The sequence below is a fragment of the Schistocerca americana genome, chromosome 6 (assembly GCF_021461395.2).
Source record: "Schistocerca americana isolate TAMUIC-IGC-003095 chromosome 6, iqSchAmer2.1, whole genome shotgun sequence".
Taxonomy (NCBI): domain Eukaryota; kingdom Metazoa; phylum Arthropoda; class Insecta; order Orthoptera; family Acrididae; genus Schistocerca; species Schistocerca americana.
In genome coordinates, this window is record NC_060124.1 from 286,212,570 (window position 1) to 286,356,748 (window position 144,179).

General features: G+C 41.1%; 2 protein-coding genes across 2 annotated transcripts; both read left to right on the plus strand.

The window, feature by feature from the left end:
* The first annotated feature begins 4,435 nt into the window (after positions 1–4,435).
* Positions 4,436–4,954, plus strand: LOC124620094. Its single transcript, XM_047146762.1, has one exon. The coding sequence runs from the start codon at positions 4,436–4,438 to the stop codon at positions 4,952–4,954; it is 519 nt and encodes a 172-aa protein (XP_047002718.1).
* A 30,268-nt stretch (positions 4,955–35,222) lies between these two features.
* LOC124619904 (ARL14 effector protein) lies at positions 35,223–107,294 on the plus strand. Its single transcript, XM_047146538.1, has 4 exons — positions 35,223–35,372; positions 62,024–62,145; positions 68,840–68,986; positions 106,843–107,294. Exons 1-4 carry the CDS (start codon positions 35,223–35,225, stop codon positions 106,916–106,918), a joined length of 495 nt encoding a protein of 164 aa, XP_047002494.1. The 3' UTR covers positions 106,919–107,294.
* The last annotated feature ends 36,885 nt before the right edge of the window (positions 107,295–144,179 follow it).

Sequence of the window (144,179 nt, forward strand, 5' to 3'; positions counted from 1 at the left end):
GTGTTCGAAGTAGGCTCCGGTCCTGTTGGAACTGTTAAGAGTTTCTCTCCATTCAGAAAATAGGAAGAGGTCAGTGCATCAACATCTTCTCCTTGTGTGATGGGTCTTGAGTTCACCGCAGCTTCAATACTAATGAACGTGGTGTCACTTGTTCCTCACTGAGCCTTGCGAGTCCCAATACTTTCCGCAGACAATGCTTTGTAGTGCCCATAATTCTTCCATACCGTCCTCCCCATCAAGATGCTCGTGAGGTAATACATTTCCATGTCATACATTGGTGAGCAAGGAACTGGTGGGTTTTACTGGTTGCTAAAGGCTTCCAGAGTTGTGGTAGTTTCATGTTTGTGGTCTGGAATGATTTCGAGTTGTCTGTGTAAATCGTGTATGGTAGTTCACGTCTTTTGACGAATCGCTGGAATGCCCTGAGAAACTTATGTATTGATAAGTCTGTACAGAGTTCATGGTGCACTGCCTGTGTGGTAGCGCTTGTGAAAAGAGCGGTATGTAACGTGTGCATTTCTCTTCCCACTTTGATTAGTAGTGGCCCAGCAAAGTCTGTCCCCATTACACCAAATGGTTCAGCAGGCGTAACTCGCTCAGATGGAGCTGTGTTTTAATTCGTTGTCCTCTTGGGTTCTTCAGGATCTTACATGTGAAGCAAGAGTGTAGGATTCTTCTGATCGTCTGGGGAGCTTTGAGGATCTAAAATTCAGTTCGGAGTTCCGACGGTACAGAACGTATGCCACAGTGATGGAGGTGGGCATCTGACTCTCGGATAACTAAGTGTGTGAAATGGTGGATACTATCAAGGAGAACCAGCTGTTTTTATTTCCTATTGACACTAGCGCACTGCAGTCGATCTCCTACGTGTATCAGTCTGTCTTCCGTGACTCTCTTGGAAGCGGTAAAATATTTGAAGTGCATGTAGCTCTCTGGAAAAGTATTCTCTCGTATATAATACATTCGGGCAGCTGATATTTCAGCGGCTGTAAGTTCTCCTGAAGATTTATCCTTCTGACGACTATTGCATAGGTAACAGATTCCATGGTTTTCTACAAATGAGCCTCCAGTATGACCTAAATTAATATAGTTTTATGAGGTTGATCGGTGCAGATATTGATAGAACTTAGCTGTGGTTTCTCTTCGTCTTCTCCTAACGAGGTATTCAGTCAGAGTATCAGCTGGCCAACACTCAGGATGGCCTGCAAACCAAGATGGTCCATGCCACCAAATTTCCAGGGGATGTATTCGACCTCTAAGGAGTCCTCGTGAAAGATGATCAGCTGCCCTGTCTTGTCCTGAGAAGTGACTTCATTGTATGGGATTCATGTGAGATTTTTCTCTGTTATACAATTACAAACAAAGGTCTTTGTGTTTGAATAACAGCAAATCCAATTATGTGTGACTGTGCCATCCTGTCAACGAATTTAAATTTGTTGCATGTCAGAAGTAGCACAGTAGTCAGTTTCGTACTGCTTCCCGCCGAGCGAGGTGGTGCAGTGGTTAGCACACTGGACTCGCATTTGGGAGGACGACAGTTCAAACCCCCGTCTGGTCATCCTGATTTAGATTTGTCCCTCGAACCAACCAACTAACCAACTACTTCCGCTAAAAGCTCGTGGGAAGATCACCTTCATAACAGGAGCAATTCTGTTCATGCTACAGACTAAATGAGTTAGAAATTTACACTCTAGGGCTGTACAGAGCTGCTCCATATGCATTTCTGAATGTGTCGCAGAAAATGAGCTGTGGCTAGCCATCCAAGGAGACGTACCTGTGACCATGATGGTAGGTTCAATATCCAAATGTGCCATCTTTCTCCTAGTTCTGAGGGCATAAGTTCATCCCAGCCAGTTCCCCTGCACCATGTGCCCTGGAACAACAATTTTCCAGCAAGCGACACAGAGGAGAACAGTCCAAGTGAATAAGATAACATAACTGTACGTTGCAGTTACTGTCGTTTTGTGCCTTGTTAATCGCTGGGGTCGATACAAAAGTGTTCAACCTCGCTGTTTCAGTCTACACCTAAAACTTGAGTCTGCGTGTGGGGTTCTTACCCAGATATTTTTAAGTTTTTGTGGTTTGGCCAATTTCTATAAGGGAAGAATGACCAGCTCCATTAGGACTAAAAGTTCATAGTATATTATGATCGCCGAATTATCAATTTCTACTATAATCGGAAAATCGTCAATGTATGTATTCCTCTTTATAGAGGAAGCATGGTTGGAAATGATCTCATACATTCATGCAGAGAGTAAAAAAGAGCTCCAGGTCAAAAGGGAGACCGGTGAAGCGATATTGTATTTTGTGACAGCCTGTCTGCAGTGAGCTTTTATTCGAGCGCCGGTTTCCACGACTGGCTGTCGATTCGGACGCGCGACCAGATATTTGGACACTACAGTCACTGGCTGCCAGTTCAAAAAAGGTAGCTCAGTGTCTGACGAGGCTTCGGTCGGCCTAGCTACGTTCAGTCCGGCTCTTCTGCTCATGGTATTAGCATCGTTCTGGTCCCAGGCCTGCATCTCAACAGACATGCCACATGTCGACATGCTTGAGGTTGAGACACTCGCCTTCGGGTTTAAAGGTTCAGCTGCTCCATGCTGTCTCCACATCCGCTATGGAGCCCGGTAGGTCAAAAAGTTCGTCCCCAAACATTCTGACTGGCGTGCACTTCGTTCCCATGTGGGTACCTCCGTGCAAACTTCATTCTTAATCTTGTCCCCCAATACTTCCCACGAGAGACTATTGCAGCATCTCCTTTACCTAGCACCATGGAATTTACCAAATGACCTCCTCCATGAACAATTAATCTGTGAGACTAATTCATGTTTCTTGGGATAACAACTAGGTTTTTAATAAAAGTGTCGTTTTCTACCCACGTGCAGAACTGTTATTTATACAGCACCTAGAACGCCATACTCCATTAGGTTGCATTTAGTTTTAGTAAATTAGGTTGGGAAATAATACCCACACTGGTGACCTGACAATAAAATCTGGCAAATTAATTTTGAAATTTGGTACATTGTTTATCGTCCCACTCCCGTGAACACACATGCTCCATCAGCGACTTCATTAACATGCTGAAGACTCTACTTCACTTTGCATAAATTCTCTTTGTGTGTGTTTGTCCCCTGTGCAACCTAGCAACCACGGCTTTTGCCACGAGCTCAACCTATGCCTCACCACACATGGCTCCAGCTCCATCACTCACACCATAATCGCTGACCTGATGGTGAGCCTCACAGAGCTGGAATGTTGCAACACCGAGCTGTGCACGCAACTTACAGTGATGTGATCACCATCGGCCCAAATCTCGGTACCAAACTCCACACCAGTATCCACATCGGCCTCTGCATCTCCTGCCAGCGCCACTGCTGCCATCTCTACAGACCCTGACGCGTTGACATTTGATCCACTACTTGCTGCCACCACTCTATCTGCCCATGATGTGGCCCATTCACCACCCTTCATTCCTGAAGACTCGCACCAATTGTTTTTCTCTGTGAACGCCATCTTCACCAGCTGTAGCATCACCCAGGATGCCATCAAGTTCACTATGGTGATCAGCCAGCTTAGGCTGACATATTTGATGGAGGTCTGTGAAATGTTCTCGTGGACCCCAATCGCTGACAGCTACAGGACAGTCTGGCTCTGTCTTATGATGCAACTCACGTTGTCAGAGATGGAGCACATCTGGGTCCTCCTTCCCATCGAGCAGTGAGCGGACTGGCAACCCTGGCAATTCCTGCACCACCTCCGAAGCCTGACTGAGCCACACACAGTCTCTGATAGCTTCCTATGTAATGTGTGGCTGGCTCGCCTTCTGGCCCTAATACAGGCAGCTGTGGTATCGCATGCAGACCTCACTGATGCTGCCAGCCTCACCAATAGGTTGCATGAGACACTGACCTCCCTGCCTGCCACCATCGCTGCCACATGCCAGTCCGACCCCTACCCACAGCTCACCATCACCCCACCCTCCCTGCCGCTCAGTGTGTCACTAATGACCTCACCTCTGTGTAGCATAGCACCCAGCAGCCAGAAGTATATGGCATGCCTCAGTGTCGACATGGCAACAATGCAGGCAACTGTGGCCCACCTCGATTCCAACTACCGCCCTCCATGCAGCACCAGCTGCCAGTGCAATGACAGTTACTGCCTCTGCAGCTCTGGCCAGTCTGCTGACACAGCTGGCCTCTGCTGGTATCACGAGCGTTTTGGCCCAGACGCTGTGAACTGCAGAGAACCCTACTCTTGTCAACTAAACACAAATGGCCACCTGTACTAGGTGTGCCTAGTTGCTCCTCAGTCTTCTAGAGCTGTTGGTCCATGACACTCACTGCACACACCATCCCTGACTGACACCAGCTCTAAATTTCCTATCTTTCCAAGGTTTCTTGTATGTGACATTGGTGCCATCTCAGGCATCCTCCTGATGGTAGTGAATAACACTACCATCGACACTGACAGTACACTTCATTGTTTCCTCGCCCTTGGTCTGCAACGATACCTGCCCTGGATCTTCACTGTCACCAACTTCACTGACCCTATTATCAGAGCAAACTTCATTGGGGACTGCTACCTGCTTCCTGACATTGCCAGCTGGCACCTCATTGACAGTGATACGAGCAGATCAACAAAGTGTACCACTTATTTCACTGTTTTCTTTGATGTGAAGTGGGGGGCATATTCTGGCCCATTTGCTGACCTCCTAGTACAGTTTCCTGTGCTCATACATCAGTCGAGCACACCTCTCGAGGCCCGCCATTCAACTATCCACTACATCAACACCAGCCCCAGGCCACCTGTCTTCCACGAGCCATGGGTCCTAGTACCACACAAAATCAAGATCGCCAAGGCCGAGTTTTATGAGATGCTTGCTGCTGGCATGCTGCATCCTTCAAAGAACCTTACCGAGAAGAAGTGTAGCTCCTGGCGACAAAACAGCGATTAGCAGAAGTTAAGACACTGTGCCATCTCTGACCAGTATCCCGTATCGCTCCTACACAGCTATAACAGCGGTCTGGCTGGGGCTACAATTACCAACACAATCATTCACGCCAAGGCTTTCACCCAGAGTCTGATCAAACCAAAGCATATCCAGAAGACCGGGATCACCACGCCATTTGGTCTCTATGAGAGTGCCTTCATGACTTTTGGCCTCTGTAATGCTGCCCAAATGGTGAAGCATTTCTTGGACAGCATTTTGCAAGGCTTTCCCAGCTACTTGGAAGATGTACTGGTTTTTCCACGATCTGAGACACTGCGAGCACCTTCACAATATATTCGAATCTCTCCAAGATGCTGGCATCATCATCAACACAGAAAAGTGCGTTATAGACACCAGATGGTATTCCTTGGCCACATCATCTCTGTCGCCAGTTCATGTCACCTGCCAGACAAGGTGCAAGCTATCCTCGAATCCCCGCGTCCAGAGACATTCAGGGACCTTCATTGCTTCCTTGGTATGTTTAACTTCTACTGGCATCATCTGAGGAGTGCTGCTACTATGCAGGAGCCAATCGTCACCACCCTTCATGGCGCCAAAACAAAAGGCAACAAGACAGTGCCATGGATGCTGCAAATGGAAGATAGCTTCTCTGCCACCAAGTGCCCCTTGATGGACTCTACCATGCTCTCCCAACCCAACTCCACCACCCTACTTGGTGTCTTTGTCGACCTCAGCGAGATAGCCACTGGCATTGTCCTGCAGCAACATGCCAGTGACACCTGGCAGCTGCTCGCTTTCTCCTCCAAGAATATCTCTGTCACACAACTACTCTGGAACATATGTGACAGAGAGCTCCTCACCTCCTCCTACAAGGCAATCAAGTACTTTCAGCCATTGGTGGAGGCCCATCACTTCACAGTCTTCACCAAGCATACCACATTTGCCCTTGCAAAAGACTATGACTTGTGCTCCCCACATCAATTGCATCAGCTGTCGTTCATCTCTGAATTTACAACTGACATAAGTCACAGCGCCTCTTCCCTGGACTATGATGCATTTAGCTCCACCCAGAAGCATGACCCGGAACCCTCCCATCTACTCCTGGCCACCCCTTACAGACTCCACCTCCAATGTACATCAGCTTCCAGCTCAAACAGCTGTATCTAGCATGATGTATGTACTGACTCACTATGCCCATTGCTTCCTGCTGCCATCCATAAAGCTGCATTCAACTGGTTGCACAACCTGGCACGCACCACCACTGTGGTAATACAGTGTTTCGTATGGCCAGGTATGCCGAGGGACTAGAGGATCTGGGCCAACACCTGCCTCACCTGTCAGTCTGCCTATGTTGGCCATCGCATATGCACCCCCCATCACCGCCTTTGCAGATGTCAAGCATCTTTTTGCCCACATTCACTTGGACATTAATGGCCCTCTATCCCCCTCAGACTGCTGCTACTACCTCCTCACCATGATGGACAGATTCATCCACTAGCCTGAGGCAATGTCAATACCTGACATCACTGATGCCACAGTAGCTACTACTTTCATCTCCATTGTCCATGTCAGCTGCCCACAGGCGACAATTTACATTAGTCCTTTATCAGGAATCCTTTTTCAGGCCCTGATGAACCTCTGCATCTGATGTTAAGCTACCACTCTATCACCAATGGCATGGTGGGGTGGCTCCACCATAACTGCCGCAATAGCAGGTGGACTGCTGCCCTACTGCTAGTAGTTCTCAACCTCCTTGTTACTCATAAGACGGACCTTGAGACATCAGCTGCTGACCTTCTTTACAACCTGCAGCTCGCTGTGCCAGGTGACATCCTAGAGCCCGCTGACCTTCCCACAGATGACATGTTGCTTGAATTCACTGCCAGTTTGCAGGACTGCATAAACCTTCTGTGGCCACACCTCCCAGCACCATGGCAAATGTAGGACATTCATTCAGGGCGACCTCACCTCATGCACCCATGTTATGCTGTGCATCTACGCTCACTAGCCCCCACGGTACTCCATTCCCCATAGATCTTGAAGTGGAGCTCCAAGATGTTTACTCTGCATCTCCATGGCACCACTACCAGCATTTCAATTGGTAGGCTGAGGCCAGCCTATATACTGCTCAATCTCACGCCGTGCAGCCTGCCTACCATGTTTGTCAGTACCCTGCTGCCAATGCCTACGCCACTGACAACGCCAACTACTGCCAACTTCGAGTCAAGAACCTCTGCCATGAGGCCCTTGAGATACCTGCCTACCACACTACAGCTTGGGACATTGTGGGAAACTAATCCTGCTACATCAGCACCACTTCTGATTCACCAGCCGTCGACAACACAGTCGCCAGCGCCCATGACGCCTAGGACACTCATCCTCATGAACCTCTATCTCCCCATGGCATACTCCTCACACGATTCCGCCTCCTCCACTGCCATCAGCCGACTGCGCCCCCTAAGCCACATCAGCACCCCTGCCTCTCCCGAAGTAGTCTTATTTGCACAGCATATCTGCCACCATCCGTCGTCACACTGGAGGCACTGGTGGTGCATGCCCACAGTACCCCTCACTTGTGTTTTCATCTGTCAAATGTGGCCTCCCACTTGTCTGCCCCTGCTCACAGCCACCCAGCAATGCCGGCACAGCCCTCCTACTGCTGCATCATCCCAGCAACCATTTCCAACACCTACTCAAAGCTGAGTGTGAAGCATGGGACACAGCCCCAAGTTAAACAGGCCTGGCACTCCACACCCCCACGCCACCAGCTTCTCGTCACTCAGACTCGTCACCAGTGCAGTGCTGGAGTTCGCTGTCATCTAGTGACGCAACACAACTGATAGCCAGTTGTCCACCTATCTCATACATGGCGCTCCGTTATCTGGCGCTCGCCTCCGTCGCATGACTGGCACCTGCATCGTCAACACCACCAGCCAAGGCCTCGCGGTTAGAAGACACCATCATCAGTGCCAGCTTTCATCATCACCAGCTCACTCATCACCTGAGCTCCACTCTCACAGAGTGGGGAAACTAAGTGATAGCGAGTGTTTCTTCACGTGCAAACTTCTTCCACAAGCTGTCAATTCTGCCACTCAACAGGATATCTGGACACTAGGGTCACTACCGATCCAAAGAAGGTATCTCAGGGTCTGGCGAGGCTTCTGCCAGCCTAGCTTCACTCAGTTGGTTCTTCTCGTCTTGCTGTCAGCATCACTGTAGCCCTGAACCTGCGTCTTGATGGACACGCCGTGTGGCGACACACTTGAGGTTGGGACACTCGTCAGCGAGTTTGAATGTTCACCCATTCCACACAGTCTCGACACCTGCTACAGAGCCTGGTGAGTGACAAAGTTCATACCAAAAATATTCCAACCGACGTGCTTTAGTGCCCACATGGGTACTGCTATGCCAGCTTCATTCTTGATTTGGTATCCAATACTTCCTGAGAGAAGAAGGGAAACAATACCCACAATGTCATCCATGGTTCGAAGATCTCCCATTTTGTTCTGGTTAGTTCTGAACCAGAAGAATCTGGTTCAGTCTTTTTTTCTTCATTCAAGACCAGTTGAAAGAAAGCCTGCGTGATGTGTGTGACAATAACAGTGGAATGTCTGAATCGCAGTAAAATCTCTCATATCCCAGATATTAGATTCGCTCCTGCGCCTAGTACCTCGTTCAGAGAAGGAGCAATGCTTTTGGGGGATGAGGCATTGAAGGCTTTCCTCCACTTAGTCTTCCCACGTTTTTCTTTCTCCTCACTGCTTGATGAGACAGAAAAAACAGTGCCTTCCCTAAGAGCTAAGCTGGAATTACCTCTGTCTGCCCCTTCAGAGTGTAGTCTAGTGTTAAGTCGTTGTATATTCGCATAAAGGCTTCTTAACATTGAAATCATATCCTCAGTCTGTTACTGGAAAGGGCTTTACCGTGTCTTTTGGGCAGCGAAACTTAGGCTCGTTGATCCTTCATACAGAAAGACGCTCTGAACTCCTTAAGAAGTCTCGTGTCATTGTTGCTCACGGATCTATCTTGATTGTTGTAATCCCTGTAGCCTCTAGGTCTCAAAAGTGTCTGAGGTCGTCATCCAAGGTCAGAGGAGACCAGTCAGAACGAACAAAATTCACCGTGGTTGCTTGCATACAGGCTCCTGACTTGTTCTCACCAAGTATCAAGCAGAATAGGTAAGAAACTGACATTAAAGATTCAGAGCCGCTTGTTGGCGTTTTCTTCTTCGCTATTTTCCGATAAAAATCGCCTCCTATGAGAATCTTCGCGGGAATATCTGCCGCTGAGCCGATTTTTCGATCTGTTAGCGTAATGTAATGAGCGTATGATAACTCTTTTCATGTTGTGGACCAGGGGGCTGGTGTGAGATCATCTGAAGATTTTCAAAGGCAGTGAGTGACACCCAAGAATTCTTCCAAAGCCCCTTCATATTAACATGAACAAGTGTAGAGTGACGTGAGGATGTAGACTTTGATTCAAATGAACAAACAGTTAATTCTCGCGTATCTAGAGTCCGCAGTTCCATATCGCCAGTCAGCGATTTTGCTATGTAGCTGGATGGGCTTCCAAAATCCAGCACACATCCAGTTGTCCTACCCAGTCTTGTATGTCCTGAGACATACTTGCGCTGTCTAAAAGTACGTGAATCCATGAGGAATAGCAGCTATTTCTCTACGTCTACCTCACACTCTGCAAGCCACGTAACGATGTCTGGCAGAGGGTGCTTCTGCTATTATCTGCTACCATTAAGTGAACATCCCCTCCCCCACCCCCTATCCAGTTACAGTCGCGAATGGCAAGTGGGAAGAATGATTGTTGGTAAGCCTCTGTATCAGCTGTTCTCAGCTGTAATTTCTCGAACTTCCTCATCATGGTCATGTCGCGAGATGTATGTAGGAGGTTTAATATGTGGTCCGACTCTTCTCAGAAAGTGTTTTCTTGAAATTTCAACAGTGAACCCCTCCGCTTGCACAAATCTCCTCGTATTGATCATATTGATGTACAGTGCTCAAGAATCGGTCAAGCAAGCGCCTTATAAGCCACCTCTTTCGTGGATAAGTTACATTTCCTTAAGATTCTTCCTATGAATCTCAGTCTGGCATTTGCTTTCCCTACTGTTTGTTTTAGGTGGTCGTTTCACTCAAGGTCGCTCTGGATAGTTACTCCTAGATACCTTACGGTAGATATTATTTCCAGTGGTTTGTCATCAATAGTGTAGTTGTAAAGTAGTGGATTTCTTTTCCTATGTCTGATGTATGTGCTATATATTACATTTATTCACGTTCAACGTCAACTGCCCTCAGAAGTAATGTCTGTCTAAGCCGCAGGAGTCTAAGTATCCTTTCCTTCATTACAAACGGGCTTATTATGAAGCTTTCTACACTTAGCACACCGAGGCTTTTTCTTCGTCCTGTAATTTGAGACCAATGCCCACGCTGAAGTCAAAGGAAATATCTATTTGCTCATTTCAGTTTATCTGTTCGATCACCGACACAAACGATCTTCGTACAGTCCTGCACCTAGATGCCGCAAGGTTCACAAAAGACTCAGAATGCTTCTTGTCTTCTAGTACCTTTCAGGATGGATCTTTTAGATTTCGCCTGCACTTAGAGGGAAACACCTGTAGAGTGGTGCTAAAGGTGATGGAAAGATCACTGTGTATCATACACGTGGTGATTGCCTCGGCCCCTTCCTCACTCAGAAAGCCGACCAACTGCAAAATGTCCCCTTTGGATAGTCCCACACGCTTGGCGTGAATTATCCAGAAAAACAAGGAGAATTTTGGCATAGTGGTTGAGGCATATTCATTCATGTCTTCACCGAGAGCCTGGAGAACTTGAATTCCCCTTCCCCCCTCCCCCCCCCCCCCCCCCCCCCCCCCCCATGGCATTCAATGAATTGAGTTCCTCTGGGATGACCAATTAAATGGGTTTTACGCCAACTATTTAATCCAGGTGGGCCTGGATTATCCGATCCTCGTTACCATAACGACACTGGAGGATCATCTTTGTTTCTGTGTATGTCTCAGCCGTTACCGCAATATCTTCTACTACATGCTTTGGCTCTCCAGATCATCTGAATAGGGCTCAAGCTCGACCGGAGGAAATGTTGTTAAAGTTGAATTAACACTCTTTGTTACATGTTGTATCATGGGGCCTCGGAAATGTTTAAGTATGTGACAGATTTTGCGAGCTGTTTCTCTATTTCGTGTGAGATTCGAGAAATGGTGCATTTCGTGGCGTCTATATTACTCTTCAATTTTCGAACGTCTGTCTCGTATTCGTTAGTGCCTAATAGGTCATGGATCCCCTCATCTAGTTTGGTGAACCGTGCCAAAATGTCTTGTATTCTCACTGTATAGAAGAGGAAGAGGTACAATGGTGGACGAGGGCTAGTAATATGGAATGCTTTGGCGTCTTGCCTTGTAAGTGCTGTTTCTGGTGAGCTACATGAAAGCTACTTTCAGCAACTGCAGACTGCTTTAGGATGCATTCATATTGCAGTTGACAGCCACTGTGGGTGAGTGAAGCTGTTTTAACAAATGGACTAGGAGTAACAATTGTTGTGGGTTGCTGTTTTTCAGTCTCATTCTTGTCATAATACCTAAATTATTACTATATTTTCTAAAGAGTCGTTTAGTTAATACATTAAGCTGCAACATGGCGCGTTTGTTACGTATTTAAATTGAATTTTCGATTTTGCTTGCATGTTTGAATTTGAAGTGGCTGTGTCGGTGATTTGGAATACTATTATTTCATATTTGTATATTGTTCCATATTTGTACCCTAGTACTCCATACTTGTACTGTACTTTCACAGCCAGCTCTGTTTATAGATATTCCTTCAGAAATGACTGCACGAGCTCGAAAGCAGTGGGATGAGTATGCTGCACAAACAGCAATTAAAAATGTTAGAGAAAAGAAGATGGGCCTCCTGAAGCAGGAAAAAACTGTCGAAGTTCCCAGGGCCAGTCAGTTTAAGCTATTAAAATCAGATTTACCATCTAGTTTAGCCACAAAGACCAAACTTAAGAGAAAATTTCTTCTGCCTCCTGAACAAGAACAGTGATAGTATGACAATGGAAAGTAAAATTTTTGGACTTACCCAGAAGTATCTCCAACAGATGACATTTCAGTTTGCCAAAGCCAGTAATGTCCAGAATCCATTTTTGAGTGAACGGTCTGGGAGAAGGTGGTTACACTTTCCTTGAAGCGGCACAGAAAGGATATTTAATAGATCACTAGGTTTCACAGAAGAAAATGAGCAAAATTTTTCTCTCCCCTTCCACAAGTGACGGGAAAAAACGGCAGACTACACAAGTTGGACGAAACTGGTCTCAGTATTGCGCAGAGCAAAGTTCCCCATTTTGCAACGTGATTGTATAGAAACATTACATTGCAATGAGAGACTACTTATAAAAATTTTATGGATATCATCATACTATACATGTTATTTGACACGATAGGTTAAAGCATCTGCATTTTAGAGCACAGTTCCAAACACAGAGAATGAAGCAATATTAAGTTTCACAGTATTAAGAATAACTGGTCCTTAAACTACAGTTAACACAATTCTGTCACAGAGTGAATATGGACATTAATTTAAAGTACTAGGAACAGATGGTAATACACATGTTAGGGGAGAGAGTAGTGTACTTAGGAACACACAAAGTTTCTTCATCGGTACATTAGTCTAGTGACTGGTTTTATGATCATTTGATGGAATGCACACTGCAGACCTCCATAAGCGGTTTCTGCTGTTTTCAATGGAATTTTTTAGAAGTTATTGAGACTGCTGATCAAGGTCATGAGTTTAAAAATTTGTTTTGAATTTATTTCTGTATTTAATATTTATTTACTTAATATATATTTGAATTACGAAATTTATTTATGTATGAAATTTTAATTTTAATTATTAATTTGTGTATTATTTACTTATTTATTATTTATTTAGTTATTCATTCATTTATTTGCTCACTTATTTAATACTTATTTCTTCACATGTAATTAAAAGCATTAAAAAAGTGTCTCCACAAAGTATGTACAATATTTGTGTTTCAATAAACATGCACTTTTTTCGTGATTATTAATGAAAATTTTACTTAATATTAATAATTTCGTTTAAAAAATTACCAGAATATTCAGTTTAACATATGAAACCGGAATGCAATTATTTCTTGAAGATTGGATAACAGTAATTGCGGCGTGGCGACCTCTGTCCTTTTCTAAGTTATTCATCCCACTCTGAAGAAGAAAGCTTTGTTTCTGGCACAAGTAGGTGGATTTGAAGATTAATTTACAAAGGTAATTATATGTACTTGCGAACTCACTGCAAAAGAAAGCGGGATGTCGCGGAATTCGTAATTTATCTGTAATTTTAAGTACATCTTACAATTGTCTTGCGCATTTTCGTTTTAAAAACAGTATAATTAATGATTTAATAATGATATAAATGTTTTTAATTAGTACATACCTCGTGCAACACCTTCCATATTGTAAATGTTCGCTTCATTTACACAAAACACAAATATTTATCTTTAATCACAAAACTATTTTGTAGCCTCGCCGGCTGTGAGAGCCTCTAACAATGAATTACCACGTTTGACTTGATATATAACAGATGAAATGAACAGCTGATCCGGGTTCAGTAGTCTCACCATTACTGTAGCCAATCTGCTACCCCCAAATTCCCATGTAGAAACCTTTTCTTTTTTGTTTTTGGCCATGTTTTTAAGACTCTAATGCGCTGTGCGTCGTTGCAAAAAAGGGAAAGCGACAAGTAGCAGCCATTTCTTACGCAGAGCGTGAATCACTTCTGACCATTGTCACCTGCGTGTGTGCTAAAGGAAATTTTGTCCCTTCCATGATGATATTCCCTCGCACGAACTGCAGCAGTCAGCTAATGTGAGGTGCCCCCACCTGAATCCTTTCTTTCATGCTATCCCTCTGGATGAATTCAAAGCCAGGTCTTCACTGATCGGTTTCAGCATTTCCTGAGAGAGGTGAAGCCAACAGTAGAACCACCGGTGCTTCTGATTCTGAATGGGCATTATAACCACTTCAGAAATTTGCGAATACCATCTCAGCATCTTGAGTCTGCCCCCTCATGCCTCCCACAAGATGCACTTAGAATTTTCATGACTCCTTTGAAATCCTATTACGCTGAGTAGATACGTGTATGGATGAGAGAAAATGCACTCCAATAACAAATATGAACATCTCCGAACTGTGTGGGAAGGCTTAACTCAAGAACCAGACAATGGAGATAGCAGTAAATGGGTTTAGGATGACAGTAATGTACCCATTAAAAACTCATATTTTCACGGAAGCAAAGTTTACTGCCATCAATGAAGGAATAACTGAGAATTTAACCAATGATTCAGTCAATGAACCATCAGGAGGAGCCGTGCCTTCTAAAAATGGAATGGCTTGTGTTGAAGTCGAGACAGGAACATCTTCCGCTACATCTGTAATTACACCTTAGTCTATCTCGCCCGTTCCACAAATAAAGAAGAGGCCATGTACCAGAGGAAGAAAAGCCGGTTCCTCAGCAGTCCTAATCTCGTCTCCATACAAGAGATCTCTTGAAATATCGACGACAGCAACAAATAAACAGCAGACAAAGAAGCAGAGGACACCACAGCCTAAGAACCAAGAATCATTTGATTCTGATGGTGTTTTCAGAGTGAGAAATCATTCGTCCACCCTCAGTATCGTTCTGGACAGCAGTGTACCCACAAATGAAGATGCCGATTGTACTTTTGCTCACATAAATTTTCGCAGGACGAGGCAGGGAAAGAATGGGTAATGTGTGTAATGTGCAAACTGTGTGCGCACATTGAATGTGCAGGTTATTATAAAGGACGATATGTGTGTGACTTCTGTAAGTGAAATTACTTAGAATAAGGAAACTGATAACTCAAAATGGCACGTTTCGTGTGTTTTCGTAGTGTTTTGTTGTGTTTTATAGTGTTTTCTTTGACAGTGAATTATTAGATTTTCCATGATTTGTTTTAACTTCAACAAACTTGATACCAATGAACCATTCCATATTTGTACTTCATAATCTTCAAGCCAAAAGTGTCAGACTTTGTGTTAAAACCTAATTTAGAAATGTTTCTAACGTAGTGTGTGTCTGAAAATACAGGAAGCATTACAGTACACCGTAAACTATGTACTACAGTTACATGAGAATGCAGGCACCATATATCGCAAACCTGTACATGGAATACTTAGAGGATATCGCCTTGGAAACAGCATGCCTTGAACCTAAGGTGTTTTATCGGTACGTGGACGACACTTTCGCCATCTGGCCGCACGGCGAGGACACCCTAAAAGAATTTTTCAACCACCTGAACAGCATACACGAGAACATCATTTCACAATGAAATTAGAAGAAAATGGATGCCTACCCTTCCTCGATATCGTGATAAAGAAGAAAATGGACGGCACACTGGGACACTCGGTCTACAGAAAGAAAACACACACGCCTCAACGCCAACAGGTGCCATCACCCAGTACAACGGAAATCGGTGCTCACTACCCTTGTCCGCAGAGCTCATGACATATACGACAGTCTACCTACTGATATGCAGCATTTGAAGATAACCTTCCAGAAGAATGGCTACACTGAAACGCAGATTAGACGCGCTTTCAAGATAAGAAACAAGAAGGAGGAGGATCTCCAGGAAGAAGACAAAAAGGGCCTTGCGTTCCCCCGTACGCGGGACCGCCCAAGGCAAACCATCTTCTGTCCTCGAGCAAAAGTCAGGAATGTGCTGTGCTCAGAGAAGGACAACTTGGGTCTAAGAACACCGGGTGCCTACAGCACTTCCTGTGAATGTGAAAAACAATATATCGGACAGACGCAGCGTTGCATGACGCTGCATATGTCTGAACACGTGAGAAGCGTTGGCCCCGGACAAAAGGAAAAGTCCGCGGTAGCGGAGCACAACCTCAGTGAAGAATGCACGTTTCATTTTGAACAAACCAAAATTCTGTGTAGAGCGAAAGGTTTCTGGGACTCTACTATTAAAGAGGCACTGGAGATACGAGTCAATGATTACCTGGTCAACCGGGACAGCAGCTTCCAACTCAGCACCGCGTGGGACACAACATTAGCAAGAATAGGAGAGGGCACCGATGGAGGCAGGACGGTGGTGGCTGACGAAATAAACAGGCCGCACCGAGACTAGATGCCAGGACCCGGCGCTCGCGGCTCCCCCCACCACGAGCCGCCGCGCCGATTAAGTCATACCTGATTGGCCCAAACTGGCGCTGAGAATGTAGAGAAGCCCGTGGTCCAGCGGCTATAAAGACTCGGACAGGACGTGAACCCGACGCTCGGCATTCCCGCTCAGGCTGCGGAGGTGAGCTGATCGCGGCACGTGAAGCGCTCACTCCCCAGCATGTGTGGACGACGCGGAAAGGGAGGCAAAGCAGCCGCCCTGCTGCAACTGCTGGGCGCATCAGAAGACGGGGGACGCAAGAAGACGGCGGAGCGGAAGAAGCAGCGCTGTCGCTGCCAAAAGCTTGGCCACGTTGCCGAGTATTGCCGGAATCCAGTGGCGTGCCTTCGGTGTGCGCAAGCACACGATTCGCGCCACCGCACGAAGAAGGACGCCACACGCTGCTGCGCCAACTGTGGCGCCGCTCACGCGGCGATTTACCGCGGCTGCAGCTACACCGAGAACCGGAGTCGCGGTGACAAAGCTAGACGGAGACACGAGACCACCAAGAAGGCGGATACAGTGGAGGCCGTTGCGTCCTCGCCACCCCCTGCCTCTGGCAGATTCGTGGTGACCGGTGACGCGGCTGTCCCACCGGACGCAGTCAGGGTCCGCCCCGCCGCCGACGAAGAAAGTGCTGCCCTCAAAGCCGCAATGGCGGAAGAGAGGGCAACACTCCGAGCCGAACTAGCCGAGGCTCGGCAGCTGGTGCACAACCTCCGTGATGCACTGGCCAGCCAGCCCCGGCCAGCACAGGAGAAGGATGCCGACGCGCAGACTGCCGCCCCCGTGGAACCTGTAGTAATACAGGAAGCCACAAGACGCAGCCGCACAGACAATCGTCGCGGCGAAGAACAAGGCAACCCAGGTCATCATGGAGGAGGCCCCATGCCCCCTCTCCGAGACGCAGCTCCAGAAATAGTGTCCATTCACTTGGACACTCTCAGGTCCTACAACGCCCGCCCTCCTCTCACTCCTGTCGAGTGGGAAGTTCTCGTCGCTTCGATAGAACAACCCGAGAACGCAAGCACAGAACAAGGGGCGAGGAGCGCCGAAGACGCCGCAGCCGCCAGCTGGGAGGACGTGACAGATCCCGAAGTGTCACAAGCAGACACATACAGGAGGAAGAAGAAGGATAAGAAGAAGCACCCAGACGCCAGGAGGGCACCCACCATCGACCACTCGCCCGGTCAGTCGCTGACTGGCAGTCCCAGGCGTCAACAGGGCCAGTCAAGTAAAGGCCCCTAGCTGACGCATCGCTGTTATTCGCGTGACCTACCGCCTGTCCCTGACCGGCAATCATTAGTACCCACTATGCACTACTGTCTCAGTTATTCCCAAACGTCCCAGCATACTTCGACCCATCCTAAGTGGAGTAAATGTCCAGCGACAACAGACTCCTCCTTACCTTCCTCGAGAAGAGCAATTCAAGTGCGAAGAGAGAGAGAACCGGACACTGTTGCCGCTGGTGTACGTCACAGACACGGCTGGACGTGGCAAGGGAGACGAAGCCAAATGGAGGTCAAGATCCTGCCTTCTCTCCGCCCTATTGGAGCAACTGGCCAGAGAAGTGCGAAGTGGAAGGAAGAGCGAGAAGAAGAAGTCGCAGGAGTGATACAAGTACCAACAGCTCGGCCACGTAGCAAAGTTCTGTGGCAACACACGATACACGCGACTGCAATAAGCCGCGGGATGCTGCTCCGAAGAGCGTCAACTGTGGTGGTGCACACACTGCAAATCGTCGTCGCTGCAGCTATATCGAGAACTGGAGCAAGCAGAACAAGAAGACTGAGGCCGCTAAACTCGAAGAGGCGGCCCAACGAGACAAGACGGACGCCCCGCCCCGCTATACATGAAGGGGAAGCGGGCCGCGCCGCCGCGAAGACGACGACGACGAGGGTCTCCGTGAATCATTACGGACAGCCACTGACGACGCCGTCACCGCCCTCAAATCCGCCATGGCGGAGAAGAGGCGGCCCTGAGGGAGCAACTGGAAGAGGCATGCCGTCAGGTGTGCCGAGTGACGGAAGCCTCGACCCTCACGTCTCGCAAGGAAGAGGCGCCGACCCCCACCAGGAAGGGTGTGGGTGTGGAGACCCAGACGACCGCCTCCCTGACCGACGCGGAAACTCAGGCTGCTGGGGAGGTGGTCGAGGAGGTGGAGGACGCGGAGCAGGAGCTGGAAGAAGAGGAGGAGGAAGCAGCGCAAGTCGCTGCTGAAGTTGCAGAAGTGGCTGCCGTCCCCTAACACCACCTGCCACTGCCGGACAACCCGAAAGCCGCAAAGATGGTGACGGACATGTTAGCGAAATCTCTTCAAGATGGTACGTACCCACACTACTTTCACCTACATCACTTCACCCCTGCTGATACTCCTAAACCCTCCCTCCCCCACCAGCCATAAGATTTCGGTTGATCAGCCGGCCGGTGTGGCCGAGCGGTTTTAGGCGCTTCAGTTTGGAACCGCGCGACCGCTACGGTCGCAGGTTCGAATCCTGCCTCGGGCATGGATGTGTGTGATGTCTTTAGGTTAGTTAGGTTTAAGTAGTTCTAAGTTCAAGGGGACTGATGACCTCAGGTGTTAAGTCCCATAGTGCTCAGAGCCATTTGAACCATTTCGGTTGATCAGCTGTAAACATGCACAACATCGTTTCCGAGAAATACCTAGCCTCTGTCAGTTCTTATCCCATCTTCACACCTCGGGACACATCATAGATGTGGTGACAAGAGCGATGACTAAAAAGAAAAACCGCTAATCCAACTAACACAACCAGTTATCTAATCCTGCCTCGCTCAGAAAAGTTAAGTCTTTTCGCTAGTACCAGCAAATAATCCTCACGCCATCACTTTTGGAGTACATGTCGAATGACAAAGACTCCACATTTAAGCTGTCATTCATAGAGAGCAAGGAGAGAACCCTACGCTTCGCCTGAAGACGGAAAGTAAGAAAATTAATGAAACATTGCCAGAAAACGACGCATTGACTCAGCTGCCAACCCGCAAAGATTTTATCATAATGTACTACAGGTATTTTGTTTGCTTAATGTGAAAAACAGAGAAATTTAGGAAGAAAAAGCAAACTGGTATTTCGTGTTTGTACCATTTCCTCTACTTATAATCCGCGAGTTCCGCAGTATCTAACAACCTGTCAACTTCCGTGACGAAGCGTGTAATGTTCGCTCTTTCTTTCGTGTCTTTCCTCTTAGGGCCGTGTAATTGTGCTCCCGAATTGTCCATCATGTCCAATCTTCCACTTTCTTCGAAAATGTATGACAGTTTCGGCCCGCAATCAACTGTTCCTGAATCAGCGTTATCTGAGAATCGCTAGTCCGATAGCAGCACTATTTAGTACAGTAAACAACCATCGGGAGGCAGCACTAGTCCATATGCTCACAAGGAGGTTAGAATATTTTCTAGCTTCCTTGTATGCGCATTCAGAATAGCGTATATTATCGATAGGAACGAGTCAACCGTTTGATGTAAACAATAACGGAAACAGACAAACGATGTGCAGTATCTCACTTTTATACTGAGCATCAAATTACCTTATTACTGTCATAAACCCTGCATAGTATTCTGAAAATATTATGGTTTTGTAGTCGTGCTTATCTGCGTTGTACAAGAAATGCATGCCTCTTCTTGTTATCCAGTTCGTCTTTGTAGTTCTGTCCTTTTCTTCCCGGCTCATTACTTTCCAGCTTTCGACGTCAAAAAATACTGTGCCGTGAAAATCAGTAACAACAATGTGTACTAGATCTATAATAAACTGTATTTCTCATCACAGAACTACATATATTAACAAGTCAGAGATACTGCTACAAAGACTAGTCAGATAGTCCCTCATTCATAACAGGTATCTCATTGTGCGACAAAAAGAGACAGGATGAAGATCTGCAATAACGACCATTAAGTATGATATACCTCAAGGATCTGCATTTAGTCAATTATTGATCAGCCCCTTCATAACCAGTATGGATGTGAATAAGAAGAAACAAAAAACTGAATCCTAATGTCACATCAGGAACATTCAAGTTTTTTGTTCCTTCTTATTCGCTTTTGTACTGGTTATAAAGGAATTGGACAAGAATAGACTAAATGTAGACTCTTGAGATACATTATACTCAGTGGTCTTTATTTAAGATCTTCATCCTGTCTCTGTCTGTCCCAGAATGAGATACCTGTTACATACGAGAGACTATTGGATTAATCTTTGGAGAAGAATCTCTGACTTGTTGATATGTGTAGTTCTGTGACAAGCAAGAAAGTTTGTTGTGGATAACACACTCCAGTGTCTCATTCAGAATGGCTTAATTATAAATCTAAAAAAAGAACTTGTGATGTTCACCTATAAAGAAAAGAAGATAACACAGATATATTTATGGATTATACATGAGTGGAACATGCTACCTGTGTAGTTGTTTGGGAATTGTGTTAGACAATAAGCACCTACAGCACAACATTTAGACAATGTATGCTGCACATTAAGCACTGCCATATTTATTATGAAACAGCTTGACCATTACCCAAATAAACAACTTCTGTGTACAATGTACTTATGACCTTTCCAAACCATACTTACAATATAGAGAATTACTGAGTGGGAAACCACCAATGGCAGTTAACTTAAGAATAATTTTTGTGTTGTAAAAAGGACAATAAGGACCATAATGTATAAAAAGGGACTTGTGGAAAACAACATTCCAAATTCTAAAACTATTGACACTTCACACTATATGCAAGTAGATAACAACAGTGCATTAGTAAAAGAGAATGATTTGCTAATTAAAAATTCAGATGTCCATTCACATGATGATAGAAATATAGACCAGCTAAGAAGTATTAATGTACTTCTTAGACTGAGAGTTGTTGAAAAAGGTCCTAAATGCTGTGCTGTACAACTGGTATTTAATTTGTTTATTTATATATGAGATTCCATGGGATTATTTTAGCCAAGCTACCTGGTCATGGAACGAGTTAGTATATGGTTTACAGAATGCTGATTAGAAGCATTATAAAACAAGGAACAAAAGAATTAATAACACACCAACAAACAGAGAGTAAACAAATAAATAGCACATTATACAGGGTGAAGCGAAATTCTCGTGCTCAGTCTTCACAGCGCAGCTCCTCACAAGCCAGTGATAACAAAAAATGTCTCGCACAAAATTTTGTCCGGCGAGTACATCTGGCAGAAAAAGCACGTTAAAGAGCGGCAATCTGGCAACACTGTAACCACAAGTATGGGAACTACCTCTGTCAGCACACTGTAGTTGTGCTGTACAGCTGGTGTAGTGGATATAGTTTTGGGTTAGCATGCAGGAGGTCGAGGGTTCGATCCTGCTTTGTGGCACATTTTCTTTTTATTTGCAAAATTCATTCTGACATTTCATACTGCAATATATGCCGTTTTTAGGTCGCATGTATCCTAAATTTACAACATTTTGTAATGCTGAACGCAACAAATATGTGGTTAGACAAATAAGAACTAGACAGTTGAAACAATGACCTGTCATAGGACAAAATAACTACAAAAACAATATCAATTTCGAGATGCTAAAGATGATAGCACATTACAATAACACAACATCTACATGTCATTTATGCTACATGTAATACAGGTGCTCAGATGACTCACATCAGCAACCAGTGAAACTAATAATGTCCATATTAATGACTGCATGACCTTCACGACAGAATACATTGTCCTCAGAACAACAGATGCTCAAATCAACCTCCCTACATGTCCAAACATTGCCCAATCCACCGGATCATACAGCTCTGGGCCTTTTGCAGCAATGCTGCGTCCACAGTAACAAGAGCAGCATCTTCACATGCTACCAATTCTTCCACATTCGTTGGTGGAGTAGACTACAGGTGTTCCCACAGTGCTATATGACTGCTCGTTGGCTGTATGCTGGTTCTATATATATATATATATATATATATATATATATATATATATATATATTGACTGTGTGACCATCTCCTCGCGTTACCTCAGAGAATTGTACTCGACTTTGCGTCCTGGCTGCTAGTATACCAGGCCCATAAGAAATGGTGTCTATATTGTGACCCTTATTTGAATAACCTGATAAACAAATTAATTATTTTTGAAATGTGTGCAACGGAAACTGGTGCGAGTTTCTCTAAGATAACACGTTCTGGGGTGGTTGAACTCAAAGCCGTCACTATAGCAGCTGGTAGCCTATCTAAATTCACATTGTAGATTATTTCTGTCTTTCATTAACTTTAGAAAATCGAACTGAATAAGATACATTCTATCCATTTCATGCGTCAGGTGACTAGGGGAATATTTCTTAACTGAAATGCTGACTCATTTAATAGATTTATATTGTATTTTGATGAAAACTTTAGAAGCCGACACATTACAATTTTTCTTTAGTTACAAAACTTATGTCTGAATCAGCGTTACCTCTCTTGGGTAGGACAATGACAAAACGAAAACACTACACGAATAATTTCATATATGACACATAATTTCATAATAACACAAAAATATATGACACATAATTTTATAATAACACAAAAAATACATAAGTGGGTCACACCGTCTTTAGCAGGAAAATCGTCATTCATTCTTTAAGACGCACTTATCGTCATGCATGAATTACACCACTAGAAATTTAAGGTAGGCCACTGCTGAAGGTAGATAACTTCTATCAGAGAAAAGATTCTGGGCAAAAGTGATGTACTATTGGCGCCAAAATGAAGTGCGAACTGAACTCAGAAACAAAGTACCAAAAATAATTAAATTTCGCGACAGAAATTTCTCGATCTACCATCCTATACGCAATCTGCACTCATTGAGCTAAAAGTGAAGCTTATAACTCGGGAAATAGCTACATGAACTGATGGTTCCTGTTGCATGCTCAGTACCACAAAGCAAAATTTCACAAACACATTTCAGAGAAAACTATTGCAAATAAATTAAAACCGTAACCTGTACCGATGAAGGTATGTTAAATGCGTGCTATGAGCATACCCTGTCGTGAATTTTTAGCCATATTACCTCAATTCTATCTCACCAAATCTGTGAGCTGCTGTGCTCCCGTGTCTGGTCCGTCTCATGGCTGGCCCCACAGTACTCTCCACGTGCCAAAATCCGACCAACGTTCCTATTCAGACGTGGTGGGGAGACTCACCTCACCCCTGCACCAACTTTGTAACCTCTCCTCGTGCTTGTTTTCATCTTTGCCTGCTGCTCTGGCCCACCTGCCGTTATTCTTGTAATGTTGGCAATGACTGCTATTCCCTTAAACTGTTCCCTTTGGTCCATGCTCCCGCTACATTTGACTTCCATTCATACCCATGCACACTCATACAGGATGGAACAAGGAGTATACATTTAAACGGCGTGTGACCTCTTTGTGAAATGATGAAAAGCAATAAACAAATGCGTCAAATATTCCTTTCACCCAGCGAAGTATTGAAGCTGCCAGCAATCAAAGAAAAACTTATATCTCGATATAGAAAACATAATTACTTCCTATTGTAACCTGAGGCAAAACGAAAGTAACGCCTCAGCAGGAAGAAATCCAGGAGATTTAGATCAGGTGAGCACAGTGGCCACACAGCTGAATCGCCACGTCCAAGCCATTTCCCTGCAAATGTTCTGTCCAAATATTGTCACACATTAATTCCGGATTGTGGAGGTGCACCATCATGTTGGAACAATATCCTCTGCTGTACATGTCGTGGAACATCTTCCAGTGAGTGCATCAAGCAGATAGTTTGAGAGGAATGCATGATACCTTCATACAGTCCACCGGTCAGGCAACATGTAGGTGCCCAACACCTGTCACCTATTATTCCGGTCCAGACGTTGATACCAAAGTGAACTTGATATCCATAGTCGCAGGTGACGTGTGAGCTAACCTCACACCAATGGTGGGCATTGTTCATATTGAAGACACCCTCACGAGTGAATGCTGCTTCATCCGACCATGTTATGGTGTTCACAAAGTCACCGTTGGCTTCCTGTTGTTGTTGTAACCATTCACAGAATTGCATCCACTGATGGCAATCTGCGGGATGCAGATGTTGCATGAAAGCATAATGATAAGGGTGCAGCCCATGCTCGTGCAGCATGTTAACGACCGTGTGTTGTGAGACACGCAGCTGCCTTGCTACGCTACGTGTACTTTGCTGAGGTTCTGGTGTATGACCTCCAGAGTAGCTTCCTCAGTACCTGGAGCACAGTGATTCCCTGGATGACCTCTGTCACACGATGGTGGAAGGAAACAGCCTGACTCCCGAAGGCACAGCACCAGACAACAAAACACATTTTTATCTGGATGGCATCAATAAGGATATCTAGCAGCATATTCACGAGTCACAGCACCAGTCTGGTTATGAGATGCACCAAGGGTCCTGCGCACTGTTCCATCTAATGCCCATTACCCTTCTGGCAGATATTGTTCTGCATCATTCATCCCGACACCACTAATTGTGAAATGTTTGGTATCAAATTACACTTTTTGCCTAATGGTAATAGACCTGATGTTTACACAATCCCATTGATCGAATAATAATAATGCATTGAGATACCTACTAAACTGCATGCAGTTACCAAACTCATTGTTGAAAGGCATAATTAGTGGGACAATGGTAGTAACACATACAAACAGTAACTGTGTTTGGACATAACGAAATGTAATGGACCTGAACAAAGCAAGAATAATAGTTGGTACTAATCTATGGGACCACTGGAGGGGGGTACAAAGAAAACAGGTTTCGCATCTAGTAGATGAAGTGGTGTGAAAGGGTTTCTTTTAAAGCTGACCAATCATCCAATACTACGATTGTAGTATGTAAGCGCAAATGTTTTCTAGAGGACCCATTGCAATTGGTATTGACGATTAAGATGCCAGATACCATACCACCTGGACTATATTTACCAAATAAAAACCATATGTATCAACCCAGGATCGAACCATCGACATCCTGCATGCTAACCCAAAACTCTATCCACTGTGCAGCATGACTAATACGTGTCGAGAGAGCTCATTAACATACATGTGGTTACAGTGTTGCCAGATTGCCACACACTAATGTCCATTTTCTGCTAGGTGTATGCGCCGGACGAAATTTCGTAACAGACATTTTTTTATCGCTGGCATGTAAGGAGTCGTGCTATAAAGCCCGAGTGCGCGAATTTAGCTTCACCCTGTAAACAAACGTACTCAACTACGACTTATTTCATTTTTCTAAAACTTTGTACTTCACAATGTCACCAACCTGTGTAGTGTGGAACAGTTCACCAATCACAGTTTTATTTCAAAGGAGCATTTCTATTGAGGCAGCTATTTATCACTTTACTGAGCATTTACTACAAAACTTTAAATGATAAATTGTTACCAGTTGTGATCTTCTGTGATTCATCTAAGGCTTTCTATTACAGAAGTTAAATTTTTATGGAATATGTAAATCACCAAATTCGTAGTTCGGTTCTTATTTACGAAACAGAATACAATAAGTTATGCTAGGCTGTTCAAGTAATACAAAGAGGGCTGCAACATCATCTGCACAGGGAAATATTACAGTGGAAGTCCATCAGGATTTAATCATGTGCCCACTACTGTTGTTAAATTATGTTAATGATTGGCCATTTTATTTCAGTCATGAGGCAGAATAATAGAAGTACTGTTGTAAAGCTAAGCAAGAAGTGCCAACACAGAAAATAGTAAATGATGATTTTTTGGAAATTTACTGAATGGTTTTGGTCAAATCGACCAACTCTAAACCTTGAAAAATCGCAGCTCACACAGTTTCACACTGTCAAATATTTCCCACTTCTTGTAAATCCAGTATACCAACAAGAAATAATAAATGTGGTAAAAAACTGAAAGTTTTTAGATGTGCATATTGAAGAAAACTTAACCGAGAAAAACGTTTAGGTACTGTGGTGGTATATATAAAAAATAATATTTTTATTTGGTGGATGATAATATTACGTAATATTGTAACTTCCTATTTCTGTTGTGGTACTTGATTTAAAAAGAAATGGTCATCATTAGCATTGGGTTCTGATTTTGGCTAGCATGAGACTGTTCAGCAAACTTAATACTACCACAAGCATTTACGTAAACCTTGGATTTTCCACAGTGCATATGCAACAATTTTTGAACACAGTGCGTGACTCACTGCCTCCTCCGGTTATGTTTGCTTGAGTGTCTGCTATTGTTAGTAATAATCTGCATATATTATGCGCAATGTTGTAATAAAAATTAGTTCTCAGGGGGAATTATGGCAACTAGTTTAATTATGTACCAATTTTAAAACGACAATTAATATCTGAGATATTTCTGTATTCATGAAGAGTAATAAACTGCTTTGATTATTTTTCATTAGCAAGGCAAAGCTAAGGAGATTCTCGTCATCTGCCATTAAGTGGCCAGTCGAAAGTTTACTGAACTCAATGCAATGAAAATATTAATAATTGAAGCTTTCATTTAATATTACTGGCTTTAGTACATTGAATGAGAAAAACACACTCTCCTGCATTCACATTTACATTTAATATTGTATTGTATTGCATTTTTATTGATCCAGGCAATCATAGTATTGTACAGCTGTACATATGATATTGGACAGGTCAAGAGAGCTATTTACAAGTAATTTTTACAAATTGTGTTTTACATTATTTTGTAGCAAGGAAATTATCTAGCTTAAACAAGATGGTTAATACAAATCATAGAACTGTACAGTTGTACATATGATATTGGACAGGTCATGAGAACATATTTGCAAGTAATTTTTAATAAATTGGTTTTACATTATTTTGTAATGGGGAAGTTAGCTATCTTTAACAAAACAGTAAATACAAATGTTGTATGGTAAAATACAAACAGCCAATACAAATGTAATAGTAAAATAATCCAGTATATTTCATAGACATGCACATTATATAATAATCCAGTATATTTCTTAGACATGCACACTATATAATTTTCAGACCTAATTGAACATTTATCACAAAATTGTTCACAATTTTAACCCCTTTCAAAAAAATGATCAGCTGCATAAAAGCAATGGTCCAAGAGATATTTTTTTAACATATGTGTGAAGGCTCTTGGGTTCTTTGTTGCTTTGATTTCATTTGTAAAATTATTATACATTTGTATCCCAACATTTAAAACACTTATTTGGTAGCAGGTAGCTCTGGACTGAATCATATGTAGGTCAGATTGTTGCCTTGTTGCATAGTTATGAATATCTCCATTGAATTTTAATGTGCAGTCATTGTTTAACAGGTACGACTTGACAAATGAGATGGTATTATAAATGTAAGTAGAGGGCAGTGTCATAATGCCATTTGTTTTGAAATGTTTCTGCATGATTCGTTATGTCTTGGGTTACATATTATGCATATTGCCTTTTTTTGCATCTTGAAAATATATCTACCTAAAGGTGAGTTCCCCCAAAATATGATTCCATACTGTAATGTAGAATGGAAGTAAGCATAATATACATGTAGCGAACAGATATTATGACTGATTTTTTGAGTATCCTTAAAATGTAACACACAGTTGATAGCTTTTTTGAGGTATAATTTGTGTGAGACTCCCACTTAAGATTTTCTTCTTCATTTTACATTATTTCGTATTGGGGAAGTTAGCTATCTTTAACAAAACAGGGTATACAGTTTGCAGTAAAGGAAACAAAAGAAAAATTTGGAGTAGGTATTACAATCCAGGGAGAAGAAATAAAAACTTTGAGGTTCGCCGATGACATTGTAATTCTGTCGCAGACAGCAAAGGACTTGGAAGAGCAGTTGAACGGAATGGACAGTGTCTTGAAAGGAGGATATAAGATGAACAACAACAAAAGTAAAACGAGGACAATGGAATGTAGTCGAATTAAGTCGGGTGATGCTGAGGGAATTAGATTAGGAAATGAGACACTTAAAGTAATAAAGGAGTTTTGCTATTTGGGGAGCAAAATAACTGATGATGGTCGAAGTAGAGAGGATATAAAATGTAGACTGGCAATGGCAAGGAAAGCGTTTCTGAAGAAGAGAAATTTGTTAACATCGAGTATAGATTTAAGTGTCAGGAAGTCGTTTCTGAAAGTATTTGTATGGAGTGTAGCCATGTATGGAAGTGAAACATGGGCAATAAATAGTTTGGACAAGAAGAGAATAGAAGCTTTCGAAATGTGGTGCTACAGAAGAATGTTGAAGATTAGGTGGGTAGATCACGTAACTAATGAGGAGGTATTGAATAGGATTGGGGAGAAGAGAAGTTTGTGGTACAACTTGACCAGAAGAAGGGATCGGTTGGTAGGCCATGTCCTGAGGCATCAAGGGATCACAAATTTAGCATTGGAGGGCAGCGTGGAGGGTAAAAATCGTAGAGGGAGACCAAGAGATGAATACACTAAGCGGATTCAGAAGGATGTAGGTTGCAGTAGGTACTGGGAGATGAAGGAGCTTGCACAGGATAGATTAGCATGGAGAGCTGCATCAAACCAGTCTCAGGACTGAAGACCACAACAACAACAACAATTTTTGTGTCTCCGACTTAAGATTTTCTTCAAGCCATATGCCAAGAAACATGACAGACTCCACACACATAAGCTCTTGGTTATTTAGAATCACATCGGGCATTTCCTGTTTTTGGGATGAGAGTCTGAAGTTGATGTACATTGTTTTCTGTATATTTATAATCAGTTTGTTCTCATCGAACCATTTGCTGAGTGGCGACATAAGCGGTTATACGTTTTGGTTGTGGTCCTCTGTTCAGTACCTGTTATTAGTATACTTGTGTCATTGGCAAATAGTGGGGTATGTCCTGTAGCAAGCTTCATGCTTATGTCATCAATGTATAGCAGAAACAGTATGGGTCCCAGGATTGAGCCTTGTGGCACACCATATCTAATAGGATTGTGTCATAAGAGTGGACAGTAGATTGATGGGTGGTTGTACTCTCTTTTCCAAAATTAATTTCAACTTTTTGAAATATGTTTGACAGGTAAGGTTCTAAATATTTGTTTGCAATTCCTCTTATACCTTTATTTGCTAACTTCCTAAGGAGTATGGTATGGTCAACTGCATCAAAGGCTTTGGATAAATCTAAAAAGATCCCAGTAGTGATTTCCTTATTATCCAGTGCTTTTAAGGTTTTGTTGAGATACTCATAAATAGCTGTGGTAGTTGTCTTTTGCTTTCTAAAACCATGCTGGTGTTTTTTTAAATAAGGATGTTTATCAGTAAAGTCTTCCAATCTGGTGTAAAATAATTTTTCAAATATTTTTGAGAATGAGCTGAGTTGTGCAATGGGCGTGTTATTGGCTACATCATTTTTAGGGCCCTTTTTGTGAAGTGGGGTAATTTTAGAAGTCTTTAGTAGGTCAGTGAAAACACCATTTGTAAAGGCTGCATTTATTATGTGGGTTAGGGGTTCTACAATGGATTCCCCACATTTTTTACAAATAAATCAGAAATGTTGTCACTGTCACTGGAGTACTTATTCTTTAGTCCTGTTATAGCTGTAAGTACTTCAGTATTGGAGACTTTGTGAAGAAACATTGATGCCTCTACTGGTATGGTTTCTATTAGTGTTTGGTGTTGAGTATTTGGCCTGTGGTAGTTTTTCTTTATCAGGTTTTGTGCTATTTTGCTAAAATAGTCATTAAAGCAATTTACTATTTTTTGGGGATCTGATGTGACTTCATTATTTAGGTTTAGTTTTAATGTTTTGTTAATAACATGCTCCTTACTGTTTGTTTCACTTTTTACAACTGTCCATAAGCCTTTCATTTTATTGTTAGATTCCTTTATAAATTTATCATTGTATAATCGTTTTGCCTGTTGGATTACTTTTCTGTAGATTGCAATATAGGTCTTACAATATGACCTAAACTGATCATCGACTTCATGGTGTTTCATGTGACTTTTTAAGTCACGCTTTTTTTGGCTGGAAATCCTTATCCCTATTGTTACCCATGAGTTTGTGTGTTTGTTTCCGATTTTCCTGAATTTCAGTGGAAATGCAGTATTGAAGTGGTGGAGAAATGTTTCATGGAAGGAATTAAATATGTAGTTTACATCATTTTCTTTATAGACCTCTGCCCAGTTTTCGGCCCTTAACAGATAGTTAAAAAGCCTTATATTATCATCATTAAATTGCCTTTGCATTTTAGTTATTGTGGGATATTGTCCTATGTAATTTAAATTCGCCATTGGTATTTGGGCTTCATGGTCACTGTAACCTGTGCTGGTGACTTCGATTGAGTGGTGTAGCTTGTCTGCGTTTATGAAAATCTGGTCTAGAGCTGTTTTTGAATTTTTTGTGATCCTGGTTGGTGTGTTTACAGTTGGGGATAGGTTGAATAAATCATTTAATACGAATAATTCTTTTGCCAGCGTAATGGCCGACCTATGCTGCAAGATGCTATCCCAGGTAGATGCTATTTTCCTTGACTTTCGGAAGGCATTCGATACAGTTCCGCACTGTCGCCTGATAAACAAAGTAAGAGCCCATGGAATATCAGACCAGCTGTGTGGCTGGATTGAAGAGTTTTTAGCAAACAGAACACAGCATGTTGTTCTCAATGGAGAGACATCTACAGACGTTAAAGTAACCTCTGGCGTGCCATAGCGGAGTGTTATGGGACCATTCCTTTTCAAAATATATATAAATGACCTAGTAGATAGTGTCGGAAGTTCCATGCGGCTTTTCGCGGATGATGCTGTAGTATACAGAGAAGTTGCAGCATTAGAAAATTGCAGCGAAATGCAAGAAGATCTGCATCGTATAGGCTCTTGGTGCAGGGAGCGGCAACTGACCCTTAACATAGAAAAATGTAATGTATTGCGAATACATAGAAAGAAGGATCCTTTATTGTATGATTATATGATAGCAGAACAAACACTGGTAGCAGTTACTTCTGTAAAATATCTGGGAGTATGTGTGCGGAACGATTTGAAGTGGAATGATCATATAAAATTAATTGTTGGTAAGGCGGGTACCAGGTTGAGATTCATTGGGAGAGTCCTTAGAAAATGTAGTCCATCAACAAAGGAGGTGGCTTACAAAACGCTTGTTCGACCTATACTTAAGTATTGCTCATCATCGTGGTATCCGTACCAGGTCGGGTTGACGGAGGAGATAGAGAAGATCCAAAGACGAGCGGCGCGTTTCGTCACAGGGTTATTTGGTAAGCATGATAGCGTTACGGAGAACTTTAGCAAACTCAAGTGGCAGACTCTGCATGAAAGGCGCTTTGCATCGCGGTGTAGCATGCTGTCGAGGTTTCGAGAGGGTGCGTTTCTGGATGCAGTATCGAATATATTGCTTACCCCTACTTATACCTCCCGAGGAGATCATGAATGTAAAATTAGAGAGATTCGAGCGCACACGGAAGCTTTCCGGCAGTCGTTCTTCCTGCAAACCATACGCGACTGGAACAGGAAAGGGAGGTAATGACAGTGGCACGTAAAGTGCCCTCCACCACACACCGTTGGGTGGCTTGCGGAGTATAAATGTAGTTGTAAATGTAGAAATGATGGCCCCCTCCAGAGCACACGATAAAACAAAAAATTTATACAAAATGTTAATTCACTGATATGAGAGGTGCGAGCTGTACAAAAGTAAATGTTATTAGATGAAAATATTATTTATATTCCAGAACTCACACACAGTTCTATCCAGTGTACAATGGCCCCTATCATTCATACAAGAATCGAAGACAAGAGCATAATATGATACAATTAATCTGGTCTTTTTCATTGACCAACACAGATAAAGTAAAGAAGGTTCGATATCATTATCTTTAGTTCTCTAGAAATAATTTTTTTTCTTCCAAACGTTAATGTTCGTTGCACAAAACATATTGCACTTTAACACTTCTAGCGTCACAGGACGAATTATTCATCAGAATACAATAACTCCATTTTTTTTATTTTTTAACAAATATATGTGGCATTCTGCCACAGTACGACTATTTCTGCCATAAGAATAATTGCCAATATTGGGGATAGAGTCTTGTAAGTAAATATATTTTGCACATTTTCATTCACTGATGTCTTCAGGGATAATATCCTTCAGTAATTGCTCACTTATGCAAAAAATATTCATTCCACAAAACGAGTATTTAGAATTGTGTGTGGAGTCCATCTTGCTCTTTAAGCAGTTGGGAATATTAACCACAGTCTTATTCAGTTATGAAATTTGTTGTCAACAGTCAGTCTGAGATCAACAGACATATTCACAAGTACGACATTAAAAGGCAAAATGATCTGCCTTACCCATTAATGAATCCAACTTTGGCGCAGAAACTGGCAAAAATACAAAACTATAGAACTCTTTGATAACTTATCATTGGAAATAAAATATCTGCATGATAGCAGTGTTTTCCTTTACATCTACATCTGCATATATATTCTGCAAACCACCTTGAGATGCATGGCAGAGGGTACAGCTCACTGTACCAGTTAATAGGGTTTCCTCCAGTTCCATTTACATATGGAACACAGGAAGAACGATTATTTGAATGCCTCTGTTCATGCAGTAACTATTCTAATCTTATCCTCACGATCCCTGTGTGAATGATACATAAGACGTTGTAGTATATTCCTACCTTGAGTAATCTTTTAAAGCCAGTTCTTGAAACTTTGTTAATTGACTTTCTCAGGATAGTTTATATCTGTCTTCAAGAATCTTCCAGTTCAGTACCTTCAGTATCTCTGTGCCACTTTCCCATTGATTAAACAAAGCTGTGACCATTCGAGCTGCTCTTCTCTGTATGTGTTCAATATCTCCTTTTAGACCTATTTGGTACAGGTCCCACATACTTGAGCATCATTCTGGAATCAGTCACATGAGTAATTTGTATGCAATATCTTTTGTAGACTGAGTGCACTTTCCCAGTAATCTACTAATAAACAGAAGTCTATCACCTGCTTTACCCAAGACTGAGCCTACGAGATCATTCCATTACATATCCCTACAAAGTGTTACACCCAAGTATTTGTATGAGGTGGCTGATTCCAACTGTGAACTCGTTGACATTATAGTCACAGGATACGATGATTTTTTGTTTTGTGAAGCATAAAATTTTACAGTTCTGAACATTTAAAGCAAGTTGCTAATCTCTGCACCACTTTGAAATCTTCTCAAGGTCTGACTGAATATTTATGCAGCTTCTTTTAGAGAGCACTTCATTACAGATAACTGCATCATCTGCAAAAACCCTGAATTTACTATTATTTTATCTGGAAGGTCATTAACATACAACATGAACAAAATGGATCCCAACACACTTCCCTGGGGCACACTCAAAGCTACTTCTGTATCTTCAAATGTAGATTAAAGAAGTTTCTTCTTAACAGCTCCTTCTGTACCATAGCAAATTCTTCAAGTAATTAGTAATTTTTAAAGAAAAATCCTGTAATTGGCTGACATGTAGCATTGTAAATATTATATTTTATTTTTAGTTGCATATATAAGTGTTTCATTTGCTCTGTTGACATGTACCACATAATAATTTTTATTGCGAATCTGATCCATGGAACAAGTAACCATTTACTGTGAAGAACTCATGTACAGAGTAATTGAAATATGCCACAAGGGGACAATACGTCTTGCATTTGTGAATGCTTGGGATTCATATGTATTTTTTATAAGTTCTGCTGAGTTTTACTGGAAATGGAACATGCTGAATAGTGCAAACCATTCTATACACTGTTTAAGGGAGTGGTTTTTCTATCTAGTGTTCACAGAACGAATGTTGTAGTTTCTTCTGAATGACTTAGTGTTGTCAACAAGAAATCTGATGATGGAATATATGTATGGTGAGGGAAAAGTTAAAATTTCAAGACACCTGAACCACTAACTACACAAAATTCGCCAACTGACCCTGTAGATGAGTCTGACTGCCCATTTTTGGACGAAAAGATTTTTTTTGGGTCCACAGAGTTGCCTCAAAATATAACAACATACATGTTTCAGTGCCAGAGATATTGTAGATAATTCTTATAGAGAGGGTAGCATACAGCTTCTACAGAGTATCTTGAATGTGAATCTGATATATGATAGTTAATATGAGTGTATGTCCACTTTTGGACAATAAAGTATTGCTTTTACATGTCACTGAATGTCATACATTTCGTTACAATTAAGCATTAATCTATTCTCTGAAAGCCACATACGGCAGTTATTGACTATCTTATTAGATACATTATTTATATTACATTCACAATCTTTCACTACAACACTTGAGTAATATGCAAAGAGAACAATTTTTGTGTCATATTTTATGTTTAGTGGAAGACCATTGATATATATGAAGAAAAGAAATGGGCCCAGATCAAAACTTTTGTTGTGTCCCCCCTCTTTACATGACCCTAGTCGTATTCAGACCTCTTCCCTATTTGTTGACAATGGAGGACAATCATCTACTTTCTACTTTATAGATACAAAGTGAACAGCTGTTGAGTTTTTCCCTATTCCCATGTTGTTCAAACTCATCTAAAAATATTTTATGGTTCACACAATCAAATGCTTTTAAAATATCAAGTAAAATAACTCTGTCTTCAGCCTATCATTTAGACCTGCTAGTACTTCATACAAAAAATAGTGGCTCATATACAAGAGAACGAATAGCATTTTCTGTGGAAACTTGCTTCCTGAAGCCAAACGAAGTGCCTGACTGCAATTTATGTTTGAAATAAATGGTTATAGCTCCGTCATAATATGCATTAAAAAGTATCTTCCTTATTCTTGACAATGACTAATTTCGGCCACCTAAAATCCATTTTCAAACCATCCGTATCGTAAGTGTGATAATACAGGCGGAAACCCATGTACAAAAACTGTCCCTGTAGTGATCAAAGCGGCTCTGTAGGACAGACATGGGACACCTTCAGATCATGGGCAGTTTTCTTCAATCATCCTTGGTAATTTTTTTGTTCAAGGGGCAGCGGTATAGAGAAACCGGGAATTCCAATGAACAAACGTTTCACAGCATTTCCCTCAACGATGTTAACAATCGATATGCGTGAAATGTTAACTCCGAAGAAATGGTATCGTTGGGAAAAAGGAGCGAGGTCGGATGTTTTGTTGTGAATGCGATGGAAAGATCACTTAGGGCTCTGAGTATTGATTCATGTGAAGACTCCTCTAACTTGAGTGAGGCCAGCAATGAAAACACTACGAAGTCAGCGCAATCGGTAATACTCAGTCAACACATATAAATGTAGCGACTAGTTGTAAGCATTGTACTTGCAGTGGAGTGCGTTCATACGTAACTCTTTGTTTGAAACGTTCGTACTGTACATTGTGTTGGTATTGTTATTATTGTTGATTGTTTGACAAAATGTAATTCATTGATTGTTTGCATATACGTGCGTAAGTCTTTGATGCTGTAGGTAGCAAAAATGTCGGCGGCAACGCTCGTTTTCGATGTGGCGAGGTTGTTTCTCATTTGCACAACACACTGCTGCATGTGAATTTTTGGAACGTTGCGTGTAAGAAGTGACGAACACCGTCAAATGATGACACGGAACACTGTCTATTAAAGAGTTAATTACTTTATGTGAAATTGATACGAGCGTCTTTAGTTTAAGTGAGTGTACGGTGTTGTTTATCATGTGACGTTTGCTACATTCATGGTCTTGTATTCCGTCCACAGAAGCATATAATAGCAATAAATGCAGTGAAACGCAGCCGTCGGAACAAGCAGCTCAGATTAAAAGTTGCATTTTGAAGTTTCGTACTTTGTATGACCATATGTGGTTCCCCATTAACGAATGGTAGGCTACATGCTGTAAACTACGAAAATTGGTACAGATATAATTTAGTCATTTCTCGTACACCATTGTGAATGAAAAGGAGTTATTTAGTATCAGAGTTCGGAGTCGCTAGTGAAAAGTTTTGTAATATGGATGTAAGTTAGTGTTTGTAAAATTGGATGTGCAGCACCTATTTTTAGTTAAGTTGCACGAAATCGCTCTTTCTCACCAGAAGTTTTTTAGCATACACAAAATAGTTGTTTTCAGTTTCTTCTGAAACATTATAATGAAATACATGTAATTGTTATAGGCACAACTAACTTTTTTGAAGTTCCCTTTTCATATCTTCTTATTTGACCCTCTGCCACAAAATCCTATGGAAGCTTACAAATCTTTTGTCTTCTGTTGCTAAAAAGAGTTTGTGTATGTTTGTAAATCATTTTCAGAGGACACAAAACACTAGGGGCCTATATCAGAGTCTTAGTTTTTTGATGCCTTCTATGATTAAATGTGATTGACATCACCTTCACTGTTGCATTTATGAGATGTCACGTTGACACAATAAAGATGTTGGCAGAATCTCACACAATTGAACCTGTCATGCCATTCCCACTGTGATGTTTCTATCATGTCTGCAATGGTACCAATGATGTGATAGGATCACCAGCCAGTCTTATTTGATAGTCTACTCAATTTATACGGTTGTAGGGCTATTACAGTGTTCAACCAACTAATTAATCTTCAGGTATCTGTCAACATTTAATTTTATGTCTTTTACATTGAATGTCGTATTGACCTGTAGTGGTGGAAACTTATTTGTTGGAGTGATGCTGCCATACTGCATTGTTTCTATGTAAGTTTTTAAAGTCAGCAGCAGAGCTGATACAGGTTCCGCATAAATCATACAATCATTATTGTTTGTTGCCAGGAGACAAGCATTTACAGCTTGTGATTGGGGGCTAAGAGAAACTGAGCAAATCTGTAACTTCACAACATTGCCTCTCTGCAGAATGTGGTGCTCATTCACCTTAAAAGAAACACATTGTACTAATAAATAAAAGGATAGAAATCTTTTGTAAATAATACTCAAATAAACAGAAAAATTAAGTGTTGTGGATTGCGATAGCTTTGTGCATTGTTCCAACCCACTTAATTGAAAAACTGTATCTGTTACGCATTTCTGATTATTGCATCATCGAGTAGAATTGATTCTGACCAGAATCTTGTAGTGTGTGTGCGCGCACGCATCAAAGCTAGCCTTATGAAGTGATGTGACAACAATAGTAGAGATATTGAACATTAAGGACAGCAATGTGGTACTTTGGGACTGAACATTTGATGTGGTCACTTTACTGCAAAAATTAATATTAGCAGCAGAGTTTCTGCAGATCATGCAGTTATCTGTAATGAAGTTCTGCCTGAAAGAAGCCACATAATTATTCAGTTAGATGTTAAGATTTCGAAGTTGTGCAGAGATTGGCATCTTACTTTAAACGTTTGGAAATGAAACATCATGCACTTCAAAAAAAATTGAAAATCATGGTTTCCTATGACTATAATATCAATGAGTCACAGTTGGAATTGGCTAACTTGTACAGATCCCTGGGTGTAACACTTTATAAGGATATGAAAGGGAATGATCACATGGGCTCAGTCATAGGTATAGCAGCCGATAGACTTTGCTTTTCTGGTAGAATGTTGAGGAAGCTGCTTACAAATCAGTTGCATGACCCATTCCAGAATGTTGCTCAAGTGTTTGAGATTCGTACCAAATAGGACTAAGAGGGATACTGAATATACACAGAGAAGGTAGCACAAATGGTCACAAGTTTGTTGAACTTGTGCGAGAGTGTCACAGAGCTGCGGAAGAAACGGAACTGAAAGACTCTTGAAGATGTAAACTACTGTGAGAAAGAATACTGACAAAGTTTCAAGAACTGGCTTTAAATGACGGCTCTGAAGGATATACTACATCTCCCATGTATCACTCACATAGGGTTTGTGAGAACAGGATTAGCATAATTACATGCACAGAGGCATTCAAGCAATCGTTCTTCCCATGCTCCATGTGTGATAGGAACAGGGAGAAACTGTAATAACTGGCACCATGGGATGTACTCTCCACCATGTATTTCACAGTCGCTTTACTAGTATAGATGTAGATGTAAGCCTTAAATAATACGGAGGTTGGGTAGATGTTTGCAAAATGCGGAGTGATGAGAGGCGATCCCAGGCAGTGTTTTGTGGTATATTTCAACATAAGAAAAAGATCATTTGTAAGTAGAAATCTCACATCAGAACCGAGGCTGTAACACACTGAAATCAGACCAGTTATTAAATTCCTGCTTGACTGTTGTCCAACCACACAGGGATGATACTGCAAACTATTGGTGCCCCTTTGCACCTAGAAGTATGTGTTCATCGTATCTGGAGCCAGGGAACTCCGTGCAACAAATACCCATACCAGGAGGCAATTTGTCGTGGCATTGCTCATCAAAAGAGCACTGGGCTTGAGTGTGTGGCATCAAGATGGACAAAACTATCGCAAGTTGCTGCTCATACCCCCCCCCCCCCCCCCCCCCCAATCCACCGCAGCAGTGTCATTCAAAAGATAAGTCAGTTAAAATGCTGAGAGATATAATCCAAATACATTTTCTCCTGTAGGTACACCATGGGAGGAAAACAGATACATTATTCAAAGAGAAAATATGCTACTTGTTCCAGAACAGATAGTGAGTCCTATTTATTGGATTGGATTAATACTTGCTTCAGAGATCTTTTTTTAAAGGTTACTAATTTATTTCTAAAAATTCATGTATTGAATAGAAGGTGTTGTCATTCAGAAATTTTTTATTTGTTATTTGGCTATCTGTCAGTCTTTTGGTGCCCCCAGGGCACTCGCCACTCTTTCGCGAGTTTGTGATTGGTTACCACAACTTTGCAGCATCTTTTCCCTTCTGTGCTGCACGTCTATCCTCCTGCTACTCTCTTTCCGCTCCCTTGGGAACATGATACTTTTTGGGAAAGTGTTGTGAATTTTCAGTAGCCTGACATCAGAATACATAATTCCCAGCCCTGGGTCAACAGGTAGTGTTCACATGTACCCTCTGATACAGGCCAGGCCCAGGGATGGATGTTTGCCTGTGCTGTTACCCTCCCAAATTTCCAGTTGGTCCCTTCTGTCAGGAGTTCAGTAGGTGTGACCTGAGGTGTGAACAATTGGCTAAGGTTGGCACTCAGCAGCTGCTGAAGTGACAGTCTTCTATTTTTTCCTTCATCCTCTTTTTCCGTCATGCCTCTCATCCAGTGAAATGTTCACAGCATTAGATCCCACAAGGAGTGTCCATTTGTTTTCTGCCTCCAGGAAACAAATTTGTGTTCTCACGACCGCTTTCACCTCTCAGATTTCTTTCCGGTCCACTTTGACACCCTCCCGTTCGAGAACAAATAGAATCTCCTGGGAGAGTCATGCTGCTCATCCGCGATGGCATTCATAGTCAAACCGGCTGCAAGCTGTTGCAGTCCATATTTTCCTTTCTGCTTCACCTTTTCTTTTTGTAATGTCTACATTCCTCCATCATTTGTTGTCACCAGGGACGAGTTCCTCCAGCTTATTGGTCAACTCCCATACCCCTTTCTGCTGCTTGATGACTTTATTGTATACCATCCCCCAGGGCTCTTCTGGAACCTGTCTGAGAGGTGCCCTCTTGGCTGACTTTCTCAATCAACTCAGCTTCATCTGCCTTAACGCTGAAGCATCCACATTCCTTTGACTCCATGCACATCTATTCCCATTTGGACCTCTCGTTCTGCACTGCCCAGCTTGCCTGTCATCTTGAGTGGTCCATTCTCTCTGACACTTAGGTGAGTGACTACTTCCTGTCTGCTATCTGTTTGCTGGTCCTACCCCACATACATGTAAACCCAACTAGCAGCTTTCTAATGCTGAATAGAGGTTTTACTCCTCCCTTATAACCTTCACCGAACATTTCCTGAGTCATGATTACCAGGTAGAGTACTCCATGAATGTTACCCTTACCGTGCCATGTCACAGTCCCTTGGAGGATTGAGGCATGCCACAATGCAATTCACCCATGGAGATGTGCTCTCCACGTTTTTATCAGTCATCCTATGATGGCAGACCCTATTCAATATAAACAGCTGCATGTGTAGTGTTGTCACATTCTTCAGGACAGCAAGAAAACTAGCTCTATTTCATTTACTAGTTCTTTCAACAGTTCCACTCCTTCCATTATGTGGGTCAACCTCTAGCGGCTCTCTGGGACCAAGGTCCATTCCCCAATTTCCAATCCAACCATAACAGATGATTTCATATGGACCCTACAGCTTTCTCCAACACCTTAAGCCACTATCTTGCAGAGATTTCAAGCTCCATCCACTAGCACCCTGCCTTTCTCCATCGGAAACAAGGGGAGGCAGCTCTGGTGATACCCTTCTCCTGTCAGAATCGTGAATGTTACAGTGCTGCCTATCAAGTTCTCACTTCATCCCGACTTTCCAGAGACGGACAATGTTCACATTAAAATGTTGAAGCCGCTTTCTCTAACAGGCAAGCACTTTCTCCTTCATATGTACAAGCGCATCTGGGCACGTGGCACATTTCCCAGACACTGGCGTGAAACCACTGTCACCCTACCTAAGCACAGTAAGGACAAACACCTTCCTTCTAGTTAGTGCCCCCATTTCTCTCACCAGCTGTTCTTGCAAGTTGGTAGAATGTATGACTCGTGCCCGGCTGGTATGGTGGCACGACTCTTGCAATTTACTAACCACTACACAACATGGTTTCCGGGTGCACCATTCTACAGTTGACCATCTTGTCACTTTGTCGACCCATGTCATGAATGGTTTTCTATGGAAATACCAGACTGTGGTTGTGTTTTTTGATTTGGAGAAAGCCTACGACACCTGCTGGAAGACTGGTATCCTCCATATGCTCTACATGTGGGGCTTCCGAGGCCGCCTGCCCCATTCCCTTCTGGAATGTTTTTAAGGCAGAGTTTTCAAGGTTCATGTGGGTTCTGCCTCATTGGAGATCTTTATCTAGGAAAACGGCGTGCCACAGGGCTCTGTTCTGAGCGTTGTCCTCTTTGCTGTAGCCATTAACCCTATTATGGCCTGCCTCGCGCCAAGCATCACCCGCTCCCTTTTCGTCAATGATTTTGTAATCAGTTGCAGTTCTCCACGGACCTGTCTCCTTTAGCTGGGTCCTCAACAATGTCTTGATCGTCCTTACTCATGGAGCATTGACAAGGGCTTTTGCTGTTCCACTGGCAAAACTGTTTGTCTGAATTTCAGGCAGTGCAGTGGGTTTCTTCCACCACCTTTGTGTTGGGCCTGTTGCTCTTCCTTTCGCACAAACAATATACCTCGGGCTCATGCTTGAGAGGAAACTGTCTTGGTCCTCCCACATGTCATATCTGGCCACCCACTGTACCTAGTCCCTCAATGTCGTCTGTGTCCTAAGTAGTACTTCCAGGGGAGTGGATCGGACCACACTCCTCCTTTTGTACCGTTCCCTTGCCTGTTCAAAACTAGACTTCCGGTGTTTCGTTTATGCATCTGCACGTCTGTCCATCTTATGCCATCTAAATATATTCCATCATCGTGGAATCCATTTGGCCACCAGCACCTTTTATGCTAGCCAGGTTGAGTCCCTATGCAGAAGCTGCTGAACTGTCACTGTCGTACTGGTATGGTGGACTTTTAAGTAGATAAGCATGTCGTTTGTCTGCCATGCCATGCCTGACCACTCATCCTACGCCTCCTTTGATAACTCCGTTGGCCACCAGTATGGGGTGCGTCCCTCTGCTCTACCTGCTGGAACTCACTTTCAGCTATTGCTCCAGCAGTATAACTTCACACTACCTGCCACTTTCCTGATGGCCCCCGTGCGGGTCCGGGGGTTAGAATATGCCCAAGGTATTCCTGCCTGTCGTAAGAGGCGACTAAACAGAGTCTCTCATGTTTCGGCCTTTGTGATGGTCCCCTGTCGGGTTCAACCTCCACCTGTCGAAATTTTCCCGAAAAGCGAGCTAATTGGGGAAGGGTGCCTTACATGGTGCATTGTGTCCATCGTGCATTGAAATCTTTAGCCAGCTTTCTCACCGTCGCATTGCAGTCCCGCTCATTCTCCATCTCTTGGGCGAGGATACATTCCTGGGTGTGATTTCCACCATGTACTGTGTAGTGTTGCTTTCTGCTGAGACGATGACCATGGCCTTCCTTGCACCTAATATCCAGCACGGTAGCCAGTCCGTTGTGGTGGGGCCAACATGTACCCTGTTGGTTGTAGCCCCCTGACAAACAGGGATCGCTCTACTGATGCCTGCGCCTTTAACTCCCCACGTATGCCATGGGGTAGATGCCCATCTCCCTGGGGCATCAGGACTCCCAGCAATGGCCATCCTGCCAGGTGGCCCTTGCTGAGGCTGGGTGGCACCTGTGGGGAGGGCCACTGGTCGGAGTGGGTGGCATCAGTGCAGATGACGTGTCATTAAGCGTAGTATGTCATCTCTTGCTGGTGGTCCGCCACCAGCAGTCTCTAAGTGGGCAAAGTCTAACTTCAATGCTAAGGAATAAGACCCCAAATTGTTCCCCTCCCTGGCCACATCATGGGAGGAACGCCAGGCTAAGGTTGGCTGTGAAGCTTATTTGCCATGGTACCTCGTATTATGAGAGTTGATGGCGAATCTTTCGTGTACATGAAGCCTCAGTTTTTTGTGGAGCATGTGGAGGACAAGTTTGGGGAGGTGGAGGGCTCGTCCAAAATGTACTCTGGGTCAGTCTTGAAAAAAACAGCATCCTCTGCTCAGTCACAGGCATTACTCGCTTGTGACAAGTCGGGGGTTGTTTCTGTTACCACCACGCCCCATAAGAGCTTAAATATAGTCCAGCTATTGTATTCCACAGGGACCTTCTTTGCAGTCGAACGACGAGCTGCGCGCCAGTTTAGAGCGGTGAGGTATTCATTTCATCTGGCACAGCCATCAGGGTCCGAGGGATAATCAGGTTGCCACTGGTGCCTTCATCTTATCCTTCGAGGGTGACACATTGCCCGAGAAGGTCAATGTGATGGTCTACTGCAGTTAACATCAAGCCGCTTACCCCTCCCTCGATGCGGTGCTGGAAGTTTGGCCATATGCCTTACCACTGTACTTGCAGTGTCACACGTCGAGATTGTGGACGTCCGTCACATCCCAATACTCCGTGTGCCCCGTTTCCCATCTGTGTCACCTGCAGGGAGCATCATTCACCTTGCTTGCCAGACTGCAGGATTTTACAGAAAGAGGAAGATCATGGAATATAAAACCGTGGACCGACTGACCTACACTGAGGCTAAGAGGAAATTAGAGCACCTGTGGCTACGACCTCCTCTTACACCGTCGCTACAAGAACAGTTGTCGCCCCATCAGTTCATTGCATTCCCGTCGCCTCTCAGAACCAGAAGACTACACCTGCCCCCTGGGAGGCACTTGCCTCCCTGTTGCTCCTGCTCCTGCACCACCTACTTCAGGAGCAAACCCCCCCCCCCCCCCCCCCCCCACCCCCGACCATCGGGGATATCAGTCCCCACTTCTTAGCCAGAGAAGCGTAAGTCTTTTTCGGCTCCTCTCGCTAGGAAGGGGTCCCTTGGGTCACTCCCTTCCCAGGTTTCTGCTAGTGGGAAAGATGACACCCACCGGTGGCTGAAGAGCCTGAAAGCAGCTGGTCCCTCATCCTCAGTCCTGGAGACTGAATCAGCAAAATCCTCCCAGCCAGGAAAACCCAAGGAACAGTGAGAGAAATCCAAAAAGAAGGTCTGCAAGACCAAGGGAACTGCGGTGGCACCCACATCATTGCTACCTACAAGCTTTGCGTCTGCGGACAAGGTAGAGATTCTGGCGTCTGGTGAGGACCTGGATCTTGCCAGACCTTCAGACACAATCAATGTCACTCACACAGGTACTCCATTGGTGGCAGCAGGTGATCCAGCAGCGTAATCTGCCTCCTCGGTCCCTTCGCGCCGCCTTTCTTGGCCATGGACAATGTCATACTCCAGTGGAACTGCAGCAGTTTTTTTCCACCATCTTGCTGAGCTCAGACAACTTCTCAGCCTTCACGCTTTCCTCTGCATTGCTTTTCAGGAAACTTGGTTTCCGGCGATGCGAACCCCCGCCCTCCGTGGCTATCGGGGTTATTATAAGAACCGGGCAGCTTATGAGAGGGTATCTGGTGGCGTCTGCATCTATGTCCTTCACTCTCTGTACAGTGAGTGTGTCCCTCTACAAACACCTTTAGAGGCTGTCGCTGTTCGGGTGTGGACGCCTCAGGCTGTTACTGTCTGCAGTCTCTATCTTCCACCGGACGGTGATATCCCGCATCATGTCCTCGCTGCGCTGATAGCCCAGTTGCCACCACTTTTTCTGTTACTGGGCGATTTCAACGCCCATAACCCTCTGTGGAGTGGATCAGTGGCAACAGGCCGAGGGAGTGTCATTGAGCAAGTGTTGGCACAGCTCAACCTTTCTCTTGTAAATAATGGTGCCTCCACACATTTCAGTGTGGCGCATGACACATACTCAGCCATCAACCTTTCGATCTGCAACCCTAGCCTATTACCGTGTGTCCAGTGGAGTGTGCACGATGACTTGTGTGGTAGTGACCAATTTCCGATCTTCCTGTCACTGCCACAGTGTCACTCTTCTGGGTGCCCCTGCTGATAGGCTATGAATAAGGTAGACTGGGACTTGTTCACCTCCATTTCCACTATTGAGCCTCTTTCCAATGATGCCATTGATACGGTGGTTCACTCGGTCACCACCAGCACCGTTACTGCCTCGGTGGAGGACTGTGCCTTGGTGGTCGCCCAAGATCGCTGAGGCGATTAAAGATCGCAGGTGGGCCCTCCAGCGTCACAAGCAGCATCCCTCATTGGAACACCTCATCACCTTTAAATGGCTTTGTGTGCGAGCCCACCGTCTCATTCGCTGATGCAAACAGGAGTGCTGGGAAAGGTACATCTCCACCATACCTCTCCATCGCAGGTTTGGGCCAAGATTAGGCAACTCTATGGCTGTTGGACCCCCATCAGCGTACCTGCGCTTTCACTGAATGGAGCAGTCTGTACTGACTCAGACACCATTGCAAACCACATCGCGGAGTATTTTGCTCGGAGTTCTGCTTCTGCGAATTACCTGCAGGCCTTCCGCTCCCTGAAAGAGTGGTTGGATCGTCGGAGCATTTCATTTCACACGCACCACCCTGACTCGTACAATGCTCCATTCAGTGAGTGGGAATTCCAAAGTGCCCTAGCTGCTTGCCCTGAAACGGCTCCCGGATGAGATTGCATCCACTGTCAGATGCTCAGACACCCCTCGGTGGACTGCCAGCGACGCCTCCTAGACCTTTTTCAACCGTATCTGGGTTGAGGGTGAGTTCCCGTCGCAATGGTGGGAAAGCATCGTAATCCTTGTGTTGAAAGCTGGCAAGAACCCACTGGAGGTGGACAGCTACCGCCCCATTAGCCTCACCAACGTTCTTTGCAAGTTGCTCGAATGCATGGTGTACCTGGAGTCTTCCATCTGTACGGCCTTTGCCCGCCATCAGCATCCGGTTGCGTCTTTTTTGACATGCAGAAGGCGTATGATAAGACATGGCAACATCACATCCTCACCACGCTTCATAGGTGGGGTCTTCAGGGTCCGCTCCCGATTTTCATTCAAAATTTTCTGTCTCTTCGTTCCTTTCGTGTGCAAGTTGGGGCCTCCCATAGTTCCCCCCAGAGTTCAGGAGAATGGAGTCCCACAAGGATCCGTCTTGAGTGTCTGCCTCTCTTTAGTTGCAATTAATGGGCTCACTGCGACGGTGGGAACGTCTGTCTCAGCTTCCTTGTATGCTGATGATTTCTGCCTATACTATAGCTCCACTGATGTTGCATCTGCTGAACGGCAGCTGCAGAGCGCTATCCGTGAGGCGCAGTCTTGGGCTGTAGCGAATGGCTTCCAGTTTTCGGCTGTCAAGACCTGAGTTACGCATTTCTGCCGGCGTCGCACTGTTCACCCTGAGACATGGCTTTATCTTGACGGCGAACCTCTTTCAGTGGTAGACACACATCGGTTTTTGGGATTGGTTTCTGATACCCGGTTGACTTGGCTCCTCATATTCGGCAGCTTAAGCAAACGCGTGTGTGGCATCTTAACGCTCTTCATTGCTTGAATCACACCAGCTGGGGTGCCGATCGGTCTACCCTTTTACGGCTGTACCAGGCGTTAATCCAGTCCCATCTAGATTATGGGAGCCTTGCTTACGGTTCGGCATCCTTCGCAGTGGAATCCGACTCGCCACTGGAGCTTTCCACACAAGCCCTGTCACTAGCATACTTGTGGAGGCTGGTGTCTCTCCATTGCGGATCCGGCGCCAGTGATTGCAGGCCACTTACGCTGCCTATGTTTGTAGCTTGTCCAGGCATCCAGTTACCGTCTGCTACTCCCCAACTCAGTTGTCCATCTGCCAGAGAGGCGGCCCTGATCAGGGTGTACAATCTCAGTTCGTGTCTGGGCTCTTCTCTCTGGGCTTGAGTTTTACCCTCTCCCTCTTGTTTTCCGGTCCCATATGTGTCTACCCCCGTGGTGTGTGCCTCCACCCATACCTACGGCTCGATTTGGCACAGGGCCCGAAGGACTCAGTCCCTCCTGAGGCCCTCCGCCGCTGCTTTCTTTCAATCCTTGCCGCGTTTCGAGGCTCTGACGTTGTCTATACTAACAGTTCGATGGTTGCTGGTCGTGTCAGTTATGCTTTTACTCTATGGGATCATTATGAACAACACACATTGCCGGCTGGCTCCAGTGTTTTCACTGCCGAGTTGGTCGCCATCTCTCGCACCCTAGAGTGTAACCGCTCCTGCTCAGGTGAGTCCTTCGTTATCTGTAGTGACTCCGTGAGCGGTTTACGAGCAATCGACCAGTGTTTCCCTCGCTCTCGTCTGGTGATGGCTATTCAGGAGTCCCTCCGTACTCTTGCCCGTTGCGGCCGCTCTGTGGTCTTTGTGTGGGGCCCGGGTCATGTCGGCATCCCAGGAAACGAACTGGTTGACACGCTGGCCAAACAGGCTGTCGGTGCACCAGCCTTGGAGATAGGCCTTTCGGAGAGTGACCTCACGTCAGTTTTGCGGCAGAAGGTACTTCGCACCTGGGGTGAAGAATGGCGCACCCTGCCTTAACCCAACAAACTTCGGGCTGTCAAGGAGGCTACCGGTGTGTGGCAGTCCTCCTTACGAGCTTTCCACAAGGACTCAGTTGTTCTCTGCCGGCTCCGCGTTGGTCACACCTGGCTGACACACAGTCATCTCTTGCACCATGAGGACCCACCTCTCTGCCGCTGTGGCTCAGTGTTGACAGTGGTCCACATCCTGTTGGCGTGTCCATTTTTAACTGCACTTAGGCAGACGTTTACGCTGCCTGGTATGCTCCCTGCACTTTTATCGGATGATGACACTGCAATGGCAGAACTAGTTCTGAGTTTTATTCGTGCAGGGGGCTTTGTCGCTCGATCTAAGGGTTTGTGTTTTTTGTGTTAAGTCTGGCCTTTAGCCTACGGTTTTAGATTGTGGTTTTTAGTGTGTTTCTTGGTGGTTGGCTTTTCCTTTTTTGTTTCCATGGTCGCCCAACCGCTGTAAATCTCTGTGCTTTTATTTCCTTGTTTTCTGGTCTTTGTCTGTGTCTTTCTTGTTCTGTGTCGTCCCTTGTTACCTCTTTTACTTGTTTTTATGCCTTGAGAGTTTTTATGGTCGTGGAAGAAGGGATCGATGACCTTTGCAGTCTGGTCCCTTCAACCCCCACAAACCAACCAACTATCTTAATGCAAATTATAAAGACATGATAGCTTTCATGGTATGTGACATTAACAGTGAAAAATGTATGCTTGGCACCTGTGGAGAATTTCCTGGACCAAATAACCTACTTGGCGTCTTAAAAAAGGAAGTTGACATCTTGCCTGATGAAGTAATTTTCCAACACTGGGTACAAACCAATAGAGCAAAGCTCACTACACAGGTAATCCCCAGTGATGGATTTTTACATTCTCTTGTTGTTGATAAGCTGGTGCTTTTAAAATCCCACCACTTTATCATAAAAGCTCAAACCCAATAGTTCAAGGAAATGATTGTTAATGTTGCAGAAAGCTATACATTTACATTACAGGATGAAATTCAAAGTTTTCACTGGACTAAAACACAACCACCACTGCATTCTTTTGTCACCTTCTTTAAAAATTAGGACAAAGTGTGATGCAGATCTATTTGTGTAATTAATGACCACCTTGATCACAATACCATGACTATGTACACCTTTCAGTTTCGCCTGATTGATGGCTGATGGTCATGTTGGCTTCACCTGCATCCACAGAGGCCATTTTGAACAGCATTCCTTGCCTGATGGCTGTAGTGTATTCACTGCAGAGCTGGTGGCCATCTCTCGTGCACTTCAGTATATCCATTCATGCCCCGGGGAATCGTTTCTTATGTGTACTGACTCCTTGAGCAGCAAACTAGCTATCGACCAGTGCTACCCTCGCCACCCTTTGGTAGTATCCATCCAGGAGTCCATCTATGCTCTGGACTGGTCCCATCATTCAGTGCTGATTGTGTGGACCCCAGGACACGTCGGCATCCCAGGCAATGAACTTGCCGACAGGCTGGCCAAACAGGTTATGCAGAACTGCTTTTAGAGATTCACATCTCTGAACCTGACCTGCGTTCTGACTTATGTTGTAAGGTTTTTCGGCTTAGGGGGACAGAATGGCATAAGAGTACACAGAACAAACTTCGTGTCGTTAAGGAGACTACGCATGTGTGGCAGTCTTCCATGTGGGCCTCTTGCAGGGAATCAGCTGCATTGGGCACGGTTGGGCAACTCACGGTCACCTCCTGTGCCATGAAGACCCGTCTGAGTGTGGGTGCAGCGCCCGGTTGAAAGTGGCCCATATTCTGGTGCACTGTCTCACTTTGAATGCCCAGCAACAAAGTCTTGGGTTACTGGACTCGTTGCCGCTAATTTTATCTGACAAGGCCTCGTCGGTTGATTTAGTTTTACGTCTTTTTCGTTAGGATGAGTTTTATCATTTGATCTAAGTTTTAGCGCATTTCATTTGTCGCTCTGTGTCCTCCACCCTAGAGCTTCTAAGTTGGAAATTTTAATGTTTTGCAGAGTGGCTGGCTTCCCCTTTTTTATTCACACGGTCAGCCAGCCATGGTAATCTGCTTTGTTGTTTTAATCTCTTCATTCCGCGTCTGTGGTTTTATTGTCCCCGTTTGTCCATTTACATGTTTGTTGGCCCTTCATCATTCTTGTGATTTTTTTTCCTTTCATTCCATTTTGAGTTCCCAGTCTTGTTTGTTTTATTCTCATACTTGGGAGTATTGTTTTATTTGGAACAAGGGACTGATGACCTTGTAGCTTTGTCCCTTTCCCCCTCTTTTAATCCAACCAACAATCACCTCGATAGGAAAATTAAGAATATCATAATAATGTTGAAATGGTTATTAACTTCAGCAGCGGTGCAAGCAGCCAGTACAAAAAGGAAACTTCATTAATGTTTCCAAACACAAAAATGACTTTGATTTACTAGTGTAGTAGACTGTGCCTCATAACATGGAAAGAATTCTTGTGATGGGATAGGTGGAACAACAAAACAAGAAGTTACACGAGCTTCCCTTTAAAGACCTTATGTAGAACTAATACTGACTCCACAAGGTATATTCAAATATTGAACATTACTGGAGTTAAAAGAAAGGCATGCATTCTCAGTACTAAAATGTGTACTGCAAGTGGTTCTGTAAGTACTCAATACAGAACTAACATATTATTAGTGAGTCTGTCTTCCTTCATAAAAAAATTATGGTCTTAATGATTAACGATTGATGATTTTGTTTTCCTGAATGGGCTTGACTAACTCTTGCATGATAAAAAAGTTTCAAAATGTATGCCTGAAGTTCTTCATTTCCTTCTGAACACGCTGGTTTTTGAATTATTCTGATACTTTAAAATAACTTGACATTTAAACTTTCTGCAAACCTCGTTTTCCATTAAAACTTGCCCAACCGCCATTTTAAAAATGACGGCAAGAAAAAAACTGCGGCGTATAAAATTTTTTCAAACGGTGTTTTGTGCTTGTCTACCTATGGGGAAACTCACGATAAAAAATCAGGAAAATAAAAAGTGTTATGCAACAAATTTTATTTATATTGGGTGATTTGAAATTGATTGACCGCCAAAGTTATTGAGGAATCATTTCATTAAGCTACCCAATGGGTCCAAAATAATTAAGGCTGTTACATAAAAGCTTTTTAAACGTAGGGTAACACACCGCATTACTGTAGCGCACTTTTGAAGTATGTCCTTCACAAGGACATTGAAAGTAATTTAATTGCCCTGGTTAACGACGTCTTTGATGTCTTGAACTCCAACAGCTCCAAAATATGAATGCTCACCTCTGCATCGTGGATTTGGAATTAATCTCACAAGTTAGGTGAATACACTAAAGAAGTTGGCGATGGAGACAGGTTGTTGCCTTTCCAAAACGGTTTCATCAAGTAAATAAAATCTCTTTGATCTTTACGAAAACCTAAAAAGCGTAAATGTCAGCCACATATTGACTTTCAGACCAAATCAAGATGGCGTGGAAATTTTTTACCTGAGGTACAAGGATTAGGTACATTTTATAATGACCTTACGCTGTTTGAAATAAGGAACAGGGTGTAATTTGTTATACTGAGGGTAATAAAAGTAATACTTCTTCCTCTGGAAACACGCCGGTTACTGAATAATTAAATGGAGGCTCTTCTCCGTGTGACGTAAACTAAAGCGGTCCCTAGACCATCAGTAATATTGTGCAATATTTCCTGAAGCCCAATAATATTGAATTTGTAGCTGTGAAACTGAGAGATAGCGTAATAATTTTGTATCAAAGCTTTAGGGTGACACTGCACTAATAGAAAGACTACGAAAGAATTTCCAATGGCAAGGTGCTGTAGCACAATAGGTAATCGCTGACTGGGAATTACGTCTCGTACAGATTTTTGTTAAATGTCATGGGGATTTGAGCATCTGCATAAAGTGAACCATGGGTGAGGGAGCGGTGCAAGACTCAAAAATTTGAATTTTTGATATAAAAGATTTGATAAATTTTGATACAAAACAATATCCCGAAAATTACTTCGATAACCAAATAAGAACAACAAACAATTATTCAATTATCGCTAAAACGGTAGTATTGTCTCACTGATATCAACCACGTAGTGCCACATTTGACTAAACGATAAGTTTAACAGAAGCACAAGACATTGCTTCAACATGTGTATAAGAATTTTGTAATGAATAAAATCACCGTACACCAGAATCCACGAGCAAGGGAAGGGGGGAGCAAATGCGTATGTACGGCAACACCGAAATATGTTGAGAATCATTCACAGTAGTGTATCAGATGTTGGACAATCAACTCATAAAAAGTTACTTTTTTCCAACCCAAATTCCGCCAATATGTTTCCGTGACTGATCTTCGACACTCCTTGGCCCAATTTTTCATCTCCTCTTTTTTTTTTTCTGCTCGCAAAAGAGTAGATCAATTGTCACAGAAACATCGTCTTTATCGTCAACAGCCCGAACCACAATATTATTGAGCAGGGTAGGGAGAAAATCAATAATATTGTACAATATTATTGGCCTTCTATGGCCCGCTTCAGATTCTGCGCCACTAAGTTTAATTGCGAGTGAGCCCTATGTTGATAATGAATAGGCAGTACTAGAAATCCCAGAAGCTGTGAATGTCGAAGAAAATTTATTAATAGATGTGGTAATAATGTGTGACGACTCTGTAATCTCAGATGTTCTTCCAGATGCAGTCAAACACATTGCAGCCTATGTTGCGTTTAAGTGCCAAAACATCCATAAATCGTTAGGTTTTCCAGCAGTATTGTCTCACTGATATCAGCCACGTAGTATTTGAAAATGATGCTGCTTTTCATGGGAATCGATTGGGCAAAGAAAAACTGTAAAGTCTCTGTGCTCTTATTTTGTAACGAAAGTTCCTTATGTTCATGACACAGTTATGGCTCCACATCTAAGAACAAGAACATTTATAAGGATTAGGGTATCTGAATCGTGAAGCAAAGAGGGAAGCCATGAAGAAATGTGCCCAAGGAGGAAGCAGCTATGCGTCTTAAGGCCAGTATTACACCATCAAATTACTTTGTCAAAGATTTGATCAACCAACCTGCAGAAACCTCTTCAAAGAACTGGGTATACTAACTACTGCCTCTCATTATATTTACTCCTTAATGAAATTTGCCCTAAATAATATATCTCTTTTCCCAACAAACAACTCAGTTCATACATACAATACCAGGAACAAAAATGATCTGCACAAGGACTTCAAAGCACTTACTTTAGTTCAAAAAAGGGTCCACTGCTCAGGAACACTCATCTTAAATAATTTGCCAGCAAACGTAAAAATTTTAGTTACAAATAAAGATCAGTTTAAAAGAAACCTGAAAGACTTACTAGTGGCCAACTCCTTCTACTCCATTGACGAAATTTTAATAGAAACAAATGATGTATTTATTCATACTATTAGTATTGTTATTTCAGCTTGAAAAAAGAATTGACATGTTCCACATCCACAAGGATCTCCTCAGCACGGATATATGGAACGAAAAACTAATCTAATCTGGGTGAAGCCGTGGGTTTTACGACGACACGATAAAAGCATTCAACAAAACTTGTTAGGTGGGCTTACAGTGGAAGACATCAGGTTGTACATCAATTACTTAAGAATGGATGAGCATACATTTCTGTATGTGATCTGTGAGATGTATCCTCATATCACAAAGCACAATATTCACTTAAGAACTGCTACATCTTCAGAAGACAGGCTCACTGTAACACTCCGATTGCTTGCTACAGAAGAGGGTTATGTTGGGTTAGGTCAGGTCAGGTCTCCAATCTTCTTAATCTATTTTTGTATTCAGGGTGCCTCACGTTGTAAAGCGCCTCGTCAGCTTCATACATCTCTATTAATTTTGTAGTTGTCGGCACACACCAATTGTATTTATCGGCAATGCTTATAAAAACACTACAGACGACAGACTGCAGCGATGCTAGTGCTCCATGTGGTAACATGTCACATTGCAGTGAACAGAAGACAGGCGATTTCTTTGATCAAATCTACAGCGAGGCCCTAGAGTTGATCAAGTATTGGACGACATTTGACAAAGTCCCTATTACACCATCAAATATCTTTGACAAAGATATTGGACAAAGAAATTTGATAGTGTAATACCGGCCTAAAACAGGTAAACAGCAATAGAAATCTGGTACGTGCTACATAAAAATCTGCTACTTCAACAAATGAGTGACTTATTTTTTTAATCTTAATTATCATTTATTTTGTTCTAGTGTGTAATAAATCTGTCAGACACCGTGTACTGAGCTAAACCGAAATGAACGACTAACGCGCCACGCGGCCACAGTGTCTGTGTGCGGCGAATTTCCCGTGTAATCACAATGCTGCTCGGTATGACGTCAGTGGCGTCCAGCCAATAGCAAGCGCTTACGCGGGAGTCACACCCCCACGCCCCAACTCTTGTAAAAGGGAAGAAAGCCTGCGTATAGAACGGGAGTGAACTTATTGCAACAAGCTGATTCTTGCGTGTTATAATTGTGATGTGAAGTTTATCTTGATTGTGTGACTTATACAGGATCGTGTTTTAAGTTTACCATGAAGCGACGTTTAAGCAAGGAAGGCCCTTCTACCTCCAAGGATGCAGTTAAAGAAACCGAAACCAACAACGCCTTACCGCAAGTACGGCGAAAGCTCCCTACAGTTTGAATTTATAGGCCGGTATAGAAACACCAGTTCCCCAACGCGTAGTGTACTTAGAAACCCATTCATATCAAAGCATGAAGCCTTCTCTATTGAAGTGTCATTAAAATGCTCATCACTAGGAGTTACTTGGTAAACCTATAGACTTTTTTCAAAAGAAATATGCGTTTTGAAAAAAATCAACCGTACAGCTAATTTTATTAATACTATCTTTATAAAATTCTCATACTGGTTAGTTTTAGAATTGCAAAGGAAGGAAAATCTCACACGGTTGGTGAGTCTCTTACTGCCCGCGGGTACACACATGGCCCAAGCAGTTTTGGGGAAAAGTGGCCAAAGAAATACAAAACGTTTAGTTATCCGTCAGTACTGTGAAAAGGAGAATGGAAAATAAGACTTCCAGCATTGAAGAAACATTGTGATTACAACTGTAAGAGGTCACGTCTTACACTCTTCAAATAGAAGAGAGTACAAATGTGACAAACATGCCTCAGTTACTGGTTTTTATACGTTTTGATTATCATGACAATATACGAGATTTTATTTTGCAGACAGCTCGAGTAAAATGCCACAGCACAAAACATTTTCAATATGCCCTTTGTGTGTTAAAATTAGGTATTCCTTGCCAAAAACGTTGTGATACGTGCATAGACGGAAGTCAGGCAGTATATGGTCACGTAACATCAAAAGTTAAGAAAGTTGGGTTTGACTGTCGAAGCACACAACATATAATACACCGAAATCATTGGCTTCTAAAGATATGGCCTAACTGCTCTTTCTTTTCCGACGGATGTTGAAAACATAAAGGCTCCTAACTCACGACTATTCACGTTGTGTGAGGATATGGGAGGTAAATTTAAAAATTAGCTTCTTCATACTGAAGTAAGATGGTGCTCTAGTGGCAAGATTTTAAAGTGAATATTTAAACTGAGAGGTTTTCATTTCTCAGTGACAAAATAAATGTCATTAACTTTTTTACCGATGATCAATGGTTACCACGGTTAGGCAATTTAGCTGATATCTATGACGGGCTTCACATTTTGAATATTGGCCTGTAAGGGCGTGGCACAACAGATTTCGTAATGGGTAATAAAATGTCTTTTAAAAGAAAGTTAACTCATTTTAGTTCACAAGTACTGAGCAATAACTTTCTCGCATCATTTTTCGAAAAAATTTAATTAGGTCCCATAGAAGATATAATTAGAGGCACAATTACTCCTTTAGAGGTCCTATAAAGGTTTGAAAAGTACTTTCCCGAAGATAACACAAAATATTACTGAATAAGAAATCGATTTTCAGGAAAAGTGTTAGAAGAAATAATCCGGAAAGACACTTTAATGGACATGAGTAGTGACCATTCAATGGAAGGTGCTTTCAGGAAGGAACCCCTGCTTTCTTTAGGTCGTGACCAAAAACAGAATACATTCTCTTTTCAAACAAGCAGTCTGATTTTTGGTGCCGTTTGTTACTACGTAAGTGTGTGAAAGCGAGTTTTCTGATTTGTACGTTATAAATAAATACGGAAACAGGCTTTGTGTTGAGGACTTGAGGGTCAAGTCGAGCTCATTCGAGCCAGACTTTAAAGCTCTGATTATCGATAAACTGCAACTTGCTTCCAACTGAAAGATGTAGCCTAGATATCCTTTCATCAGAATCTAAATTTGAAAACTAGTTACTAATTCTGATTAAGTCTGATTAACATCAAAATTTGATTTTTATCCTGATTTTTATATACATACGTACTCGATGTTCAGTTTATATCACACAGCCAGGCTACACTATTTATGATGTAAAAGTTTAATGCACATTTTAAATGTTATTCCTCTCTTACTCATTGAATATTTGTGTCAGGACTGGATTAATTTGGTTTCATATTATTTGCTACAAATAAGTACCACATGTGAACAGTAATGATTCTGTAAAAAAGTGCCTCCATGAAAAACACACACACACACACACACACACACACACACACACACACACACACACACACACACACTTAAAGCATTTAACTCCCATATATAAAACTACTTACATGTTTGGGTTAAACCTTTTTTATTTTTCAACTTAGTCTCCTTTTAGACTTACACACTTCGTCCAACGCTGTTCTAATTTGTTGACCCCTTCCGAATAATATGAATTGTCCAAGTCTGCAAAATAGCTATTAGTTGCTGCAGTCAGTTCCTTGTTTGAATAAAATCTGTGTCCCGCCAGCCATTTCTTCAAATTGGGGAACAAATAGTAGTCCGAGGGAGCCAAGTCTGAAGAATAGGGGGGATGTGAAATGAGTTCCATTAATTTTGCAACCACAACTTCTGAGGTGTGTGCTGGTGCATTATTGTGATGGAAAAGGGCTTTTTTGCAGTCCAATCGCCAGGGTTTTTCTTGCAGCTCGGTTTTCAAATGGTCCAATAACGATGAATAATGTGCATCTATAATAGTTATACCCTTTTCCAGATAGCCGATGAGGATTATCCCTTGTGAATCCCAAAAGACAGTCGCCATAACCTTTCCGGCCGAAGGAATGGTCTTCGCCTTTTTTTGTGCATATTCTCGTTTTGTAACCCATTGTTTGGATTGTTGTTTGATTTCAGGAGTATAGTAATGTATCCATGTTTCATCCACAGTGACAAAACGACGCTTAAAGTCCTGCAGATTCTTCCTGACAGCTTCTAACCATCCTTGCAACAGTTCGCATGATTCTGTTTTTGGTCAAGCGTGAGCAATCACGGAACCCATCTTGGGAATAGCTTTCTTGTCCAAATGTTTATGCAAAATATTATGTACCTGTTCATTCGAGATGCCCATAGCGCTAGCAAACTCACGCACCTTAACTCTTCTGTCATCCATCATCATATCATGAATTTTATCAATGATTTCTGGAGTGGCAACCTCCACAGGGAGGCCAGAACGTTCAGCATCACTTGTGCCCATATGGCCACTCCGAAAATTTTGAAACCACTTATAAACTGTTCTAATCAAAGGTGCAGAGTCACCATAATATTTATGGAGCTTATCTTTAGTCTCCTGAGGCGTTTTGCCTTTCATAAAGTAACGTTTAATCACCACATGAAATTCTTTTTCCTCCATTTTTTTTGACAATCACTCGACTTCCTTGATTCACACGAATGCCAGACACAAAGAAATAGACCAGTATGGCTGAAACTCGGTGTGCGTTCTTTCCAAAGATGCTACTAACTAAATATGACCTCGATACTTGCCGGTGGTGCCATCTCTTGGACTTTGCTCGGACTTTTCAAACACCCCACGTATATAGATTAATATAGTCCAGTTAATTTGCGCTCCATTTTAAGAAAAGATTGTGATGGGATTCTTCAATGCCTAATGTTCAGTTAAGTCTTCTAACAAGATGTTGATCATTTATTTTAAGTACTTGGATTGAATCCCTCATCCACATCTAGAGTTATAAAATATCACTTACCACATTATTTTATTTGTGACCTCATTGTCTTCTGTGGGATAATATGATGTTGGTGTCGGATCCTACTTCTGATATGAAGAAAATATTAACTGGTTAAGGGATTGTATTAGTCAGGTGGCTTCCAGTGATTATTTAATGAAATAATGTTTCTAAACTTTGAAATAATTATATTCACTAATATTTCCTCACATTGGATTATTAGTACAAAATATTTCTGCCTTCAGTGCTATCACAAAAACACATTAGCTCCATTTACAATAGCTCTTCTGCCAAGACTGTCCATTTCATATCACATTCCTACCAAGACTGTCCATTTAAAACTACTCTCCCGCTAAGACATTGCACATTGAAGACAGCGACTTAACAAGGTCAAAGAGTTTACAACTTTGTTGATAATAATTGTTGGCACATCTTTGAAACAATTAATAAACATGAATTTACATAAATTTAACTAAAATGCTTCAACATTAATTCAAGTATGTATAATGTGAATATACAGGCTTATTTATACCCACCTGAGGATATCAGTACCCACTGGTATTGTGCTTTTCGTACTCTTATTGACTTGATTGCATTACAAACTAGTTCGTCACTCATCTGTGATCATGACATCATATCTCCTTAAGATATGTCGTACAGTGATCGAACTTTGCAGGTACACACAGTGTGGATATTATCTTCAAAATGTGGTGCAAATAAAATTAATAATAAAGAAGTAATAAAACACCTTGCTTGTTGATGAAATTTTACTGCTTGAAAAGCAAAATTGTAATAAACGGTAAACTTTTTTCGTTTCATTGTTTAATGGGTTGTGTCAATGAGAAATGTTTCACAAGTGTTCTAAGTGCTCTCACTTTCAATTACTGAATTGAATGAATACGGCTGTGTAATTTGTCTGATGTTATGCTGCCCCAAGATATAGACACAGTTTCTAACTTTAGTACTTGGTGTATTGCGTGAAACCTTTAATGTAACCGTATAGCCAGTAATGAGTAGATTGACAAATTTTTAGATTTGGTCAATAATTGTATGAAATGCTGAAAATAAAATTTGTGTTACCCATATAAGCCTTTAGATAAGCAACCTGCTTCTGGGAACAAGTGACAGTTTTAGCTATTTAGTAGTATAAATTAGTTTTTCAGATGTAAGTGTTGTAAAATGCTAACTTCAGTATATTGTACGGATTGACCCTCACCAGAGGTATCTAGTTCACTGCTTCCAAACTGTATAATGCATTTCGGTCATTGCAAAATTGTCCACCCACAGCAGAACCTTTACTTCCATGATAAACCACTTATAGTAGTAGAAACATACCACTTCATATAATTAATGTTTATGCTAACCTAACACCAGCTGAAAGAGACATGCCAGCCAAAACTTAATATCCTTCACTGCTTCACCAACTCTTCTTGGGACACTGATCAGACCACCTTTTTGTGACTTCAAAGAGGTCTCATACCACCCCTCTTGGACTGTGGTAGCCTGGCTCATGGATTAGAAGACTCGCAACACCACCTTTGGAAGAGCCCTGTAGATAACAACTTGATGGAGGTGACCATACTGAGACAGCCCCAACTATTATTTAACTGTGTTGCCCGTGAATGAGGTGTCAAAGGATACCCAAATCACTTTGTTCTCTTCCTGGATAAAAGGACAAGGCGTGCACAAAAATGCTGTTCATTGCCTCAGTATCAGCTTGTCTATGGTCCAGCCTCTGAACTACACAGAACACTTTTTGAGACATGTCTCTGTCATCCTCACAGACACCCTGTTAAGAGGATCTGTTGCTCATAACTTCATCTAGATCCAGCCTTCATACCAAAAGACATCACACACCCATGTATTGCACGTGATAGTGCGCGTAAGATACAGTTGCACTTTTCTCACACTAGGTCATTGGAGCCCTGAACAGTTTACAAGTTCAAACTCTATCCCTGACACTTACTGGTTTTAGTCAGTCAAGACTTCTCCCACGAGTTTCAAAGCACCAGATGGTTGATTATATTTATCTGGGCCTCTAGCCACATCAAAATCCCAGAAAACAAATTTTCAGGTCATTTAACAAGAGCCTTTGAAAAAGGATACCCTAGAATTGCAGATACTGGTTCCTGACCTATGTAGGACCCTATCCCAACAACTAGTGTTATTTATTAGAGAGTAGTGTGCTTTAGCTACCATTACCCAGCTATGTACCATAAAATAAAAAAACTGCTGCACAGACGTCTTCATGCAGGTTGTCCTGTTGAGAACCTAAAATTAACTGCCAGCTCTGTGTTGGTCACACTATACTCAGATTAAAAGTGTAGAAACTGCAGTGGCAGGGGTGCAGTGTTGCCACCGTGCAGCTTGCCAGTCGTCACAACGCGCTGCATGTAAGCTGCAAAATAAGCAGCACAGCCAGCACGTGATGCACAAGAAAGAACTAAGATTGGGTAGTGCCTGGTCTCTAGTCTGAACACTCGACTCGCTGCAACAGCAATCACAAAGTAATTTTAATTGGGGTATGGATTGACTCATAAATACATTCTCAAAGAGCTCCCCATTACTGCGGTTGTGGTGCCCCTTTATCAGTGGCGTGGCACGTATTTTAATAGTGTGCCTAACTTTTGTTGTGATAAGGCTACCTGATTCATTACCCTCAATTTTAGCCAGTGATGTCCTAGCAGAGAACCTAGAAAATAGGGATTGTTCGACCTCACTTTTTTGAAGACAGAGGAACCGCATTTGCTAAGACATCAGTGTGCTACATTGACTTGTTAAAGAACATTCTTCATCCAGAACGTCAAAGGTGTCATGTACACGAGAGAGAAATGTGGTTCTGTAATGGTGGTGCCATAGCTCACTTGGCAAGAACATTCATGCAAGTGATTTGACAGTTGTTCCCATGAAATGTCATTTCACAATATTGTGATGTTCCACGGCCCCCACACTTATGTGATCTATCAATCTTTGACTTCTTTTTGTGGGGCAGCTTTAAATCGAGTGTGTACACGAACAAGCCGTGCACAGTTGATGACCTTAAGATATTAGTTTGTCAGGAAATTGAAGCTATGCCAAATAAAATGTTAGAGAGAGCCAACCGTTACATTCAGGAGAGTCTGGCAAAAAGAATATATCTCATGAAATTATTTTCTGAACCTCATTAAGGTATGTAGATTTCAAAAATGTAGTAAAAGAACTGTTAGTGAGAGCAAAATTTTTAGAAAAAAATGAAATCATGTTTCAGTTAGTCAGTAAGGAAAAACATGTTTCCTCTGTATAAATATGCAGTTCCTGCTCTTATTCTTCCGTGTATTGACTGTGCAACTGTGTGTTGCTGTTGTAATTTTTCTGTTAACTTGTTCACTTTATTCACACATTTAATAAGTCCACAAAGTAGCATGTGAGCAATCCATTGACTTTTTAAATCTAATCTGATAAAAAGTCACTGGTCTCTTCCACATATCCAAATGGCCTTGTTCTGTGAAATGATTTGTATTTGGATCACACTTTTAGTGTGCAGAAAGGTGTTCACTATTCTGTAAATTTCTTGTTCAGCTGGCTGCCAGCAGAATGGAAAAATTTCAGTCAATAAACCTAAAACATTCATATGTGAGCTGTAAAGCTCACTTGTGTTGGCATTAACTCCTGTAATGTTGTAAAAGAGTTCCTAATACAATTTTAGTGCCGTTTACTGTAACATATTTGTCAGTACTATTGTAAATATATTGTTTTTGTATTAAATTTTCTTACAAGCTTTCTGTGAATTATGAAATGACTTGTTCCATGACCTGATAAATTAAATAAATAAATTAAATTAAATACCTTATTATTTCACTGTAATAGACCCCACTTCAGCCCCTGCTACACCCAGTTTCCCCTCTAATGCAGAATTTGAAATGGGTTGGTAAGGGAGGGAGGATGTGTGAGAGCACTGGAGGAAAACTGAGATGAAGCTTAATAACAGTTTTTTGTCATTTAGTGTGTGTACTTACTGACTGACTCTTCTATTTCATGAGTATTCGCCTCTCTTTATAATGAACAGTTATTCAGGCAAAAGAGGCTCGTTAGATTAAATATGCTTTTAATTTCCCGTACATTCCTCTGCAGTGAGACATTGCAAGTAACTTGAACAGAACCTGTAAGAAGACCTTTGTGCATAATGTTGCTCGAGTAGAGTAACAAAACACTTTTGATGTGATGTCGATAAAAATAGAACTGCACTATACAAAATGATAATGGATTGCAGAGAAAACAGGCACATGTAAGAGTTTATTCTCTTTGTTTATTATGTCCAGAGTATTTAGCTCTAACCGTATTGGTGCAATGTTTACTGGCTTCAAAAAATTGCAGATTTACTTCTTTCCAATTTTATAATTTTCCTTATTGGTGGAACCAACATAGATCCATGTTACTGATCACATATCAGTCAAAATGCACAAAATTGTTATCCGAGCAGAAATAAAAACGTGTAGGAAGCAGTGTCGTGTTGTGCGTCATACTCTGGATACCTGAGTGATCACTACAGAATAGAAATACCAGTGATCTTGACATTCCACATAAGAATTTTGGTGTTGTAAAAAGAAAAGCTTCTTGTTTCTTTAAAAAGTTGTCTTGACTATCCATTGAAATATTTTGGAATATGATTGCACATGAAAAGAATGTTCTCCATGCAAAAGAAAATGTTCCATGCAGCAAAAGAAACGGAACAAAGTAGAAATAAATTTATATCGTGTGTCTGTGTGGGATAATAAGCATTTTACATGACAAAAAGTCAAAATTTGTGTTTCAGAAGTCAAATCCTGTATTGAAGAAATTGACAAGAAACCAGGACATGAAATTTATGGAAAATTTCAACCCTGAAACTAGTAACAGGGAGAAACGGAAACTGACACGAAAAATCAGTCATGGAGGGTAAGCAGTGCAAGTTCTTATTGATTTTATTTTTTGAATTTCTACTGCCGGCATCATACGTAGATCATAACTTACTTCAACAAGAAAAGTTCATGGATTGCAGTAACAAAAATATAAACTGGATTAATGTGCAGCACTAAACTGAGATGAAAAGCTGCTGATGGAAAGTCACAAAAAGAAGATAATTGGAAATACTTAAAATAATATGAATTAAACATTAATTGGAAATGCTGTTAACTAATAATGTGGGATGAAGAATTACAAATAAGAAGAGTCATTCAGAGAACATTGGGAGTAATAGTGGTCTTTTCTTCCCAGCTCACTGACCTTAGTTGTCACATCAGCTGAAAGGAATTGATTACAGGATAGTAATCGATGAAAGATAGTGTAGTGTTGTATTTATTAGATGAAAAGAAGAGAGAAGTGTGGCTAAATTCACCACTATATGTACAACACTGCTGACTGAACCAAAAAAACTAACCGTGAAATGGTTGTGTGCAGTGCAGCTTCATTAACAATGTATTTCTTTGAATTTATAACCTGTGATTTAAAGTGCACTGAAATTTGGAGGCAGATTGTTTTAAAAGAAGCTAAGTAGTATTACCACTTCCTGATTTTTGTCAATACTTAAGTATTTGTTTGTAATAACACCAGAAATTTCACCATGTAAATAGAAAGGGTAATCATTTATCTGTAGCTGATTGATGGATAGTGTATAAAAGCACTGACTGCACGGAGAGCATTTCTCTCTCTCTCTCTCTCTCTCTCTCTCTCTCTCTCTCTCTCTCTCTCTCTCTCTCTCTGTGTGTGTGTGTGTGTGTGTGTGTGTGTGTGTGTGTGTGTGTACTAGTAATGTGTGAAGATATATTTAGCTAGGCGTATAAGGAATAGGGAGAGTTGTGTTTGGAGTTGGAAGGACTTTTTAAGAGTTAGTTTTAGACAGTGGCAAAGCTATGGTATCCAGATCTTGGTGTGTAGGGAGATGACATTAACAATGTAGAGTAGGGACGTGGAGTGAGGATGATTGAGTCAGTGAAGGAGATGGTTTGTGTCTTTAATATGGGGAGCTAGGCTGTAGGTGGTTGGTTGGAAGTGTTTGTTAACAAGAGATATTTTGTGGAAACCAGCTCATCCATCCTAATTGTGTATTCTGTTGGGAACAAATACAGTAAATTAATAAAGTAGTATGTAGACTGGACCAGAGAAACTGTCAAAACAGTCTAGTGGAGACAAAGATGCAACTATGAAAATAGATGATCCTCTGTGAAGGATATTTTGTTAATTGATGTTGAACACATCAACACATAAATAGAGAACAGGCTTTGAGTGGAGAACAATGATGGACAAATAACTTAGTGAAGCAGTTTTACCTGTCGAGCAAAGGACGAAATGGTTCCAAAAGGGGGGGGGGGGGGGGAGACAAGAAAACCAGTCAATTACCAGAATTGAAGTACTGTGAAAATAAAAGTGAAGTGCAACTGTGTTGGATAGGTTACAAGTAACCCGATGCTAGAACATTGAGGTTGTCGCCAATAAGTGACGTGAAATATGTTAGAGGTTTCAACTATAATGAGATATGATATGCAGATAATATAATTGTGAAAACTGTGTCACTGCGAAGAAAAAGTGAATGTTTTGCATTAAGATGGTGATAATGTGCATGTGTGAACAGGGCGTTGCCATCTCAGTGGCATGGTAGGCATATAAATTTTGTAGTAGAATAGTGAACATTGTATCTCATTACCTGCCAGCAGTAAACATTGAATGTGGTGTCACTTTGTTTTGTTGACAGCAGCAGCCATTGCCAAGTTACAAAGTTTTCAATGGTGGCCTTTGTAAATGCAAAGGTGCCCCTCTATACTGGCATGCTTATTGCCAACAAGTTGTGTTTATCCACTAAATTACAGCACCTGACATCATTGTGACTGTGTGCCTGACACTGTGGCAGGTTCACCATGTAAGACTGGGGGCACTTTTATTTGACTTGCAATATCTTGTCATGGTACATTTGACTTCAGGTAATCACTGTTTCTAACAAACTGCAGTTTGCTTTACAATAAAACAGTACTTTTCAAGTATTCAATATCAAATATTTTCTCTTAATTCGGTTTTGTTTTCAAATTTAAAAATATATTTGTTTTTGCATAGTGACATAGAGATTATCAGTGTGAATAAAAGGTTTGGAAAATAACTGGTCCTTTAGTACTTAGGTAATCAACGTATTTAATACACTATCAACACAGATTCCTATTATCACTCATAATGAAACAATTACGTATAATATGATAGGTACCTGTCGCACCCCTTGAACAGGTACTCAATTATATTAAATTGCACTGATAATGAATAAGTGATTATTTATTTTGCAAGCTTCTTTCAAAGCAGGGGTGGCCAAGATTTTGGCTCTTGGGCTGTGACCTGTCACAAGTGCCATAGTGCTCAGCTTCGCTGCACATTTCCTCCCCCTCCCCCCTCCCCTCTCCCCTCTCCCCCATTGCCACATTACACAGAGTCTCTCAGCTGGTGGAGGGGGAGAAGCATTTAAATGGCAATGCAGTCACACTCTGTATGACTTGGCTTTATATTTCATGTTCTCCAGCAACATAGATCACAAACAAAACAAATCTTTGGTATTATTTAATTATTTTTGGAGCACTGAAGACGAATAATTTTTCTCTGGTACAAACTGTCGGCATATCAACAGGCACAGACAATTTCACAGATTTGCGCCATCTTGTTGCTGCTAATCATGACTTCTTTAGTTTCATAATCAAAAAAGGGTCTTTCACACAAAGATATTGATTGAAATATGTAGCATTTTTGGAACCTCATTGTGAAAGGTGGGAACTCTACATGAGGAACGCAATGTAGACATCCTGGATAGTTTTAATGTAAAACAATTTGTCATTAAAAGGAAATTGCTTGCATATCACTCAGTTGTGTCTGCACATGCATAAGGGTGCTTTCAACTGAAAGGCCAGTAGTCTGGAAAACAGTTGGAAAATTGACAGTGTCATAACTAGCTTTACAGTTCTTTGAAGGCCACAATGAATTCTTCAAACCTTGTGTTTTCTTTAACTATAGTGAGCTTGAGGAACTGGACTGTTTGTCAAAATGTGTCCCTTTTATAACGCAATTTTCCTTTTTAAAGACATTCCCATCAAATTGGAAAGAAGTTGTTCCTCGCCTTGCAGTGTTTCACTGTGAGCAGTGTGCAGTTAAGTCCACTTAAAAGCGAAATCTGCAGTCCATTTGGATGTCTTTAGTTCCTGCATTCCTTTTCCTGCTTAAATTCAACAATACCAAGTTTTAAATCAAAAAATCATTCCAAATCTGCCCCTTGACTTAACTGATGTACTTTGCAGTAATACGTAAAGTCTCCATACTCTTCATTCAATTCCATCAAAACAGTTGCAATGGTCAGTGGAATAATGTGTGCGACATAAATTTTTCTATTTATACCACCAAGAGTATAAATTACTCTTGTAGTAACTCCTACTTCTTTACTCTGGACTACTGTAGTAAATTGCTTCTGTAGTAATATACTCTTTTAGTAACTGTTGGAGAGCTCAATTTCTATTTACTTCTGTACTTATAACTAAAGTAGTAACGCCTTTTTACTAAAAAAAGTAAGCCATTTCTGCACACTGCTGGCACAAGCACTACATTCCCTCTCGGAAAATATTGATTGTCAGCAGACATTATTGCATCACTTTTTGCGTAACTTATATTCATCGCTATAATTTTAGAAGCTAGACAGGATCATTAAATTAAATTGTTAAAATTGGAAAATCTAAATGCTATTTTACTAATTAAAGGCAAGATCTGTGTATTATGAAAAAAAAATGTTCTATTAATGGATGAATCTGTTGTTAATCCTGCCATCCACAGCTACCATTGTCCATGGTTGGTTGGTGACACGTGTTAATTTAAGTACCAGTTTGAGATACAAGCTAGCAGCAACATGGAGGTAGCCAAGAAATGTTCAAAAGCCGTATTAGAAAATGAAAAAGAATAGTTTCCTGAAATAATGAAAAAGTACATAACTACTATTAAATCTAAAAAGCACGATGTCAACAGGCTAAAAAGGAAAAAGTATGCTTGGGAAAAAATACATGTTGAATACAACACAGAAGCTCTTGCACAAAGCTCACGAGAGCAGCTTACAGTAATATGGAAGGAAAAGAAAGTGAAAGCAAAGAAAACAAAAGCTGGAAGTATACGAGAACAATTTCAAACTGGCGATGGAGTAAGTGAGATGAAGATAGATGATATAAGCCAAATAATTAGTGAAATGGTTTCCACAAGTTTCCGAGAGAATAGCTGGAGTTAATGACAATGACACATCTGAAGGTAATGTGATACTTTCAAGCAATTTTGATGATAACTGCTCTGCAAGTGGCTATGAAACTGCTGAAGGAGGAACTTCATCCAATAGTCATTGAACCTCAGCCTGCATTATCAGGGAGAGGACATGCGGTTGTAGTGAAGAACCGAGAGTTGTTGAAAAAAGCAGATGAGCTTCATTCCTTAAAAATGTGTTTAATACAAGAGGAATACAATGCAAAAATGTTATTAATAGAAAGACAAAGAGAAATCATATAAGAAGAGCTTAACCTTAAAATGGAAATTATGAATAAATTCAAGAACGTAATGGTGCAATCTTCAGGTTCCAGTCCTTCAACCAGTGTGCTCAAGAAATTTGGGTTTTATGGAATGAATAAGAAAATATTAATATGCATAAAACATCTTTTATTTCCTTGGTATTTTTTCAAATGGTTAATATGTTCTTGTTTCTTGCATGGCATAATATTTCTGTTTATCATTTTAGCATCGGTAATAATTTTTGTTAATACCACATTCTAATATTTATCTGAATTATCAATATTATAAAAGAAGTTTTTTTTTTTAAATAATTGAAACATTGTATGACTTTGTGTGCTCAGTTACAAAATAAAATGAGAATGTTAGTTCCGTAGCAAAAAAGAAAGGAAAAAAATGTAACTATAAATCGCACATAAATAAAATGAGTCATTTTTCACTGCAGTAATAACAATCTTATGGCTTATTTTACTTCTAATTTTTCTAGCAAACTAGGTACAATTTTTAATTAAAGTAATTAAGTGTAATAGACCTTCTGACTGCTTGGCCTGCATCATCTGCTTCTGGCTGAAATGCATATTGTTCGATGTCATTCACCTCCACAGCATCAGGGTGAAACACATCTCTAACATCTATTCCAAAGTTGTATAGAACTGCACCAGCCACAATAAAATTCCCACACTTGTTTGGTTTAAATCGCATTGTTTTAGTGAGAATTTGGAAACATTTCTCCCGGACACCGAACGATCACTCTATTACACATGTGGTAGCAATATGAGCTCAATTGTAGCTCCATTCGCCTCCTGTGTGGGCTCAGAACTCAGGTGTCGTAAGATGTTTGGAGAGAGCATATTCACTATCTCCAATAAGCAACCCATCATATTGTCCATTTTCAAATTCTGCAGCAACTCTGCTAATGTCCCAAATGTGTGCATCATGCGTAGAACCTGGCCAACGGCTTGCCACATTAAAAATCTTCCTATTAGCATCATGGATGATTTGTGTATTGAGAGAAAAGAAATCCTTGAGATTTCTGTATAGTTCTGCTTGTACTCCAGAAGGACAAAGTATGGGTATATGTACACAGTCTATGGCCCCTATGACATTTGGGAATCCACCCATTAGATAGAATTCTTTGGTATATTTTCTTGGCTCTGTGGCATGGACATGTACAGTGGCTTTAAGGCAATGACACAGTTTATCACACTGTTAAAAGCTCTTCCAGCAGTAGTACAATCCCCTGCTACGATTTGTTAAGTACCTGTGGGAAAGATTTGCAGTCCACGAAGTAGTTTCAGCCTACGAGACAAAGCACGGTTCCTGTCAGAATTATGCTGCAGTAATGGCTCCAGTATACCAAGCAGCAACTCAAAAGATTCCTTACGAAACCCAACCACTCATTGAAATCACTGTCGCTATACATCACAAGTGGATCTCTCCTCTCCATTACAACCCTCATTCTTGGTATGTTCACTACTTCTTCCATCTCCATATATTCTTCACAGTCCATGTAATCCATAGCAGTCTATGCTTAAAACACAGAACTCAAAGATTGCACCTTACTCTCTTACTTTACTCCTACTACTGCCTGGGAGTAAATTTTGGCATTTTATCCTCCTTAAGTCACTAATGTAGTAGCATACTCTTCAATCATGCTCTCCACCAGTAATGGAGTAAATAAATTTACTTCAGAAGTAAATGAAAAATTTACTCCTGGATTAATTGACTCCTTTAGTTCAGCACTATCAGCTGGAAGTCACCGATTTCCTTCTCTTTTAGTGACATACTACTTTAGTTTCACTTACTCCTGGTTGGTGCTTGCCACCCTTATCATGTAATTGTTATCGGTAATCTTCTACTGCCCCACATTCATTTATGATAAATACTATTTATTTTTAAGCAGTAAGAGCAGAAAATGGAAAATACTTATTAATAATATCAGTATTAAGCAATTATGTAATTAAATGTATGATTAATAATGATACTCAGAAAGACTTAGGTTACCTATCAGTATAATTTAATATGTCCAGTTTGTTGATTATTCTTATAAAATAAATTCGTTTGACATGCAGTATTTATATGTATGTTATAGGCGCAGGCAAGCTGCCAGTTTATATGATGACAGAGGTATCTATATTGCCACTGGAAAGGATCTTTGTGATTGCCTAGATGAGACATGTGTTGGCTGCCACTTCCCATGCCCAAAATGTCGTTCAAACAAATGTGGGCAGGAGTGCAGGTAAGTTGTAAGTAGAAATACGATTTGTAAAAGTCATGGTGAAGAAATAGTATCAAACAACAGGTGCAGGAAATTACAAGCTGATGTTTATTAATGCTTTATCGCCACCAGATGATCAATCTGTAGCATGTGAAAATTATCTTGCACTTACCAGCATCTCTTACGGGTATTGTGAAGTATAATTTTCTTTTACAAAAAGAATCTATAAAACTCAAGCCAAAAAAATTTGCAGGGGCTAAACAAGATATTTCTACTGGCTATTACATGGAAATAAGACAATCATATTCTGAACACAGCCTTATCCCTTAGAGGTTCTGTGGTCACGGAAGTAATGGAAATAAAGGTTGGCAGCCAATGTGATCAACTGGGATGTTATGGATAATTCAAGGACTGCTACCATTTCAGACCGAAGTCTTTACTGCCTGGCAATGTACCAATTGTCACGAATTTGATGGAGGGACTCATATCATCCTGTGTTTCATTTGTACATGCTGCTTGCAGTTTTTCCTTTAGTGCACAAGATGTCATCTATGCTGCTTGTTATAGCACTCCCCTGCCAGTAATTGAAACAAAAATGTTCCTCAATTGCGCTTATATCTACGAGATTATGAAACTTTCCACAATTGAAGGATATTGTGCCTGAAAAGTGAAAGTGTGTCCTGGATTTAAAGTTTGGAATTTTTAGTACTCCGAAATAACAACACGTACCCAAAAAGGTGGCGTAAAGCTACATTTAATGATTTTACAAAATTTCTTCACTAATTTTTCTTCAAATCAAGACAGTTTTAACCTGATCTTGTGCTACATTGGTCTTGCACTCCTCTGATCTGAACTTGCACTCTTTTAGTGGGTGCAGCTGCCGAAGTATTTGTATGTTAATTAAAGGTAATACAGTCTTGATAAATTCTAGTTTCGGTGGTAAGTAATTAGTTTTGGTGGTGTTTAAAGGTGTACACTTCAGTACAACCTACACACATACATCATGCCTGGATAAGAAACAACTGACAGAGCAAAGAGTGATTACTACAGCATAATTTTAAAAAATACTTGGAACAAACATAAAAACGCTTCGAACAAACATGTAAAAAATAAAACATACAAAAATAATTAACTCTCGACACGCCTCCTTAATTATCTCTCTCCTTAATTCTTAGAGACTTGACAAATCTGTAGTTTAGTCAGTGTGTTAGCAAATGGACTTGAAATTTCCACATGTTTCAGTTTGATAGTCATTTTCATATGTTGTTGAATAAACATCCATGTAATTTCAGTATGTTTCTTGACGCTCGTTATTTTTACTTCATAGGTATTAGTCTACGTATGGCAGCTTGATCGACAATTCTCAGTTTTGTCAGTTGATTCGAGCCTGAAATTCCAAGTTCTTGTACAAGGCATCATATCCGATATATATCATCAATCGAAGAAAGGTAGTTAGGTACTTTTCTTGAGTTTTAGAGTGTACTAGACAGTAGCTCCTCCTCACATGATAAGAACTTCACTGATGGCACTTCTAATTGAAATATCGCATTCATAATCATAATCAGCCTAGTCAGAGCAGTGTTGAGCTTCTATCAAAGAATATACCTTGCTTCATAGTTCCTTAGAGGCACCGAAAGATGTCTCGCCATTTTCCAGTGACAAACCATTGGTTTATTACTAAAGCTGCGTAAGTAATTAATGGCAAAACTAATATCCAGCCAAGATGATGTTGCAAGGCGCAATAGACTCCCTAAAGCTTCAGTAGAGTCAGTCATTAGGACCTGGATTTTAATGACAAGTCTTATTTTCTTCCTGAATTTTAGAGTAAACTCGGTAATCGATTCACTGATTTAAGACATTGTTGCGCAGCTTCAACAAAGCAAACAAAGGTGGCTAACAACATAAACATCACACATGGGTTGTGTCTTTTCAGTTTCAATACAGACTCAATCTAGTTCAACATGCTGAAAGTAAAGTGCTCGAACAGCATGAATTTTCAAGGTTTTGTTCATGATTTTGGAGGAAAAATCCTTTAGCCACCTACTACTTATTACAATCTTCAGAAAGACTCACGAAGTAGTTAGGCTATAATACTTTTTTTTTAATTGCAACGAAAAGCTCATATTAACATTGAATCAATAACAACAGAACTATTATATATAATCAAAGAATAAACAATCTGTCCTTTGTGCGCACCGCCACCGAATAATGCTATTCTTCACTGTGCGTCTACGGATGTTCTGCTGGCGACTCCCACACAGCCCCCCTCCGATAGAGCGGAGCTCTGGGAAAGTAGGGGTATTTATATTTCACCCAACGCCCAGCTCTTGTGTGTACTGAAGGCATTGGTTGAACTTCTTCAGCTTCTGTTGCTGGTAGTGACGGTACTGCTTCCTGTTGTGGTGGTGTCATCCTGGTCCAGTGGTGTGGAAGGTGGCACTTGGTGCCTGACCTTTGTGTCCTCTTCAGTCAGTAACATATGTGCAGGTTTGAGCAGTCCCAATGATACCACTTGACTCTTTCCATTTAGATCTATCTGCATGGCATGCTCATCCTGAGAGAGCACTCTGTAAGGTCCAGAATATGGAGGCTGCAGCGGTGACTTGACAGCGTCCGTCCGTAGCATCACATGTGTACATGAGTGTAAATCTTTGTGCACGAATGTATTTACTGCTCCATGTCTCGAGACAGGAGATGGGCGAAGTCTGGCCAAATGCTTGCGTACCATTTGCAATGTAAACGGCAATTTGGTCTGTCGTGCCCCTTCTTTATCGGTAAAGAATTCTGCAGGCAGTCGTTACGGGTTCACCATAAACCAATTCTGCGGTGAATGCCCCTAAATCCATTTTCAATGCTGTGCATAGGCCCAACAAAACTAGTGGTAACGCTGACAACCAAGATTGTGCATGGCACATTAATGCAGCTTTTAATGTTCTATGCCAGCGTTCCACCATCCCATTGCTTGCCGGGTGGTACGCTGTGGTGCGATGATGTTGGAACCCGCAGAGGTTGACCAATTCTGAGAACAACGTCGATTCAAACTGATGCCCCTGGTCTGTGGTGACATGGAAAGGGCAGCCGAAATGTGCGATCCAAGATGAAAGAAATACACATGCCACCGTTTCTGCTGAAATATCCGATAACGGAATCGCCTCTGCCCATCTGGTGAAGCGGTCCACCGCAGTGAGGGGATAACGGTATCCTTCCGACGGCAAAAGCGGTCCCACAATGTCCAGGTACACATGTGTGAAACGTTGTGTGGTAAGTGGGAAGTTTCCTACCGCTTCATGCACATGTCGCCCCACCTTGGCCCTCTGAAAGTCCAGGCACGTTTTTGATCAATTACGGCAGTCTCTATTTATACCGGTCCACATGACTCTGTCTGTCATTAGTTTGATGCTGGCGTTTATTCCCGGATGATCCAGTCCGTGGATGCTATCAAATAATTGTCGTCGCAGTCTCTCAGGTATGAACGGTCTCGGTTTTGCTTGCGTTACGTCACACCAAACTCAGAAGTGTTCACCCGTAGGTTGTATTCGTTGTAAGCGTAATCCGGACATACTATCATGAGACAGTTTAGCAAATTGCTGGTCTGTTTCCTGTGCTGCAGGTATTTCCTTGTAGTCAATAGTGTGAGAGATTGTTTCCAACCTAGACAGGAAATCTTCCCCAACATTCTCAGCTCCTTTTTTGTGCTGCAGGTCTGTCGAAAACTAGGCGATAAACTCAAGTTGTCTAAATTGTCGTGGTGAGCAACCATCCTTCTTCTTACTGAAGCGAAGGTAATTGGCTTGTGGTCTGTGAAAACAGTGAATGGTTTGCCTTCTACTTGCAGTGGGAAATGCCTGATGGCTTCATAAATTACCAGTAGCTCCCTATCATAGGCACTCCATTTTACTTGTGATGATGTAAGCTTACGGGAGAAGAAACCTAGGGGCTGCCAATTGTTTCCCACCTTCTGGTGTAGAGCTGCACCTATTGCCTGCTGGCTCGCATCCACAACAATTGCCAGTCAAGCTTGAGGATCCGGATGTGCCAACATTATTGCCTGACATAGACAGGTTTTGATCTTGTCGAATGCCATCTGCATCTCTGATGTCCACTGTAAAGGTTATTTGCCTACTGCATCCTTGCCGACTAGTGATGATGTCAAAGGTGATTGAATGGCCGCCGCATTAGGCAGATGTTGTCTGTAGAAGTTAACTGCTCCAAGAAACTGGCGTAGTTGGCGATAGTCGATGGGACGAGTCATCTCTTCGATAAGGTGGAGTTGGTCTTGCGGTGGGCTGATACCTGCTGCTGTCACTGAGTTACCCAAGAATGGCACCTGACGTTGTCGAAGTAAACACTTTGATTCATTGGCCGAAATGCCATATGCCTCAATACGTTGGTAAACAGTCCTTAGATGTAGTTCGTGCAATTCCTCAGACAACGAAAAAACAAAGATGTCGTCGAGGTACACGAAGCAATATGGTAAACCCTTAGATGAAATTGAACTGGGCTGCATTTGTTTGTCTACAACGAAATTCTTTGTACGGGGTCACCACTTTAGCCACATACTACTCATTACAATCTTCAGAAAGACTCACAAAGTAGTTAGGCTACAATATTTTTTTTTTAATTGCAACGAAAAGCTCATGTTAACATTGAATCAATAACAGAGCTATTATATATAATCAATGAATAAACAATTTGTCCTTTGTGTGCGCCGCCACAGAATAATGCTATCCTTCACTGTGCATCTACGGATGTTCTGCTGGCGACTTCCACAATCCTTCAACACTAACAGGGAAATTTTATTTTGTAAACTATGTAAGACAGAAAAGTACTTTAATGTGCAACATAAGTGTAATGTTACCAAACACAGCAGGTATGTAAGGACAACTGCCAAAAATGACAGCTGACAAACACTGCAATTTGAGCAGACAAGTCCATCTGCAACCATGCAATCATTCTTCAAGGACTTGTGCGAGAGGATGGTGTCTTGCAAAATCCCATTGGAGAAGCCAAAGAATCAACACATCCAGCACTTTGTGGAGAAGTACACAGCATATCCAGGTCCAGATGACTGTACACTGAGAAAGAACTATTTATCCCTGTGTTGTGAGGCACTCAACAAAATACGAATTAGTGTTGCTGATTAACGATCAAGGTGTCCATAGATGAAACCACCAATGTGGATGGGCTAGGGCTGTGGGTAACATTGTTCGGGGTGTTCTAAAAGTTGACAGGCCTAGAGAAATGTTCCTCCTAATGCATTGATTTTCAAACTGTGGGGCACACACCCCAAGTGGGTTCTGGGGACGTTTAAAATGGCATGCAGCTGGGAGGAACAGTACCAGTGCATTATGTTGTTAAAAAAGTAGCTATTTAATAAAGACAGATGTGTAAGTACTTACGATGAACTATTTGCTGGATATCCGGTATTTCCTGTGTACTGAGGTCAATTTTCATCTTGGGTTATCTGCTTGAATGTAAGCACAGTAAGTAACAGTAGCCAACCAGATGGCTGGAATTCGTAGTGTACGAATACAGTAGACGTGCAAAAACTTGGCAGATTGTCACATGTCTGCCTGATTCGGAACCTTTGTGTGCCAACTGTCCTCTGGATAGGATTTCTCACAACTTCAACGATATAGTAATTTTTGCAAGTAGTGCTTTGTTTCTAAGAAGCATTGGCACTCCAGGGTGTATACGACCCGGGAGATCCGGGAAAAACCCGGGAATTGTATAGAATTCCGGGAGAAAACCAGGAAAAACCCGGGAATTGTATAGAATTCCGGGAATTTTTAATTGTTTTAGTTTTCAGTTGAATTTTTGTGATTTTGACTGGTAAGAACCAATACTCTAACAAAGGATATTACTGTATCCCACTATTGCAGAATAATGCTGCAGCAACAAAACGCGAACGAGAGAAAAGAAAACGAAAATAAAACTTAAATTGCAAAGGACATGCGCCGTATACAACAAAACACAGTGCTCATACAAGCGTCTGCCAACAGCAAAGTGTGTCAAAGGCTTTAGGAAGACTATAATGCTTCATAACAACAAATTGCCTCCAATGAGCGTGACGCTTGAGCAGTTGCGGGCGTGCTCTTGCGCATGCGCAGTTGAGTCGCGTATGAGTTCTATCTTCTTTCGCTTCTGGTTACTGAAGTATGGCTGGGCGCCACTACTTAATATCGTCCCGGTTTGGAAATATAGAAAAGCTGGCGCTGGTGCCCAGAGCAGTCTAAGTTGTGGTGGGGAGATGGGTCGTCTCCACGTGACCTGTGTTTACGTTCAGTGATTTTGTTGTTTCCTCTTCGTTTATTGCTCTCACATTAAATGATAACAAACGGATTTTTGCGGCTGGGAGTTATCAAATGAATTGAAATACGTTCGCATAATTACGGAAGGCTAAAATACGTTATTAGTTTTACATTTTATTTCCACCTTCCTGACAGTCAAGCATTAATCACCTTGCAAAACAATGAAGGTGTGGTTTTTTTCCCCGGTTTGCTAAAGAGATTTGGGTTTCATTAATTTTTTCTGCTTTATTTGAAACGAAGTGTTTAATTTCACACTATTGGCTAGTTTCAACTGTTCGCTGCATTTTAAGTGCACCTATGGCATTATGCCATAATAAAGAACCAAACACGAGATAATACAGTACTGGTACTCCAAGAAAATTTACATATGAATCTGGACATATGAATGTGCATTTAAGCAGAATTATGCGTTTTAGTATGGTTCACGAAATTGTGCTGCTCTTTAAGTATCCTCTGATGTCTTGTTTATTTTATGACATAATGGAAGATCTTTTAATGTTTAACACGTACGAACATATGGGCTTCGTGCGTCATCGTAGCTGTGTAAGCACGGTGACACCTACTATCTGGCGCTCTCTTCCAACTGCTGAATATTGCGAATGGTGGTTTGAAAAGCGTTATATTCAAACCAAATTTCCATTTACGCAAGATGAACGATGAATTTCTTAAATTACAAAGCATTTGACTCTCACTTAAAAATCAACTCTTTGAGGACGACCATTTAGAAGAATTTTGAGCCCAGAAGATCAGACATTTACGTCGTTATTAAAAATTTTACTGGCACATTAGTGTGATGTATCTTAAAGTGTAACACGCGCAAAGAAGATCAACATTATATGTGGAAGCTTAGCTTCTCTTACAGTTTATTAATCTTAGAGACCAATATTATATGTGAATGTTATGTATATTAATTTAAACCATTAACTTTTCTTATTTGTATGTTCGCGCTATTTAAGAGTGATCTTGCTATTGGCTGACTCCATTACGTGTCCTATTCTGTCATCAGCTGGCGAGATCACATGACATGAGCTATGGCTGGCTTACAAAAGCGCATCGCAGTCACGATTTCAATGCTTCGGAAAGTGACATGCTGTGTTTGGTGGAATTCAAATTTATACCTTCGTAATACGGAAATATGCAGCATACATGTTGCTGCACATCAAAGGTCTTTCAAAAAGTGTTTTCCCCCCCTGAGTTTCCTTTTCTAAGGTGCCGGGAAACTCTACATCGGTATATAAAAACATTGAAACAATTGATGAGTTATACAGCGCCGAGGAAGAGTAGACTGTCACTTAACACGGAAAAAGTTTATTTTCACCCAGGAGAAAGTGTATTTTTACCCGGGAAATCCGGGAATTTTTTTTTCTTTGTCCACGTATACACCCTGCACTCTAGTCTTGTTGGATCGAGTTGTTCAGGCAGTAGTGATCACACAAGCAGTTTAGTCGTATTTACTTCTGATTTGAAAGTGATTTGTTATCTTTTTTTTTCCTTCTTCTTCTTCTTCTTCTTCTTCTGTACTTCGCCATGGGTTTTATCGAAGAAATGCAAATATGGTGATGATTGCATTAAATACATTTTTGACACTGTACAAAACAGTGGTGTCAACCAGCCACAGTGTATTATTTGTTATGTATAAAGTATTGAGAGCAGTGATACCATGAGACCTTGTTGTCTCAAACAGCATTTGTGGACTTAACATAATGCTTTAAAAGGGAACCTGATGGAGTTTTTTTGCTACAAAATGAACAAGTTTGAAAACTTATGGAGTTTGATAGTACTGTATCCATTGTTCATCAGTCTTCTAATAAAGCGATCCTAGGTTCCTACGAGTTATCGCTTCTCATCTCAGAGGCTATGAAAAGTCACACACCAGGAAATCCTGGAAAAGACCAGAATTTTTTCGTCCAGGAAAAATCCAGTAATTTTTTAGAATTCTGGGAATTTTTCATTGTTGTAATTTTTGTAATTTTGTCTGGTAAGAATTGATACTCTGACAAAGAATTTTACTTCAGCCCACTCCTGCACAATAATACTGCAGCAATAAAACATAAATGCGATAATAGGAGCAAAATAAAACTGTAGTTGCAAAGAAAATAGGCCATTTACAACAGAAAACACATACAAACTGATAGCAAAATGTGTCAAGGCTTTAGGACGAATACTATGCAATTATTCCTGACGACAAAATGCTTTTGATGATTGTGGCATCACAGCTGTTTATATTTTTAACAGGTCACAGGAAACTGTTGCGAATTGTAATATAAAAAGTGTTACTTTCAAAGTAAATTTCCTATTAAGCAAAAAGAAATTATGTTATGTGCGAGAATGTGTGATGAATTTCTTAAATCTTAAGAGCATTTGATTCTCACTTAAAACTTAACTTTGGGGACCAGCCATTTAGCAAAATTTTGTGCCCAGAAGACCAGCATTTCATGCCATTATTTCAAATTTTACTGGCGCTTTTGTGTTTTCTGTATCTTTAAGGTTAACACACACCACAAAGGCCAAGCTTCAAGTTTAGTTTTTCTTATTTGTTTTAGGTCTTTCATAGCTTGCAAATTGCATAATATTGATGGCAAAGAGTATAATTATCCTTAAAAGTGCGTGGTTAGTTCTTGAGGAAGTCTATTCATAATTGACTTTCCAATGTAAAAGTTGAAGTGCTTGATAGAACATATATTCAACCAGGTAATCCACAAGATGTTCGCTATACAGCAGTGAAATTTATAATCTTGCTTGTTAGAAATATTCAATTGCTGAAATTAAGCTGTGCCCTAAGGATTTTGCTTAATCATAGCCTTTGGAAAAAAAACGGCAAAAAATTTTTGACTACAAATATTATATGTGAAAGCTTAGCTTCTCTTGTAGCAATAGTGTATGTATTTGTGTATTCACACTATTAAATACTGGTGTTGCCATTTGGCTGACTACATAACATGCACTATTCTCTGAATATGTGCTGTCATTGAGTGGTGAGATCGCACTCTGTATTTCAGTGCTTCGGAAGCAGCATGCTGTAATTGGTGGAATTTGCATTTATGCAGTGTGCGTATTGTCATGCAACAAATATCTTTCCAAAATGGGTTACTTATTTATTTATTTATTTTTTTGTATGTTTATTTTCCTAACGTGCCTAGAGGCTGTACACTGACAAACAAAACCTTTACCATTTGAAGGATTGATAAGTTTTACAGCTCCAGTGAAAAGTAATGTTGTCACTTAACACGGAAAAAATGTATTTCACCTGAGAGAAACTGTATTTTTAACTGGGAAACCGGGAATCTCGCTCAGAATTCGTGCAGATGGTCAGAGAAAAGAATCAGCGTTTTTTCAATTCTCTGTTATACACTATCAAGCCCTGGCAGCTAAGACGCTCTCAAACTAAATGAATGACATCTTAAAATTATGCATCAAAATTGTGAATAATGTTAAAAAGAGTGCGTTAAATACTTGCATTTTTACGGCCCTTCGTGGAGATTTGGGAACAGAACATAAAAAATTGCTATTTCATATAAAAGTACACTGGCTCTGGAAATGAAATATGTTAGCTAGATTATTTGAACTTAAAGAGATGAGGTGGTTCAGTTTTTGGAAAATCCACACCAAACTGAATTGTATGTGGAACCCTATAAGCCAAGTGTTAAAGTTGTGTTGACTTACCTGTCAGATATTTTTGGCTCATTGAACACTGTGAACTTGAAATTGCAAGGTATAGATTGTAACATAATTTGTCATCAGGATGCTATCGCAGCATATACTGACAAGTTGCAACTTCGGAAGCATAAAATTGTAGCCCTGCAATTATTCCTGTTTTCCCACATTACTTGGATTCCTGGAAGAATCACGCTTTGATATATTTAAGCAATCTGATACTACAATTAAAATATCAAATCATTTTCAGCATCTCACTGACGAATTCAAATGCTACTTACCTACCTCATGTGATTTACAGATTGGCAACAGATCCTTTTCATGTTGATATACTGTGAGAAACACTACAAGAACAAGCTGTGGAAATTAAAAAGATTCTGCAGCCAAATATGACTTAGAGAAGATGGATGAGTCATTATCTTGGATAAAATATCTTAAAGTTTATCCAAGCATAGCAAAGCAAGCACAGCAACTTATCATTTTTCAAGCACTTAGTTATGTGAAAGAGCATCTTCAGCAGTTGTAGCGATCAAAATAAAAACAGCAAACTCAATATTGCTAATGATTTACCTCGTGCACTTTCTTCTGTTCAACCAAGAATTGAAAATATTTGCAAAAATATGCAAGCTCTTTCATTACATTGATGTATTTGTTTTTTATTACCAAATGTGTGTGCAAATTGTACATGTCTACAATAAAATACTTACATTACTAATTTATTAACATTTTATAAGGTATTTGACTGGTCAGGATGATGGCGGGTGGGCGTGAGGGTCTTAGGGCAAGCCGGTGATCAGCATTTGTACACGGTCGAATAATTTACTTTAACTTTTATTAAAAACTCATTACATACATACTCAAAAGCAGTCAGTGTCCTCGCAGCCTACCGACCCGAATGAGACGTAGAAGCCCGATGTCTGACGACGCAGCAGGGTGTCTGATGACAACAGCCACCCGGCACAGAAAGACCCACTTTTATTCTGCGTTGCTAACTGACTTGCGCGGGCAGCGTCCCGGCATTGCAGAATCAGTGGTGATGGAAATATGTGTACAGCGCTGGAGGGTGAATGATCACTTTCCTACTTCACCCGTTCCCTTACACCACCCTCCCAATTAAAATTGAGTTACCTGGTGGCTCATTAACAATCCTTTACCAAATAACTTCTAATAACCTTAGGCTTCATTCACAATAGGTGCCAAGTCAACTACAATGTCACCTGCAGTAACGCATTTGAGCTCAGCAGGTGCAGAGGGCCTTGACCGCTTTAATACATAAAAACCAAAGGTGATCAAACATAACAAAATTATTGCAAAAGTTGTAGTTAGTCCAATGGAAAGCTTTAAAGTAATGGTACTCAGAGTAGTTTGTTGATACTGGTTAATACTGGTAAAAGCATGAATCATATTCAAATCGTTGCCACTAGTATTTATGGATTGAACTAATTGGTTGTACAGTTCGACTGTCCCACTTTAATTAAAGTTGAATGAATTCATTGACTCAAATAAGTAAGTATTATTGTGGAACACAGTAGAAATGGGAGTTACAGATAACTTGCCTTCTACATACAAGGTGCCCTGGGATATTTGGGGTACATGGGAAAAGTCACTTGACAGCTCACAGTTTTCTATGTCTACCCAAAACCACTACCTTGTATCTTTTGGATAAAGGGGGAGAAGGACTTGTTACACATGAAGGTCAGGTCAATTGTTGAGTTGAAAGAGTAGATGATACCTTCTGCGAACCATTGTAGGAAGGTTTGAATGAGTGTTTTCGGGTTCCTGTGACAGTAGTTCCGGGGTTGAACATTCCTGAAAAGATCTCTCTCACAGCTGTATACACGACTGTCGAAAAATATGATATTCAAAGGACAAACAAGTTTTTTTGTTTGCTCACATTCTTGAAAGGTGCTCTGAGATAGAGCTAAGAAATATCTTTGGTCCTGACTAATTCAGAGGTACTCCCGCAGATGGTACTGAACATAGGTATGGAGGGGCGCCCAAAATACTGGATAGTTATACATGCGGTAAACTTCAAAGTGACATCTGGAGTCTGCTAAGGGAATGGTGACAATTAGAGCCAATTCATTGTCCATCATGATTGCATCTACATCACTCAATTGGTAGTAGAAATACATATTTTGCATATTGACAGGTAGGATCATAGTCGCAGGATTAATTAGTTTCCTTTCCATAGCTATTAGCAATGCCAAAAAATCTTCAGGGTGCAGCAAAACACAGCTCAAATGATTAGCTGAGCTAGTTTCAATGGCCTGCCTCAGATTAGAAGCATCTAGTCCTGCATTTGACAAACTATCTGTAATCCTAAACAACAAAGTATTTAATTCTACATGGGCATTCAAGATATTGACTTTGTTACATAATTCCCTTTGGACTCTTGTAGTCTCATTGTACAGATCCCTAAAATGAGCTATGAACTGCTTAACAACCTTACCAAGGAACATGGTATTATTAGTAATTATCTGCTGCATATCGCGTAGTATCACTAAATGTTCAGAGAGATCTTTACCATTGGAATGTACTTCTTCCCCTAGCTGCTCTAACTTGTTACTCATGTCAACCAAGTCCCTGTTAGTTAATGTTCCGAAGACAGTTCTGAGTATATTGCCACCAAACTCAAACCAAGCCCACTTACGTCTAACAAGATTATTGTGGGGTAAAAGATTTAAGTAGCAATCAATTTCCCTTCTATACGCAGTAAAGGCTACCTTGACTTGGTTTTTAGCCATAACCCAACTATGATACCATGACAGTGTTGGATCCCATATCGTATGGTTGACTGGAATTGCCTCAATAAGGTTCATGAGTTCACTTATGTTCTGAAACTGCTCTTCTACCTCACTTACTTTATACTTCAAAATAATCTTAAAATTACCACTAGCTACTATCGTATTAGTTTGTGGTTTGAAAAGAACACCAGATTGATGCAGAAGGATTCTAAAAGACAAACAAAACCTAAAACAAAAGCAAGTGATCAAAGCAAAAACAATCATTATCCTTAAATTTAACATAATGAAGGCAAGAAGCTAGTCTTCTGCAATAAGAACAATGTTAACACTGACTCTGTTGTTACCAGAATAACACACTTCCGCTTCTGCACATATGCAATTAGACACTGCACACTGCTGTAAACGATGTATACGCACTTAGCACACGCTTAGCATTATCTCGGCTGTAGCAGATACCTTGACGAGGGGGAGCTCGTGGCTGCACCGGGGCACTTTCGGTGGCGACCTGGCTCCTCAGCATCGAACTGTGGATCTCGGCGTTGATGGCACACCGGCTGGTTACCGTCGGGAGTGCTCTGCGGAAGTCTCAGCTGCTTCCGGGGTCTGCCTCGGGGTCGTTCTTCCGGTTCATCAGCTGGTTCCGGCACTGGATTGCTCAGATATGGCTTTACACGGTTCACGTGCACTATGATAGAGCGAAACGGTAATTGGACTTTTAATGTGACCGGGGAGATAATTTCAAGGACCTTATATGGCCCTTTCCAATGCAATTTAAATTTCTTAACGTGACCCTTCTTCAACACGGGGTTACTCAAATAGACTAAGGCTTGTTGGCTGTAAAGAATTCTGCATGGTCGTTGAGCGATGGGTGCTGCTCCTCCGGTATGTATTCTATGTTGAACTAATGGAGTTGCTGGAAGATTATCCTGCTGACGGAAGAGATCCGAGTAGCTAAGTAGCACTGGTAAAATTATTTCCCGATCCTCTGGCGATAAATGGTATAATTTAGTAACCAGCTCTTGTTCGATTGATCCACGTGCTTCGACAGTTGCCTCTCCTGTATTGACATTCGGTGGACCGTAAGTTGCTACTTGTACCTCTTTCTCCTTAGTAGGGATTTCTATCACGTCTTGTGGATCTAGGTTCGATACTGTTGCCACAGTAGTTCCACGTGGTAATTCCACTTCCGCGTTACTCATGTTAGCAATGTTCACTGGAACTCGCAGTTTCCCATTTGGTTCGTCCTCAATAACACTGACAGTTCTTGCTACATAACAGTGCTTCCGGTCTAGCAAATTACCGTTTACTGATGGCTCTGTTAACAACAAATTACTTCCTCGGCACTTCGGTATCTTCACGTTGATATACAGTGTTTTTCCTGTTCCCGGGGGGATGCGCTCACTTTCAGTCAAATGTACGTCGATTCGGAACTGTATACTTGTTCCGCTACTAGGTTTGCGCATTACCTCAATGTCCCTAACATTCTTTTGAGTCTGACTCTTAGAGTTCCCATTGCAGCCATAATCATTATGACCGAAACGGATTTCTCTCTTTGCTACATCGATCTGAGTGTGGTTAGCTGACAGGAAATTCAACCCTAGTATACCTTCGTAGCATTTCTCTCTACTTCTTATCACTTGCATTCCGGCCTCATATTCATCTTGGCCTATCACGAAGTTAATCACAACTTTTCCGTAATTGTGCACCTGGTTGCCACTTAACCCTTTAATGGTACAGCTCGGCTGCCTCCAGCTTCTCTTTTTAACCACATGGCACCACATTAGAGAATTTTGAGCCCCTGTCCACGGTAAATTGCGTTAACAAGCAGGCCTTCAGAACTGTCATTATGGAGCTCGCAGTATATATTGCTTCTTGGGGGCAGAAGTAGTGGTGCCCCTCTCATGCCCTCCGTCGTTTAACGTACTCATTGCATTCCTTCCTCTACAGTTCCGCGCTATGTGGCCTTCCCTTCCACAAACGAAACACCGAATCTTCTTCCCACGAGTATTGGCCGCCTGTTGCCCATTCCCACGATAACTGGTTCCTGAATAAGCTTCGAACACACGCCGATCCGGTTTGCGGTCCATTTGAGGTCTCCCAAGCTTTTCCACAAATCGAACTGCCATCTGTGTGGCTTCTTCAAATGTCTCACAACGTGCCAATCTGACTGCACGACCAACTTCACCCTGTAACGCATTCAAAAACGTATCAAATGCCCTTTGTCCTGCTTCAAACAATTTTTCCTCATTGTGCGAATCGTTCTCGCTGAGCTCATATGTATTAGCGTTTACTTTTCAAATGCGATCGGCAAAACGCTCAATAGATTCTCCATCCAATATACGCATGTTGTGCAGTTGTTCCCTGTAAAATCTTGCGGTCTTCTTCCCTTTGTACCGTTGCACCAGTGTCTGCTTAAAAAGTCATAGGTAGCTGCTCGAGTGCACGTGGTATCACACGTAAAAAAAGAGTGTGCATCATCTTGATTTCACAATTTCAACACGGTTACTTTATCTGAATTACTCCAGGATCCTAAACTTGTTGTGTTTTCCAGTTTACTAAAAAACACGTGAATATCCTCATCAGGCTTCCCACGAAAGACCGGAACTGTGGGGATCAAAGAAAAATTTTTAACTACTGCGGAATCTGTTGTGCTTTCATCGGCTACATTCCGAAGGCTACTATTCACTTATCCCACATCCCTTCTACTTTCTGCATCTGTTTTCAATTGCTGCATTTCTTCTCGTAATTGTGCTATAACAGTCTGCAAATCTTGTTGTGCCTCTGCCATACTGAATAACCCGGTCACTCTATTTATTTAAAAATTTGCCATCACTGCCATTCGCATGCACGCCAAGCAAAGCCAGTATCTGCTGCAGTCCTACCTTCAGTGCTGGGTCTCGTTCCATTGCATCGTCTACAGAGATGTGCTCCGACGGAGGATAGTATCTGCCTTGTGCTGCTTCCACGTACAGATACGAAACACGAACTTCGTGAACAATGCCAATCATTGCTATACCCTATCAGAAGACCAGGTTTTCTTCTCTCCCCAGGAAAGGATTTCCAGAGGATCCCACTTCTGACACCATTTTATAAGGTATTTGACTGGTCAGGATGATTGCGGATGTGCGTGATAGTCTTAGGGCGAGCCGGTGATCAGCATTTGAACACGGTCGAATAATTTACTTTAACTTTTATTAAAAACTCGTTACATACGTACTCAGAAGCGGTCAGTGTCCTCGCAGCCTACCGACCCGAACGCGATGCGGAAGCCTGGTGTCTGACGACGCAGCAGGGTGTCTGATAAGAACAGCCACCCGGTCGACAGAAAGACCCACTTTTATTCTGCGTTGTTAGCTGACTTGCGTGGGCAGCGTCCCGGCAATGCGGAATCAGCAGTGACTGAAATATGTGTACCGCGCTGGAGGGTGAACGATTGCTTGCCTACTTCACCCGTTCCCTTACATTTTTTTATTATTACCCGTAGCTGCACTAATAGTTGCAACAATCCATAGTCCTGTCATCCAATATTGCCCCCATTCAAAGCACTTTGTGCGAGCTGTCTTGTGTTTGACTGTTTGCAGCCTCACTGATTTATCATTTTTCTTCTATTCACTGTGATGTATTCCAGCAGACTTAATTTTTTCCACAATATTTGCTACAAGTAAGTGTCACATTTGAAATTGGTCAGCTCTATAACGGCCAGAGCCTGAATTTCCAAGCAAATGCATGTATTGACCATTTTAGAGAATAAATTCTTATGTCAAAGACTTTTTAATTTAATATCTCATATTTAGAAATTTTTAAGGGATACAGTTAATTTTCCTGGCTTGCATAGACATGATAGGTACTCTCATTTCTCATGTGAATTATGATCAAATCTAAGATAATGTAAAATTTATGGTAATTTGGATGACCTAATTATTATTTTAGAACTGAGAAATTTTGGCAATTTCTGGAGGCCTTTGTTTCAAAGAATTGTGTGTAAAATAGAGCACAATAGGCCTAAACCATTCTCTTATCACATCTATGTTAAGATGTTAATTGACAAAACAAAAGTTTTTCCTTGTCACCCACAATGAAAAGTGGCCGACAGAAGTACAGAACACACATTTTCAGCTATTCCCATGGCTTTTCAGAACAAGTCAGAATATTTTGTATCAATAAACCTCTTTTTTCCATTGGTGCCTTAGTCAAAATCTTACTGTTGTGGTGCTTTGCAATGGTGTAGTGTCTGGCATTGACAGTGTAAATAATAACGAAATGAGTGATAATTACTAGTGGTAATAATTGTATTTTGATAAGATTATGTCACCACTTAGAATGGTCAGATCGTTTTTGAAGTGTCATTTTTCTGTTCTTATTTCTTAATGCTAGAACACCTTTAAAACAGTCTCATTTTCCTTTATCCATGTGAGTAACACACTTGAAGATCAACATCTGTCTGTGTAATGAGCAATCTCAAACCTGTTTCTTTCGTGTCAAATTTATACCATTGTAGCTTTTTGGTACAGTGTGTATGAACTCGTCTGTTAGCAGTTCCCAACCAGAGACAGATAGACATTCCCCCTCTCAAGCCTCCTCTTATTGCAGTAATAGTGGTACTCTCTTGCTCTCCTCCAACTTCATGCCCTTGAGATAAAACACTAACTTCAAATGTTTGTACTGTAACAAATACTCCACTGCTCATAATCCAATGAACACACAAACATCAGTATAAATTTGTGTAAAACTGTGAAGTGTGCTCATCGCACTTTCCAGTATTGCAACATGAGACCTTGTCCCAAAATGAACTGAGAAAAAAGTTTTTAAGAGCAGACATTGTTGTTGTATGTGCCATTTTATGAAACACTTACCTCAAAGGCGTGTGTGATGCAGAGGGAGTGTGTTGTTTAGCCTCCGTGTTTGTGAGAGGGGGAATGTTGACTTGACTCCACATAGGTGCTGTCAACCCACAGGTGTGTGTACTTCCTACAGAATGGAACTGATGCCCATTGGCCAATGTTTTGGATAAAAGCATGTGCCAAAGTGAAATAAATATAAATATGAAACTGAAACTGAATTTTGATACTGTGTATTTATATTGTTTTTTGCTTCATTGTGCTATTTTGATCTTGTGACAGTTACTTAATACACACGTTTAAGATATGATAGGGCACGAAAATTGGGGCTGTAATGGTGAGTCTTTATGAATCCATAAGTTTCCATTTTTGGCAGTAGAGGGGTGCGACAAACAAAAGTGTGGGAACTCGTGTCAATCCGTATGCTAACAAGTGAAGCTCTCAAGAGAGTAAACAACTTAATTGCCATTTTGTTTGACAAGTCTGTGAAGCTCTTGTGACTAGAGTGTGTGAATAGAGGCAATATTTTGCTGCTACTAACTGATGGTGCTTCATGCATAGCTAGAGCAACTAAGGGGCTTAAGATTCCCTACCCCCCCCCCCCCCCCTCCCCTCCCCATATTATGTCTGTCACTTTCCTTGCAAGCGTTACAGAGTTGCAATCAGATTACCCTGAAGCGGACAAATTACGAGGGGCATTTGAAAAGTCAGAGAGATGGCACCACCAGCACGTATCAAGGTAATGTTTAGTTAGTAGCATCTTTCAAAAGAACGCACACCAAGTTTCAGCCATATTGGTCTATTTCTTTGTGTTTGGCATTGGTGTGAATCAAGGAAGTCGAGTGATTGTCAAAAATGGACGAAAAAGAATTTTGTGTGGTGGTTAAACGTTACTTTATGAAAGGTAAAAATGCCTCGGGAGACTAAAGAGAACTAACATTATGATGACTCTGCATCTTTGATTAGAACAGTTTATAAGTGGTTTCAAAATATTCGGAGTTGCCATATGGGCACAAGTGATGCTGAACGTTCTGGATGCCCTGTGGAGGTTACAACTCCAGAAATCATTGATAAAATTCATGATATGGTGATGGATGACAGAAAAGTTAAGGTGCGCGAGTTTGCTAGTGCTGTGGGCATCTTGAATGAACAGGTACATAATATTTTGCATAAACATTTGGACATGAGAAGGTTATCCGCAAGATAGGTTCCGCAACTGCTCACGCTTGACCAAAAACAGAATCGTGTGAACTGTTGCAAGGATGGTTTGAAGCTGTTCAGGAAGAATCCGCAGGACTTTAAGCGTTGTTTCATCACTGGATGAAACATGGATACATTACTATACTCCTGAGGCCAAACAACAATCCAAACAATGGGTTACCAAGGGAGAATCTGCACCAAAAAAAGGCGAAGACCATCCAGTCGGCCATAAAGTTAATGGCGACTGTCTTTTGGGATTCACAAAGGATAATCCTCATAGACTATCTGGAAAAGGGTATAACTATTATAGATGCATATTATTCATCATCATTGGACCTTTTGAAAACAGGGCAGCAAGAAAAACACAGGCAATTGGATGCAAAAAAGCCCTTTTCCATCACAACAATGCACCAGCACACACCTCAGCAGTTGTGGTCGCAAAATTAATGGAACTCGTTTCACATCATCATCATCCCCCCTCCCCACATCCTCCTATTCTCCAGACTTGGCCCCCTCGGACTACTATTTGCTCCCCAATTTGAAGAAATGGCAGGTGGGACAAAGATTTTATTCAAACGAGGAGGTGATTGCAGCAACTAATAGCTATTTTGCAGACTTGGACAATTCATATTATTCGGAAAGGATCAACAAATTAGAACAGCGTTGGACGAAGTGTATAAGTCTAAAAGGAGACTATGTCAAAAAATAAAAAGGTTTATCGTAAAAACGTAAGTGGTTTTTATTTTTGCACAGACTTTCCAAACGCCCCTCGTAGTTCCCTGAGGCAAGAAAATCTGTGATATGTCAGCTATGGGTCAGAAATTCAAGGAACAAGCATCTTCACTAGCCCCTCCCTACGCAGCCTGTGTTTGCGCAATGGGGCTCTTGGCTTAACACTGCTGGCTGTTACTGCACCAATTTTTATTTATTTTTTTTTTTTTTTTTCAAAGTTTCTAATTTGAAGACAGCTTCCTCTTAAGTCATCAGAAAATAAACAGTGCAGAAATGGTAAAATCATCTTATGTAACAAGAAATACCTTGTTCCGCTTAATCATATGAGATTCATTTCACACCAGTCAACATGAATTGCGTGCAGAATATTTTTAACATCATTCATATTTATTGGATGAGATTTGTGATGTTGTTTGCAGTAGATACACACATATACAATACATATTCCAATCATGAATATAACCGTTGCCATTTCTTTTTAGTACATCACATTTTGATGTGCTAATTTTCTAAGCCACATTTTAATTGAGATTGCTGTCAAACATTTGTTACGTCATCTCTTACAAAACAAGATTTTTTACAGCTGTCACTTATGTCTGCCTGTTCCTACAGTTTCCACAATGTCAGCAGTTTTGAAAATTAAGATGTCTGCATTTGCAGTCTGAACAAAGCCTGTGCATAAGATTTGAGAAACAGAAAATAAAGTTTATATTCAGTCAAATAAAACATTTTCCACTATATTACACCACTTCTACATCAAAGGCCTCTAATTTGACATTCCCAACTCCATATGCTTCTAATACAATAGTGTCGTCAATCAAAACTTTCATATACTGATTTATTTTTATGTAATTTATTAGCCAGTCCGTTCTAAATGTCATATGTTGCATGGCACTACAATCTTTGCGCCAAAATATTTTTCTCAGTCGGATTGTAAACTTGTCCTTTATATTGGCAGTAGATAATATAGCAGTGGCTAGTGCTTTGTGTTTAAAATCTTTTGATTCTGTAGGGTTTTGGGTTTTTCGCTTGTCTGATTTCTGTCTTTAGGATATGTTTGGCATTATCTGGCAAAATGACCCTTTTGTTTGCAGCTGTCAGATTGATTTTCTTTGCTTACAATGTGCTAAATATTTGTTATATGGTTTATTTCTGCAATTTTTCTCTACACACGCATTTTTTGTTGCATGTGAAGCACAGAACTGTAAACTTTTCCTGCTGGCTTGTTTTGACAGATTACTTATTTTGTTCAGAGATGAAAGTATTTTGGGATGTATTTGACTGTTTTGCCTCAGTTAATCTATGTTCTTCCAGTTGCAAACATTCAAATAATTTCAACATTTTTGTCAGCTGCTGCTACATTATCCCATGCAGTACGAAAATGGTGAAGCTTCGCATGTAACGTTCCAAGAATTCATGACAAAATTGAGCTCTCTTTCCCAGATTTGCCTTCTGCTGTTAGAACTTCCATGTATTCTTGAATCTGCATACAGTTTGAATAGCTGATTTGCTGAGGCTGTATCATGAAAACAGGTGCCTGAAAGCCATCTCACTGTCATACAGCATTACCAGTTGTGATAATTTCAAATGTTAGTAAAAGCTGTGAATAAAATGTTAGATACCTGTATTTTCAGTCTAGAATTGGAGTACTTTCCTTAAGAACACTCTTGCTAGCTGCTACAAAGAAATATAAAAACTAATGTTACAAGAAATTTTGAAGAAAAAATGTTTTTTCATCAGACTGGAAGAAGCAGAACTGACATATTTTGACTAAAATAATATACAAACAGTCTCAGATTTTATAGATGCATGTGATCCATCTTTTATCATGAGAATGTAAAAGTATTCAGAATTAAACAATAAAATACCAAAATAGGTGGGAAACTGATCTGCCTGTGTAACAAAAAATTAATTTTTGTTGTTCCGTTGGACCTTGTAGAAACTTCCAATGAGAATGTTGTTAAGAAAACTATGAATTTAATGTTGGTCGTGCCGAGATATCACTACTGTATTGTCACCTATGAAAACATTTTATTTAAAAGAGACTCCATGCACGACAGTGCGCAAGTATAGCGTATGCTGTTGCCAGGATATCATTACCGTATTGTCACCTATGAACACATTTTATTTAAAAAAGACTCTGTGCACAACAGTGCACAAGTATAGGGGACTCTGTGCACAACAGTGCACAAGTATAGGGTATGCTGCTGCCAGGATTTTAGTTCAGACAGCTGGGCTAAATAGTACCGAGAATATTCTCTACCTAAAGAAATTTTTTTATTTTCAGCCCTCACTGACCCCTTATCACTGCACCCGTAACCCAATACATTGTACAGAAGTAACTCTTGCTACTTTCAGCCAGTATTGCCATTGAAAATGAACAAAATGTATTTTTGCATGTGGTTTTGTAAAACCCAAGTTATATCAAAGTGCACTACAAAGAGTATTGGTCTCTGCATGCAGTAAGTGCATTCTAGACAAAACGTTGTTCTTGCTGCTGCAGTGTCTCTCCATCGTTACACTTTCTGAATAAAAAACCAAGTGAACAGAGAAGACTGACAATGGAGGTCTCTGAGGCAGAATAATTAATTTTTTCGTGGACCCCCTCAGGGGGCTCACGGTTCTTTCGTGAGTTCTTGTGTGGCGCTCACAGGGCCCCAAGCTACTGCATTTGTGTTTTTGGTCCCCTTAGGGGTTTGATCCCCACTTCTAAATTTTCCCTCTGTAGTGTGAACCTTCGGTTGAAGAACTTGCTCATTAGCATCTGTGGCTTGGCTTCCTCTCCCCTGTTACTTTCCCTCTTCCTTCCCCGCCGTAGCCCCCCTCCGCCCCGTTAGGTCACCAGCATGTGTAGCCAGTCCATGTGGTGGGGGTGTTCATGTACACATCTGGCTGAGCCTCTAACAACACAGGGATCTCTATTCCAATACCTGAGCTGTTGCCACCCCAGGTATGCCCAAGAATGATTGCTGGTATTCTGGAGCATAGGAACTTCTAGCAACGGCCTCCATGCTAGGTGGCCCTTACAGTGGCTGGGTGGCACTCACGGGGAGAGCTTTAAGCTCCAAAAAACTGACCGTTCTTTGACAGCCGTCTCTTTGAGTGGTAATGAGGATCATCGAATTCTGCTTCTTAGGACTCAGGCCCTCCTCTCCAGCAAAGGAAGGCCAGAGTCATCAGCTTGGAGTGACACACTTTTCCTTTACCTGGTCTGTACTAAGACAGCCGGGGTGGAGGGGGGGGGGGTCGTTCACCACCACAAAGCCACTATTAAAAAGAGAGAGAGAGAGAGAGAGAGATTGCCCGGCTTACAAGAAAGAGGTTCATCAAAAATGACTGACTCCAGCCTGTATCAATGATTTCTGCATTTGCCTCTGTTATGTCCTTTCCCTCTCCTCCCTCTTCCTTACACCAGTCCTGTCCCCATCTCCTCTCCCCTCTCCTACAGTACTGACCACATCCCCTCTGGGTGCCACTACCTCCCCGCCCAAAGAAGTGCCCCCCTTCTTCGGTGTCCACAGGTGATGGGGCTCGCTCCCAGGACACTTCCTCTTGGCGTCTCTCAGGTCGGAGGCCTGCTACCACAACTCGGACACATGACACAGTCAGTGCACCCCAAGGTCACCCACTCTCTTTCAGTTCGGGATCTTACAGAAGCCTGCTCTCGCGTTGTGCCCTGCCCTCCTCAACCTACGAAAGAGCAGAAGAGGAAACCCAAGTCCCAGGAGAAGGCTCCTCCCTTTTCCCCTCGGATGACAATCTCCCTCACCCCTCCACCCACAACCTTAGTCTGACATCTGTCTTATGGATGTCACCCCATTGTCATTGATCAACGATGATGACCCAGTAGCGTGATTGGTTCCAGCCCGTTCGCCTCCCACTTGGATACCCACTCCATGATTATTCAGTGGAACTGTAATGGATACTACCATCACTTCGGTGCAATCTCTTATTGCCTATTACTCAGCAGCTTCTATTGTTCTCCAGGATTCTCCTCTTACTGATGCTCACTCGCCAACCTTTTACGGGTTTCGTGCTTTCTTCCAGAACAGGGTCAGTGCTTTTAGGGCTACTGGCGATGTCTGTGCATTGGTCCATACAGGTATTGTTAGTGCACGGATCCCACTTCATATCATATCGGAAGTGGTTGCTGTATGGTCCCACTTTTTGTGGTCACGGTTTGCAATCGGTGTCTCCCTCCTAACTGCCTTTCTTCAGCAACTCCCACTTTCCCCTCACCCTCCCTTCTTCTTGGGGATTTTAATGCCCATCACCATTTGTGGGGCAGTGCTTCGTCATCTTGTTGGGGGCTCCTCATTGTCCAATTTTTTGTGGACCACGACCTGTGCCTTCTGAAAAATGGTTTCCCTGCTCATTTTAGTGCTACATAAGGCACATTCTTTGCAGTTACGCTTTTGCTCTCTTCTTCTCCCCTACTTCCTTTCTTGTGCTGGTCACCGTACTATGACCTGTGTGGTAGTGACCGCTTTCCAGTGATTCTCTCATTCCCTTCCTGCCTCCCAATGTCCAGGTTTCGCCACTGGACTTCCCATTGTGCCAATTGACCTCACAGGTCATTTCTCCACCTTCTTTCTCAGGTTGTATAGATGAAGTCGTCTGTGATGTGTCTGATAAAATAATCCGTGCTGCCAGCATTGCCATTCCTCAATTGAAGTGCCCTGTTCACCGTCGGCCAGTTCTGTGGTGGAGCACGAACGCTTTGCCTCCTCTAGATTTTTCTGTCCTTTCAGGAGGGGCAGTCTCCAGTTGATCATCTGCCACAGTTCAGCAGGCCTTTTCTTAGCACTGCCATCTTATTGCAATTTTCTTCGATATTTGTAAGGCCTACGATACAGTTTGGCGCCATTACATCGTTCTTATGCTCAATGAGTGGAATCTTAGGGCTCCCTCCTGATTTTTATTTCCCAGTTACTCTTTCACTGGTTGTTCAGAGTCCAGGTTGGCTCTGTTCTTAATTCTCCGCAGACCCAGGAGAATGGCATTCTACAGGGTTCTGTATTAAGGTCCTTTTTCTAATCAAAATTAATGGACTTTTGACCTCTGCCAAATCATTGATCACTCTGTTCTGTATGTGGGTGATTTCTGTATTTGGGCTAGCACCCAATTGGAGAGCTCAGCAGAACAGCAGGTCCAGGATGCCAACCGCATGCTTCCATGTGGACATTCACACACATTTATCAAGTAAGTCAAGGATGGTGCATTTCTGTTGGCATACTATGGTTCATCCTGAACCAGAGTTCTACCTCGATGCCCAACACCTGACTGTGGTCCTGCAGTTCTGTTTCTTGGGTTTTCTTTTTGTCAACAAGCTTACTTGTTTGCCCCCATATCAGTCATCTGAAGGTTGGCTGTTCGTGTAAACTCGGTGTTCATTGCTTCTGTGCCCACACCTCTTGGGATGTAGATCATTCAACCCTTCTCTGCCTTTACTGGCTATTAGTTCTGTCCCATCTGGACTACAGTTGTCAAGTTTATAGATTTGCTGCCCCTTCCATGCTGCTCCTCTTGCACCCAGTTCACCATCATGATATCGGTGTAGCATCTAGTGCTTTCCACACCAGCCCTGTTTATAGTCTTCTGGTTGACACTGGGATCGCTCCCCTTTAGATTCAGCTGTCCCAGATCCTGGTTTCCTATGCCACCAGTATCACTCATCCCCTGCTCACTCTTCCTATTCTATTTTTTTTCACAGTTTCGGGCCATTACCCTTCCACAGCCCACTTTCGGGTGGGTTTACCAGTTGGGCTCTGCCTCACTTCTCTCCAACATGACTTCCATCTCCCCTCCTTATCCTCTTCCCCACATTCTTTCCCGACCCCCCCCCCCCCTCCTCCCGCCTTGCTTAGTTCCTCGGCCTCGGATTCAGATGGATTTGTTCAGGAACCAGATGCCTCCATTGTTCCCGTGGTAGTTCCATTGTTTCTTCCAGATGCTCTTACAGGAGTTTCAGGATGACGTTCTTTCACACTGATGGCTCTAAATCCGCTGATGATCCTGTGGGATATGTCTTCTATTGGCACAGAAAACCATCTCTTGCCTGCCACGTGTGGGGTGTTGACTGTGGAATTGGTAGCCATCTATTGGGGCCTCTGATTTATTAAACAGTCCTACCTCACCCGAGTTTTGTTAGCCACAAACTCAGTGAGTGGGTTTCAGGCTCTCACTCGGTGTTTTTCTGCCATCCCTGGTCTATGCCATCTGTGACCACCTAGCTAATCGTGATGTTGCTTGTTCAGTTGATTTCCTTTGGGTTCTTGGCCACGTAGGTGTTCCAGGTAATGAAATTGCTGATCATCTGGCCAACATGTCTTTTTGCTCAATCTTGGGCTGACCCTTAGGAGGTCATGCCCCTGTGTAATAAAATTGACACCATAAAGGAGACCACCACCATGTGGCATTCTTCCCTGTGTCCCTCCTGGTGAGTATCTGCCATCTTCGTATTGGCCATATTAGGTTCACCCATTGGTTTTTACTCCGTCACGAGCCCCCTGCCTCTTTTATAGTTGTGGGACTCCGCTCACGGTGATCCATATTTTGCTGGACTGCCCTTGCCTTTCGGCCTTTTGCACTAAATATGCCCTCCCACCTTCTTTGTCTCAGATGTTAGCGAACAATCCTTGCATGGTTAGGCTGTTTTCAGTTTTCTTCATGAAAGTCGTTTGTGCTTTCAGGTATATGTCCTCGAATTTTCCTCTAGCATATTTGAGTCTCTCAGCATAGGCATTGGTTACAGAGTCTTTCGCCATGCCTCCACCCCGGCCAGGTCCCCCCCTTTTTCTCTACTTTTGTCCGATTTATGTGCTCTTTTGTTTCCCCTTTTCTTTTGGCTTCTTCCCCAGGTGTCGTCCCTGTTCTATTGTGATAATGGTATGATGTGGGTGTTGGAACAAGTCTGTGGTGGTACTGGTGCCCTATCGTGCATAGCATTTTTGGGGCACCCCTGCTCTCCCGGTTTCCACCCATCCTGCGCCTCTTCTTTCCTCTTCATGCTGACCTGATGCCCCTTTTCCCTCATTGTTTGTACATTATCCATTTCCTTGACTGGGCTGTGCTGTTTGTGTTGTTCATTCCTTGATTCCTGCCATCCTAGATTGTGGGACCAATGGTCTCACTGTTTGGTTCCCTCCCTAAAACAATCAGTCAACCAACCAACAAACATTTTTCGTCTAGATCACCCTTTATTTTTCCACCTGTTGGATGCGCTTCTCCGCCGTAGTATCGAAGCACAGTTCTACGCACTAACTTATTTTCAGAATTGTCAAATTCTGTCATTCCAGTTTTCATCTATTTTTTCTTTTTTCTTGGAAATTCAAAACTGGTGCTCATATCTAGAGATTCTGCTGACGTTACTGCACAAAATTTACATTATTCCTGGCTTCTTCCCTTTCAGCCAGATCAGTAAAAAACTGCAGTACATCTGATGTGACAATTTTATATTGCTTTCAAATGTCTTTTCACCCTTTGCACTCACCAACAGGAGTAGCATTACACATGAGCCCATGCTCCTGCATTTAACTCACTACTGTGAACTGTGCCATGGAAGATTGAAACCACCCTTGAACAGATGATATCACACAGAAAAAGAGATCATTCAGCTGGCACTGACCTCGTGCTCTGTTAACAGTGTACGTGTGGCAACAGTCATGAGGCATAGTGCCGGCAGATTCCAGGGAGTGGGTGTGACCTTGAGGTGTCTCAATTTTGCGATGGCCGTAGTAGTATTGTATTAGGAGCAAAAAATTTCTTTGCAAACCTTCAGTGGTTAAATCTGATTTCTTACCATGGATTGTTTCTATACAACTTCTTAGACTTTAATGTTAAGTCTAGCTTAAATTGCTAAAAGATGTAATTGACATTTCCATTGTGTTTCTCTGACAAAAGTTCCATTTATGACTTAATAGAATCCGTTGAAAACAGACAAATATCTAGCATCTGTGACGTTAAAGTGTATAATTGACTTTTATAACTGTGTTTTTATTGATGATTAATAAAATAATTACATCCTCTTCATTCAGTGATGCTACTCCAGACTGGCCCATAACCTGTCGATAAATTTAGATTTTAGTTGCAACTATCTATTTGGTGATGTTCACAGGAGCACATGTTAACATCTTTACATCCAGCGTGCTTGGACAAGAAACAACTTACTGGGCAAAGAGTAATTACTGTAATGTTACTTTAAAAAAAAAAGATACGTGGAACATACACACGTCAAACCAAGTTTTGCATCACCTCGGTTCCGGAACCTGTGCAGAAAATTGTAATAGAGATCAACATAAACATCATTTCCGCTTTCTTTATTGCTCATGAAAACCACACATTGCATGTTGTACCACCATACAGCGAGACCTTAAGAGGTGGTCGTGCAGATTGCTGTACACACTGGTACCTCTTAATACCCAGTAGCATGTCCTCTTGCACTGATGAATGCCTGTATACGAAGTGGCATACTTTCTACAAGTTCATCAAGGCACTGTTGGTCCAGATTTTCCCACTCCTCAATGGCGATTCGGCATGGATCCCTCAGTCGTTGGTGGGTCACGTCGTCCATAAACAGCCCTTTTAAATCTGTCCCAGGCATGTTCAGTAGGGTTCATGTCTGCAGATCATGTGGCCACTCTAGTCCACTGATGTCGTTATCCTGAAGAAAGTCATTCACAAGATGTGCACAATGGGGGCATGACTTGACGTCCATGAAGATCAGTGCCTCGCCAATATGCTGTTGATATTTTTGCACTATTGGTTGGAGGATGGCATTCATTCCATGACCACCAGCGGCGTACGTCAGCCCCACATAATGCCACCCCAAAACATCAAGAACCTCCACCTCGATGCACACGCTGGATAGTGTGTCTGAGGCGTTCAGCCTGATTGGGTTGTCTCCAAACACGTCTCAGACGATTGTCTGGTTGAAGGCATATGTGACACTCATCAGTGAAGAGAACATGATGCCAATCCTGAGCGGTCCATTCAGCACGTTGTTGGGGGGCCCATCTGTATCGTGCTGCATCGTGTTGTGGTTGCAAAGATGGACCTCGCCATGGATGTCAGGAATGAAGTTGCGCATCATGCAGCCTAGTGTGCACAGTTTGAGTCACAACACAATGTCCTGTGGCTGCACTAAAAGTATTAGTCAACATGGTGGTGTTGCTGTCAGGGTTCCCCTAAGCCATAATCTTTAGGTAGCAGTCATCCACTGCAGTAGTAGCCATTGGGCAGCCTGAGCGAGGCATGTCATCAATAGTTCCTGTCTCTGTATCTCCTCCATGTCCGCACAACATCGCTTTGGTTCACTCAGAGACATCCGCATACATCTCCTTTTGAGAGCCCTTCCTGGCACAAAGTACCAGTACAGATGCGATCAAACTGCGGTATTGACAGACTAGGCGTAGTTGAACTACAGACAACAGGAGCGGTGCACCTCCTTCCTGGTGGAGTGAATGGAACTGATCAGCTGTCAGACCCCCTCTATCTAATACGCGCTGTTCACGCGTGGTTGTTTACATCTTTGGGCGGATTTAGAGACATCTTTGAACAGTCAAAGGGACTGTGTCTGTGATAAAATATCCACAGTCAACATCTGTCTTCAGGAGTTCTGTGAGGGTGATGCAAAACTTTTTTTGATGTGTGTTCATAAAAAAAACTTGCACAACATCCAACAACAAAATGAAGAAAAATAATTAATTCTCAACATGCAAATTGTGTTGGCAATAACGAAAACTAATTAAAATTTTGGCCAAGATTTTTTTTTTTTCTACACATTATTTTAAAACATTGAAGTTCGTACATGTGATCATGCTTAACATTGTAAAAAATCAGGTTCTAACCTGATAAATACGGTATGATTAAACATGATACACATTGCCCATTTTAAACTTCTGATGCAACTAGAAGCTTTATATGCAAATGAACATCTTTCCTGATGCACACCCATATATTTGAGGAAGAGGTTATTATTGGAAAATAAAAACACCAACTAGCTGTTGTATAATTGCTTTAACTATCAAAAAAAAAAAAAAACTTACATTTTTACACATTTATGCAATGCAGGAAAAAAAATATTCCGTGCACATGAAACTGTGGACAAATTTGGCATATCATTGACACCTGCTTGCTATGTTTGATGGCATGCTTTCACCCACTTGCTTTGGAGAGTTTGTGGTAACAGCTGTTAAAATGTCTTATCACTGGAGTTCCAACCAGTTTGTGATTGCCATTCATTGATGTCTCCCAAACATCATCAATCCCAAGTAACGCATTTGCAACAGCCTTGGGGAAAGCAGTGATACCCATTTTTTGTTTTGTAATTTGAACATACAAAGTATGAGCATTTACAAGAGTAAATGATAATTAATTGAAACCCCCAGCTGCCGAATCATCACCTTAGTAGGCGTGACTAATGAGTGGATGGGCAAAGCACCTATTAGGAACATTACATATGTACATTGTGGACAGTTGGGAATGTGGGTCTCACGAGAAGCATGCAAGAGATAAGTCCCTGCAGTCGCGCTATTCATCTGTGTCCTCGGTGGCTCAGATGGATAGAGCGTCTGGCATGTAAACAGCAGATCCTGGGTTTGAGTCCCGGTAGGGGCACACATTTTCAGCTGCCCCCACTGAGGTACTGTATGTCAACAACACCTGTCGGCAGCTGAGGGTTTCAATTAATTATCATTTATTCTAGAGAAGCTGCACGGTCATCAATGGCATCTGTTCTTTAAAGAACAGCTACTATTTTCATATATATTTACAAGAGTAGAATTGTATAGTAATTTAAAGGCCACTTTGCGATACCGCTTCACTGACTTCTTCAAGCATGAGCCATAGGTTTTCTTTTTATCTGAAAGATCAATGAAGCGCTTGACTACATTGTAATCCACAATTGCATTTGGTTTTTTCACTTCACCTCTCCTTGTTTTCACAGCCACAAGCTCAGGTTTGTGTTTGGTTCTCAAAAAAAATTATGTCCCTCTTGTCACAGCACTTTCTAACAACCACCTTTGAATTGCTTTCTGCAATCATTGTTTCCCCCTTCAACTTTTTTGTCATGAAAGTTTTCAGATTCCTCCTCCTCTTTGCACATAGTGTTCCCACCAGATGAGTTCGTTTTTCTAGAAGAATGTGCACCAACTTCATAGAAGTGTAAAAGTTATCTACAAAGAGTGTCCTTTCAGAATTCAAAAGTGAATCCATTAACTCTAAAAAGTTGCTGTTGTTAAGTCTATAGCATAATTTATTTTCCACAATACACTTTAACTTTCCAAGTATATTCACCTACAGCACACACTTTGTATAAAGTCACTCCATATTGAAAACAGTTTTCCAGGAATGTACTGGTGAAATCGTAACCTTCCACGAAATCGAACCATTGTTTCATCGATACAAACAGCTTCAAGTGGAATGAAAGCTTCCTGGAATTTTGTGTTCAGAGAATTCACAAGCTTCCTAATTTTGGACACCTTGTTATGTTCATCTCTGTTTTGTCGCAAAAATGTATGCAACTGAGGAACAAATCAAACATATTTCAGGACGTGATAGAAGACACCCGGTTTTTTGTAAAGCGGATTCTGGCCCCCCAGAATCCTCCAGTCTTGGTTTATGATCAAGCCCCATCACAACATAAGCCCCATAAATTTCCTCAAATTATCAACACTGATATTACTCCATAAAGTCAGTCTGGATGATGGTGATAATGTTCATGCAGCTATTCCACTAACAATCTTTCGCTCAGCATAACGGTTTGTTTCATTCACTATGAAATTGCACATTTCTTCACCAAGAAAAAAAAAATTGTAGACATCAATGGGATGACTATTTGCAGGTAGATTGTCCAAAAGTGCATTGTTTATTCCACAGCTACCAGAGAAAAAAAGTTGAGGTTTCCCTTTACATCAAACCACTTTATTCATGAAGTAGGGAACCCATCAGCACGAGAGATATCTTCAGGTAACGTCTCACTTTCACGGTTTTTGTCAGTGGAAGATGAAACTTTGTTTGCACCATTTATAGACGTATTATTCGTAACTTGCATATGTACCTTCTGTTTCTTCAGAGGAATTATATCATCTTCACTACTACTCTCGATCAAGGAATGAGCACAGTAATCTGGGTCGGAATCGCTACCACTTTCAAACAGTGATTCACCTGATAAACTCGATTCCTCCAACCATTTTCGGATTCTGTCCTCATTTGAATCCTTTTTTCACCATACATCCACAAAATCTTACTGAAAACAAGCACTACTCACGCCACATCTGTAAACAAAATTTCAGTGCCAGCAAGGAACATGTATTGATGCTACATCGTAAACGGGTAACAATTGCCTGTCAGCCATTGCTGCCACTACAAAACCAACACCACAGTACTTCTCCCACTGGCCGGTATTATTCGACGCCCATTTGATTCCAACGCAGGTGTGATCGTGTATGCACCACAGGGAAATATTCTCAAACCCTCGCATGATCAAATATGATGGACATGGCGAAAATGGAAAAATTAATGTGCGTCAAATATGATGCACATGGTGTTGAAGTGCTAATAGCAAGTTAACTTCGAGGTATACTCAGAAATAAGAAATAGATATGAGTCAGTTTTATTGTGATTGTCTTTAACAATTATGAATTATCAAATTATAACTAGACACATTATTACTTTTCCAGTTACATTACCAATATTTGTGGCTTGGCTTTTTTTTAGTGTCAGCATTATTGTAGCCAAGATAGACACAAAGCCCACGCCCACAACAGTAGTGGGAGTTTATATGCTAACTGGCTCTGCAGATGATGAAGAGATTGAAGAAATATATTATGAAATAAAAGAAATATTCGGATAGTTAAGAGGGACTGGAATTCAATAGTAGGAAAAGAAAGGGAAGGAAAAATAGTATGTGAATGTGGACTATGGGAAAGGAATGAAAGAGGAAGCTGCCTGTTGGAATTTTGCACAGAGAGTAATTTAATAATAGCTAACATTTGGTTTAAGAATCTTGAAAGGAGGTTATATACGTGGAAGGAACCTGGAAACATTGGCAGGTTTCAGACTGATTATGTGGTACTCATCATCTCAGCCTTTTCCCATGTCATGTGGGGTTGGCGTTGCTTTGCTGGATCCTTCTTTTCCATAAATGCCTATCTAGTGTTTCTTCTCTGAGCCACCATTTCTCCTGTAGGTCCCCTGCTATCTTGTCTTTCCATCTCAGTTTCAGTCTTCCTCTTCTCCTTAAGCCATCAATTTCTAGGTCTTAAAACTCTTCTCCCCACATAGTACTCCCCTCTTCTCTGCACATGTCCATACCTTCTTAGCCTACTTTCTTGGATCTTCTTCCCTATGGGCCCCACTTTCACTGTTCCCCTGATGTACTCATTCCTGAGCATATCCTTTCGTGTCACCCCACTCGTCCACCTTAACATTCTCATTTCTGCCACTTCCATCTTCTTCTCTTGGGCTTTGGTAATGGGTAAGTTTCTGCACTATACAGCATCACAAGCATCACCACAGACCTGTAAAGCTTTCCTTTCATTCTGCAGCTAACCTTCTTATCACACAGTACTCCACTCAGTTTCCTCCAGTTCATTCATCCACTATTTATCCTGTGCTGTATTTCGGCCTACAGTCCTCCATCACTTTACATGTAAGAGCCTAGGTATTTAAATTTCTTGACCAGCGTCAGTTGTTCTCCTTGCAGGTTAATATATTGATCTTTGGCATCCTTTGTACACATATACTCTGTTTTCACCCTGCAAATCCTCCTTCCCCTTCCCCCTTCCCCTTTCCTCTAGAGATTTTCTCCACTGTTCAAGCTTTTCTTGAAGTGCCTCCCAAGTGGGTTCACAGATTACTACATCATCGGCAAACATCATGCTCAGAGGTGCCTCTTTTTTTTCACATCTTTGACTAGTACATCCATGACAAGGTCAAAGAGATATGGGCTGAGAGCAGATCTCTGATGTAGTCCTACTTTCATTGGAAAGCCCTTGTGGCACCTGCACTGCTCCTGACTTGTGTCATTGCACCTTCATACATGTCATCTACCACCCTGAAATATTTTTCTGGCAGGCATTTACTTCTCAGACACATCCATATCTCTTGCCTCGGCACTCTGTCATGTGCCTTCTCAAGATCGATAAAGACCATATGCAGTTCGACTTGTACTTCTCTGTGCCTCTCCATCAGTTGCCTTAGTGTAAATATTGCGTCGGTTGTTCCTCTTCCCAGCATAAATCCAAACTGTTCTTCACATACTTCAGTTTCTAGACGCAACCTCTTTTCAATTATTCTTTCCGAGATCTTCCTTGTGTGGGACATCAGTTTTATCCCTCTATAATTGCCACAGTTTGGGATATCCCCTTTCCCCTTATATATGGAAACCAGTATACTGCTTCTCCACGCATGCAGCATTTTTTCTCCTTTCCAGATCTTCTGCGATAGATCCCAGAGAAAATCAGTTCCCTGTTCTCCCAGACTTTTCCATGCTTCTATTGGGATTTGGTGTGCCCCTCTTGATTTTCTTTATCGTGTGTTCAACTTCTGTCCTACTTATACTGTGGGTCATTCCTTCATTCATATCTCCATCCTCATTCTTCTCTCCTTCATTTTCCTCATTCAATAGCCTTTCAAAGTACTCCCACCACCTATTCCGGATTTTCTCAAGGTCGTGTAATACTATACCTGATTCATTCTTTATCTGCCTTATTGGTATTATGTCCTTGGTCGCCTTATCTCGTGCTTTGGCAACCTCTAGGAGTTTCCTGTCTTCTATCCAGCGGTTCATACACCTCTTCCATTGCCTCAGCCTTTGCTTTTGCCAATGCTCTTTTTGCAGTTGTGTAGGCTTCCTTGTCGTCCTGTTATGCCCCCCCCCCCCCCCCCCCCCTCCAGTTGCTGGCTGCTGGCGGAGTTTTTGTTTATATGGTAGTAACTCAGAGATTTCAGAATCAAATTTAAATTGTAAGAAATTTCTAGGGCAGATGTGGACTCTGACCACAATTTATTGCTCATGAACTTTCGATTAAAACTGAAGAAACTGCAAAAAGGCAGGAATTTAAGTTGGAACCTGGATTAACTGAAACAACTAGGGGTTGCAGAAAGTTTCAGAGTGAGCATTAGGGAACGATTGACAAGAATAGGGGAAGGGAATACAGTGGAAGACAAATGGGTAGCTTTGAGAGATGAAATAATGAAGGCAGCAGTGGATCAAATAGGTGAAAAGACGGGGAGCTAGTAGAAATCCTTGGGTAACACAAGAGGTACTGAATTTCATGGATGAAAGAAGAAAATACAAAAATGTAGTAAATGAAGCAGTGAAAGAGACTACAAATGTTCGAAAAATTACATTAACTGAATCTTCTGCCCATTCTTGGTAGAACAACATTATAATAAATAAAAACCCCTAGTTTGCCTTTGTTCTACGGTATTACTTTTGTTGTGTCAACTAGTTTTCAGCTTACAAGGCCATCTTCAGACATTACTTTGCTTTTTTTCTACAGTATTACTTTCATTGTGTTAACCGGTTTTTGGCTTAAAAGCCCTTTTTCAGACACCTGAAGATGGCTTTGTGAGCTGAAAACCAGTAAACACAATAAAAGTAATACTGTAGAACAAAAGCAAAGGAGCACTTTTCATTTATTTGGTAAATGAGATTGATAGAAAGTGCAAAATTGCTAAGCAGGAATGGCTTGAGGACAAATGTAAGGATTTAGAAGTATACATTACTAGGGGAAAGGATAGATGCTGCCTACAGGAAAAAAGAGAACGACCTGTACAAATACAAGAGCTTAGATGGAAAACAAGTCCTAAGCAAAGAAGGAAGTGGAAAGGTGAAAGGAGTATATAGAGGGTCTGTACAAAGGAGATGTGCTTCAGGGCAATATTATAGAAACAGAAGAAGGCATATATGAAGATGAGATGGGAAATATGATACTGTGTGAATAATTTGATAGACCCCTGGGAGACCTAAGTCGAAACAAGACCTTGGGAGAAGACAGCATTCCATTAAAATTACCGACAGCCTTGGGAGGGCCAGCTATGATAGAACTCTTCCATCTGCTGAGCAAGATGTATGAGATAGGGGAAATACACTCAAACTTCAAGAAGAATTTGATGATCCCAATTTCAAAGACAGTAGGTGCTGAAAGGTGTGAATATTACCAAACTAGCAGTTTAACAAGTAATGGTTGTAAAATACTAACACAGATTCTTTACAGGAGTATAGAAAAACTGATAGAATCCTATCTCATGGAAGATTAGTTTGTATTCCAGAGAAATGTAGAAAAATGCAAGGCCTATGACTTGTCATAGGAGATAGGTGAAGGAAAGACATACCTACTTTTGTAGCATTTGTAGACTTGGAGAAAGCCTTTGACAATGTTGACTGGAGCACTCGCTTTGAAATTCTGAAGGTGGCAGGAGTAAAATACATAGAGTAAAAGGCTATTTACAATTTATACAGAAATCATATGGCTGTTATAAGTCGATGGGAATGGAAGGGAAGTAGGGAGTGAGACAGGGTAGCAGCCTATCCCCAATGTTATTCAGTCTGTATATCGAGTGAGCAGTAAAGGAAACAAAAGAAAGTTTCATGTTTAGGAGTTTGAGTTCAATGAGGAGAAATAAAAAGCTTTAAGGTTTGCCAATGACATTGTAATTCAGTCAGAGACAGAAAATGACTTACAAGAGTAGTTGAACAGAATGGACAGTGTCTTGAAACAAGGATGTAAGATGAACATCAACAAAAACAAAACAAGGATAGTGGAATGTAGCCGAATTAAATCAGGTGATGCTGAGGGCATTAGATTAAGAAATGAGACACTTAAAGCACTAGAAGAGTTTTGCTATTTGGGCAGCAAAATAACTGATGATGGTTGAAGTAGAGAGAATATAAAATGTAGACTAGCAATGGCAAGGAAAGAAATTTGTTAACATTGAGTATAGATTTAAGCAGCAGGAAGTATTTTCTTGAAAGTATTTGTGTGGAGTGTAGCCCTGTACAGAAGTGAAACATGGACAATAAATAGTTTAGACAAGACAAGAATAGAAACTTTTTAAATGTGATCCTACAGAAGAATGCTGAAGAACAGATGGGTAAATCATGTAACTAATGAGGTGGTACTGAAAAGAATTGGGGAGAAAATAAATTTGTGGCACACCCTGACTAGAAGAATGGATCGGTTGGTACGACACATTCTGCGAGATCAAGGAATGACCAATTTAGTACTTCGTGGAGGGGGGGGGGGGGGTATAAAAATCATAGAGGGAGACCAAGAGGTGAATACAGTAAACAGATCCAGAAGGATGTAGCTTGCATTAGTTACTCAGAGATGAAGAGGACTGCACAGGAAGAGTAGCATGGAGTGCTGCATCAAACCTGTCTTCAGACTAAAGACCACAACAACAGTGTCTCTGTTCTCACTTTGAGAGTGAGTTACAAAATACTGGAAATCTGACAGTATTTCTATGACTAACAAACATAGGTTCCATAAAATGATAATTATGTATGCATATAGTATAATGAATCAATAGTTACAATCAGGGCCAGTAGGCCCAAGTGACAAGCCATTGCTTGGGATGCTAAAGGTATCAGAATTGTAAGATATCTTACAGGACGTATCACAGTTTGTAGTGGTTGAGGTGCCAAGTTGAAAGGGACGACAAGTGCAAGATTAGTATACAGTGTGTCACAGTTAGTAGTAAAAACTGACAGATGATGGTGTACGAGGGAAAAGGGTGGTAGGAGGGCGTGTTAAATAATAAGTCACTTGTGTGGGGAAAATGTCCTTGAAAATGGCCCTTCTTACAATGATTGAAACATAAAAATTGCAATAATAAGCATTGACGTGCCTTTTAAAAGCTAGATCAGCTTGTTTACTAAAGAGTGTAGCACATATTTCACTTAGCTCACCTTATTCCGTTGTATTGCAATTTGCATCTTTCCTAATTTTTCTCACACACTCCTTCAGCTTTTCTCTACGTCTGGCACCTACGTCTGTATTCTGCAAGCCATAGTACGATATGTGGCAAAAAGTATTTTTTGCACAAGTATTATAAGTTCAATTAAAATTTTAGATGTGTAACACGTTCAACATTAACTTTCTTCAATTACTCAATATGATTATTGTTTTGGGGATATGTTTATTTGTATTTGTTTTCTTGTTCTAGTGTAAATAATGTGCACCTGAAGTTGGTAAAGTGTTTTTTTGATACAATGTGTGCACTAAGATCCCTATGCCCATTGCCATTGCCACCCATTTTCGAATTTTTTAGTTTATGTGTTAGATAATAGCTGACATAAAATATTTCAAATTAAGACTATATTTTTTTATTTGCTAAGCCTGAGTAATGAGTATCAACAAAATTACAAACATTTTTTTCTTTTCCAGAGTCAACAGGAAATTTGTTTATGAACAGATAGAAATTGAAGGCACTGACATTGTCATAAAAAACAAATTTAAATGAAAAGTAAACTTCGGCTGCCTTCTTTTGTGAAGAAGTTTTACAATCTGCGTGCATGGAAATGTGCTTTCAGGTTTTAAAATTTGTGTTATTTACAGAAAGTGTCTGTGAAGTTAAATTGTTTTTTATCATTACGGAATGGTTTACCTTTTATTGAAATGAGGAACTTCATTCTCATAAAAGGAATAGGCAATTGAATTGTGTGATCGTTTGTTTTGTGAAGTAATGTATACAGGAATTGAATATTCTTACAGAATTAATATATCAAAGTATGACTGAAATACGGTGACATCTTATATGCTATTGGTTTGTACAGCAGAATCTAAGTTGGAGATGTCAATTCCAATATTGATGTGAACAAATAAATATGTAACTCTAATCTGCACCTTCTTATTTTTACCCGTATTATCGTACTTCATTTGTATATTTACTTGGTCCTAAATAGATCTATTCCTTATTGCAGTGGCTGTAGTTTAATAATTAACTATTTCGTCCACTCATTGTGTGAGGGCTCGCTTGCATATATCATACAGGTAATCATACTGTAGCTGCAACCACATTGAAGGGATATCTGTGAGGAGGCCAGACTAACAAGGTTTCTGAAGAGGATCGGCAACCTTTTCAGGGCAACATGCTGGATGATTGAGTAATCTTGCCCTGCAATACTGAATCAGAGCATGAAATGTGGGAGCCCCTAATTGGGTGGGTAGGGTAAGTAAGTTACAAATCAGAAATGGAACTTTAGCGGGGATTGGTAGTATATGGCACATAAACAAGTCTTCTGTACAGGTGACTTCTCATCCGATCCAGTAAGTCTCCCCTGATCCCTAGTTCTGCATGACTTTTCCGAATTCTACCCCTTTTCCTAAGCCTCTCCAGTGTGTTTCCTACACCCCTCTTCATTCTCCTTCAACCTTTCTGCTGGTAGGAGAAGCCACTGGTTCCGAAAGCTTGTGTAAGTAAAACCTTTTTTTATGTGCGTGTTCTCCTGCTGCCGGTTGGAGAGTAGATTTTTATCTATCCATTTACATTATATTGTCAAAAATTTATTATTTTCGTTTTTATAAGTTATTGTTAGAGAGAGAGGGAATCAGGGAGAAAAAAAGTCTGTTAAGAAATAATAAAAATATTGATTCAAATTATGCGGCCTACACGTTCGGAGCAGTAAATGGTGATGAAAGGAGCAGAACTTCGAAAAAGCCCGGAATAAAATTTTCAGTGCGATGGGGAATTCCCAAAGTCTTTTTAAAATTATTAACTGAATAAGTCTGAAATTCTCAGTATGTCGACTAGTGATTCAGAAAATAAAACTGAAAATATACCGGCTTCCTCTGAAGCATTCACGTGTTTAGATATTGTCTGAGAAAGTTTGAAGCTCATGATGGAAGTGGCCAGTATCAGATTACCTGTCCTGAGAAAAGTGCATGATTTAGCGACTCTTAAGTGGGTAAGCGTGGTTAGTACATGTAGCTTTTATTTGTAAATTGCTAAATAAAAGAATGCATTAGAATATCTTACTAACCTGGTTTACATTACTGAACACCCATTTCCCTCTGGCGTGTTAGAACATGAGGGAGGAAGTTAGTTTCATGTTCCGTGAACCATTTGCATGATACTTCGTAATGATGTGAAATGAGTCATTTTCCACACACATCACTAATTAATTTTTAAATATTGCTGAGCATTTATAAAGGGCTTTTTTTAATTATGTTACAGTAATTGAAATTCTACAGAATAGGAGGAGTTGTCAAGGAGAAACTCTTTTAGTTTGTTTTAAAAATTTACTTTGCTATCTGTCAGACATTTTATATCTCTGGATGAGTTTTCAAACATTTTTGTTGATGCATTGTGCACCCCTTTTAGTGCTAATGTGGAATAATGAATGTCATTTTTCCTCTGTTATTGTAATTATGTACACCATTCTTCCTTTTGAATTGCAGTGGATTATTTAGAACAGACTTCATAAAGCAATAAATATACTCCGAAGCAGTAGTCAGAATGCCCAACTCTGCAAACAGATGTCTACAAGATGATTTGGGTGTGCACCATGTATTACTCATACAACACATATTTGTGCAACAAAGATTTTGAAACGTGAAGCTTCCTGGTAGAACTGTGCTTAGGGCACAAAATAATAACTGTCAACACTTGGGTCAAGAATAATGAAAGTAGGTGATATATGTACAGAAGTAGTTCAGGTTGTGAAAGGTTTAACACTAGAACAGTGGAGTTTCTGACTTTATTATAGGTTATTTAATCCCTTCCTTTTTTAGTTATACCAATAAGTAATGCAACACTTTTTTTCTTGACTAGTTCAGATTGAAAAAAAATGCTAAATGTGTTGTGGGCATTGTGGAATATTTCCACTTCAGCTCCTGTAGCTTCATGACGTTCTGATAGATGCATGACGTTCTGATAGATGGCAGCACTATACATAGTCTTCAAAATGGCATCTGTAATGGAGGTGCGTTCCAAGTAGAGAACTAACACTGAGTTTCTTTTGGCAGGAAACCAGAGCGTTGCACACGTTCATAGGCACTTGCACATCTGCTGAGACGTGGCAGTGAACAAAAGCACAGTGAGTCATTGACAAGGCATCTGTCTTCATCACAATGGGGTTGCACAAACCTGTCCAACCTCCCATGTGCCGGCCAGCTGCATACCACTGTGACTCTTGCAATGTTAGAACGTGCAGACAATCTCATTCAGTGTGGTAGACGGATCACAATCAAACACTTCACTGCACAGCTGGACGTCTCTCTTGGTAGTGCTGACACACTTGTCCACCAGTTGGTATGCTCAAAGGTGTGTGACCACTGACTTCCTCGCTGCCTACAGCTCAGTTCTCAACACCTTCAAACTTCCATTTGTTTGGTCCAATGAAGGATGCACTTTGCAGGAAGTAATATGTGGATGATGGGGAGGTTATTTGTGCAGCGAGACATCTCCAACATTGACCAGTAGAGAACCATGCAGGCATTCATGCCTTCACAGGAAGGTGCTGTAATGCCTTGGCACTGAACGGAGATTATGTTAAAAAATAGGGTTTTGCAGCAAGTGGAAATAGTATGGTTTATTGAAATCCTGAATAAAACCAACTTGCTTTCAGAAAAATAAGTTTTGAATACCCCTCATACTCTGCTATATTGCCACATCTTGAGGAATTGACTAAACCTGCATCTTGGGTTATGTGGTAGTAGTTGTTCATCAATGATATACTTCCTCCAGGGCGGTAATAACAAATATTGTTTTCAGTGAGCTTACTGCAATTTCAAATGCAAGAGCAAATTTGTTAGCATTAATCTCTGGTTGATTTTTCTTAAAAATTGAGAAATGTGAGAAGCTCCTGAAATCTGTCCCTTTGAATAACATCTGTGACAAAAGTATGCCTCCCAAGAAAATGACCAAAGATCACCCACATACATACCTTTTGTACAAATTACTCGCTGAGCTTATACAATGGCTATCAATTTTTCCAGTACCTGAAGTGACATGGTCCAATTATTGTTTCTTAGTACTTTGATCCTGTGTGTGATTCAGTGTGTTTAATGATGAGATAGAGCATATGCTTCATCAGAAGTAAGCTGGAAAATGATGACAGAGTTTCCTACTCATAGACAAGTGTAAGTAATGGGCTCTCGTCCCTCCCTTAGATCATTTGTTGCCGACCTCCATCCAGAAAATGAGAAACTAGCAGTCTCTCTCTCTCTCAGTTCAATCCCTAGTGACCGTCTTTGTAGAGGCATTCAGCTGGGCCGGTTGTGATGGATGAGGTGAGAATTGATGTAGATCAGCATCTGAATCCTCTTCCATTAATTCTTCCTTGTTCACAATGTCGTAATCTTCAGTTGTCTTGGTACAAAATCCTTATCTTCATGTGAAGTCAATTTCCGATACAATGTTGGAATTCTCTAATTATAAAAGACATAAAATTTCATTGTGAGAAATTCCACACTGATGACTTGTGTTCAAAAACATCTTTCATAGACAAAGAATATTTTGTGAATGACACGATACAAATTGTCAGTTCTTGAAAATATAATGTAATTAAAGAGAGAAAAATCTACTCACAAAGCAGCAGCATAAGGAGAACACACGTATAAAGGTATGCGACTCCGCAAGCTTTCGGAGCCCATGGGTCCTTTTGCTGGCAAAGAGTTCCTTCTCCTTTAACCACTCTGCAGAAGGAGCCACTGGCTCCGAAAGCTTGTAAATTTCTATACCTTTATATGTGCGTGCTCCTGCCCCTGCTCAGTGAGACTTTTCATGTATCCAATTACAAGATATAAACTGTTGCAGATTGGAATGTGATGTGCCAAGATACAACAATGAACTGCAACAACTCCACAACAGTGCTGATTGTTGCAAATTCATTGTTAGTTTACTTACATATATTCACAAGAGAAATTACAGTGGTGTCAGATTGACCCCTTCCACCATTCTAGATGTAGCAAATGAAATGTCCAACAAAATATATTTTGTAAAATCTTTAAGCATCTTTGAAAAGAGGAGGAAAAAATTAGGGAAAGTTCTAAAATTTCATGACTGAGGTAAAAATTATTGAATGCAATGATGGAGAAAGAAGTGGGACGTAACTTTGACCTCTTCTGTTTTCTAGTGTTCAGATAAATTTCTTAATCTAACACAGAGACTTCAAAACCAGATTTTAAACTGCAAAGACAGGGTGTAGTGGCACAGTGGTTAGCCCACTGGACTTGTATTCGGGATGGCGACAGTCAAAATCCCCTATCAATCATCCAGACTGTGGTTTTTCATGAATTCACTAAATCGCTTAAGGCTAATACCAAGATGGTTCTAGTTATTGACTGCAGATTAAGACTGAAAGAATTGCAGAAAGTTAGGAATAAGAGGTGGAACCTAAGTAAATCGAAAGAAACGGAGGTTGCCGAGAGTTTTAGAGGGAGCATTAGTCAACGATTGACTGAAAGAAGGGAATGGAGTACAATAGATGGTGAATGGGTAGCTCTGGAATAGTGAAAGCAGCCACATATCATGTAGGAAAAAAGACATGGCCCAGTAGAAATCCTCATATAACATCAGAAACTGAATTTAATTGACAGAAGGGGAAAATAAAATAATAAAACAGGTAGGAGGGAATAGGCATCTAAAAAAATGAGATTGATAGAAAGTGCAAAATGACAAATTAGGTATGGCTGGGGGACAAATGTGTGGCTGTATTAGCATGCATAACTAGGGGAAAAATAGATGTCACCTACAGGAAGACTGAAGAGATGTTTGGAGAAAAGAGAAGCACTTGTATGAATTAATGGCAAGCCAATACCAGTCAAAGGAGGGAAATCTGATAGCTGTAAGGAATATATAGAAGCAAAAATAACTTGAAGACAATATTATAGAAAGAGGAGGAGGAGGAGATGATGATGATGATGATGATGATGATGATGATACAGGAACTCTTAACACTGCAAGAAAAAATTTGACAGAGCATTAAGAGTCCCAAGTCCAAACGAGGCACTGTAGAAGTCCACATTCCCTTAGAATTGTTATGAGGGTGGTTTGAGAAGTTCTCGGAATCACCATGAGAGGTCAGTGTTAGCTCAACGAGCTGTTCACGTGATATTCATTGGACTTTTGCCTGTAAACATTAGTCGCGTCAGTCCTCTTGGAAGACAGCTATGGTGGTGACGTGGCTCTGTTGTTGTTCCCGTGTAGTGATTTACGAAGATGGAAAAAATAGAGATTTGAGCAGTGATTAAGTACTTTGTAAAGAAAAGTATGAAAGCAAAGGACATTCATGCCGATTTCCAGAATGCACTAGGGGACTCTGCTCCTTCATATTCAACTGTTGCCAAGTGGACAATGAATTTAAATTTGGTCAGGAGAGCTTAGATGACGATCCGTGCTGTGGTTGGCCAAGGTGTGTCACTACTCCAGAAATCATTGCAAAAGCACACAAAATGGTCATGGAGAGTCACCAATTGAAAGTGTGTGAAATTGCTCATGCTTGCCAAATGTCATCTGAAAGGATATATCACATTTTAGCTGGAAAATTAGAAATGAAAAAATTATCTACAAGATGGGTGCCGCAACTCTTGATGCTGGATCAAAAACGCACGAAAATGGGCATATTTGAACAATGTTTGGCCAATTTTAGGAGAAATGAACAAGATTTTTTGGACTGGTTTGTGACCACAGATGAAACTTGGGTGCACTACTACACCCCAGTGACAAAACAATCAGAGCACTGGAAACATGCTGATTCTCCACCACCAAATAAAGCAAAAACAATCCCTTCAGTGGGAAAGGTCATGGCATCACTGTTTGGGGATGAGAAGGGGATTCTGTTCCTAGATTATATCTCCCCACTGAGCAAACAATTACTGGAGAATACTATGCCAACCTCCTGGACAAATTGCAACAAAAGCTAGGTGAAAAAGGGCCAGGTTTAGTGAGGAAGAATATCATCTTCCATAAAGACAATGCGCGCCAGCCCATATGTACCGTCGCCATGGCAAAATTACACGAACTAAGGTATGAATTGTTGCCACACCTGCCTTATTCACCTGATATGACTCCATCAGACTGCCATCTTCTCAAAACAAAATTTTTCTTGATGGACGAAGATTCACTTCAAACGAAGAATTGATAGCTGGAGTTGACAAAGTTTTTGCAGGCCTGGAGAAAACTCATTTTCAACATGGGATCAAGGCACTGGAACATCATTGGACCAAGTGCATTAATCTGCTACATTGAAAAATAAAGTTTCAGTGATGTAAGTACTTTTTTTGTATTTAGTTCTCAGAACTTTTCAAACCGCCCTCATAAGATCCTTGGAAAAGACACTTGGTAAGGAGGATGTAAGACAGTTGAAATACTTCCAGAATTGAATAGAATAAATAAAGTTACAAAGAAGTTTGTGAAAATGACTGAGCCATAATTTTAATAGGTAATGTTTGCAAAATGATGACTCCAAGTTTTTACAAAAGAATAGAAAAACTTGGAGAAGCTGACATTGAGAAACACCCGTCTGGGTTCTGAAAAAGTGGAACAATGTTAGAGAGAGTACTGATCCACGACTGGCCTCAAAAGATAGGTGGGAGAAGGGCGAATGCTTGCACATACAGAGAAAGCTTTTAATAATGCTGACTGGATACAGCCGTTGAAATTCTGAAGATAGTGGGGATAGAAAACAGGCACTGAAAGATTTTCTATGACTTGTTCAGAAACCAAACTTCAGTTGTAAGAATTGGACATAGGGATGCAGTAGTTAAGAAAGGAGTGAAGCAAGATTGTAGCCTATCCCCAATGGTATTCAGTCTGTACTTTGCGGAAACAGTAAAGGAAACCAAGAGAAATTAGAAAAACGAATTAAAAGTTCTGGAAGGGAAAAAAATCTTTGAGATTTGCTGATGACACTGTAATTGCCTGAGGGATGTCCAATGACTTGGAAAGATCAGTTAAATGGAATGGATGGAGTCCTGAAAAAGAGATTATAAGATGAATAACAGAAGTAAAAGAATTGTATTTATTTATTACTTATTTAGCGTAAGCAAATAAGGCCTTCAGGATCTCTCTTACATCGGAGAAGGAACAATACACAACAAATATTGTAGTTGAATTAAATTGGGTGATCCTGGTAAAATTTGATTAGGAACTGCCGCACAAAAAGCTGGATATGAGTTTTGCTATTTGGGCCAAAAAAAGATAAATTTATTATCACTGAATATAAATTTGTTTTTTGAAAGACATTTGTCTCGAGTTTATGTAAGGGACGTGTGTGTTAAACAATCAGACATGAAGAGAATAAAATTTTTTGAAATGTGATACTACAGGAGAATAGGGGTGCATGGAAAGATAGAGTAACTATTGCTAGTGGAGAGAAAGTTGAGGACTAAACACTATAGAGCGAGTTAAAGACTTTTGCTACAGTAAATAAATTCAGATGGATGTAAATCACTGTAGTTACCCAGAGATAAACAGACCTGCACAGGGTACATCAGTGTGGAGAGCTGCATTAAATCAGTCTTTGGTCTGAAAACCACATCATCATGTAAAGCATGTCACTTTTTCCCCAGGTATGCACAAGATTGCAAGACTCTTATTTGACTTTCCTTAGTATAACATCATGTTATCATAACTGAACCAATTGTACTCGGCAAAATGCTAGAGCTTAATACTTCTTGTGCCTTAAGATATAATATTCAGTAGAAGTTGTATTGAGTCCAAGATGATTCAGTGAAATTTAACTGGTATGTATTTTCTCTCTCAGGCAGTTTGCATAAATTTGTAATGGCATAGGTGGATGTGGACAAGTGGTTCTTTTCTTATCAGACAGGCATAGATAATGTGCACCAACAGGAAGCGGCAAGAGTGATCCTCTGGCTGAGACGAAATTGCACAGAAACACCGATGACAGCATCTCTCATCTACGTAGCAGCTCGTTGACCGTGCTAGCAGTGCATTCTGAACTGCCATGTAATGTTGTATCAGGCAGCATCAGCTAAACTCTTATAATTGTGATTATAGTAAGTCAGCATGCAGCCCCGGGGGTATTGTTCAGGGTCAAACCCCAGACCGGTGAATGGAGAGGGTTGGCTGACCCTGGCGGACCCCATTCACTCACGGCTGGAGGTCTGTAGTTCAACTCTCGGCCTGTCAAGGCTGCAGCTGGACCACTGGGCAGGTGTCATATTGAGAAGGCAAAAGAACATCAGTAGCCTCTCAGCAGAAGCCAGCATGATACTTCAGGGATCTGCATGGTCAGTTTTTACACTCACAAAAGTGGGTCTCTTGTGGCATTACAGCTACTGAAGCCACATTTGCTCACATATCAAAGGGCTTCTGGTTACAGTAGAGCTAGGCAGCATCATGCAGGTGGGCTGCAGTGCATTGGCATAATACAGAGTTGGTGAATTGTCGTAAACTGCCTGCTTATGACACCAAACCCTCTGACTAGCCCTAGCCCTATGCCGCTTCAGATGTCATTAATCATGAGGCAGATGGAAATTTCTGTTGTGGGATGTTACAGTTTATAAAATATTGTCAAACACATTGCTCCATGTACCTGATGTTTCTAGCATGTTTCATTTTCTCCGACACCACTATGCCCTAACATTGGTATTTCTTTCCCGGCTGTTGTTTCTCCCTGTGGAGAAGTTGTTTGAAGCAGTCCACACACCAACAGCTGTTTTGCGGGCATTATTTGCCATAATACCCAATGTCCCACACCGTAACTAAATATTTTCTGAAGTCAGTATCATATTGACCTTGCCCAACATAGACCTGACTTATTTTTCTCTGCTCATCACAATTTTCGTCACAAAGAATTTGAAGGGGGTTTTAGTCATGGGAGCTGAACTTGAAAATTGAGATCAGTTTTGCCCATTGAGAGAAGTTTTCATGTGATACATTATTCTTGGCGCATCAAAATACTGGAGTACAATATATATTGGTTATTTTTCTGTGGCTTAATTATTCTGAAGATGTAATTGTTGAAAGTCAGTCATACTATACAGGGTGGTCCGTTGATAGTGACCGGGTCAAATATCTCGTGAAATAAGCATCAAACGAAAAAACTACAAAGAACGAAACTCATCTAGCTTGAAGGAGGAAACCAGATGGCGCTATGGTTGGCCCGCTAGATCGCGCTGCCATAGGTCAAATGGATAACAACTGAATTTTTTTTTTTTTTTTTTTAAATAGGAACCGCCATTTTTTATTGCATATTCATGTAGTATGTAAAGAAATATTAATGTTTTAGTTGGACCACTTTTTTCGCTTTGTGATAGATGGTGCTGAAATAGTCACAAACGTATAAGTACATGGCATCACCTAACATTCCGCCAGTGTGGACTGTATTTGCTTTGTGATACATTACCCATGTTAAAATGGACAGTTTACCAATTGCGGAAAAGGTCGACATCGTGTTGATGTATGGCTATTGTGATCAAAATGCTGCTCGGTATCCTAGACGACGACATCCAAGTGTGTGAACCGTTCGCCGGATAGTTACGTTATTTAAGGAAACAGGAAGTGTTCAACCACATGTGAAACGTCATCCACGACCTGCAACAAGTGATGCCCAACTAGGTGTTTTAGCTGCTGTCGCAGCTAATCCGCACATCACTAGCAGACAAACTGCACGAGAATCGATTGTACCCGTACCATATTTCTATGCACCAGGAATTGCATGGCGACGACTTTGAATGTCGTGTACAGTTCTGCCACTGGGCACAAGAGGAAATTATGGGACGATGACAGATTTTTTGCACACTTTCTATTTAGCGACGAAGCGTCATTCACCAACAGCGGTAACATACACCAGCATAATATGCACTATTGGGCAACGGAAAATCCACGATGGCTGTGACAAGTGGAACATCAGCGACCTTGGCGGGTTAATGTATGGTGCGGCATTATGGGAGGAAGGATAATTGACCCCCATTTTATCGATGGCTATCTAAATGGTGCAATGTACGCGGATTTTCTACAGAATGTTCTACTGATGTTACTACAAGGTGTTTCACTGCATGACAGAATGGCGATGTACTTCCAACATGATGGATGTCCGCCATGTAGCTCGCGTGCGGTATTGACTAGCATATTTCATGACAGGTGGATTGGACATCAAAGCACCATACCATGGCCCGCACGTTCACCAGATCTGACGTCCCCGAATTTCTTTCTGTGGGGAAAGTTGAAGGATATTTGCTATCGTGATACGCCGACAACGCCTGACAACATGCGTCAACGCATTGTCAATGCATGTGCGAACATTACGGAAGGCGAACTAGTCATTGTTGAGAGGAATGTTGTTACACATATTGTCAGATGCATTGAGGTTGACGGACATCATTTTGAGCATTTATTGCATTAATGTGGTATTTACAGATAATCATGCTGTAACAGCATGCATTCTCAGAAATGATAAGTTCACAAAGGTTCATGTAATCACATTTTGACAACCGAAATAAAATGTTCAAATGTACCTACGCTCTATATTTTAATTTAAAAAACCTACCTGTTACCAACTGTTCATCTAAAATTGTGAGCCATATGTCTGTGACTATTACTGCGCCATCTATCACAAAGCGAAGAAAGTGGTCCAACTAAAACATTCATATTTCTTTATGTGCTACACGAATATGTAATAAAAAATGGGCGTACCTATTTTTAAAAACGCTGTTGATATCCGTTTGACCTATGGCAGTGCCATCTAGTGGGCCAATCATAGCGCCATCTGGTTTGCCCCTTCAAGCTAGACAAGTTTCGTTCTTTGTAGTTTTTTCATTTGACACTTATTTTGTGAGATATTTGGCCCGTTCTTGATCAATGGACCACCCTGTATAAAAGAAATTCTTGTTCCTGACCCTCAATTCAGATAGCTAACTCCAGAAAATGGAGCAGGTTCAGCCAGTGAGACACGTCAAAATGGGTTGAGTCACATAGTCTTGTCAGTTGCCATTTCTAATTAAGTAATGGGAGTTTCGACAACAGTTGGAAGTAACTGCTCAGTGCTCTAAGTTCGCGTTTTACTTCAGAAGAATGAAAAAATTAGGAATTTGTTTCATAATGTCTTTGGACAGTTGATGCTGAAATTGCATTAACAAAAACTTTATCATTTCATAAAGAAGTGATAACTTTATTGCAGACAAGCAACCCACCACAGCTTCGCGTGGTTGGCACTAAATAGCCAGATGAGTTGTTTATAATATGTAGTGAGGAGCAAGGTAATATGTGACACCCTGTTAGAATTGTGTCCCACCTCACTTTTGGGAGGAGTTTAATCTCACCTCACGACCTTAACTGCACTCTTGAGACCATACAGCCCTCAGTCTTTCACCCATTCTAGTGTACTGAAAAAAATTTGACCATTTTACGCACTTTTATTCATAAACTAAACGAAATCAAAATGTTATAAGTAGGCACTCAAATTGCAAAAATTCGTTTTTCCTACCCAAGAAGACCAATATAAATTAAACCTCTTGAAAGAAGGAAAGCATTTCTGTTTAAGGTTTTAATACACAGAGTAAAATCAGTAAATCCATATATCTTAGCCAAGTAAATTCAATGTCAGTTTGTAATCATAAAGATAGGATTGCAGCACTTAATTCTGTCACTGATGTAGACATCCAGAAATACTTTTGTCACTGAGGTAAAAAAATAATAATAATAAAAGAAAATGAACAGTGCCATCCAGTGCTTTATATGTGACAGTATGCCTACCAGTACCTAAAACAAAATTAAACCGTTAAAATAATTTTTTAAGAAATTTAAATTTCAAAAAAACACCTACAGGAGGTCGCAGTACCAGTACCAGAACTTCTTTTCTACAAATCGAACACTGGCGCACTCTATTGATTCTTTGGTGTATTATGCCACGATGATAGTCACTGTGGTAAACATACAAACTACTAGGCTGGTCAAACTCTTAAAACTTTAAATTATCTTTTTTTCCATAGTCCAATTTTGATGAAATTCAAGCCTATATGTGGCCACAAGCCTTACTCAAATTACCTATGAGACCCCCATGCAAATTCGTCTAGTAGTTTTGGAGATTAGCGTGTACAACCGGACAAAGTTTTTAAAAATAGTCTTATTGTATTCTGTTACACTCCCTCATCACCCAGAGTCAGGTTTTGGCAAATACCTTCAGTCAACAGACACAGTGGTTCTACAGTTTTATTATTAGTGTAGGTAGGTTGGTGGCTAAAAAAACAGGGCATTTTGGTCTGAGCTGCCAGAGATTGGTCCTGTATACATAAGGTGTGCTTGCTTGCATGAATGGATGTGTGCATGTTTCTCTTCCTCTTTGTGATGAAGGCTGTGACTGAAAGCTAATTTGCAAGTGTCTTTTAATTGTGCCTGGCTGCAACTTAATGTGTCATCATAAAGGTAAGTACCAGCCTCTTTTTTCTTTACACTGTTGATATTTCAACCTGGAGCTTCCTTTGTAGAAACATCTTATGAAGAAAACTGTACTATTCTAATTCATAAATTGCTATACACAGTGAAAAATTAAAACTATTACAATTTTCTGAGTATGTTAGTGAGAGAAGATGAATACAGTGTTGAGCAAATGGAAGATAGCTAGAGGGCTACTTGCCAACCGAATGTTTCATGCTCCTCCCCATGGATATGTGCCACATCTTTTGTCTCAAGAGACATCAGTGATTTTGTTCATTATTTAAATTTTTAGCAAAATGCCAAGTATATTGCTTTGAGGTTATACCAATGGAACATCTTTATTGAGATACAAACGAGTGCTTTTTCATGATTGCTGTTCTCTTTTTCCTACATATCTATGTAAGATGTGACTCTTTTTTGTAAAGATTTCAAATTTATTATGAAGAGACTTATTCTAGATAAAAATTTGCAGTTTTATCAAGTAATGTTCAAAATCCTTTTATCCTATCTAACTGGTCAGCTTATATAAATTCTGCACTGTGGGCAGAAGATTCAAGTACACTACAAAAATGGTCACACCATCACTGGCTTATCATAATTTACATGTATGTAGTTAAATCAGAAAAACTCTTAGCTAGTCTAATATCGGCATATTAATCGTAAAGGCCCCATTTTCTGCCAGTAGCACCACGAATGTCAGCTCTTGTAACCAGTTAGCACAACCTGTAAGTCTAAATAAAAAGTCGAGGACCTTTTTATAATCAACTGAACAGTACTTTGCAATCAGTTTCCCTGTAACTTCTTTAAATATTATATCATTCCTGTGCTTTTAAAATTAAAGTCATTTGTCGATTTGGATACAGACCTGACAGCACCCTAATCTTTAGCAGTTACTGAGACTATCGACAGTATGAAGAAAAAAGAAGAAAGACACCTCTCCTGATCTTTTAGTGATGCTGAGGCCTCACTTTATTGCCTGGTCACATGGTTTTCACCAACAGACAGTCACACTACAGCAATTACAAGCAAAATTGTTCCCTGTTTCTTTCAATTGATTGTCAAATGGTTTGCTGTTCTCACAGTACACCACTGTTGTTGTTGTGGTCTTCAGTCCTGAGACTGGTTTGATGCAGCTCTCCATGCTACTCTATCCTGTGCAAGCTTCTTCATCTCCCAGTACCTACTGCAACCTACATCCTTCTGAATCTGCTTAGTGTATTGATCTCTTGGTACACCACATCCAACATAAATTCAGCAGAAGTAATGTTAAGTGTGAAAGTGGAGTGCAGTCTTCTGGAGCACACTGACGAGCCTGTGGTGGAACATCAGGATATACTTGGAAGAAGGCAGAAGATGCCACCACTGGCCAGAGATGACTGTAAAGAAAGGGTACGCGACTTACTGATTAGACTGCAATGCAAAATAATTTGAGCTGACAAAGGACACAGTGTTTGCTGTATAGCTTTACTGCTGTGTACTGCAGTGACAGAACTTGTTCACACCTCTCACAAGGAGCTGTGTATAGGACAGAGACCAGACCCATAAGGACTGGCACCACCACTTATTACTGTTAACAACCCTGTTGGCCAACTAAAACCTCGTGTTTGGAACTACAATCAGGAGAAAATCACTTACCTCTTTAGACTAAAATAATATGGCAGCCATCTTAACCTTATGGGAGAAGGGCATGAGAATGAAAAGGACACAAAAAGTTCTTTGTAATGAATAATTTGTTGCCTATGTTTAATGAAAGAAGAGCAAAATTAGATCAGTGGAAATAAGAACTATCATCCCATTTTATTCTTTCTGGATTTTTCATGCATGGAAAAACTTTCTAGCAGAAAAGAGGAGTCTTTGGCTTTGAAACTGTAACAGCGTGGTCACAAGACGGAACCTGATGCAAATACCCAAATGCTTGCCAACACCTGCAAGCTCAGTATTTATGCAGGGTGTATACGACCCGGGAGATCCGGGAAAAACCCAGGAAGTTTTTCATCCGGGGAAAACCGGAAAAAAAGGGAATTTTTTAGAATTCCGGGAATTTTTCATTGTTTTAGTTTTCAGTTAAATTTTTGTGATTTTGACTGGTAAGAACCAATGCTCTGACAAAGGATATTGCTGTATCCCGCTTCTGCAGAATAATACTGCAGCAACCAAACATGAACAAGAGAAAAACGAAAATAAAACGTACATCGCAAAGGAAATACGCCATATACAACAACAAAACAGTGCTCATACAAGTGTCTGCCAACAGTAAAGTGTAACAAAGGCTTTAGGAAGACTATGCAATGCTTCCTAACAACAAATTGCGTCCGATGAGCGTGACACGACAGCTGTTTACATCAGATTCGTTGAGCAGTTGTGGGCGGGCTCTTGTGCACCCGCAGTTGAGTCGCGTATGAGTAGTACCTTCTCCCGCTTCTGGCTACATACATGTGGCTGGGCACCACTCCAATATTGCCCCAGTTCGGAAATATCGGAGATCCGGGGCTGATCCACAGAACAGTCAGAGTTGTAGTGGGGAGATGGGTAGTCTCCACGTGATCTGTGTTTACGTTTAGTGATTTTGCTGTTTCCTCTTCATTTATTGCTCTCACATTAAATGAAAACAAAACAGATTTCTGTGGCCGGGAGCTATCAAATGAATTAAAATACGTTCGCATAATTACGGAAGGCTAAAATATGTTACTAATTTCAGGTTTTATTTCCACGTTTCTGACAGTCGAGCATTAATTGCCTTGCAGAACATTGAAGTTACTTTTGTCGGTTTGCTAAAGAGATTTGGCTTTTATTAATCCTTTCCGCCAAGGCAGTCAATTTATTTGAAACGAAGTGTTTAATTTCACATTGTTGGCTAGTTTCAACTGTTCGCTGCATTTCAAGTGCACGTTTTCCATCTTCTAGCTCATTGAACCAAACATGAGATAATTTGGACATACTAATGTGCACTTTAAGCCGAATTATGCATTTTAGTATGGTTCAAGAAATTCAATGCTCTTGTTTCTTTTATGACATAATGCAAGATCTTTCAATGTTTTACATGTACGAACATGCGGGCTTCCTGCGTCATCGCAGCTGCGCAAGCGCAGTGACGCCTGTTACCTGGCACTCTCTGACCACTACTGAAACGAACCAATTTCTAACAGGTCACGGTAAAATATTGCGAATGGTGGTTTATAAAGCGTTACTTCCAGAGTAAATTTCCTTTTACCCAAGATGATCTATGTGCGAGAATGTACAATGATTTTTAAATGAGACAAATGCTCTGTGATTTATGAAATTCAACTCTTTGAGGACGACCATCTAGAAGAATTCCGAGCCCAGAAGATCAGACATTTACGTCATTATTAAAAATTTTACTGGCACATTTGTGTGATGTATCTTAAAGTGTAACACGCGCGAAAAGATCAACATTATACAGGGTGCAGCAGCGTTCATAGTAGGATATTAAAAACACACCATTAGGCACTAACTGTAATTTATTTATTAACTCTTATGTCAATTAATAGTTAAAGGTATGTCATTTACTAATGTGTTAGTCATTTTCCATTGTGTGGATTACTTTTTGAATATGACTCCTGTCAAATGATGCCCCCGTCTGCACGTGACATTCATGTAGGTGGCAATGGAAGCTTTCCATAACTCGGCGTAACGTATTCCGTGGGAGGGAACATTACTGTCAGCATTTCTGATGCAATCCTTCAACTCCAGAATGGTGGCACAACGTGTTCGGAACACTTCTTGCTTCAGGTAGCCGCAAAGGAAAAAGTCCGCACATCAAAGGTCAGGTGAGCGAGGTGGCCAGGAAATGTCACCGGAATGGGAAATTACTCTACCAGGAAGTGCCTGCAAATTCTGGCCACCATTCCTGAGTTGAAGGAGCGCATCAAAACTGCCATCTGTAATGTCCCCTCCCAGGGAATACGTTACGCCGAGTTATGGAAAACTTCCATCACCGCCTAAATGAATGTGTTGCGCAGAGGGGGCATCATGTGACAGGAGTTATATTCAAAAAGTAATCCATGCAATGGACAATGACTTACACATTAGTAAATGACATACCTTTAACTATTAATTGACATAATAGTAAATAAATAAATTACAGTTTCTACCTGATGGTGTGTTTTTAATATCCTACTATGAAAGCTGCCGCACCCTGTAAGTGGAAGCTTAGCTTCTCTTGCAGCTTCTTAATCTTAGAGACCAATATTATATGTGAAAGGTTTGTTTCTCTTGTAGAAACACTGTGCATATTAATTTAAACCATTAACTTTTCTTATTTGTGTGTTCGCACTACTTAGGAGTGATCTTGCTATTGGCCAACTACATCATGTGTCCTATGCTGTCATAGCTGGCGAGATCACGTGACATGAGCTATGACTGGCTTACCAAAGCTCGTCGCAATCTCGATTTCTATGCTTCGGAAAGTAACATGCGGTGTTTGGTGGAATTCGAATTTATACCTTCGTAACACGAAAATATGTAGCGTACATGTTGCTGCACGTCAAAGATCTTTCCAAAACGTGTTTCCCCCTTAGTTTCGTTTTCTAAAGTGCTGAGAAATTCTACGTCGGTGAATAAAACCATAAACGATTAAAGGATTGATAAGTTTTACAGTGCCGAGGAAAAGTGTACTTTCACTTAACACGGAAAAAGTTTATTTTCAACCAGGAAATCCGGGATTTTTTTTCTTTGTCCATGTACACACCCTGTTACACCATGCCAGCAGCTCTACAATCATACTCCTGGCGCTAATGGCAATAACTGGCATTTTGAGAGATTTTGACAGTGCTTGGTGAGCGGCGTACGTGACCTCCCTGCAACAGAGACAGTTTTGTCTTGCATGAAAGCTGAATCGGCACCTCCTGTGTGTTGGATAATGCCATGATACTGCCAACTTTCTTCTTGCTGTAGGCCACTGCTAGACGGCGCAAGCGTTGAACTGATGCCCTCCAAGTCACCGAGCTGCCGGGACTTGGCAGCACCCTACACTCAGCTGGGCAGGATGTAACTGGCCCACCAGCTGTGTTAAAAAAAACCATAATGTTATCACATCTGACACAGCACTGGCAGGTTATGCCTACCGCAGAAGGCCTTGGCATTAGTGGGGCAGCAGCTATCACCACCTCCGTGACACCATTTCTCGCTATCCTGAACCACGATCTGCTGTAGCTTATTGGAGTAATAATATGTTTACAACCATGCCATCTGTCTTGCTGTAGTCACCGTCTCCTCAGCCCGGCCTCCCTTAGTGATTGCCAACCCATCGAACCCACAGTGCTCAGGTGAGAAAACCGTAGCCTTCCTGAGATCTAGAAGAAATGCTCCACCCCTCTGTACTGGCCATTGTAACCCCAACCTGCTACATTTGGCACCCAACGGGGCACAAGCAACCATCCATCTTATTCCACCACTACATTTTGGTGGCAGCAGTGGGATGGGCAAAAGCACTACAATCATCGGCAATGCAAGTAAGTAGCTGCATATGTGTTTACGTAATCGCTTGTAGGGTCCTTGTTCCCATTGTGCTTGTCTTTGTTTCGGTCTCCTTTTTTTCACTTTCTGTGCAGAATATCTCGGAAATGAAGGCAAGTGAGATATAGGCAAGTGTAAGTAGGTTGTGTAAATAGTAGGCAAATGTAGACGTCATTTATTGTTGTCATGTAGGTTTCTGAATTAAGAGTTCTCAGAGGGTCTATGCTAGTAAATATGTGGTTTTTCGTCCACAGAGTGCCTAGTTGTGTGCAGAAGTTTTCTTATTTCGTTTTTGTCCTGCTCTCATACTGCTTACTCTATGTTCTGGTAATTCAGTTGCAAATCTTTGGACAGCACTGACATAGTGAAAGGTAGAACAGTGTCACAGCAGGATCTTATGGTTTGGGTCTCTTGCCTTTAGATCATACGGAGTGACTCAAAGCAGCAGTACGCTGAGGGCCTTTATTAATCGTGACCTTCCTTGCATTCAACTGAGTTGTTGTTTCCATTTTCTGCACAGTATTTCAGAGACCGATAGTGCCGCCTTCCACGGTGGCTGTGAGTTTTCTGTTGTGTGTCCTCACTGCCTGGACTGCAACCAGACTGTGAGCTGTTGTTGGTCTCACCCCACTCTTTATAGCCAAGTTTGTTTTTCGATGTCCATTGAACCCTGCACTGCGTTGTGCTAGCCCAGTATCCGGAAAGATCGGTAGACTCCTACAGAAATGTGGCATCCAGTGTATTTCACTCCCTTCAGCTAAGATGAAAGTATTATTTGTAAAGTTAAAGACCGCCTAAGTGTCTGAAAGCGGGGTGTGTATCATATTCCATGTGAATGTGGCATGTCTTCCATTGGGCAGACTACGAGAACAGTTGGAAAAAGATCCAAGGAATATCAGTGACACACTTGGCTAAAACAAACAAGCAAATCAGCTTTCATTGAGCACTGCCTCGAATATAATGATGAAATGGAATATGCTGAGAGCAGTATAATGGTGCAAGTTCCAAGTTTCTGGGCACCTTAATTAAGAGTCTGTCAAAATAAAGATGTCAGGAAATCTAATAAACAGGGATGGAGGCTTCAATGTAAATAACACTTCAGGTCCGGCACTCAGTGTATTAAAATGTTGCCATCCATCAAAGTTGTAAAACAGTGAGTGAATTTGCGTTATACAGAGTATCAGCCCATGCTGTGTTAACAAAAGAACATCAGAGGATGCCGTGGTTGTCGGAAATCAAACTCGGCTGTGAATAGCAGAGTGAGACCAACAATAGCTAACAGTCTGGTTGGAGTCCAGGTATCAAGTACAAATAATAGCAAAATCATGGTGGCAATTCTTCTGCAAAACGTGGAATTTTGAAGGAATTAAATTTTACCTCAAAAAATTGGGGAAATCTTAGGAAATTCCAGGAATTTCATAAAATCTCAGAGAATTCTGAGTTTTTAACCTAGAATTGAAATGAAATTTTATTAAGTTTCATACCACAAATTTTAAAATAATTAGTATTTCAAAGTGTTTTAATTACATGAATATTATTCCATATAAATTATTAACGGTTAAAAACTGTGGTTGAACTGCTCTTTATGGCTGGTATGTAGCCCATCTGAGAGGAAAGAAAACTCATTGTGGTATGCTGACCCCTTCCCACTCACCATTAATTTATCAGGATCTTCTTGACACCATCTTCCTCCTCACAACTAGAATTCGTAGGGAATTTTTTTCCCCCAGATTTGAAAAGCTACCCTGATAACTCACACCACCTGAAGACAGTGGCTGGGTCAGTCTTAAAAGTATTGTGCAGAAAATGGAAATAAAAAGTCTGCTGGAAAACCAGAAGCTCACTATTAAACAGTCACGCTGGAAAAACCTGAGAGATCACAATGGCCTTGACTTTCACTGTTCCAAGTTTGCCAAGAAATGGTGCACATAATAGTAGGAAACCTGCCAGGTAGAACAGTCGGAGTCAGTGTAAGGGAGGACATATCAGAAACTACGAAGTTTTTTGGAGTGATATATGTGTGCTATGAGAGACAGGTTGTAGCTGGAAAAGTGCCTTTGGTGAAATAGCTCAGTGGGATCACAGAGGTCATGAATCATAATACAATGTACAGGTCTCTTTGGGCAAATAATACAGTTTTAGGTTTAAATGATAGTTCTCCGATGCGAAGGGGTGTTGTAACACAACTGAAGTGACTCGATCAGAGATTACTAACTTTCTGTGTATTGTTTAGATTAAGCTCTTCTTGTGCTCATATATATATGTGTGTGTGTGTGTGTGTGTGTGTGTGTGTGTGTGTGTGTGTGTGTGTGTGGTACGGACATGTTTGAATGTATATGAGAACACTGGGATTCAAATTGTAGAAGGTGTGGCATTTACATAAGAGGCTTGCATACAACCGAGACATTTTATAACAGTGAAAACAATCAATTACTGACAAAATTATTTAATTGGATAGATAAGAAGATCTACTCACCAAGCAGTGGCAGAACACTCAAATAAAAGACTGTTGTAATTGGCCAATTACAACAGTCTTTTATGTGTGTGTTCTACCACCACGTGGCATGTAAACAACATAAGGCTGCTACGTCTGACAGCACCTCCAAGGTATGCTGACCATGCCGTACAAGACCTTGACACTATTGGGGCAGCTGCTACTGTCGTCCTTATGGCACCAATTCTCACCACTGTGGGCCACAAGACTGACTGAAATGAGCACCATGGACGGACACCAGGCCAGGCACTGAACAAGAGAGCATCTGTAACTGCTGTAGCCTGTTGGGAGTAATAAACAGCTCACATGTGCACCATCTGTCTTGCTGCAGCTAACTTCTCCTCACAACGTTCAATTCTACCCCTTGCCATCCCATTGAACACAGTGTCCAGGGAGGAAAGCCATCGTTGTCCTGACCGCTAGAAAAACAGCTCTTGAAGCCTTCCATAGCATTGATTGCCATCACAATCTGCTACAAAACAGTTAACTACAGTACTTGATAATGTAAGCTTTGCTACAATACAACTGGCAAATACATACTATTATTATAAATGCATAAGTAACTCTCTCTGTTAAACTTTTATTGTTTGATATGTTCTCAGTAATATGATTCAAAGTAACGATTATAATGTTTACACAGTTCTCTACATGTTTAATCCATACTTATATCAGTCACAAGCCCATCAGATTTTAATCACCAAGTGTCAATCATTTCTTATAATTTCTTTGTTGCATTCTAATTTCAGCGACAGGTCATTGTCATGCGGTTACCATTGCTGTTTCCAGATCATGGTTCCCAGACACAATACCTACAAATGCCAGTTTTTTTTTCTTTTCACATCTGGGTGTGTGCATTGTCCTCATCTTATCATCATCATCATCATCATCGGCATGCAAATCACTGAAGTGATGTCACAGAAAAATACTCACACCAAGCTCCTGAAGTGGTGTCACAGAAAATTACTCGCACCAAGCTCATGAACAGCCCAACCAGTGTCTCCCAGCCCATTTCATTTTACTGATACGCGATGACAGTTGTGGGCAATGGCTACAATAGAACGCTTATACAGGTCCCCTACATGTTTAATTTGTGTCAGTCCATATTTCCATAATAATAATAATATAAAAGAGAAATTAACTCCGTCTGCTATGTTTTCATGACTCTACCTCTGAACCGATTACAGTGGTATTTGGTATGGAGATAGCCGGAAATGTATGATGAGGTAAAAGAAATTATTCAGGTAGTGAAGGGAGACGAAAATTTAGTAGTCATGGGTAACTGGAATTAGAGAGTAGGAAAAGGGAGAAAAGGAAACATAGTGGGTGAATATGGATTGGGGGAGAGAAATGAAAGAGGAAGGCGTCTGGTAGAATTTTGCACAGAGCATAACTTAATCATAGCTAACACTTGGTTCAAGACTCATAAAAGAAGGTTATATACATGGAAGAATTCTGGAGATACTAAAAGGTATCAGATAGATTATATAATGGTAAGACAGAGATTTAGGAAACAGGTTTTAAATTGTAAGACATTTCCAGGGCCAGATGTGGACTCTGACCACAATCTATTGGTTATGAACTGTAGATTAAAACTGAAGAAACTGCAAAAAGGTGGGAATTTATGGAGATGGGACCTGGATAAACTGACTAAACCAGAGGTTGTACAGAGTTTCAGGAAGCGCATAAGGGAACAATTGACAGGAATGGGGGAGAGAAATACAGTAGAAGAAGAATGGGTAGCTCTGAGGGATGAAGTATTGAAGGCAGCAGAGAATCAAGTAGGTAAAAAGACGAGGGCTAGTAGAAATCCTTGGGTAACAGAAGAAATATTGAAATTAATTGATGAAAGGATAAAATATAAAAACGCAGTAAATGAAGCAGGCAAAAGGGAATACAAACGTCTCAAAAATGAGATCTACAGGAAGTGCAAAATGGCTAAGCAGGGATGGCTAGACGATAAAGGTAACAATGTAGAGACATATCTCACTAGGAGTAAGACAGATACTGCCTACAGGAAAATTAGAGAGACCTTTGGAGAAAAGAGAACCACTTGTGTGAATATCAAGAGCTCAGATGGAAACCCAGTTCTAAGCAAAGAAGGGAAAGCAGAAAGGTGGAAGGAGTATATAGAGGGTCTATACAAGGGCGATGTACTTGAGGACAATATTATACAAATGGAAGAGAATGTAGATGAAGATGAAATGGGAGATACGATACTACGTGAAGAGTTTGACAGAGCACTGAAAGACCTGAGCCGAAACAAGGCCCCGGGAGTAGACAACATTCCATTAGAACTACTGACAGCCTTGGGAGAGCCAGTCCTGACAAAACTCTACCATCTGGTGAGCAAGATGTATGAGACAGGCGAAGTACCCTCAGACTTCAAGAAGAATATAATAATTCCAATCCCAAAGAAAGCAGGTGTTGACAGATGTGAAAATTACCGAACTATCAGTTTAATAAGTCACAGCTGCAAAATACTAACGCGAATTCTTTACAGACGAATGGAAAAACTGGTAGAAGCTGACCTCAGCGAAGATCATTTTGGATTCCGTAGAAATATTGGAACACGTGAGGCAATACTGACCTTACAACTTATCTTAGAAGAAAGATTAAGGAAAGGCAAACCTATGTTTCTAGCATTTGTAGACTTAGAGAAAGCTTTTGACTATGTTGACTGGAATACTCTCTTTCAAATTCTGAAGGTGGCAGGGGTAAAATACAGGGAGCGAAAGGCTATTTACAATTTGTACAGAAACCAGATGGCAGTTATAAGAGTCGAGGGGCATGAAAGGAAAGCAGTGGTTGGGAAGGGAGTGAGACAGGGTTGTAGCCTCTCCCCAATGTTATCCAATCTGTATATTGAGCAAGTAGTAAAGGAAACAAAAGAAAAATTTGGAGTAGGTATTAAAATCCATGGAGAAGAAATAAAAACTTTGAGGTTCGCCGATGACATTGTAATTCTGTCAGAGACAGCAAAGGACTTGGAAGAGCAGTTGAACGGAATGGATAGTGTCTTGAAAGGAGGATATAAGATGAAAATAAACAAAAGCAAAACGAGGATAATGGAATGTAGTCGAATAAAATCTGGTGATGCTGAGGGAATTAGATTAGGAAATGAGACACTTAAAGTAGTGAAGGAGTTTTGCTATTTGGGGAGCAAAATAACTGATGATGGTCGAAGTAGAAAAGATATAAAATGTAGACTGGCAATGGCAAGGAAAGCGTTTCTGAAGAAGAGAAATTTGTTAACATCGAGTATAGATTTAAGTGTCGGGAAGTCGTTTCTGAAAGTATTTGTATGGAGTGTAGCCATGTATGGAAGTGAAACATGGACAATAAATAGTTTGGAGAGGAAGAGAATAGAAGCTTTCGAAATGTGGTGCTACAGAAGAATGCTGAAGATTAGATGGGTAGATCACATAACTAATGAGGAGGTATTGAATAGAATTGGGGAGAAGAGGAGTTTGTGGCACAAATTGACTACAAGAAGGGACCGGTTGGTAGGACATGTTCTGAGGCATCAAGGGATCACAAATTTAGCATTGGAGGGCAGCGTGGAGGGTAAAAATCATAGAGGGAGACCAAGAGATGAATACACTAAGCAGATTCAGAAGGATGTAGGTTGCAGTAGGTACTGGGAGATGAAGAAACTTGCACAGGATAGGGTAGCATGGAGAGCTGCATCAAACCAGTCTGAGGACTAAAGACTACAACAACAACAACACCACACATTCCCTGATACACTTATACATGGAATAACTTATCTGAAACCTAAAGGTCATGCAGACACAGCTAAATACCGCCCCATAACATGCCTACCAACAATATACAAAATATTAACTTAAGTCATTACACTGAAATTAATGACACATACAACACTGAACAAAATTATAAATGAAGAACAAAAAGGCTGTTGCAAAGGAGCACGAGGATGTAAAGAGCAACTGATAATAGATGCAGAGGTGACATATCAAGCTAAAACTAAACAAAGGTCACAACACTAGGAATACATTGATTACCAAAAAGCTTTTGATAGTGTACCCCACTCATGGTTACTACATATATTGGAAATATACAAAGTAGATCCTAAATTGATACAGTTCCTAAACATAATAATGAATAATTGGAAAACCACACTTAATATCCAAACAGATTCAAATAATATCACATACAGTCAATACAGATTAAGCGTGGAATATACCAAGGAGACTCATTAAGTCCTTTCTGGTTCTGCCTTGCTCTGAACCCACTATCCAACGTGCTAAATAATACAAATTATGGATACAATATTACTGGAAAATACCCACACAAAATCACACACATGCTATACATGGATGATCTAAAACTACTGGCAGCAACAAATCAACAACTCAACCAATTACTAAAGATAACAGAAGTATTCAGCAGTGATATAAATATGGCTTTTGGAACAGGCAAATGTAAGAAAAATTGCATAGTCAAGGGAAAACACACCAAACAAGAAGATTACATATTGGATAACCACAGCGACTGCATAGACTGAAAACAGAATTGACAGCAAGAAACAAGACAAAAGCTATAAATACTTATGCTATACCAATATTGACCTACTCATTTGGAGTAGTGAAATTGAGTAACACAGACCTAGAAGCACTCAATACACTTACACGATCAAAATGCCACAAATGTAGAATACATCACATACATTCAGCAACAGAAAGATTCACATTAAGCAGAAAGGAAGGAGGAAAGGGATTTATCGACATAAAAAACCTACATTATGGACAGGTAGACAATTTAAGAAAATTCTTTATAGAACGAGCAGAAGCTAGCAAAATACACAAAGCAATCACTCATATAAATACATTGGCTACAGCACTGCAATTTCATAACCACTTCTACAACCTTTAAGATCACATAACATCAACAGATACGAAGAAAGTAAATTGGAAAAAGAAAACACTACATGGCAAACACCCATATCATCTAACACAGCCACACATTGATCAAGACGCATCCAACACATGGCTAAGAAAAGGCAATATATATAGTGAGACAGAAGGATTCATGATTGCAGTACAGGATCAAACAATGAACACCAGATATTACAGCAAGCATATTATTAAAGATCCCAATACCACAACAGATAAATGCAGACTTTGCAAACAACAAATAGAAACAGCATATCACATCACAAGCGGATGTACAATACTAGCAAATACAGAGTACCCCAGAAGACATGGCAATGTAGCAAGAATAATACATCAACAGCTTGCCATACTACATACACTAATAAAACAACACGTTCCCACATACAAGTATGCACCACAAAATGTACTGGAGAATGATGAATACCAATTATACTGGAACAGAACCATTATAACAGATAAAACACCACCACATAACAAACCTGACATCATACTCACCAATGAAAAGAAGAAATTAACACAACTAATCGAAATATCCATACCCAATACAACAAATATACAGAAGAAAACGGCAGAAAAAATTGAAAAATACATCCAACTGGCTGAGAGAGTCAAGGACATGTGGCATCAGGATAAAGTTGACATTATACCAATTATACTATCAACTACAGGAGTCATACCACACAAGATCCACCAGTACATCAACGCAATACAGCTACTTCCAAACGTATATATACAACTACAGAAATCGGTAATTATTTATACATGTTCAATTACCCGAAAGTTCCTAAATGCAATGTAACATATACCGTACAGTTAAAAGGAAGTCACACTTGATCAAGGTCCACGTCACTTTCCATTTTTGACCAGACATAACGTCTGAGAAAAGAAAGAATAATAATATAAACTTCGACATGACAAATGTTATTATGTACAATATAGTAATAAAAGATGGATACAATACATATTAGTGCAAATGTCAATAACAACAAGAAGTTTCCTAACAGATCAATTACAAGTTAAATGAACTACATAGTTCAGTGAATGACAAATAAATATTCAAACACATAATTAACAATAAGTGCATGAAACAGTAATAAAATAGTTGCACAGTGTGGCATATGTATAGTTTGCAGTTAATTTATAGTTCATTTTCATAAGGAAAGTGGGTCATTTGTCACATACTCAAGGGACTCTTGACCAGAGTAAATTTATTTACTGGCACTGTTTAGGCATTTTCAGGTAATTTATTGAAGTAGACAGGACCAAGATATTTGTAGCTGTTATGCATCTCTGCAAACCTAACATATGGCATATCAATTGTACGCCCACTTCTTATGTTATGCTCATGAACTGTTCTCCTTAAGTCAAATTTACTCAGATTATCTTTAATGAAGACAAGGCAGTTTTAAATAAACAGGCCAGGCACTGCCATTATACTTAGCTTCTTAAAATAATCTTGACATGATTCATATGGGCTAAGTTCTGCTATGCGCCTTATGGTTTTCCTTTGCCAGTTAAACACTAATTTTGAGCCTACGGATTTGCCCCATGATGGTATTCCATAACTCAGGTGCGAATGGAAAAATGCAAAATATGCATATAACAGAAATTCTTTACTGACACTGCTCTTCAGCTTATACAGCAGATATAGGGCACGTGCCAATTTGCCACATATCTTCCCTGTGTGGGTATCCTAGCTGAGCTTTTGATCTATATGAAATCTTGATAATTTTACTGTTTTGTTATCATGACTGGGAGCATTCAGATTTAATATAATAGCTTCAGTTTTACTATCATTCTGCAGTACATTTGCCTCAAACCTCTCCATTGCCACCGCCATGCTGTGTTGCAGATTTTCAAGATTGGTATCACATGTGACGAGTGTTGTGTCAGCAGCATATAGCACTCCATCACATGATACAACTGCAGGTAAATCATTTATACAGGGTGTTCGCGGAGGAAAGGTCAATATTTTAAACAGTGACTGTATAAGTAATTCTGAACAATACATGTTATATGAACATACGTCTGCAAATGCTTCATTAGGGAGGCATGGGTTCTGAAAGGAACCTTAATTCTGCAAAACTGATGTGCACAATGTGAACGTATATGCAATAAAACTGGACCGTAACGTGATTTTCTTGCAAACAATACATGGGTACATGCCATGTTTACGCTATGCAACCTACCACGTATTATAGTCATGTCACGTGCGTAGTACATAGTACAATCACCAGTTGTTTAACTGTGTTCGTAGAAGCGCTGCTAACAATGCCACACGTCTACAGTAATGAGGAATATGCAGATATAGTGTACGTTTATGGCTACCGCTGCAAGAGGAGAATACCACAGGCGCTTTCCAACTCAATAGTTATGTGATTGTAGGGTGTTTACCACATTGCATGCAACAGGCTCTCTTCCAAGTAGACAATTTTCATACAACTGTGTGCGCCAACAAACTTTGCAAGAACAGGAAATTATCACAAGTGTTGTGTGAAGGCCTGGTACAAGCATATGAAGAATGTCCCTGCATATGAATGTGCCACAGACACATGTACGGAAAACATTACATGTGGAAAACCTGTATCCATTTCACATATAGCGTGTCCAAAATCTCCACATTGGTGACAATGCCCAACGACTTCAATTCTGTCATTAGGTAACTGAGAATAGTCATTTGCTTCCATACATACTATTCATTGATGAAGCCCAATTTTCACGACATGGAATAAACAACACACGCATGATCATCGATGCTCACGGGAAAATACACACCCTTCCGTGGATAGCAATTTCCAAGTTCGTTTTGCCATTAATGTTTGGTGCGGCATGATCGGTAAACTTTCGATAGGTGCATGACAGGAGAGAGGTACCTGCATTTTTGGGAAGATTCATTTGTGTAACTATTGGAAGGCGTTCCTTGAGCCAAGCGAACTGGAATGTACTTTCAACATGATGGTGCCCCTCCACATGTTATCTTCAGTGCAAGGTACCATCTCAACCGCACCTACCCTACTATTAACTAGCATGCAAGATCACCTGACCTTACACCTTTAGATTTCTGTTTATGGGGTTCGATGAAATCAGAGGTGCACAAAGTGAAGGTAAATACACAAGGTGAACTGCTTCGTAGCATCGTGGACACTGCTGAAGTGATTAGGAACCAACCACAGGCAACTAAATAAGCAACACAACATATTATCGCTAGAGCGCAAAAGTACATTGATGTTCATGGTGGGATATTCGAACCTCTTCTGTGAACTGTGCAACATCTGTACATTAAGTGCTAAACCTGTTTGTGAAAGACGTGGTACATCTTTTTCAACAGAATACATGTAACATGTATGTTGTAATGCATTATGTGCTAAATGCAAAGTAAATGAACATTATGTAAAAATGTTTAACATAATTGTTCTTCTCTGTAACATTAATTCTGCAAAATTGATGTGCACAACGTGAACGTATTCACAATACAACTGGATCATAACATGATTTTCTTGATACAAAGTTCCTTTCAATACCCATACCTCCCTAACAAAGCATTTGCAGACCTATGTTCATATAACATTTATTGTCCATAATTACTTATACTATCACTGTGTAAAATATTGACCTTTCCTTCCCAAACACCCCATATAAATAATGAAAGGGAAAGGTCCAAGAACAGATCCTTGAGGTACGCACTTTACATCTGGGAGACATTCTGACATTTGATTATTTAGAGTAACTGTTTTCTATTGTCCAAGTATAACTGCATTAGGCATACAGCATTCTCTCTCACTCCGTAGTGGTGGAGTTTTTTATGAGAGTATTGTGGGAGACCATATCAAAAGCTTTCCTGAGGTCCAACAGTGTTGCACAGGTAATATCTTTATTTTTCAAAACAGTTGTATGTTTTTGCTACCATACTCTCGACTGCTTTGACTGTAGAAAGGCTTCACACCTTCACTAATATCAGGAAAGAAATCACAAATGCTGATGGAAGAAATCATTTCATTTCCTCCTTAAAAAGATTTCCCAGCAATTAAAAACTGAAGTTGTTAAGTGACCACTGAGGCAAAAAAGAAAAAAACAAATTGGGAAAGAAAACGGACACAGTGAAAAATTAAAGGCCCCTAACATAAAAATAGGAGATCTAGTTTTAGTCAAGATACACAAGAAATCTAAAGAAACAAACTCAGAAATTTTTAAGATTTTGACTTTTGTAAAGGGCCTGTTGTAGAAATTATTCCAAAATGCCTTGTTTTTTGTGTATACTAAATCTAAAATAAAATTTAAATTGAAAAATATTGTGGGTGTTACATTGTACAAACAACATGAAAGCCTTAAAAAAGAAAATTACTTTAGAACAGTAAGGATTATGAAAGTTATAAATGGGATCCTGGCAGTAACAAATGAATTTGAAGTGTCTAATCAAGAAAGGCTAAGAGTGCCTACAAGTTTTAACACTGTATTTACAATATGTTGATACATAAATTTTGATACAATATCTCCTTATATTCATGACAAAATGGATACATATAGACATGGAATTTTTTGGGAATGGACAGATGAATAATTTCTGATGGTAATGTGCTCTGTTAGTGTGGATTAATATTAATGATTTTTGTATTGAAAGGAAAGTACATGTTTGTGCATTTACATAAATGGCCTAACTTATGACATGGAATTGTTACACACTGAATAATTGATTGGGTGCAATTAAGTAAATTTAAGGCACTTGCCACAGTTAATTCAAGAGGTTGTATAAGCAGGACAGACCAAAGCTAAGCGAACTTTACTACATCAAGGGCTGTTTGCTGATCTGACAAGAAAAGACATTATGACACTGGCTAGTTAGCACACTATCAAGTACAGCCAAGGGACCAAAGCTGAAATGGCACCAGCTCAGCAAGAAGGCAGAGCCATTGCAGTCTAAGTGGCCTGCTTACTTCACATCCAAACCATGAGCTTGTGTCTTATGTGATCAAAACCAATGCTGTAGCAAATAAGGAAGGGCCAAAACTATATATTTTATTCAAAGTTGTCGCAGTCTGTGTGCCACCAATTCCGTGGGTGATCTACATCAGTCCACTAGTCTACATGGCTCGACCAGTCACTCTTTCTGGGCTCTGCCCCTGTTAGCTGCACTCCTGCTGCAGGTGCAAGTCCAATGCAGTGGACTTAGTACCCTCCAACTAGCAGGCCACCAGGGAGCCTACTTCAGCTGCTGCTGGCCATCCATCCTGAAGGTTTACAGCTCAAGCCTGGAGGCACGCAGTCATTCAACCACCATTGCCTGCGCAGGCAAAGTCATTGCTGCCAGCCACTGTAATCAGGGAAGAATAAAGATCAAGTTAGAAAATTGAGTCATAGAATTGTAAATCCACCTAAACTGAGAGGGGAAGTTAAAATTCAATCTATGACATGACATGATGGTGTGTTCTGAACTGTGTAAAACCTCGCGAAAAGAATTTGAGGCCAATTTAATGGATAACAGTGAGGCCATTCTAAGATTCAGCCTGGAGAACAAAACAACCTTAAACACAGGAGGTGTGTGCTGTCCTTAGGGTAGTTAGGTTTAAATAGTTCTAAGTTCTAGGGGACTGATGACCTCAGAAGTTAAGTCCCATAGTGCTCAGAGCCATTTGAACTTAAATACAGGTAAACAAAAGCTCATGCTTGGCCAGAAGCAGATTATTGCAATAATAGTCATATTGGTTGACTTACTAATAAAGATGAAATTTTAAATTTCATCAGGAATTTTTACAGTCACCCATATGCAAAAAAATCTAATTACAATATTACTTGACCTCTCGAGTTCACTGGAAGTTCCAGACATATTTCTTTTGAAAATTGTAAATACTATTGATAACTTGAAAAAGGGCACTGCTCATGATTATGACAAATTGTCTCACTATTCTGGAGTTTACTCGTGAGCAAACTTTTGAGTACTTGTCAAAAATCTTTACTTCATCAATCGACTGTGCATCCATCCCAGCCTCATGGAACAAAGCGATGACAATAGTGCTCCTCAAGAAAGCAAGCATTCAGGACATAAGAAACTATCATCCCATAAGCCTAACCTGCATATTGTACCAAGTTTTTACAAGAATATTGCCAAGTCTACTCAGTTTCATCCTCAACACAGCTCAACCCATTGAGCAGTCTATATTCCACAGCAGCTCCAGCATTCGTTGCATGCCAACCTTGTACAGGGCAGCAATCAGTTACAATTTTTGAAGTCCCAGAATGAAGCTACCTCAGGATTGTCATACTACACAACAATCACCATTGCAATGCAACAGATGAAGAACTGCAGCAAGCAGGAAGGGACAGAGCACCTCCCAAATTGGTGGATGCAAGTCCAACACATACGCAGCCTTCACTCACTGCCATGGTATCACAGTACAGTGAGCACTGAAGCCACTGCAGGAGACAACCACCAAAGCAGCAGCTGGACTGTGTGTAACTTATGGAAATAAATAACTAATTCTGAATCTTCTTACACTGCAGCTACTGGCAACAACAAATCACCACCACCTTTCCAAGGGAAACTGGTGAGGAGTGAACTGGAAAAGTGACTCCTGACATGCAACCACATCTGTGTCTGCCCTCCCAACAGTCACCTCTTGGAAAATAGGTGTCAAGAAGTGACCATGCTTCTCACGCTTGCAGAAGTCTGTATGAAACATCAGAAGTCTGTGTGAATAGTTTCATGCTGGAACCACACCAGCAGTTACAGCAATTATAGGGTGTCACTGAAAAGCTTTGTTGCTCGCAAATGTTTTTTGGTTGTGATGATGTACAGAATAGGACACAGTGAATTAAGATTCACTTCTGTAAAGCCTAGTGAACCTATAGATGTATCTGAATTTAAGGCAAATTAAGGAGAAGTGTATTTAGTACTGATAGAGTGTAAAATTTGTAGCTTGTCTGGCCACAGGTCACCTTGTGATAAGTTTATCCCTGTAATATGTTCCACTTGTGAGAAGTATGGTCATGCAAAAGAGGACTGTGTTAAGTGTCATTGGCTGTCAGTGAGATGAAGGAATAAGTAATTTTGATATTGATGATAGTGTACATTCTGTGTAGTGTATAAGGTTGACATCTACTGTGACAGGAAAAGAAATTGCACAAATATGGCAGAAACGTGACCAACTACTACAGTGGATGTGGTATGAGTGTTAATGGAGCAGGTTAAACTATTTGCAGAACAGAATAAGCAAATGGCTCAGCAGTAGCATAGTCAAATGGGAGATCCTTCACAATTAGGTCCTAGTGAATTTAAATCCATGTTTCTCGTACTTTCCCCATCTTTGATCTTGTAGCTGCTAATCTTATTTCTGCCAGTCCTGGCAAAACATCAGAGGATGTTACTATCTCCTTGCAGGGAGAGGAAGGAAGCCAGTGCATTCCGGGGGTAGTCATTCCGGATGTGGAAAAGGTGCTTCCGGATGCCAAGAAGAGTACTGGGTGCAGCCAACTGCAGGTGGTGGCCCACATCAGTACCAATGACGTGTGTCGCTTTGGATCAGAGCAGAATCTGTCTGGTTTCAGGCGGCTAGTGGAAATGGTAAAGACTGCCAGAGGCTCAGGCGGTTCTGTGTCGATGTAGGCTGCAGATTCCTTGACTTGCACCATCGGGTGGTGGGTTTCCGGGTTCCGCTAAATAGGTCAGGAGGCGGCTACATGAGTAGCGGGGGCTGTGTGGAAGGGACTGGCCGGTGTTTTAGGTTAGAGGGTCTCAGGGAACCACAGAAGGGGCATCCATCCAAAAGTGGGCAGGTAAAACACAGTAAGGTAGTTGTAGAAACGATTGGTATTGTAGTTGTAAATTGTCATAGTTGTGTTGGGAAAGAACCAGAGCTCCAAGCCCTAATAGGAAGCACTGAAGCTCAAATAGTTGTAGGTACAGAGAGCTGGCTGAAGCCAGAAACAAGTTCAGCCGGAATTTTTTCAAACGATCGAACAGTGTTCAGAAAGGATAGATTAAATACAGTTGGTGGTGGAGTATTTATTGCTGTCAGAAGTAGTTTGCCATGTAGCAAAATTGAAGTAGATAGTTCATGTGAAATAGTATGGGTACAGGTTATACCTGACAATCAGACTGAACTACACTCCTGGAAATGGAAAAAAGAACACATTGACACCGGTGTGTTAGACCCACCATACTTGCTCCGGACACTGCGAGATGGTTGTACAAGCAATGATCACACGCACGGCACAGCGGACACACCAGGAACCGCGGTGTTGGCCGTCGAATGGCGCTAGCTGCGCAGCATTTGTGCACCGCCGCCGTCAGTGTCAGCCAGCTTGCCGTGGCATACGGAGCTCCATCGCAGTCTTTAACACTGGTAGCATGCCGCGACAGCGTGGACGTGAACCGTATGTGCAGTTGACGGACTTTCAGCGAGGGCGTATAGTGGGCATGCGGGAGGCCGGGTGGACGTACCGCCGAATTGCTCAACACGTGGGGCGTGAGGTCTCCACAGTACATCGATGTTGTCGCCAGTGGTCGGCGGAAGGTGCACGTGCCCGTCGACCTGGGACCGGACCGCAGCGACGCACGGATGCACGCCAAGACCGTAGGATCCTACGCAGTGCCGTAGGGGACCGCACCGCCGCTTCCCAGCAAATTAGGGACACTGTTGCTCCTGGGGTATCGGCGAGGACCATTCGCAACCGTCTCCATGAAGCTGGGCTACGGTCCCGCACACCGTTAGGCCGTCTTCCGCTCACGCCCCAACATCGTGCAGCCCACCTCCAATGGTGTCGCGACAGGCGTGAATGGAGGGACGAATGGAGACGTGTCGTCTTCAGCGATGAGAGTCGCTTCTGCCTTGGTGCCAATGATGGTCGTATACGTGTTTGGCACCGTGCAGGTGAGCGCCACAATCAGGACTGCATACGACCGAGGCACACAGGGCCAACACCCGGCATCATGGTGTGGGGAGCGATCTCCTACACTGGCCGTACAGCACTGGTGATCGTCGAGGGGACACTGAATAGTGCACGGTACATCCAAACCGTCATCGAACCCATCGTTCTACCATTCCTAGACCGGCAAGGGAACTTGCTGTTCCAACAGGACAATGCACGTCCGCATGTATCCCGTGCCACCCAACGTGCTCTAGAAGGTGTAAGTCAACTACCCTGGCCAGCAAGATCTCCGGATCTGTCCCCCATTGAGCATGTTTGGGACTGGATGAAGCGTCGTCTCACGCGGTCTGCACGTCCAGCACGAACGCTGGTCCAACTGAGGCGCCAGGTGGAAATGGCATGGCAAGCCGTTCCACAGGACTACATCCAGCATCTCTACGATCGTCTCCATGGGAGAATAGCAGCCTGCATTGCTGCGAAAGGTGGATATACGCTGTACTAGTGACGACATTGTGCATGTTCTGTTGCCTGTGTCTATGTGCCTGTGGTTCTGTCAGTGTGATCATGTGATGTATCTGACCCCAGGAATGTGTCAATAAAGTTTCCCCTTCCTGGGACAATGAATTCACGGTGTTCTTATTTCAATTTCCAGGAGTGTATTAATTGGATCGTTTTACCGACCCCCGCCCCCGACTCAGAAGACATAGCTGCTGAACAGTTCAAAGATAACTTGAGTCTCATTTCAAATAAGTACCCCACTCATACAATTATAATCAGTGGCAACTTCAATCTACCCTCAATATGCCAGAAAAATTATATGTTTAAAGCCGGCGGCAGGCATAAAGCATCGGAAATTGTACTGAATGCTTTCTCAGAAAATTATTTTGAACAATTAGTTCATGGGCCCACTCCAAGCATAAATCGTTGCGAAAGCATACTTGACCTTTTAGCAACAAATAATCCTGGACAAATAGTGAATACAGGAATTAGTGACCACAAGGCAGTTGCTGCTAGACTGAATACCATAACACCTACAACCACCAAAAAGAAACGCAAAGTATATTTATTTTAAAAAAGCTGATAAAAATGCTCTTAATGCCTTTTTTAAGAGACAGTCTTCACTCCTTCCGATCTGATCATATAAGTGTAGAAAAGTTGTGGAATGTTTTCAAAGAGATAGTATCAACAGCAATTGAGAGATATATACCAAATAAATTAATAACTGATGGTACTGATCCCCCATGGTACACAAAACAGGTCAGATAGTTGTTGCAGAAGCAATGAAAAAAGCATGCCAAATTTAAAAGAATGCAAAATCCCCAAGATTGGCAAAGTTTTACAGAAGTGCGAAATATAGCGCGTACATCAATGCGAGATGCTTTAATAATTTCCACAACGAAATTCTCTCTCGAAATCCAGCAGAAAACCCAAAGAGATTCTGGGCATACATAAAGCACACCAATGGCAAGACGCAATCAATACCTTTACTGCGCGATAACAACAGTGAAGTCACTGATGAAAGTGCCACTAAAGCAGAGTTATTAAACATAGTTTTCCGAAACTCCTTCACCAAAGAAGATGAAGTAAATGTTCCTGAATTCCAATCAAGAACAACTGCCAAAATGAGAAACGTAGAAGTAGATATCCTCGGTGTAACAAAGCAGCTTAAATCACTTAATAAAGACAAGGCCTCTGGTCCAGATTATATACCAGTCAGGTTCCTCTCAGAGTATGCTGATAAAATAGCTCCATATTTAACAATTATATCCAACCACTCGCTCACTGAAAGATCCATACCTAAAAACTGGAAAATTGCTCAAGTCACACCAATACCCAAAAAGGGAAGTACGAGTAATCTGCTGAATTACAGGCCTATATCACTAATGTCGATTTGCAGTAGGGTTTTAGAACATATACTGCATTCGAACATTATGAAGTGCCTCGAAGAAAACGATTTATTGACATTTAGTCAGCACGGATTCAGAAAATATCTTTCTTGTGAAACACAACTAGCTCTTTATACTCATGAAGTAATAAGTGCTATCGACAGGGGATGTCAAATTGATTCCATATTTTTAGATTCCCAGAAGGCTTTCGACTCTGTTCCTCACAAGCATCTTATAACCAAACTGTGTGCCTATGGAGTATTGCCTCAGTTGTGTGACTGGATTCGTGATTTCCTGTCAGAAAGGTCACAGTTCGTAGTAATAGACGGAAAGTCATCGAGTAAAACAGAAGTAATATCTGGCTTCCCCCAAGGAAGTGTTATAGGCCCTATATTGTTCCTGATCTTTATTAATAACATAGGAGACAATCTGAGTAGCCGCGTTAGATTATTTGCAGATGATGCTGTCATTTACCGTCTTGTAAAGTCATCAGATGATCAAAACAACTCGCAAAATGATTTAGATAAGATATCTGTATGGCGTAAAAACTGGCAATTGACTCTGAATAAAAGAAAAGTGTGAAGTTATTCACATGAGTACTAAAAGAAGTCAGCTAAATTTCGATTACGCGAGAAGTCAGACAAATCTGAGGGCTGTAAATTCAACTAAATACTAAGGAATCACAATTACATATAACCTAAATTGGAATGATCACATAGATAATATTGTGGGTAGAGCAAACCAAAGAC

Excerpts from the sequence above, each read along its gene's own strand:
- LOC124619904 (XM_047146538.1), top strand. The coding sequence starts at position 35,223 with ATGGTATCGTTGGGAAAAAGGAGCGAGGTCGGATGTTTTGTTGTGAAT. Across the intron at positions 35,373-62,023 it reads CTACGAAGTCAGCGCAATCG|AAGTCAAATCCTGTATTGAA; the intron begins GTAATACTCAGT and ends TTTGTGTTTCAG. Across the intron at positions 68,987-106,842 it reads AAATGTGGGCAGGAGTGCAG|AGTCAACAGGAAATTTGTTT; the intron begins GTAAGTTGTAAG and ends TTTCTTTTCCAG.
- LOC124620094 (XM_047146762.1), top strand. The coding sequence starts at position 4,436 with ATGGTAGTGAATAACACTACCATCGACACTGACAGTACACTTCATTGT.